This window comes from Salvelinus namaycush, chromosome 30 (genome assembly GCF_016432855.1).
Source record: "Salvelinus namaycush isolate Seneca chromosome 30, SaNama_1.0, whole genome shotgun sequence".
Taxonomy (NCBI): Eukaryota; Metazoa; Chordata; class Actinopteri; order Salmoniformes; family Salmonidae; genus Salvelinus; species Salvelinus namaycush.
The window spans coordinates 28,802,294-28,946,472 of NC_052336.1; the positions used below are offsets into that span (position 1 = coordinate 28,802,294).

The following is a 144,179-nucleotide window of genomic DNA, read 5'->3' on the forward strand; positions in this document are numbered from 1 at the left end:
ACCTTACTGTGAAATGCTTACTTATATGCCGTTAACCAACAGTGCAGTTCAAGAAAGAGTTAAGAAAATATTTACCAAATAAACTAAAGTAAAAAATAATAAAAAGTAACACAACAAAATAACAATAACGAGGCTATATACAGGGGGTACCGGTACCGAGTTAATGTGCGGGGTACAGGTTAGTCAAAGTAATTTGTACATGTAGGTAGGGGTGAAGTGACTATGATGTGATTAATTGTTCAGCAGTCTTATGGCTTGGGGGTAGAAGCTGTTAAGGAGGCTTTTGGTCCTAGACTTGGCGCTCCGGTACCGCTTGCCATGCGGTAGCAGAGAAAACAGTCTACTGTATGATTTGGGTAACTGGAGTCTCTGACAATTTGTTAGGCTTTCCTCTGACACCGTCTAGTATATAGGTCCTGGATGGCAGGAAGCTTAACCCCAGTGATGTACTGGGCCTTACGCACTAGCCTCTGTAGCACCTTACGGTCAGATGCCATACCAGGCGGTGATGCAACCGGTCAGGATGCTCTCGATGGTGCAGCTGTAGAACTTTTAGATCTGGGGACCCATGCCAAATCTTTTCAGTCTCCTGAGGGGGAAAAGGTGTTGTCGTGCCATCTTAACGACTGTCTTGGTGTGTTTGGACTATGATAGTTCATTGGTGATGTGGACACCAAGGAACTTTAAACTCTTGACCCGCTCCACTACAGCCCCGTCGATGTTAATGGGTGCCTGTTCGGCCCGCCTTTTCCTGTAGTCCACGATCAGCTCCTTTGTCTTGCTCACATTGAGGGAGAGGTTGTTGTCCTGGCACCACACTGCCAGGTCTCTGACCACCTCCCTATAGGCTGTCTCATCGTTGTCGATGAGTGTGCAAAGCTGTCATAAAGGCAAAGGGTGGCTACTTTGAAGAATCTCAAATATAAAATATATGTTGATTTGTTTATCTTCTCTGGGGCAGGTGGGACACAAACGTCCCACCGGCCAATAGCCAGGGAAAATACAGCGCGCCATATTCAAATAACATGATATAAAAATCAAACTTTCATTAAATCACACATGTAAGATACCAAATTAAAGCTACACTCGTTGTGAATCCAGCCAACATGTCAGATTTCAAAAAGGCTTTTCGGCGAAAGCATAAGATGCTATTATCTGATGATAGCACAACAGTAAACAAAGAGAGTAGCATAATTCAACACTGCAAGCACGACACAAAACGCAGAAATAAAATATAAATCATGCCTTACCTTTGACGAAATTCTTTTGTTGGCACTCCAATATGTCCCATAAACATCACAAATGGTCCTTTTGTTTGATTAATTCCGTCAATATATATCCAAAATGTCAATTTATTTGGACCGTTTCATCCAGAAAAACACAGCTTCCAACTTTCGCCAAGTCACTACAAAATATATCAAAAGTTACATGTAAACTTTACCAAAACATTTCAAAGTACTTTTGTAATACAACGTTAGGTATTTTTAAACGTTAATAATCGATCAATTTGAAGACGGGATGATCTGTGTTCAATACAAAAAGAAAACAAACTGACGCAACTTTTTTCGCAACGTGACTCTCTCAAAAAATGTTGTTCATGTGACCCTCATTTACGATAGCCCTACTTCTTCACTACACAAAGGAATAACCTCAACCGATTTCCAAGGACTGGTGACATCCAGTGGAAGCGGTAGGAACTGCAAGCAAGTCTATTAGAAATCTGGTGTCTCTAAGAAAACTCATTGAAAAGACAGTGACATCAAAAAAATACAAATTCTGAATGGTTTGTCCTCGGTTTTGCCTGCTACATAAGTTCTGTTATTCTCACAGACATGATTCAAACCGTTTTAGAAATTAATTTCAGAGTGTTTTCTATCCAAATCTACTAATAATATGCATATCTTATATTCTGGGGATGAGTAGCAAGCAGTTGAATTTTGGCATGCTATTTTTCCGAAAGTGAAAATGCTGCCCCCTGCCCTCAAGAAGTTAACACTTTCTTGGTTACCACATGATTCCAATATGTGTTAGTTTTGATGTCTTCTCTATTATTCTACAATGCAGAAAATAGTAAAAATAAAGAAAAACCCTTTAATGAGTAGGTGTTGTGTCCAAACTTTTGACTGGTACTGTATGTCCTTAATCAGTATAAAGGAAGAAATGTAGCTTACTTCTTGAGTAAAATCCAAGCTGTAATGCATCCTGATGTCTTTGCTTGCTGGTTCAGTAGGGCCCCCAGAGACAACTGCAGGTCTTGACAGGTGGTCTTGCAGTCACCAACCATCTTCTGGCAGACAGACCGCTCACTCTGAACAAGCAGGTGATGCTGCTCTTGCTTCTTCAGCTTGGCTGACTTAACAGCTTCTGGCAGATTGGCAGATCTGAAGACCTAATAGTTGTTCCTCTGGCACTGCCAGCATAGGTCTGTCCTGGGCTTAGTGCTTGAGATGTGGGGCAGCAATTCTCTCCACAGATTCCTGAAGGAAGACAGACCGACTACACATACCTCTGGATAATACAGAAATAATGTGAGATCAATAAAAGTCCCGGGTGGCGCAGTGTGGCGCAGTGGTCTAGGGCACTGCATCGCAGTGCTAGCTGCGCCACCAGAGTCTCTGGGTTCGCGCCCAGGCTCTGTCGCAGCCGGCCGCGACTGGGAGGTCCGTGGGGCGACGCACAATTGGCATAGCGTCGTCCGGGTTAGGGAGGGTTTGGCCGGTAGGGATATCCTTGTCTCAGTATGTAAATGTGATAAAATGTATGCACTCTACTGTAAGTCGCTCTGGATAAGAGCGTCTGCTAAATGACTAAAATGTAAAATGTAAAAGTAGTGCCAATCATGTTGGAGGTCAATTAAATAATGAAAACATGTTGCTTATGCTTTACATACCAAGTGTTGTCATCTCAGCCAGTCATGGCAAGCAGGAAGATTCCTGTCTTTTTCTGTGGCTAAACCAACTAGTCTCGTAATTTAACAAAAAAACGCATTTTCATAAAAAATAAAAGTATAAGTGTTCAAATGACTCTCCTGTGAAGTTGTGACTTGCGACATACGCGTAGCTTCCTGAAACAAGTCACAAATTATCAATCTTCTTTGATGTTTCTTCAGTAGCCCGCTCTATGATGGACTCTTTGGAGAATTTGGCCTCTTGTTTAATATTTTATTTAACCTTTGTTTAACTAGGCAAGCCAGTTTAAGAACAAATTCTTATTTACAATGACGGCCTACACCGGCCAAACCCAGACAACGCTGGGCCAATTGTGCACCACCCTATGGGACTCCCAATCATGACCTGGATTCAAACCAGGGTGTCTGTAGTGACATCTCTAGCACTGAGATGCAGTGCCTTAGACCGCTGCGCCACTTGGGAGCCAGGGTCTGGTTTTCAGAGAAAAGTTCAGACATGGAAATGTCCTCTTTCACATTTTTCTCCAGTGGGTTTTTAATTGGGGTCGGAGGTAAAGAGGTTGCAAGGATCTTGTCCTGGTCTGTCTTTTTCTTCCTCTTGCTTGAGCTAGCGGCATCTTGTGTATCCATGCTGCTCTGGCTCTCGTTGCAGCTAGCTAGCACGCCTGCCGTCTTCTGTGAAGCTTGGATATTCCGTCTTATGTTGTCTTTCTGTCATGTTCTTCCAATTCAACTTGATAAAAACAAACTTGCCATATGTAGCGAAAACAAGTTATAGTTAGTTTCTTGCTACACCTAACCCTCAAAGTTGCTTGGACAAGCGAGAACACACTCCCTCTCACAGCGATGCCATGCTCCTCGCATGTAACTAAAGTCTGCAGGTGTGTACATGGTTTGGTGCATGTGCCAGGTGATATACATTTTAACGGCAGTACCGGCACTCTAAAACGTCAGGTAAACAATACTCTCCTGTGGATATTTGGTCTCAGATTTCGAATTGCTGAAGGACCAACCGCACAGACAACCGGTAGTGTAAATTCAAATGTAATTTTATTGGCTTGTTATTGGCTTGTAAGGAAAACTTCAAAAATGTTACATTGCTATGTTTCAGACCATTTATCAAGCATTGGTATAAATGTCTGGTTTATTAGGAATGTTTGAACCATGACAGAGAGGTGGGGGTGTTCGTTTGATTCGGAATAAGCGTTTATTTTATTTTCGTAATCCCCATTCAACCTGTCTTCTCCCCTTCATCCACACCGACTGAAGTGGATCCAACAGGCGACATCAACAAGGGACCATAGTCCCCACATGGATTGACCCGGTCAGTCCATGTCATGGGAAGAGCAGGTGTTCTCAATGACGAGTAGAACATGGCATTTTAAACAAATAGGAGAATGGTTCAATTAGAGACTCCCGCAAAGTTAGACTTTTATTGCAATTAGGGGGGGCTGAACTTCCCACTGACAGCCCTGTAATTCACATGCTGCCTACAGGGTACTCCAACACAGACAGGGAAGTCTATAGGAAAACTAATTCTGACCCACATTGAAGACAAATCAATAGAGAAACAGAGCTTGGCAGGTAGCCTAGCGGTTAAGAGCTGAAAGGTTGTTGGTTTGAATCCCCAAGCTGACTATGTGAAAAATCTGTCAATGTGTCCTTGAGTGAAGCACTGAACTGCAATTGCTCCTGTAAGCTTTAAAGTGTACCCCTTCTCTACCACAACAGAAATTGCAACTCAAACCTTTCTCTGAGTAGTTAACACATTACCACAAATCCCCTGCAATTGTACCCCCAAAACATTATCTGTTCATGTGAAACCAAAAGTCTCTATTGTACAATCTGTTCCCCATATGGGACTACTTTGCCTATCAAAGACACTTTGAGCCTGGTGACGCCTGTCTCAGTCTGACACCATATTCCCCTCTGGGCCCCTCCAGATCTCCACCCCAGCACCCATTACTGCATCCCAGCCCCAGACCCAGCTCTCGCTGGACAGCTATCCCCAGAAGGGCCCTCCAGATCAGGGTTGATTTGCAGCATAAGCCCCCTAGTGATTACCCATTAGCCCTGGTCCCCATTGACTCTGGCTTCTCGCAGGGTAGCATGTGTACCCCTCTAAACCCCTCCCTATCGCCATAGTGGCACTCCCATTGCAGATCCCCCCTCCCCTCTCCTCCCTAATTGGCAGTAAGGGGTATCAGAGAGGGCTGGGAAACAGGGAATAGATGGTGACATCTGATCTGATGTCCACTTAAAATCAAAATAATGTTGAGCTGCTACTTTGTTGTATCACAAGGGGTAGTCTGTAGGGGCATGGTGCTTTGATTGGATGATTGATAGGTCATTATAGAAACAGGATCTCAGTTTAAGTGTGAAAGGAGAAGGTGTTAATATGTATTTGTTGCACAGAACATGAAGCTAGACTTAGGGTTAGGATAGTGGTTGAGGCTAGGGTTGAACTGAAATCTGAACATGAGGCTAGGGTTAGGGTTGTGGTTAAGGCTAGGGTTAGGGTTGAACCAGGATGTGGACATGAAGCTAGGGTTGGGGTTAGGGTAATGGTTAGGGTTGTGGTTGAAGGTTCAACTGAAATGTGAACATGAAGCTAGGGTAAGGTTTAGGGTTAGGGTTGTGGTTGAGGGTTATGGTTGAACTGGGATGTGGACATGAAGCTATAGGGTTATGGTTAGGGATAGTTAAAACAACTGTTACAGTTTTTCTCAATCTCATACAAAACATTTTTGGGAACATTGCACACAAGACACAGTACCATTTGGCCTTTTGACAAAACATGAAATGCATTTTCAAAATGTATTTGTCTTCGCAAAACAGCAAACACATTCCTCAAAACTATATGATACCGTAACAATTGCAAATACACGCAAGTATACATACCGCTTGAATCAAGGTGACAAAACAGAAAGCTAATCTGTCTTCTAAAAATTCCCTTTGAATCAATGTTTTTTTCTTTGCAGTCATTAAAAGGTGCAGAATTTGGGGCAATTACTATTTTTTTTACGCACACTTCACCAAACAATTTCATACACATCAAATACTGTCAAACATGGTTCCTGATCAAAAGGAAAATGGAAAATAAGCACATTGTGCAGAATTCATTCATCAATATCATCACAATGCTGACAGGTTTGTAGACTTTCATCACCAGGTAGAAAAACAATTCCCAATAGAAATAAGGACAGGTGAATACAGAGGAGGAAGTGCTCATATGAATGGATAGGCCTCAAACAAAACCAAAGAAAAGCTCTGTAACGGAGACAATGTCGGAGATGACGATTTAGGAGTAACCCAAAGTTACTTAGAAGTAACCCAAATGTATTCTCTGCAATGTTGTGAAAAATCATAAGAATATCACTCGGAATCACCCTCCTACAGAATCGTGTTGATCTGCACATTTCTTCAAAGTGACTAGGCTGGATAACTATATCAAACTACATCAAACTGGCTGTCAGGCCACTGAATTCTCCAAATCTCTCCACTGTTGAATCACAGACACAGACAGTGAGTTTCAGGGTGTTCTTAGATGTCTTTGGTCTGTTTGGGTCAGACTGATGGTGGTCCTATGAGAACATCTCTCAATCAACACTCCAGACCTCACCAACTCTCTCTTCCTTTTACCAACTAAACCTTCATGCCGTTCCCTCTGTTTACACACCCTGATTAGTTTGGTAAGGGGAAACAATCTCCCAAGAACCCGTGATCTCTGAATCAACGTGCCCCTCTGTCCTACCCTTTATCTCTTCATCCCTCTGTTCACAAAAGAAACAGATTCTCCCAGAATCAGGGAGTGAAATTGGGGATCAGAGCGGGCCGACTCCTGAGCAAACAGACAGCTAATGGACCGGCTGTCTTCTCCTCCCCTCACATTACCAGCAAAGCAGGGGAATGCAGCCCGGCCAGTCATAATACTAATGCTTAAGCTGGCTAATCCCTTACACACACAGGCCTCATACTCACTGACTCACACACTGATAGCAGATCATCACTCCACCACCAAGGCAGTGGAAGAGAGTGTGTGAGAGAGTGAGAGTGATGGAATGGGACACACAACGCACATGTACACCACCGTTCAAAAGTTTGGGGTCACTTAGAAATGTCCTTGTTTTTGAAAGAAAAGGTAGGCCAGCATCCCGGAGTCGCCTCTTCACTGTTGACGTTGAGACTGGTGTTTTGAGGGTACTATTTAATGAAGCTGCCAGTTGAGGACTTGTGAGGCGTCTGTTTCTCAAACTAGACACTCTAATGTACTTGTCCTCTTTTTCAGTTGTGCACCGGGGCCTCCCACTCCTCCTTCTATTCTGGTTAGAGCCAGTTTGCGCTGTTCTGTGATGGGAGTAGTACACAGCATTGTACGAGATCTTCAGTTTCTTGGCAATGTCTTGCATGGAATAGCCTTCATTTCTCAGAACAAGAACAGACTGACAAGTTTCAGAAGAAAGTTCTTTGTTTCTGGCCATTTTTTGCCTGTAATCGAACCCACAAATGCTGATGCTCCAGATACACAACTAGTCTAAAGGAGGCCAGTTTTATTGCTTCTTTAATCAGAACAACAGTTTTCAGCTGTGCTAACATAATTGCAAAAGGGTTTTCTAATGATCAATTAGCCTTTTAAAAATATAAATGTGGATTAGCCTAAACAACTCACTCACTCACTCACTCACTCACTCACTCACTCACTCACTCACTCACTCACTCACTCACTCACTCACTCACTCACTCACTCACTCACTCACTCACTCACTCACTCACTCACACACACACTACCCCCCCTCCACACACACACACACACACACACAAACACACTCATCCCTCTCTCTGCTAGACCCCACCAGCTGTGAAAACCTGTCTCCTCCAGGTTGAACTCATAGCTAGCTAATGGAGAATATGCTAATGCTAGTTTGGAGGGAGGAGCACTGTTGGCTTATGGAGGATTAGGGCTTGTTGGCCAGCCCTGGCCCAGGCTCCCCGCCGTGGTAGCGCACTAATACAGGTGTTAGTAAACTGCCGTTAGCCACCAGCTAATTAGCCCCCATTCAGAGAGCGATTGTCTGGCCGGCTCTGCCATTTGTAGCACTGTTTGCTCGTCAGCAGGGAGGTCTCTCTGTACTGTGGTGGGTCCACCATGATCCGACTAGATCCCCCCCTTCTCTCTTTCACTCTCTTCTTTCTGTAGTGTCCTGGACAGCAGGACTCATCCCAGAGACAGAGACATGCTCAGGCGGTCTAAAGAGAACCAGAGGCCAGGAGAGGACTGAGGAGAAGCAGGGATCACACAGATCGTCTGTTTTGACCCCTGATTCACTGCTACATCTGGGTTTATCAGACTCGATTCTCTTGTGTTTCCCCTTTCATTGAGGACTACCATTTTTGCTTTTATAAGAGTTGTTATTAGAGGGGCAAATCTGGCACCAATGATGACAAAGGTGCTTGTAGAGTCTTCCATATTTTACGACCATGTAATGTATTCATAACAGGTGGTTTGTGTGTTGAGAGAAAGAGAGGGAGACAGAGTGGGAGATAACTCTAAATGCATAAGATTGCGAGGTGACATTGAATATATAGTTGTGAGAAAATTGACTTGTGTTTCTTCCAAGTGTAGAACATGTGGGAAAGCAAATAAAGGTTAGTTGGGTGACCTAACATGCCTAAAGCGATTCTGTCGGGGATGTCGGTGGTTCAAAGAAGTCATTAGTCTTCTCCAGCACCGTCACAAAGAGGAGATTTAAAACAGCAAACAGAAACAGATCGTGTAAAACTCAAAGCCAAACACACATATCCACTAAGAGGCTTTGGTGTATTATGCTGTTCTGTCCCCATACAAAACCTCAAATTCAAATGTGTCTCCCTCTCGCTCTTTTTCGCCTAAGAAAGTCTTATCGTGTCTCGTCCTGTGTTGTTTGTAAGGACTTTTGAGTCCAGCAGCCATCTATGTTAGGTGGACTGTCCTTGAGACAGATTTTTGTCTCGTAGTAAGTAAGCAAAAAGTCTGAACATTTTGTTGGAAATTACACTTACCACTCTGAAGAGTTTCTAAATAATGAGCAAATGAAGACATTTATTTAATTACAGTTGACACGAAACAACTTTATCTCAGCCATCAGCTGTAACTAGCTGCTGGTGGGAACTTAATATGCATGGATAAATAACATTTGTGGAGTACCTTCCAAAGAATGCAGAAAAAACGATTATTTCAAATATATTTCAAGCCCTTTACAAGAACTATTGCCAGCTGGCAAATTTCTTCACGGACATTTTCAATCTCTCCTTGTCCCAGTCTGTAATCCCAACACGTTTCAAACTGACCACCATTGTCTCTGTTCCCAAGAACTCCTAGGTAACCTGCCTAAATGACGACCGCCCTGTAGCACTCACATCTATAATTATGAAGTGCTTTGAAAGGCTATTCATGGACACATCAACTCCCTCATCCCAGACACCCTGGACCCACTCCAATTCCCATACCGCCCCAACAGATCCACCGAGGATGCAATCTCAACTGCACTTCACACTGCCCTCTCTCACCTGGACAAGGGGGGCAATAACTATGTGAGAATATCGTGGTGTTGAACGCTGAGCTGTAGTCTATGAAAGTGTTCGTTATGCCCTTGGGCTGTATATAATAATCGCCATGCTCCGAAGTCACCTCTCATTCACATAGCTCTCTCAGATATTTCAATTCTTATTAGCCAATGCCCGTCACGTGATCGGAACCATCTCAGACATCACAGCTCCAAAGTACAAGTGAAGACAGACACATCGGAATGCAATGGTGCACATCCTTCTTATCAAATTCCGAGAACTGTGCACATTTACTTTCTCAGCCCACAAGATGAGAAATGAACAGCAAAAGCACTAGCCTATGTCAATCTACTATCCCCAATTGTCACGCCTGCTCCCGCTCTCCTTCCTGCATTACGCACTCCTACCACCATCATTACGCACACCTGCTTCCCTTGTCACGCGCATCAGCGATCCATTGCACTCCCCTGGACTCAATCACCTGTGTTATTTCCTCCCCTATATCTGTCTGTTCCCCAGCGCTTCAGCATTAATTGTCGTATGTCTTTGTATTACCCGGTTCTGACGCTGTTCCTGTCCTGTTCCATGTCTGTGTAAATGAAATATTCACTCTCCGTACCTGCTTCTCATCTCCAGCGTCGGTTCTTAAAGAATGCTGAAGCCATCAAACGAAGTATTGGGGAGTGCTGGCGTTTCGGTTGGTGGTGACGTCGGGTCCGGGGCCGCCGCCGATGGAACCGGGGGTGCCTCAGCCGGCTCTTCGGGCTTCCACGCCCTAGCTGGCTTGAGAAGTTTCCTTGCCCTGGTTGGTTCCGCAGGTGCCCATCCCACGTCAGGCTTCCGCTGGATCATCAGGGTTTTAAGCCTCAGCCGGCTCGCCAGGCGTCTACGCCTCAGCCGGCTCATCAGGCTCCCACGTCCCAGCGGGATCATCAGGCTGTCACGTCTCGACCGGATCGTCAGGCTCCCACGCCTCAGCCAGTTTGTCAGGATCCTACGCCTCTGCCGGTTCGTCAGGCTTCTATGCCCCCAGCTGGCTGGTCCAGCGCCCATGCTTCGGCCGGCCCATCAGGCTAGTCCAGGTGGCGCCCCTAGAGGGGGGTGGGGGGTACTGTTCCGCCTGCCCCCGCTCTCCCTCCCTGGCGCTCGAGGGCGCCAGGCTACCCTGCATTACGCACTCCTGCCACCATCATTACGCACACCTTCTTCCCTAATCACGCACATCAGCAATTCATTGCACTCACCTGGACTCAATCACCTGTGTTATTTCCTTCCCGACATCTGTCTGTTCCCCAGCTCTGTTCCCCACTTCAGCATTAAATTGTCGTATGTCTTTGTTTTACCTGGTTCTGATGCTGTTCCTTCCAGTTCCATGTCTGTGTAAATTAAATATTCACTCGCCATACCTGCTTCTCATCTCCAGCGTTGGTTCTTACACCCATAGTACAAAGGTTTAGTTAGCCTACCCATTCAATTGGTCAGCTTGTCATTCTGTGCCAGAAACAAATATTCCAAACAGACTCTGGGACCGTTGTGGGACAAAAGATCCAAAAATCATACAACCACTGTACATCAAACAAACTGTTAAATGCCTCATTAAATGACAAAAAACATTGAGGTTATAATCAATTATGTTTATGGTTAAATAGATTCAAGATGTTGAATGCCTCCGCTCAGATTGCAAGGTGTGTGATACTGCGATGCACATCAGGCACTGGCCTTTCACTCCCAGAGAACAGTGCCACCAGTATGTCGACAGAATCAAGCCTTTAGACGTTAATATGAATTAATCTACATTATACTTGCCCAACATGACTGCCGTTAAGCCTATATATACAGTTGAAGTCGAAAGTTTACATACACTTAGGTTGGAGTCATTAAAACTTGTTTTTCAACCACTCCACAAATTTCTTGTTAATTAACAAACTGTAGTTTTGGCAAGTCGGTTAGGACATCTACTTTGTGCATGACACAAGTACATTTTCCAACAATTGTTTACAGACGGATTATTTCACTTATAATTCACTCTATCACAATTCCAGTGGGTCAGAAGTTTACATACACTAAGTTGACTGTGCCTTTAAAAAGCTTGGAAAATTCCAGAAAATTATGTCATGGATTTACAAACTTCTGATATGCTAATTACATCATTTGAGTCAATTGGAGGTGTACCTGTGGATGTATTTCAAGGCCTACCTTCAAACTCAGTGCCTCTTTGCTTGATATCATGGGAAAATCAAAAGAAATCAGCCAAGACCTCAGAAAAAAATTGTAGACCTCCACAAGTCTGGTTCATCCTTGGGAGCAATTTCCAAACGCCTGAAGGTACCACGTTCATCTGTACAAACTATAGTACGCAAGTATAAACACCATGGAACCACGCAGCCGTCATACCGCTCAGGAAGGAGACGTGTTCTGTCTCCTGGAGATGAAAGTACTTTGGTGCGAAAAGTGCAAATCAGTCGCAGAACAACAGCAAAGGACCACAGTAAAACGAGTTCTATATCGACATAACCTGAAAGGCCGCTCAGCAAGGAAGAAGCCATTGCTCCAAAACCGCCATAAAAAAGCCAGACTACGGTTTGCAACTGCACATGGGGACAAAGATCGTACATTTTGGAGAAATGTCCTCTGGTCTGATGAAACAAAAATCTAACTGTTTGGCCATAATGACCATCGTTATGTTTGGAGGAAAAAGGGGGAGGCTTGCAAGACGAAGAACACCATCCCAACTGTGAAGCACGGGGGTGGCAGCATCATGTTGTGGGGGTGCTTTCCTGCTTGAGGGACTGGTGCACTTCACAAAATAGATGGCATCATGAGGGCGGAAAATTATGTGGATATATTGAAGCAACATCTCAAGACATCAGTCAGGAAGTTAAAGCTTGGTCGCAAATGAGTCTTCCAAATGGACATGTGTAATGGGTGCGTGCTGTTGGCAGGGAAGTCAGGCGCAGGAGAACGAACTTGGTATTAACAGAGTCATTTAATAAGTGCTCACAAAACTCCCAAAACCAAAATATACAAAATAATAAAAGTGGGTACAAAACCCGTCGCGAACCAGAACATAACTTGCACATCACATACAAACAAACAATCACAGAGGGTTACACAACATGTAATTGATGAGATTGGAACCAGGTGTGATGTAAGACAAGACAAAACCAATGGAAAATGAAAAATGGATCAGCGATGGCTAGAAGGTCGTTGACGTCGACCGCTGAACACCGCCCGAAAAAGGAGAGGGACCGACTTCGGCGGAAGTCATGACACAATGACCCCAAGCATACTTCCAAAGTTGTGGCAAAATGGCTTAAGGACAACAAAGTCAAGGTATTGGAGTGGCCATCACAAAGCCCTCAATCCTATAGAAAATTTGTGGGCAGAACTGAAAAAGCGTGTGTGAGCAAGGCGGCCTACAAACCTGACTCAGTTACACCAGCTCTGTCAGGAGGAATATGCCAAAATATACCCAACTTATTGTGGGAAGCTTGTGAAAGGAACGCTTGTGAAACGTTTGACCCAAGTTAAACAATTTAAAGGCAATGCTACGAAATACTAATTGAGTGTATGTAAACTTCTGACCCACTGGGAATGTGATGAAAGAAATAAAATCTGAAATAAATCTCTACTATTATTCAGACATTTCACATTCTTAAAATAAAGTGGTGATCCTAACTGACCTAAGACAAGGAATTTTTATTAGGATTAAATGTCAGGAATTGTGAAAACTGAGTTTAAATGTATATGGCTAAGGTGTATGTAAACTTCCGACTTCAACTGTATGTAATTAAAAGTTTAATTAAAGTTTGGCTACATTTTCTGTTGCCTCCCTAATGTTAGCATTGGTGTGGACATGTGAGGCTGTAGCCAATACGCATATATCACCTACACTTTGACAGGCAAATGATTTATCTACATTCTTAACAGAATAGCTAGTGTTTTTCAGGTTTTCTAATACATTTAATTGGCTTTATTGTTTAATGGCCTTGGTGCCCTGGTAGATTGGGCATCTTGTCACGTTCGTCATAACATTGAAGAGAGGAGGACCAAGGCGCAGCGTGAAATGAATACATATTTAATAAACGAAGACGAAGAACACTTGACAAACTATACAAAACAACGAACGAACGTGAAGCTATATAACAAATAGTGCTGACACTAAACACTACACATAGACAATCACCCACCAACTACCTAATGAATATGGCTGCCTAAATATGGTTCCCAATCAGAGACAACGATAGACAGCTGTCTCTAATTGAGAACCAATCTAGGCAACCATAGACATACATACACCTAGACTGAACACTGCCCCATAAACATACAAAACCCCCTAGACAATACAAAACACATACATCCCCCATGTCACACCCTGACCTAACTAAAATAATAAAGAAAACAAAGATAACTAAGGCCATGGTGTGACACATCTCTTGAAGGCCAAATCTAGAAAGAGAGACTGACCAGGTGAATCCAGGTGAAAGCTATGATCCTTTATTGATGTCACTTGTTAAATCCACGTCAATCAGTGTAGATGAAGGGGAGGAGACGGGTTAAAGAAGGATGTTTCAGCCTTGAGAGACTGTGTATTTGTGTGCCATTCAGAGGGTGAATGGGCAAGACAAAATATTTAAGTGCCTTTGAACGGGGTATGGTTGTAGGTGCCAGGTGCACTGGTTTGTGTCAAGAACTGCAACACTGCTGGGTTTTTCACACTCAACAGTTTCCTGTGTGTATCAAGAATGACCGTCTACCCAAAGGACATCCAGCCAACTTGACACAACTGTGGGAAGCATGAGATTCAACATGGCCCAGCATCCCTTTAGACACCTTGTAGAGTCCATGCCCCCCATGAATTTAGGCTGTTCTGAGGGCAAAAAGGGGGGGGGTTATACACACTCACTCACACACGCTACACTGATGCTTTCACACCAAAAACCCACACACATTCACATACACTACATATGCACACACACACACATGCATACTGACACAATTACATTTTTTACTATTTATCTTTTTATTATAACTGTTTAACTCTGCATCGTTATGAAGAACTCGTAAGCAAACATTTCATGGTGAAGTGTACACCCGTTGTATTCAGGAGCACGTGACAAATAACATTTGATTTGATTTGCCAGAACCATACTCTTACCAACTGAGCCACACAGGTCCAACACAACACCAGACAGCAATAGACTATATCCAATCTCCATCTAATAGGCAATCCAGTGGGCCAATATGCATCCACTTACACTATGGGCTGGGAAGCTTGTCTTTGACATTCGTCCTACACAGAATAGGAGGGGATTTAACATCAGCAGGTCTGAATGACAAGATACCCCTCCATCTCATCCACCTATAGTGATACGCTGTATAGCAGCAGGCAGGCCAGATGTGCCAGTGTTTCCCCTAGTATTGTCTCTACCTGCTGGGAGCTGGTAGGAGACCTATCCTTCTCCAGACCCTTCCTGGATCCCCCTGTTGAAACCTGCTCTAATCTGTTTGCTCATTTAATGACTCTATTGTTTCCTAGGCCAGGAAAAGCAGCTCTCAGTGCTCCTTAGTCCAGGCTCTATAGGCAGGAAAGCTGCATTGATAGTCTGTTTAGCTCTGGGAACAATATGCAGTCACTATGCCTGATGTCTGAGTCTGTAAGAAAGGAGGAAAGTTCTGGAGTCTTTCTATTGAGATGCTGTTGTGACCAATCAGAAGTGTTGCAGCTGGTCGCTTTGTGTGTTTGAAGTGACCTAGCTATGATGATTCATCATTCATCATTTCATTGAATGGTTCAAAATTCAAATGCTTCTCACCTATATTCAGCTTCTGAGTGACATCAGAGATTATGTGTAAACTGAAAAACAGAGAAACGTGGATTTCCGGGAAATTATTAGGGTATTGACAGTTAAATAATGTGTTGTTCTGTGATCTTAAGCTTGCATGCATTCATGTGGCTGCTTGGACCCTTTCCTTTTGAGGAATACATTCATTAAAAAGGTGATGATATTGAGATGAATTAGAATTGAAATTTATGACAATGAATGGATATCCCACCAGAAGGTCACTGCTATAGAAAAGCACAGGGCATCATATTGACTATTGTTACCACCAGCTTAATCAGGAGCGACAGCAACAAATAAAGGCAACAACCAAGTCTAATGATGTACGTCTCACGACACACACACACACACTGACTGCCACAGGGACCAGTGAACCATTAGACCATCAAACCCCTCGTCTCGACTTGACAGGCTCACTCTAATTGAGCTAATCCCTCTCCCATGGGGCATGGACACACACACACACACACACACACACAGAACACACACATCCTGAGAATAAGCCTCCGGTCTCATCTCTGGCCCATGTGGGCAGCAGAGCTACTGATTGGGAGACAATGGGCAGCAGATTGTGCTGTCAGGGTCCATTAATTGGCATCATTAGCATCACACTCTGGAGTCACGCGAGCTGTGTTCTTCCTAAACCCTAAGCTGAGTGTATGTGTGTGTGTGTGTGTCAGTGGGGCAGGATGGGGACAAAAAGTACAGTGGTTAACATCAAACCTTGTCTTATTACATCATCCTACTACTCAGCGTTATAAATTCAAGAATCAATCAATTACTTGACCCCTGAGACATGTTACAGGCATAATTGTTGATTGACAGTCACAAACATTTGATTTGATTTAAATTCAAAATATCAACCTATGCATTAGCCATACGACTTACCCAATGGAAATAATCCACAAAGTTCTCTTAGGCAACCTAGTCGATGGTCAAAGTCACTGACCACTGGCATTGACCATCAATGGCACTTCCAGTTCCAAAATCCAACTGCGGGTCTCTGAAAAGAAAATGGATCCACGCTGCTGCCATACATCCACTGTGGCGTAAGCCGCTGCTTCCTCCATTCGACTTCCTGTCTGATCAATGCAGGGGACAATGTCTCAACAGGTGTGATAGTCATGGGCCCAGAGCCAGCCCTCCACCCCACGGCTAGCTCCAATTAGCACCCACTGCTAAAGAACAAAGAGAAGATATTTCACTTTCATTTCATTTCAGCAGAGTGCCAGTTAAAGGTCTCTTCTATCAACCTCTCTCTTTCTCTTTCTGTCACGTTCTGTCTCTTTCTGCTGGCATCTCTCAGGGATAATTTCTCGCTTCGTGTTTTGTATGGCTGTGGCCAGTATGGAGTCGTTGTCTTGTGTTTTCAATGGTAAGGGTGTTGAAATCATGGGGGTGTTGATTAATTCATAGCATGTGACTGACTTGCTTTTTGTGTTTTAGTGGGGTTGAGTTCCTGAAAACCCCTGGAGGTCTGAGGAAGGGAACAGCTTGTCTTGAAAGGTTGCATATTCCTCACAGAGGAAGTGACCACACTCAATTGCCATGTTTTCAGTACTTTCACATACCATATCTAAATATACAGTGTCTAACACATTCATATTTTGCAACACTTTGTAACATTATAACAGCATACCTTAAAATGAGTAATTGTTCTCATACCATAACATATCGGGGTGATTGTTGCATTTCTGAGTGAATTCAAACTATGCCTCTATATTGGTGGGTTAAATATGCAGCTGACTTTACATGATGTCCAGTTTATACATTAAATTCCATTGCCATGGTCATTCAAGAGGGTGAAAATTATTTCACTATAATGTGATGATATCACAAACAAATGTGTTGATTTGAAATAGTTAACATACAATCACCATGGAAGTAAAACTGAATGGACGTCATCACAATACAATTACATTTGAATCTGACCACATCGAAAGTAAATGTATAGCAGATTCAGTAGAATGTTTGAGTTTAGAATGTTTGGTTGATAGGCGACAACTCAGTTTTGGTGACAACAATCAACAAGACAACTACAATCTGCTATCAAAGAGTGATTGAGTTCTCAAGAACGAGCTTCTGGCACCAAATCAAATCAAATGTATTTATAAAGCCCTTTTTACATCAGCAGATGTCACAAAGTGCTATACAGAAAACCAGCCTAAAACTTTAAACAGCAAGCAATGCAGATGTAGAAGCATGGTGGCTAGGAAAAACTCCCTAGAAAGGAAGAAACCTAAAGAGGAACCAGGCTCTGAGGGGTGGCCAGTCCTCTTTTGGCTGTGCCAGGTAGAGATTATAACAGTACATGGCCATTAAGGCCAGATTGTTCTTCAAGATGTTCAAAAGTTCAAAGATGACCAGCAGGGTCAAATAATAATCACAGTGGTTTTAGAGGGTGCAACAGGTCAGTACCTCAGGAGTAAATGTCAATTGGCTTTTCTTAGCCGAGCATTCAGAGGTCAAGACAGCAGGTGCGGTAGAGAGAGAGAGAGAGAGAGAGAGAGAGAGAGAGAGAGAGAGAGAGAGAGAGAGAGAGAGAGAGAGAGTCAAAAACAGCAGGTCCTAGGACAAGTTAGCAAGTCTGGTGAACAGGTCAGGTTTCCATAGCCGCAGGCAGAACAGTTGAAACTGGAGCAGCAGCACGACCAGGTGGACTGGGGACAGCCAGGAGTCATCAGGCCAGGTAGTCCTGAGACATGGTTCTAGGGCTCAGGTCCTCCGGGAGGGGAGGCTGAAAGGGAGAGAAAGAGAATTAGAGGGAGCATACATAAATTCACACAGGACACCAGATAAGACTGGAGAATTACACCAGATATAACAGATTGACCCTAGCCCCCTGGGACATAGACTATTGCAGCATAGATACAGTCAGCTGAGAGGGGGGGGACACACGACACTGTGGCCCCGTCCGACAATACACCCCGGACAGGGCCAACCAGGCAGGATATAACCCCACCAATTTGCCAAAGCACAGCCCCCGCCCCTCACACCACTAGAGGGGTATCAACAGACCACCAACTTACTACCCTGAGACAAGGCTGAGTATAGCCCACGAAGATCTCCTCCACCGCACGAGACCGAGGGGGAGAAAAAACTGACAGGAAGATCACGTAAGAGACTCAACCCACTTAAGACGCACGCCTCCTAAGGACGGCATGGAAGAGCACTAGTAAGCCAGTGACTCAGCCCCCGTAATAGGGTCAGAGGCGAGGAATCCCAGTGGAGAGAGGGAAGCCAGCCAGGCAAGGACAGGAAGAGCGGATCGTCGCTCCAGTGCCTTGCCGTTCACCTTCGCACCCCTGGGCCAGACTACACTCAATCATAGGACCCACTGGTTGAGTCTTGAGTTAAGACTTAAAGGTCGAGACCGAGTCTGCGTCTCTCACATGGATAGGTAGACCATTCCATAAAAATGTAGCTCTATAGAAGAAAGCCCTGCCTCCAGCTGTTCGCTTAGAAATGCTAAGGACAATAAGGAGGCCTGCGTCTTGTGATCATAGCGTACATGTAGGTATGTACAGCAGGACCAAATCGGAGAGATAGGTAGGAGCAAGCCCATGTAATGCTTTGTAGGTTAGCAGTAAAAAAAAAAGAAAATTGGCCCTAGCCTTAACATGATGCCAGTGTAGAGAGGCTAGCACTGGAGTAATATAATCACATATTTTGGTTCTAGTCAAGATTCTAGCAGCCATGTTTAGCACTAACTGAAGTTTATTTAATGCTTTATCCGGGTAGCCGGAGAGTAGAGCATTGCAGTAGTCTAATTTAGACGTGACAACAGCATGGATTAGCTTTTCTGCATACTTTTTGGACAAAAAGTGTCTGTTTTCTGCGATGTTACAAAGATCGAATAAAGCTGTCCTTGAAATATTCTTTGTGTTCATCAAAAGAGAGATCAGTGGGCCTCCCGAGTGGCGCAGCGGTCTAAGGCACTGTGTCCGATCTCAGGCTGTGTCACAGCCGACCGGGAGACCCATAAGGCGGCGCACAATTGGCCCAGCATCATCTGGGTTAGGGGAGGGTTTGGCCGGCCAGGATGTCCTTGTCCCATCGTGCTCTTGTGACTCCTTGTGGCGGACCGGGCGCATGCACTTTGACTTCGGTCACCAGCTGTACGGTGTTTCCTCTGACACATGCGGCTGGCTTCCATGTTAAGCGAGCAGTGTGTCAAGAAGCAGTGCAGCTTGGCAGGGTCGTGTTTTCGGAGGACGCATGGCTCTTGACCTTCACCTCTCCTGAGTCCGTACGGCAGTTGCAGCGATGGTACAAGACTGTAACTACCAATTGGATATCATAAAAAAGAGATCAGGGTCCAGAGTAATGCCAAGGCCCTTCACAGTTTTATGTGAGACCACTGTACAACCATCAGATTAATTGTCAGATCCAACAGCAGATCTCTTTGTTTCTTGGGACCTAGAACTAGCATCTTTGTTTTGTCCGAGTTTAAAAGTAAAATAATTGCTGCCATCCACTTTCTTATGTCTAAAACCAGGCTTCCAGGCTAGGCAATTTTGGGGCGTCAACATGTTTCATTGAGATGTACAGCTGTGTGTCATCCGCATCCTAGCAGTGAAAGTTGACATTGTGTTTCCGAATGACATCACTAAGCGGTAGAATATATAGTGAAAACAATAGTGGTCCTAAAGCAGAACCTTGAGGAATACAGAAACTTACAATTGATTTGTCAGAGGACAAACCATCCACAGACACGAATTGATATCTATCCGACAGATCAGATCTAAACCAGGCAAGAACTTGTCTGTTTAGACCAATTAAGGTTTCCAATCTCTCCAAAAGAATGTGGTGATCGATGGTGTCAAAAGTAGCAATAAGGTCTAAGAGCACGAGGAAAGATGCAGAGCATTGGTCTGATGCCATTAAAAGGCCATTTACCACCTTCACGGGTGCAGTCTCAGTGCTATGATGGGGTCTAAAACCAGACTGAAGTGTTTCGTATACATTATTTGTCATTACTGTTAATTACTGCCACTTTTAGTGAGTTTAGTACACATCAAGAGGATAGGGAGTCATTTATTATGTTCAACATAGGAGGGCCAAGCACAGGAAGTAGCTCTTTCAGTAGTTTCGTTAGAATAGGGTCCAGTATGCAGCTAGAAGGTTTAGAGGCCATTACTATTTTCATGAATAATTCATACAGGATTAAAAAAACTTGAGTGTTTCCATTGATCCTAGGTCCTGGAGGTTCTGTGCAGACTCAGGACAACTGAGCTTAGGAGAAATATGCAGATTCAAAGAAGAGTCTGTAATTTGCTTTCTAATGATCATGATCTTTTCGTCGAAGAAGTTCATGAATTCATCACTGCTGAAGTGAAAGCCATCCTCTCTTGGGGAATGCTGCTTTTAAGTTAGCTTTGCGACAGTATAATTTTATTTGGAATGTTCTTATTTTCCTATATTAGGTTGGAAAAATAGGATGATCGAGCAGCAGTGAGGGCTCTTCGATATTGCACTGTACTGTCTTTCCAAGCTAGTTGGACGACTTCCAGTTTGGAAGCTTGTTTCAGCGCTCTGGTATTTTCTGTATACCAGAGAGCTCATTCCTTGTGACAAATGTTTTTTGTTTTTAGGGGCGCGACTGTATCTAGGGTACTACGCAAGGTTAAACTTAGATCCTCAGCTAGGTGGTTAAATTATTTTTGTAATTCGACATCCTTGGTTTGGTAAAGGGAGTCTGGAAAGGAATCTTTGGGTTGTCCAAGAATTTATAGCACGGATTTTGATGATCCTTGGTTGGGATCTGAGCAGATTATTTGTTGCGATTGCAAACATAATAACATGGTGGTCTGATAGTCCAGGATTATGAGGAAAAACATTTAGATCCACAATATTTATTCCACGGGACAAAACTAGATTAGGGGTATGACTGTGGCAATGAGTAGGTCCGGAGACATGTTGGACAAAACCCACTGAGTCGATGATGGCTCCGAAAGCCTTTTGGAGTGGGTCTGTGTGTAACTGACAGTTAGACTTACAGGTTATGTCGTTGTTTTGTGTTTGAATTGTGTAACTGACAGTTAGACTTACAGGTTATGTCGTTGTTTTGTGTTTGAATTGTTTACGTGTCCGCTGTGCGGGGAAATGATAAGACAAGCGGAACTACGTAGCTAATAACTGTTGTAACGGGGATTCTTATTGTAGCAACACACTTTTGGAGGGAAGGCAATCCCGCGCTGTGTTAGCTAAGTTTTCATGTCATCGGGTGTAGTTCATAAAGTTTGAAGCGTATATGTTAGGATGGTAACGTTATAATAATTAAGGATGAAGCGTGAATTCATGCCAGGAATAATAAGTGTGAAGTTTGATTTCCTCCCTTCTGTAATAAGCAGCCAATGAGGTATTTTTCCTTTATTAATGTGTTTAATCTAATACTGTTATAGCGCCGGCTAAACTGTTTATGTATGTAAGCACTTCAGAGTTATACCAAGCTAATAAGTCACTCGTAAGATAAGGTTGTAAGAGTGTGCTTAACTGTATTTTTCATTTACTTTATAGTTCTCACGGAAGGTGATAATTCTGACTAAATCTACAGAATAAAGCCGCCAGTTAAAATCAAGGAACGGTTGTGCACTTTTCCATGCGAAAATTGAAGTCACCAAAATGTTGAATATTACCTGCTATGACTACAAGGTCCAATAGGAATACAGGGAACTCAGTGAGGAACGCTGTTTACGGCCTAGGAGGCCTGTAAACAGTAGCTATAAAAAGTGATGGGGGGGGGGGGGGGGGGGTAAATGAACCAGTCTGTACCATGGATGACAGAGGAACATCAGTATCTTCCTGGGTACACTCCTCACACAGTAAGTACCTCTACCCACCATACTATCTACACTGGCTTTCTTTTTAAATGAATACATTTTATTTCAAATGTACTCATCATTCCTTTATTTACAGTTTACTCCACCCCAGCCTGTGCAGCCAGACAGCCCGAGTTTCTGGGAGCGCAAGAAGTACTGAAGGTATGAGCTCAGAAACAAAGCCATGAGCCATGATCCTCTGCCACAGCCAGCACCTGCCTGAGCTGGAGCAACTCTGCCTGACCGACTGGCACATGGAGGTGGAGCGCAGGGTTCACTTTTACGCTGTGGGAGTGAGAGAGACCCTGGGCAGACTGATCAGAGACATCAGAAAGTGAGCAGGAGCAGAGGAGAAAGGCTTGGGCGTGGGAGGACTGAATGGACTGTACCTGATGAGTTGAAAATATTGAAATGTTTTATTTTGTTGTAGTAGTATAAGTATGATAAGATAATGTAAGGTAAGATAGGCATAAGATAAGATATTTTTGTTATTGATAAATAAATAATAATTTAACCCTAACAATTGTGTATTTTTTTGTTGTAATATTACTCCATGGGAAATGGATGAAATAGATGAAAATGGAAAAGAGCCAGAGGGATGGCTGCCGTTTTATGGGCTCCTAACCAATCGTGCTATTTTGTGTGTTTTTTTACACTTCAGTTTACTTAGTAAATATTTTCGGAACTCTTATTTTCTTAAAACTGCATTGTTGGTTAAGGGCTTGTAAGTAAGCATTTCACGGCCTGTTGTATTCGGCGCATGTGACAAATAAAATTTGATTTGATATTAATCAAACAAACTTGATTAAAGGTTGAAAGGACCGTTATGTTTGTGTTTGTGTGTGCGTGTGTGTACGTGTGTGTGTGGCAATGGTTTATGTGACTATATTTGTTTTCTTCTGTTTAATCCTTTAATCAGTACAGGTCACTCTAATTTGTCATTGAAGTCTATATAACGTGAAAGCTACATTACCAAAACTATTATACAAATTACGAGAGACAAATTCAACCAAAACTGGAATTGACAAAACTGCAAATGGAACTAAAATAGTCAACACATTGAGCTTTATGACAAAACTATGAGTGGTTTGCCTGTGTGTTTGTGGCTCCATAGAGGGGTGAAATTAAAATGACTTGGTTGGTCTGCCATCAAATTTACCAACAGTGGCTTGAAGTCATCAATGACACATGTTCTCTTGTGACCAGGAGGAGTCTGAACAGTTGGTCTGAACCACTGGCTGTAAATGAACTTTGAATGGATGGTAAGAGATGAACAGATATAAGACAATGCATGTACACAGAATGTGAATGTGAACAGGTAATTGGGAATGCATGGTTTATACTGTGATAAAACCGTGTTTGATGTCATTTTATATCCCTTGTAAATGTATTTTGACAATTAAAAGACACTGACCACAATATGACAAAGACTGACAGCAATATAGTGTTACCAAATGCTCTTTGGTACCTCCTGACAAGTAGCCATTGCGACCGTGTGTATCAATGCCTGTATTTACTGCCCTCTGCCAAGCCTATTGATAAGTGGAAAGTAATCATGACGATGACAACGATGATAATGAAACTGTCAAAGCTAGGCTTCTTATTGAATACATACATCAGATGTATTTGTGTTTCAATAAAACAAGAACTATTCAAAACATTTTTCAGAATGTATTATCTTCACAGAATATTTTTGACAGTGTATTAGGCAGGGCTTGTCGATTCTACTGCGAATTCCTATCACCAACGACAGCAGGAACCGGATGCGTGTTTCCATGGGTACATTCATTTGTTTAGCTATATCGCTGATCTGTTATGAAACTGCTGGAAAGGAGCTGGGGTAAAGCTATTTGCTTTTCACTGTCATTGCAGCCGTTTTACACCATCTAGAAAACTGCGAACGGACGATATATACCAGGTGAGAATCAGAAGCTAACGTGACAGTTTACTATGTCACTCAGTCTGCAGTCAGGCTTGGGAATTATAGCATGTACAGTAACTAGCTACTGGCACTAGCCTACTGGTCTGTTTTACAGCTAGTTGTAATGCTGAGTGATTGCTTTTGAGGGAGGCTTGCAAGAAAGGTTAATTGCCTTATTTATCTTGCTAGTTAGTTAGCAGTCAAGAGACCGGTGTAGGGCGTGACATACACCTGGTGGGTATAATGTGTGGAACGTTCCAACAGGAATACGATCCAAAAACTTCGTAAATGACAAGGTTGCCAACAAACAACGCATATAAAGTTGTATAGCGGCCGAATAAGAAACCGAGTAGGCTATTTCATTAAGTTTTCACTCACCACGTTTATTCTGAATATTGGCTCTGGTAGCCTATGGACAAACATTAAGAATAAGCTACGTGGTGAGTTGATGCCTATTCGGCAGCTAGTTAGCTAGGTGACTTGGTCATGCTACTTTGTATGCGTTGTTTGTTGGCAACATTGTACTTTACGAAGTTTTTAGAATGTTGGAACGTTCCACAAATTATACCCACCCCACACACCTGTGTAACAATAAAAAAAAAATGCTGTATCATGCAGCTTTTGTGTAAAACAGCGATCAAACCATTAGGTCTCTCAGTGGTGAAGCATTGTCTTGTTTTGTCCTTCAGGATGGCACACGACCTGAAAACACTGGCAGAGGACTTCAGACAGAAGAATAAAAGTTGTTTTATCCTTGGTGTCTCTGGAGAGACAGGCAAAGAGTTACTCAAAGAGATTGTGGAGATGAAGCTCTTCTCGAAGATCACTGTCATCGGAAGGCGGCAGCTCACATTTGAAGACGAAGCGTATGAGAACCTGGTAGGTGTGCGACTTATTTTATTGTCAATGTGTTGTTTTTTTCAAGCAGGGCCTGTATGGTTCTAAGATGAATTTAGCCTTGAAATGCTTTTGTGACAAAGGGCCCTGCTCTATTTGGCAAAGTAACACGCATCCATGAGTAAGGTGTTAGGGGATAAAAAAAAAAAAAAAAAAACTTTGGTTCTGGCGTTATACTTTGTGTTCTGTCATAGAGAAGCTTGTCAGGAACACAACGGTTTATTTCACGAGGACAGGATTTACCGTTGCTGAGAGATCTTCCTTTCAAGTTATCGGAAAAGATCAATGTTCATCCCTAGTCTATAATGGCACCAAATCACCTGTATTATATTTAACACGTTTTGTCCAGTATCTTAAGATAGGGTGGTCATATTGTTATGACATTTTCAAGCAGAGCCGGTCCTGACCTCCCTGGGGCCCTAAGCAAAATTATGCTAACGGCCCTCCTACCTGACCCGTGAGCCATGTAAACCATTTGCCATTGCCACAGTCACACCTGACACCACAGTGCTCCCACTACACTCCTCCTTTAAAACAGTTTGCTCCATCTGTCGGTCTAAGAATAAGTAGACCTCTACAGAACAGAATGAGGTATAAACAAACAATATTTATTGAATATAATATTTTATATAGAATCTTAAGATAAGTGAATATTAAACATGAATAAGAAATTGTAGAAAATAATATAAAATGTAGAAAATAATCAAATATAACAATGAGCTTTGGCTCTGCTGCCTGGTAATTAGTCCAGTCCTCACAATATTATACAATTTAGCTTTGCCTATACAATGTAAACATAAGCCTATAGGCTATGGCTCCAGGTATATGTCTCAAAGTCAAATGAAACCTATACAGCTGTGTGATTTAACTTTGGTTCCCTCTACAGCCTGGGTATTTTCAGCATCAGCATGGCCACCGGTCTATCTGGACTGTCTGGAAGAAATTGAGAAAGTATGTCACATAGTTAGTTAAGCAGTCATTTACACAAATGCACTTCTGCCTTACAATCTTAAATGTTACTAAGTGTGTAAACGTTTGAATGAAAATCTTACCATCAAAAATCATCATAGGACATGTGTTTCCCCACGTCATGATTTATGCTCATGATGGCCAGACCACTCAATCGTTCCTGTGACATGGAAGACCTCAGGTAGCTTTTGATGAGCGTTCATTTTGAAAAGCTCCTCTCTGCCGATGTTACTGGTAGGGTGACTGCAATTCTTAGGGCTATCCAAAGGTTAGGATAGAGTTCCTCCAGGTTTTTCTCACAGAGAAAGGGAAGCAGCTCAAAGGCAGTCATCTTATCTGATGGCAGATCAGGTAAATTCTGAATCTCGTGTGCCAGATGCATTCCACTGATGTCACAGTCATCTCTGAACGTTTTCAACTTCCATCCAGTGAGCCTTTAAAGATTCACTGGACATCTGAGAGGCAGTGCTGAAGTTCAGCAGCACTCCATATTTGGTTTTCACCTGGTTGAGTGTTTCAAATCTCTCATCCATGGATGTCACAGCAGAGTCGACCACAATGTTGAAGTACTTGACTTAAAGGTTTTTCAGTGCATCAGTCACTGGTTCATCAGGAGCCTCATAGCTGAAATGCCTCTTGCTGTTTCTCAGTCTCTTCTCTTTCAGAACAGCCTCCACATTCATTTCTTCACAAATGCTTTTGGCTGTTGTCTGAACCTCAGAGAATCCAGTTTCCCGGTATGTAGTGAGGGAGGCCTTTGCATTTGAGATAAAATTTGCTGCGATATCCAACTGCATTGAGGCGGATTGAAGGAGCTTGTTCACCTTGTTTGTCATTGTCAATATCTCACCATGCGACACAGCAAATCAAGAAGTGGTAGGACGCAAAGTCCTTTGGAAGTGCTTGTGCCTCCACTTTGGCCACAGGATTGTTGATTGTCTGTCTGACTTCCAGTAATGCCTCCTGAACCTCAGAAGCCTGTTACCTGTTGCATGAACACTTTGGAGCCTACTCTCCCATCTTGTCACTCCATGACTTTACGGTTATGTTCACGTGTTTCTTAAAAACACTCCCATCTTTGTGTGCCAGCTGAAAAGAAGGCGTAGAGCTTTTGCACATGCCCAAAAAACCCAACTGCATCTTTTTGAAGATTTGGCAGCATCTGCAATGACAAGGTTTAGAGTATGTGCTCCACATGGGACGAACACAGCTCTAGGATTTTTCTTTTTTTTTTGCATTCTGGCTTGTACTCCTTAATGCTTGCCCTTCATGTTGGCCCCATTATCATAAGCTTGCCCTCTGCAATCTTCAAATGGAAGCTTCAGCTCGTTCAGCTTATCTAAGATGACAGTGGACAGATTCAAGCCTGCTGTAACCTCAACATTCACAAAGCCAAGGAAGTGCTCCTTGATCTCTGGCTTTCCCTTTAAAGCCACGCGTCTCAGAATAATGGACATTTGCTCCTGGTGACTGTCAGCTGTACAGTCCAAGATAATGGAGAAGTACTTTGAGTCTCTTACTTGAGTCACTATTGCTTCCAGAATCTTGTCACTCACAATCTGTATCAGCTCATTCTGTGGCGCTTCCCAATGTAATGAGCATGTCTCTCCATCTTTAATTTTGCTGAGATTTTCCATAACAGGGTAAAATTTTGCCAGTAATACAACCTCTTTTAGGAAGTTTCCATTATCTGGTTGGAAGAGTTTGTCTGATGAACCCTGAATGCTAGGTTTATTTCAGTCAGAGACTGGGTGATACTTATTAAACGTGTAAGGACATCCTGCCATCTCTTTCTTTCAGCCTCCAAAATTGTCATTTGTATCTGGTCAAGAGTCGGACTTAGGAGCAGATCAAGTTCTCTCCACTTAATCATATTGTTTGTGTGTTCAGGACTACCCTCATGGTGTTTCAGAACGGTGTTGATATTTGACCAGTCATTCACACCTTCCTTTATTATTTTGTAGTCCTTTTTTGTAGAAAAGAGCTTACAGCAGAAACAATACACAGCGTTGTTTTTGATTGAGTATGAAAGCCAGCTCCTGGTAATCTTTTCCCCATTTGTCAGCTGTCTCTGTAATAAGCCTGAATGGAAACCTCTTCTAGACTTGTCTTTAGGGTAAGATAAATCCAGTCCTGGTTTGAATGGACCTCTGCGCACTAACTCAGTCCTCATAAAGTCTGTTAAGACTGGGGGCCAATCTGCTGGGTCATTTGGTAGAGCAGCAACTGTTCTATTAGTGTCTGAGCTGCTTGTATCTGATGCTGGCTGTACACCTCTGGTTGTGCTAGTACTGGCTGAGGCTGCCTGTACTTCACTTGGGTCTGTGTTAGTACTTGCTGAAGATGGCTGTACTTGGTCTGTGTTAGTACTTGCTGAAGCCGGCTGTACTTGGTCTGTGTTAGTACTTGCTGAAGCCGGCTGTACTTGGTCTGTGTTAGTACTTGCTGAAGCCGGCTGTACTGGGTCTGTGTTAGTACTTGCTGAAGCCGGCTGTACTGGGTCTGTGTTAGTACTGGCTGAGGATGGATGTGGATCAACTGAGTCTGTGCTTGTACTGGCTGATGATCCAGCATCTCCTCTACTGACAAACTTAAGCATAGCACCTGTAAATTATAGGTAACAATACTATTATTCATTTATCAGCTGCATCAGGCCCATTCAAACTGGCTCCCCCATATTTCCTTTTATACATTTTCAAATATAAAATACTATTTATACTATGGCTTGGCTGAATACTTAATGGTTATTATTTACTGAGATGTGTATCCATATTGTCCAGTACGCCCAGCTATTTTAAATTCAATATATAAATCAATAGTCAATGTCAATCCATTGCTTTCCATCTTGCATTAGTCCAGAGCTGTAACTAAACCTTGACTGAGAGACTAGATAATCATTGTCTTGTTTTAAAATTGTGTGTGCCTATGAGGAGTGCCATCACGCCCATATATTGTCTGGACTTGTGTCCAGAGGTTGCTGCTGGAAAGCGCGAGTTCCATTTCGTGCGCGCGCATATGAACGCATGTTCACGCGCAACACGGTTATCTTTTCCGAGTTGCAGTTTATAAACACCAGTTTATATATAACACTTGCCAGTTGGCGTTTATCAAACGTAATAAATAGTTGTATTTCACTCTCACGTTTGTCAGGCACAAAGTCACAGAACACAGCCCTGGAAGTGGCTGGCTAGCAAGCAAGACAGACCAAGAGATGCACTGCCCAGCTAGGTTAGCAAGACAGACAGACTAGAGAAAGATGCACTGCGAGCTACAGCACATCAACTTAACGTTACTGTTATTTACTGACATCAAACTTGGAGAGGAGACAACACAAGTTTACCTGATTTCTGTTCCCGCAATTCACTCTCATGGTGTTTTTTTTCCTCATTTTGTGACCAGAAGGATAGTTCCGCTTCATCCTCTCATCGAAGTTGTAAACTTTGACACGAGGGGGAGGCGGAGCCCTTGCGTAATTTGCGGGGCCCTACGCAACTTGCGTAGTGCGCATATAGGGCCGCCCGGCTCTGTTTTCAAGGCTGATGTAGCCCAATATTGGACTAAAAGAGTCTAACGTTACTCCTTAGTCCAAGGACCTTACATGTTCTGTTTTAAGTGTGAATTGGCTCTGGAAGCCAACACAACCCAATCTAAATGTGAATCGATTCTCAATTGCGGTACAGTTCTAGAAATATAAATCCCTCTACTTTCATATCACATCAAAATAATTTCGCAAAATACACACTTACTCTACACGGTTTTAACTGTTTCAGCCACAGTATTCGTCAGTGACAACACGTTTGTGTCGTTTGTCTTCCGTTTACACACGGGTTCAGAGACGCAGATAGCTAATTAGCACTGTTTTCCATAAACAAGCTCTGTAACGTGGAAATACGACCATGTGGGAACCCTAACCCTATAAAGGTGTGTATCAACTTCACCTTTTTTAAATTTATTTTTGTATAATTTCTCACCGATATGACATATAAGGTCCTTGTGCTTCCAAAACTGTACCACAAGCGATGTGTGTTAATGTTACCCTAAAGGAGATGCCTTCATCCAATGACTCATATCTAATGTAATGGTACTGAGTCATGGTCAAGGGCTAAGGCTGATGTACAACAGAGATTATTCAAATAAATGTAAATATTCTTCAATTAAAATGCTATACATAATTACAGTAATTTAAGCCCAATAATTTAAGTTATCATGAACAAATATTCATGCTTTACGCAAAAGTAAGAGTAACAAGTTATGAAATTAGAATACTACTTTATGCAAATTAAATACTTGAGACACACACACAGCCTAACGCAGGCACACACTTCTCAGCATCCTCGTACACTCACAGCACCCCCAACAACACACACACACACACACACAGCCTAACATAGATGCACACTTCTCACTAAGTCTGAACTGTAACACAGAAGGCTACTAGTCTAATAAGATAGCTTACTTCTAAGGTAGGCCTGAACCTGAGTTGGGTTACATTGTAATGTTATGAGTTACTCTGGTGATGGGAGGATAAACTGCAGTAAATAATTAGCCTAGGCACAGAAGAGACCGTGTGAGCTGCCTGCTAGCCAGCTGCTAGGACCAAACCCTGACAACCCATACATCAAAACGTAGCTACGAAGCTCTACTTTGTGACCTGCAGCCTGCAATATTTTTTTTTGTGTTTCTGAAAACATCTGACGAAAGAAGCAAAGGAAACTTTTTACCTTTTATTTCAGTCAAGATGTCGGATGACCATGACACACCCTCAGGACTTACCCATACTTCTAGGCAATACAGTGTCACATCGATCTTACTCTGGTAGGTTGAGGAATACCCATCGCAAAGAGCAAATAAGAACACACCGATTTCGCAGGTTTGACAAAATGGGCTGTGCAACAGATTTGAACATTCTTTGCACGGCACTTGCTTTTCAGATTTTTAGACATGGGTAACAACTGCCACATTTATGTTTTCAAATGATTCATTATTTTTGTCGAATTCTCATAGCGTCCATTTGTCGCGTCACCTAACACCCTACCACGAGCTTTGAATAAAGTTAAACTTTCAATACCATTTAATGTGTGTGCAGACTACAACAAAGCCTACAAGAAGCCTACATCCATTATAAAGATTGGCCTGTTCTCTGTCCTCTTTCAGGTGCAGGAGGTGGTGGACTTTGAGAAACTGAGTGACTATGCTGCAGCATTCCAAGGGCATGATGTTGGCTACTGCTGCCTGGGAACGACCAAAGCCAAAGCCGGGGCTGTGAGTTCATGGTCACTGATATAGAGACCCCTGTGAACATGTACCACCAGGGTCATAAGAAAAGAAAGAGGATTTCGACACCCACCATCTCAGATTTTTCTGAAATAATTGTTTTTTGAAACAGATAAGATTAGCATTTGTGCAACATTTATTTTATTTCAATATAATTTGTGATCTCAGCTAATTGATTGCATCCAAATTGGCAATTTTTTATTTCTAGGATTTATATAATATTCATAACTTTTTTCTAACAATGATTTATCCAATGGTCAAAAGCCTCCTACAGACACCCCATGCCAAGTATGTAGTATGTTTGTTTATTCATACTATGTAATGTATTCCTAGTGAATTTGGTGATATTTTCCCCCCCTGTTCAGATAAATTATTAATTAAAGTTATGTTATGTTTAGTCCCATCCTACATCCTGATATTATCAGGTTCTGACCACGAGATGGTGCTGTTCCTGCTATTAGGTGAAAAAAAGTTAAGTAATTTGGGGAAAACTATTCCTTTAACATTGAGGGGTTGTATTATTATTTTTATTTTTTATTATTATCCCCTAATAGCAGAAACGGTACCATCCAGTGGTCAGAACCTGGTAATATTAGGATGTAGGATGGGACATAAACCTAACAATTTCAATGACTAATTTCTCTGAACGGAGAAAAAAAATCACCACCAAATTCCAAGAATACATTACATAGAATGAAGAAACAGCTCAATACTACTTCTCTGACGTAGAGAACTGATTCTATATAGCAGTTGTTGGGTTGGGATTGGCGTGGGGTGTTAGTGGTCCGTTGATGTCTTTTGACTATTTCTTTAGATTCCTCATGTCTTACTCATTGTTAGAAAAAAGTTTGTTCCAAATCGGATGTTAGATGCTATATTTATTGATTATTATATGAATCCTATAAATTAAAATGGCCAATTTTGTTTGCAGTCAATCATCTTTAATTTCTCAGAGATCAAATTAGATTTCAACAAAATAATGATGCGGAAATTCTTATCTTGTGTTTCTAACGACAGAAACAATTCCAGAACAATCTGAGATGGTGGGTGTCATGGCTTGCTGAAAGGACATTGAACGACCCACCATACACAACCTGCTTGGATCATGTTGTGGTCAAATGCAGATGAATGTACACACATTTTCTCATCTTTCTGTCACTGTAGGATGGATTCATCCGTGTTGACCATGACTATGTCCTGAAGTCAGCGGAGCTCGCCAAGGCAGGAGGCTGCTCACACTTCAACCTCGAGTCTTCTAAAGGGGCTGACAAAACCAGTGGTTTTCTCTATCTCAAAGTGAAGGTAATACACCAAATGTTCACCAGAGTAAAGACGCCTCCTTTTATAGCCTTTCATAATGAAGGCCTCGTTCAGACTCTCTCATAAAGCTATTTGATGAGGTGCTGTATATTGTTTAGTTAATGCAAATGTTTGCCTCTCCAGGGACAAGTGGAGGCAGACATTGAGCCGTTGGGCTTCGAGAGGTACTCCATCTATCGCCCTGCGTAAGTCTCATTTGCATTAGTCATGTGTTAAAACATTCCTTTGCATAAATGACTCACTTGTTCATTACCTTTTCAGTCATGGCAAAACAAATGGTGACCGTAGGTGAATATCTCACACCAATGTCATGATTAGCAATATACACATTTCTCCAGTGATCACATGATGTAAACAGTGTTCAGTTTCATTGCATAAATGCACTCTGAGATATTTTGATACTGTGTTTATTGCTGTAAGTTATTTCACTTGTAACAACTCAACTGAATTCTTCTCTTGTTCTTCCTCCCAGGGTGCTGATGGTCGACAGGCAGGAGAGCCGGCCTGCCGAATGGTTTGCCAGGAAGGTCCTGGGCCCTATTTCCTCCATGTTTCCCACAGCGATGTCCATCCCCATCCAATCGGTGACCAGGGCCATGGTGGCCAACACACTGATCCCTGCAGGGGAGAAAGTGGAGATCCTGGAGAATAAAGCCATCTATGACTTGGGGAAGGCCCCAGAGAAATGAGGGACAGGGAAGAGGGAAGGTGTGTCTCAATAGCTTCATTTCCTCATCCCCTTTCCTCCATAAACCACTGATGTGGTTGTACCGCCACTGTTCTGTCTGGACATGACATGTGAGAGCAATGTCAAGGGAAACTCTATCCAGTCCTTTCACCCATCAGTGATAATGAAGGAAAGGTCTTGAGGAAATTTGAGTATTGGGAACTCCGCCAGAGACTGGCGGTGAAGTGTGTTGTGCTACTGCCATTTCATGTGATGGTGCTTCTTCTTCATGACAATATATTTTCTACTAACGACTTCCTTTGAAAGCATGGAGGAGGGTTGACGACAAGTATAAAGTTGAATTTCTAGAGCAATGCAGATGCTCTCAGAGCACATGGTTAAGCATTAAAAGCTTCGTTGGCTTCAACTTGAGGTTCCTTTCAACCATGATAGTCAACACGGTAGCTAGCTCTCAAGTCCTAAAAAAACATAGACTTTGCCTGCTTGAGCAGGTGTTGTTGAATGTCTCGGTTTCTCTGTGGGAATGAGTCCAAAGGGGAATATTTCCTTATGAAAAGTGCAATTTTTAAAGCTCTTCATGGGTAATGCAAATAAGATATGATTGGGAAATGATGATGTAATTATGAATACGGAAATATGCCTTCTGTTGTCTTTGTATCCCAAGTGCTCTTTCCGAGTGCAGACTATTTTTGTGGTCAACAAGGAGTTGGCTGAAGAGGAAACGGACTGGCACAGAGGCTAGAATCGGTTTAATATATTAGGTGAAGAGGGAAATGTATTGGACTGGTTCTTCTGTGTCCATTAACTCAAAACGGTTTAGTTAGTAGAAGCTCTTTCATCCAGCCTACAACGTTCATGCTGTTTTATGTAAGACCACATCCTTAACCACTTTGAAAAATGATGCACTTACTTGAAGCGAGAGTTTATTTTCCACAAGACTGAACCATTGGAGAGGGATTTTAAAGGCAATATGTCTGACTTGTCTTTGATCACTTTTGTTTTCTGAGCAACGCTAAGCATGTAATTGAATCAGGGGTAATGTTGTGCATACTCACATTGACTTGGATTTTTATACATTTTAATTGTGGCGTTATGTAAATGCTATGTATTTAAGTGGTCTATGCTTCTGTGTTACATTAAACAACGATGTAGTGGGCAGTAATACTTGATGTGTGTATGTTTTATATATATATAGACAATTCCGTTAATGGGCTAATTACATTATCTGACTCCATAAGATAAATGGCAATGTGCAAGAACACTATAGCTGAGTTACAGTAATAGGCAATGAAGAAATGTCTGAGAATGGAATTCTAAATACAAGTGTATTTAATTACTTTGTAAACTGAATGATAACATAAAAGGCATACGCTTAAATTACAAGGCATTATTCTACGCATGGTTGGAGAGAACGAAATGGCCATGGCCCATAGCTCATTGGAGAGAAAGTGTGTAGGTATCTCACCAGTGCAGGTCAGGAACATAAGAGAAAGAGACAATGAATCTAAGACCCTTTTATAAGCATCTGAGTTGTTTGGATTCCAAATCTGAGTTGTTGACCAATGTATTACTGTAATTCAGACTTATGTGATGTAATCACAACAGAACTGTTTCTCAGAGGTGAGACAGTGGGGGTTGGCAAGATCACAGAGACTGTTCAAATCAAATTTTATGCATCACATGCGCTGAATACAACAGGTGTAGACCTTACAGTGAAATGCTTACTTACAAGCCCTTAACCAACAATGCAAAATAAAAAATAAAATAAAATAAATTACAATGAAATAAAACATAATTAAAGAGCAGCAGTAAAATAACAATAGCGAGACTATACACAAGGGGTACCAGTACAGAGTCAATGTGTGGTGGCACCGGTTTGTTAAGGTAATATGTACATGTAGGTAGAGTTATTAAAGTGACTTTGCATAGATAAGAGTGTAGCAGCAGTGTGAAAAGGAGGGGGGGGGGGGAATGCAAATAGTCTGGGTAGCCATTTGATTAGATGTTCAGGAGTCTTATGGCTTGAGGGTAGAAGCTGCTTAGAAGCCTCTTGGACCTAGACTTGGCGCTCTGGTACCGCTTACCATGTGGTAGCAGAGAGAACAGTCTGTGGCTGGAGTCTTTGACAAAATTTTTTTTTTCAGGCCTTCCTCTGACACCGCCTGATATAGAGGTCCTGGATGGCAGGAAGCTTGGCCCCGGTGATATACTGGGCCGTACGCATTACCTTCTGTAGTGTCTTGCGGTCGGAGGCCGAGCAGTTGCCATACCAGGCAGTGATGCAACCAGTCAGGATGCTATCGATGGTGCAGCTGTAGAACCTTTTGTGGATCTGAGGACCCATGCCAAATATTTTCAGTCTCCTGAGGGGGAATAGTCGTGCCCTCTTCACGACTGTCTTGGTGTGCTTGGACCATGTTAGTTTGTTGATGTGGATACCAAGGAACTTGAACCTGCTCCACTACAGCCCTGTCAATGAGAATGAGGGAATGCTTGGTCCTCCTTTTCCTGTAGTCCACAATAATTTCCTTTGTCTTGATCACGTTGAGGGAGAGGTTGTTGTCCTGGCACCACACGACCAGGTCTCTGACCTCCCTATAGGCTGTCTTGTCATTGTCGGTGATCAGGCCTTACGCTGTTGTGTCATCGGCAAACTTAATGATGGTGTTGGAGTCGTGCCTGGCCATGCAGTCATGTGTGAACAGGGAGTACAGGAGGGGACTGAGCACACACCCTTGAGGGGCCCCTGTGTTGAGGATCAGTGTGGCGGATGTGTTGTTACCTACCCTTACCACCTGGGGGTGGTCCGTCAGGAATTCCAGGATCCAGTTGCAGAGGGAGGTGTTGAGTCCCAGCGTCCTTAGCTTAGTGCCCTCAAAGATCATAACTATGGTGTTGAATGCTGAGCTGTAGTCAATGAATAGCATTCTCACATAGGTGTTCCTTTTGTCCAGGTGTGAAAGGGCAGTGTGGAGTGCAATATAGATTGCATCATCTGTGGATCTGTTAGGGCGGTATACAAATTGGAGTGGGTCTAGGGTTTCTGGGATAATGGTGTTGTGAGCCATGACCAGCCTTTCAAAGTACTTCATGGCTACAGATGTGAGTGCTACGGGTTGGTAGTCATTTATGCAGGATACCTTAGTCTTTGTGCCCAAGAACACTATGGTGGTCTGCTTGAAACATGTTGGTATTACAGACTCAGACAGGGAGGGGTTGAAGATGTCAGTGAAGACACTTGCCAGTTGGTCAGCACATGCTCAGAGTACACGTCCTGGTAATCCGTTTGGCCCTGCGGCCTTGTGAATGTTGACCTGTTTAATGGTCTTACATCGGCTGCGGAGAGCGTGATCACACAGTCGTCCGGACAGCTGATGATCTGATGCATGTTTCAGTGTTACTTGCCTTGAAGCGAGCATAGAGGTAATTTAGCTCGTCCGGTAGTCTCTTGTCACTGGGCAGCTCTCGGCTGTGCTTCCCTTTGTAGTCTCTAATAGTTTGCCAGCCCTGCAACATCCGACGAGAGCCGGAGCTGGTGTAGTACAATTCAATCTTAGTCCTGTATTGACGCTTTGCCTGTTCGGAGGGCATAGCGGGATTTCTTATTAGCATCCTAATTCCTAGACCAGAGTAAATTATTGTATTCAGTTGTTAAGTCACTGTTGGGGCTGCCCTACACAATCGTCTTGAACACATCTGATTCTGCATTTGACAGAACTGTTCATTCAGACCAGCAGTTCATGGTCCTAGCAGCATCACGTCAGCAGTGTCCTTTTGGTGGGTAGCATTGTCTTCTTTAGACATGCAAATGTCCATAGTTAACACCTTTCCTGCAAGCTAGAAAGGAGTGCTCCATTCTTTTGTAAGAGTAAACTAATTAACATGTTTATCTGATTGTTCAATAGCAACTTCAGATGTGGTTTTATCAGTTATGAATATAAAATATAGTATTTTTAAATAAAACCTACTCCCTTGAGAAAATAAATTTACCTTGGAAATAGCAATTTTGTAATTGTAAAACTCTGGAATTTTAAACTGAAAATATGAATTACAATGTAGGGCTAGCAATTTGAAAATTCAATGTATTAGCGCCTCAGTTTACAGCAACCAACATTATCATACCAATGGTGAAAGTTCTAAGGCCATGTTGTGACATGACTACATTGGCCTTAACCAGATGCACTACACAGGAAAACAAACTATTCTTTGTGTTAACGGGAGCCATTACACTTTGGATATGTCAAAGAAAGCCCACTCAAAAAAATTTCCTACAGCCATCACAAATGGATATAGAAATTGAGTTGCAAAGGAAGAATTGATTAACACATCATCGTCAAATAATCAACATCTTAAATTTTATGGAGAAAGCTCAAAATCTACCTTATTGTAACGACGACGCTGGGAGACGGGAAGCCAGTGCAGATAGTGAGTTAAATAAACGTGACAGAACAAAGCAAGACAAGTGTAGAGTACGTCATGGAACATTATTACTGCCTTAAGGGAGGTAACGAGAGGAGAAATGGAGTCCAGGTGAGCCTAATCATGAGGCGCAGGTGTGAGTAAGGATGTTGCCAGGACCGGTCGTTAGTAAACCGGCGACGCTGGAGGGGAGACGTGACAGGAACCACCGGCCTGAGAAGGGAGACATAAAAGGTCAGATGCGGTAGTCTCTGGGGAGCTGTAATCTATGTCACCTCATTGACCCTCCGGAGAATCTTAAACTGTCCCACATACCGGGGGCTCAACTTCTTGCAGGGCAGGCAGAGTGGTAGATTCCTGGTAGAGAGCCAAACATAATCACCAAGATGGAACACGGGAGTCGGTCTCCCTGCTTCTGATGGTGGACGGCGCACTGGAGTCTCATGTGAGCGCCGCTCCACACTTCTGCACGCCTGAACCACTCATCCGCCGCGGGAGCGTCGGTCTGGCCTGGGGTCCATGGAGCCAGGGCCGGCTGATAGGGAGTAGGGAGTAGGGAGTCAGCCCGGTGGAGAGGAGTGATGGTAGGAACGAATTCTGGGCATACTCCGCCCATGGAAGGAATCAGGCCCACTCCCCCTGCCAGTCCTGTCAGTGTCTCCTGAACCTCCCCAGCGCCTGGTTCATCCTCTCCACCTGCCTGTTTGACTGAGACCTATACCCAGAAGTGAGGCTGAGCCATGACCCTGAGCTTCTCCATAAAGGTTCTCCATACCCTAGATGTGAATTGAGGGCCATGGTTGGAGACGATGTCCTTCGGAAGGCCATAATGCCGGAAGCAACCTGGAGAGCAGTAGGGAAACCAGAGGGATGAAACAAAATTCTGTCCACAACCATCAGAATGGTGGTGAAACCGTCAGAGGGGAGATCGGTAACAAAAGTCAATGGACAGATGAGACCAGGGACGCTGAGGCACAGGAAGGGGAAGGAGTTTCGCTGCTGGAGCGTGCCTGGAGACTTTGTTTGTGCACACAGAACAGGAGTTGATGTAGAGTGTAACGTCCTGCGGCAAGGTGGGACACCAAATTTTTTGGAGAGCGGTTGTATAGTACGGGTGATCCCAGGATGTCCAGTGGCGACAGCGGTGTGTGCCCAGGTCAACAGTCGCTCCCTTATCCCAGTGGCAACGTAGATGCGCTCAGGTAGTGGGAGCGGGTTTCCTCTCCAGAGCCTGGCGAATGTCCACATCTACGTCCCAGAGCACAGGGACTATGACAAGAGGAACACAGGTCCTCTGGCATTCGGGTGACCAGTCTGATTCTCATCCTCGGCCATGAGGGTGGGGTTATGGCATTGGAGCCATGGGAGGCCAAGAATGATCTTGAGAGCTGGTGCACTACTGATGAAGGGGATGTTTTCCTGATGAATAGACTCCACGGTGAGTGATGGTTCCGGATCCTAGTGGCCGATTATCAAGGACTTGACCCTGAAACGGAGAGGAGAGCGGGTATGAGGGGATGCTCAGAGGCGGCAAAGGTCTAGTCAAAAAAAGGTTTCCCACCGGAATCCATTGACGCTGTAGAAACAGTACACGAGGGACAGCCAGCTAGTGTGAGCGACATTGAAAAGGGTTTAGCAGAAACTGATGAAGATGGGATATTCACACCTGCCCAAGGAGGTGGAAAATCACGTGACCGTCCCCCTCATGGATTCCGGGTTGGGATGTACCAGACACTGCTGAAGCTGGTGCCCCCCTTGACCACAACAGAGACCGGAGCCGCAGCTGTTTCTGCGTCGCTCCTCGTGGAGGCGTCTGACCCTACCTCCATAGGTTCAGGCTCTGCTACAGAGTGTTCACTGAGGGAGAGAAGCGATGTGGGTTCCAACGCTCCCGAAGTAGGTTATCTAACCGGATGGCCATCGATGAGCACCAAGGAGAGGTTGTCGTCAGAACATGCCAGTTCCGTTTGGACCTCCTCGAGCAGTCCTCTTCTGAATAGCGTATGGAGTGCCGGCTCATTCCATCAACTGGATGCTGCGACAGTCCGGAAGGTGAGCGCGTACTCGGCAGCAGTCTGGTCATCCTGCCCTAGTTGGAGTAGGCGCTCACCCCCCTCTCTGTCCAGTGAATGATAAAAAGAAATACCTCTGAACAGAGCCATGAACCCCTCATACAAAGCCAGCGCCTCCTATCCCAGACAGCCGTAGCCCACTCCAACGCCCGCCCAGTCAGCAGAGAAATAACCGTGGCAACCTTTGACCTCACTGTGGTGGAGGCTCCCATCTGATGCGCAGAATAGAGGGAGCACTGGAGAAGGAAGCCACAGCATTTAGATGAGTTTCCGTCATATTTATCCGACAGGGACAAACGGGCATCGCTGACCTGGGCAGATTGCTGAATAGACTGATATGCTGGCTTGCTGGGTCGACTGGTGGCAGAGTATTCTCCGCTAGTGGAAGGCAACACCTTGCAGGCATGTTCAAGATGTTGAAGACTGCAAAGAACCTCATCCATAGCCATCCCCAGTTGCGTCAGCTGGTCGTGGTGCTTACGAAGTAGGTTTCCCTGTTCGTCGACCATCTGGGAGAGGTCCTCATTTCCTGCTGCTTCCATTTGTTGAGGCTGTGTTCTGTAACGATGACGCTGGGAGACAGGAAGCAAGTGCAGGTAGTGAGTTTAATAATAACCGTAACAGAGCACAATACAGGAATCAAGTGTAGTGTACGGACATGGAACAACATTAATACTGCCTGGGGAATATACCTATGGCAGTGCCAGATATAGGGGAGGTAATGAGAGAGGCAATGGAGTCCAGGTGAGACTAATCATGAGGAGCAGGTGCGCGTAATGATTGATGCCAGGTGCGCGTAATGATGGTTGCCAGGACCGGTGGTTAGTAAACGCCAGAGGGGAGGAGCGAGAGTAGACGTGACACCTATGCTACACCTAGAATCGAGATGGTTGGCCCCTCCTTAAATCCCAACATCTCTGCATCTTACGACCGCTTCTGTGACAAGGGTTACAAAACCTAACTGAATAGTTGGTTCTACTCTGTGGGCCTGAAGGCTGCCTAATGTGCAGGAGGATTCCCTCTTCCTAGGTTCCAACAGCGCCTGACCCAGTCTGGTCTTATAGACTATACGTAACATAGTAAATGTAAATCCGAGACACTCAGATTAGTATGATATGTTTGTTATGGTTACATAAGACAGATGGTTACTTAAGGTTAAAACGAAAGTTGGGTGGCTGGTTGTGATGGATGGGTGAGTGTATAACATGAATGTCTATAAATTCAAAAGGTTACGAGTTTTTCGAATCTCATCATGAACAACTTTAGCATTTTAGCTAATTAGCAACTACTTACTACTTTTGAGCTACTTTGCAACTACTTAGCATGTTAGCTAACCCTTCCCCTAACACTTTAACCTAACCTTAACCCTTTTAGCTAATCCTTCCCCCAACCTTAACCCTTTAGCCTAACCCTAACCCCTAGCCTAGCTAACGTTAGCCAGCTAGCTAATGTTAGCATTAGTTATCGAGCTAACATTAGCCACAATCAATTGTAATTCATAACATATTGTGTTTTGCAAATTCGTAACTTATTGTATGTTTTGCAAATTCGTAACATACCATACAAATTGTTATTCATAACATATCATACGACATCCGCAAATTAATACATACCATACGAAACATAACATTTCATACTAAATGGAGTGTCTCGGATTTACATAAAGAATAATACGAAATGCTCTGAGACCAGGTTGTTGCTTTGTTCAGCGCTAGTTACCTGTGTAAATTGTCGATGCCCAACAAGGTAAGAATTATGCTCCAAGTTTACTACAGGCTCATTCAACAGGTATGCGGCTAGTAGACCAGTCCAACAGAAATACTCATGTATCCGTCTCCCTGCCCAAAGTGATAGCACCAATTAGTATTGACTTGACCAATGAGACCAGAGGGTATGCCCAGGTTAGCCTCCTCAAGCCTGGGTTAAACAGATCCTCTCCTAGGTGTTTAATCATAGGATGAGTGAGTCCAGTGGTTTCAGTTCAAGGAAAACTGCCACCAGACATCTGGTTGCTAAGGATTCACCCAGGATAAAAGGAACATTTTGTAACTACAAGCCAAGCTTTCAGGCAGAGAAACATTATCATTTGGCAGTGGTGGTTCAGCCCTTAGAGCAGGGATCATCTACTAGATTCATCCGCGGGCTGATTTTCTTTTCTTGAGCGGATGGTCGGGGGACCAGAACATAATTAAGAAATAAGGCCTGAGGGTGTGTGGTACAGTGCATTGGGAAAGTATTCAGAAACCTTCACGTTTTCCACATTTTGTTACATTACGGAAATATCACATTTACATAAGTATTCAGACCCTTCACTCAGTACTTTGTTGAAGCACCGTTGGCAGCGATTACAGCCTCGAGTTTTCTTGGGTATGACGCTACAAGGTGGCACACCTGTATTTGGGGACTTTCTGCCATTCTTCTCTGCAGATCTTCTCAAGCTCTGTCAGGTTGGATGGGGAGCGTCGCTGCACAGCTATTTTCAGGTCTCTCCAGAGATGTTCGATCGGGTTCAAGTTCGGGGTCTGGCTGGGCCACTCAAGGACATTCAGAGACTTGTCCAGAAGCCACTCCTGCATTGTCTTGGCTGTGTGCTTAGGGTCGTTGTCCTGTTGGAAGGTGAACCTTGGAAGGTGATGCTTGGCTTTCAGGCCAAAGAGTTTAAAATTGGTTTCATCAGACCAGAGAATCTTGTTTCTCATTGTCTGAGTCCTTTAGGTGCGTTTTGGAAAACTCCAAGCGGGCTGTCATGTGCTTTTTACTGAGGAGTGGCTTCCGTCTGGCCACTCTACCATAAAGGCCTGATTGGTGGAGTGCTGCAGAGATGGTTGTCCTTCTGGAAGGTTTTCCAATCCCCACAGAGGAACTCTGGATCTCTGTCAGAGTGACCATCGGGTTCTCGGTCACCTCCCTGACCAAGGACCTTCTCCCCCGATTGCTCAGGTTGGCCGGTCGGCCAGCTCTAGGAAGAGTCTTGGGGTTTCAAACTTCTTACATTTAAGAATGATGGAGGCCACTGTGTTCTTTTGGACCTTCAATGCTACAGAAATGTTTTGGTACCCGTCCCCAAATCTGTGCCTCGACACAATCCTATCTCGGAGCTCTATAGACAATTCTTTTGACTTCATGGCTTGGCTTTTGCTCTGACGTGCACTGTCAACTGTGGGACCTTATATAGACAGGTGTGTGCCTTTCCAAGTCATGTCCAATCAATTGAATTGACCACAGGTGGACTCCAAGTTGTAGAAACATCTCAAGGATGGCCAATGGAAACATGATGCACCTGAGCTCAGTTTTGAGTCTCATAGCAAAGGGTCTGAATACTTATGTAATTAAGGTATTTGTTTTTTTATTTTAATACATTTGCAAACATTTCTAAAAACCTGTTTTTCACTTTGTCATTATAGGGTATTGTGTGTAGAGGACAGAAATGTATTTAATCAATTTTAGAATAAGGCTGTAACATTACAAAATGTTTAAAAAGTGAAGAGGTCTGGATACTTTCCTAATGCACTGTATTTGGCCAAGATACAATGGCTAAGGGCTGTTCTTATGCACAATGCAACAGTGGAGTGCCTGGATACAGCCCTTAGACGTGGTATATTGGTCATATACCACAACCCCACAGGTGCCTTATTGCTATTATAAACTGATTACCAATGCAATTAGAGCAGTAAAAATAAATGTTTTGTCATACCTGCGGTATACCACGGCTGTCAGCCAATCAGCATTCAGGGCTCGAACCACCCAGTTTATAATTACAAATAATTTGTAGACTGCAAATTGACTGCAATAATCCCAAACGGATATGTTTGATTTAAACATAATAATTTCAAACCTTGCTTATATTTTATATGATCACGTGTCTATCTATTATGCATGGGAATACTTGGGAACAGATTTCTTAAATTAAAATCACTTGGAGCTCATTTCCTGGTGTTTTTACACTTTTATGTCCCCCCCCCCCAAAAATGAAAAAGCCTGACCAATCTGAAGATGAGAAGTAAGGCCCACATGGTTTCAACCGTGTGTCCAGAAGCACTGATCCCCCAACAACCACATATCCACCCAGTGATACCACTTCTCAGAGTACAACTGCCTGCACCAGCATTACATTTGCGTTACTTATCCAGAGCGACTTACAGTTAGTGCATTCATCTTAAGATAGCTAGGTGGGATCACCACACACCACAAGCATAGTAAGTACAGGTACCTTCAATAAAGTAGTTATCAGCAAAGTCAGAGCTAGTAAGGAGGGGGGGATGTCAAGTGCAAGTGTTGGTTCAGAATAATGTATCTTAGATTCATTTAGCCTCTGCTGTCCTAGCTTCAGGGGGAAGCTAGTTCCACCATTGGGGTGCCAGGACAGAGAAGAGCTTGGACTGGGCTGAGTGTTAGTTGCCCTCCCTCCAGCCTCTCCCCAGACAGAGGTTACCCCAGCTACGGGTGCCTGTACCATGGGCACCAATGAACCCTGATGAAGGTCACCCTGGAAGTCATGATGAGGGTGCTGCTATACCACTCCCAGAGCAATCAGATCTGACCCTGGTAACTCCTGCTGGGACTGACCTGGAAGGGAACCCTGAAGAAAATGATGAATAAATAGTATGTTGTGATGACCATGAGCCCATTGAAGCCAGACGTGACCCAAGCATCTAAGGATTTGTCCACAGCAGATACTACCCAGTCTGACCAAACTACTGAAATCCCTGGCAAGAGGTACACTAACGGTTTACTCACACTGCATTTATGGTTTTAATGTGTTTGCAGGCAATCAAAACTGATCCTCTATCAGTCCAAGTTATGCAGGTAATGGTGGTGAGAAAATACCAGTGGTGAAATAAAATGAAAATGAAGGTGGTAAATTCCTAATGTTAGAGGAGGTTATACTTTATTGCTCATTATGCATAGTTTTCCAGGTTTTAACCGCTCCTGATATGACTGGCTTCATCCCTGCGCCCTGCAATGGTCTGACTTGGTTAAATCCTGAGCCCTTGGGAAATCTTTGGTTTCAGGGATTAAAAATGCAAAAAAAGTAAGTGATGTGGACAACATTTATACACAAATTTGACATGGTCACAATTCTATTTATTTCACTACAGTGGTCAGGGCTTCATCAAAATGTGATCAGTCAAAGATTGTCTTGTGAGTTGTTGACCTCAAGTGGTGAACGTATGGAAATACACTTTAGAAATCAGTCAGACCTAACCCAACCTGAAAGAGTGCAGTAGTACTGAACTCTGCAGGCCAGGTGCCCAGGGAAGCTGTTCTTCCACTGCACACTGCTAGTATGGAGTGGAGCTGATCTCATGATCACCACCTACCTGGCACCATGTTCGAAGCAGGTTTATATGCTTGATTTGCTTATGTTTTATTTTGAATCTATATAGTTATTGTCAGGCATGGCTGTCAAAATGGTTCTGGTTGAGTTGGCCTATTGTTATATTTGTAAATTACATAAATTGTGCAATAACTACAACCACTGTAGTTGAATGCATTCACGTTCACGACGCCAGATGGCAACAAAGTCATTTTTGAATAGAAAGTCATTTGAATTAGTGACGTCTTACCTGCGCCGGAAGTGTAATTCTTAAACGCTGATGCGTTACCTTTGAGAGCTCGTCACAGTTGAACGTCAAGCCTGTGTTATTACGGGCCATCTAAATTGCTCGAATACTGTACAAGTCGATGTCAAAAAAGTACCTACTACGCGTGAAAGGAGCAGCAGCACAAGGTTAAGGAATTAATGGCGGTAGGAGAATCTTTGATCTGCGTATGTTTCAGGTTGGACAGACAGCATAGGATAACGAGTCTACTATGCTTTATAACACCATAGCAACTAACTCATCCTCAGTTATGAGTACCTATTGACTAATTAATTTAATAGAATGATAAACTGTGTATCAAAGCCAATTAATTAGCTTGAGCCAACGTTAGTTAACAAACCCTACACAGCCTGTCCCCATATTAATGCTAGTAAGCTATCTTACTTCCCGAAGTCCATGCAATGTTGACTACACGAACAGCCTGCCTTTCTAATGCACACAGCCCAAAGGTAAGGTCGGCACTAAAGGCAAGAAGCAAATCTACGAGGAGAATGAGACGACACTCAAGTTCTACACCAGAGTAATCTTGGGAGCCAACGTAAGACAACGTCTTCCTTGTCAATGTTACCTTTTGAATGGAAATTGTGACTAGTACAGCACCTGACACTTGTTTCTCTCCCAGGCGATATACACTGCGTTAAACCTCTTGGTCTTCTATAGCTCTTCAACGTTTTGGACATGGGTGAGCGAGTTCATTCTGTGCATGTTATTGACATTGATGGCTCCTCTACTGTTGAGCAGTAAAACTGGGACGATTGCAGATTACTAACTTTATTCTTTCCTCCTTCCCCCTCGTTCCTCTCTTCTTGGTTTCTCTCCCACTGTCTCTCTTCCTTCCTCCATCTCCTTCTCCCACCCCTGTAGTTTGCGCTGGTGTTTGCGCTAGCAGTGTATGTGGGCAGTTACCGCTCCATGACTGCCATGGCCAAAGCAGTGTTTGGTGAGGATGGGAGTCTGCTGGACGGAGGAATAGATCTGAACATGGAGCAGGGGATGGCAGAGTGAGTGCTCACACAGCAGGAGTGTGCGTTTCCGTGAACATGAGTGTGCAAACATACAGTGTGTGCGAGAGAGAATTGCTGAGTGTTACAGCATGTTCAACATGCATCTAACAATGGTACCCTTATCTCCCTTCAAGGGTATATCTCGCAAAGCTATAATGGTAGTGTGGTGCATTATGATGGATTCTTTGTCATTATAGGCATCTGAAGGATGTTATCCTGCTAACTGCTATATTACAAGTGCTCAGCACCATCTCCTCCTACTCCTGGTACCTTTGGCTGCTGGTAAGAGTTTATCCCATACTTGCTGTACTCTCTCTTTGGATGTTTATTTTCCCTTTCTTATGGACCTCGTTGATCTCTTAATCGACCTGTGTGTGTCAGGCCCCGGCCCGTGCAATGTTCCTGCTGTGGGTGAACTTCCTAGGCCCCTGGTTTTCGGCCGAGACCCCTGGTGCCGCCCCAGAGGAGGTGAATGAGAAGAGGCAGAGACGACAGGAGCGCCGACAGATGAAGAAATTCTAACTTGGCCGACTGCCGCAGAATTTCTAGACACAGAATTAGTCTAAATACAGACAGCCAGGAACTCTACAGTTAAGTTATTCAGGAGGAACTTTTGATGTGTGCCCAAAGACATCCAGGTATGGATACAGAACTGAACCGGACCCTGTGGGTTATCTGGTTTTCCTCTTTCGCCCTATCCCTCATCCTTCCCTTTCTTCCTCTCCCCTCTATCCCTATCCCTTTTTCTTTACATCTGGAGAGGAAATCGTCCTTGTTGGGCTGATGACATCATCACCACCAATACATGTTGTCATTTACCTTGGCCTGTAATTTGTTTACATTCAATTGTTCATAATCTAGGTCTATGTATTACATCAATATCATCTGAACGAGTGTAAAGGATGTGGTGATCTTTTACCCTATGGCAGACATTTTATTTTAGACACTGCTCGTCAGATCACACTCTCATGCCCAATTCCAAATAGACAACTAGCAAGGACTACCTAGGTGTTCATCTCGACCAAAGGGGAACTATTACCTGACTTTTACAGCTATTTATTTCAGATCTACATGACGTGCATACGGTTCGGTGCTCGGTGTTGATTTGGAATTGGGAAGGTTGAAATTAAATCCGGTTGTGCACTGTCCCGCAGTGCCGCCTTATAAAGTCAATGTTTTCGGAGACTATATTCACTGTTGATGCTGCATATGTCGGCTCAATCGGAAAGGACTTTTACACTGAACAAAAATATCAACGCAACATGTAAAGTGTTGGTTTCATGAGCTGAAATAAAAGATCCCAGATATTTTCCATACGCACAAAAAGCTTATTTCGCTCAAATGTTGTGCACAAATTTGTTGACATCCCTGTTAGTGAACATTTCTCCTTTGCCAATATAATCCATCCAGCTGACAGGTGTGGCATAGCAGAAGCTGGTTTAACAGCAGGATCATTACCCAGGTGCACCTTGGGCTGAGGACAATGAAATAGGCGACTCTAAAATGTGTAGTTTCGTCAAACCGATGTCTCATGTTTTGAGGGAGCATGTAATTGGCATGCTGATTGCAGAAAGGTCCACCAGAGCTGCTGCTAGAAAATTGAACGTTAATTTCTACCAAAAGACGCCTCCAACGTCATTTTAGAGAATTTGGCAGTATGTCCAACCGGCCTCACAACCGCAGTGGAAAGTGTATGGCTTCGTGTTTGATGATGTCAACATTGTGAACAGAGTGCTCCGGAGTGGCGGTGGGGTTATGGTATGGGCAAGCATAAGCTACGGACAACGTACACAATTGCATTTTATCGATGGCAATTTGAACGCATAGAGATACCGTGACGAGATCTTGAGGCCCATTGTCATGCCATTCATCCACTGCCGTCACCTCATGTTTCAGCACTTTACACAATTTATGGAAGCTGAAAATGGCCCAGTTCTTCCATGGCCTGCATACTCAGACATGTCACCCGTTGAGCATGTTTGGGATGCTCTGGATCGACATGTACGATGCCGTGTTCCAGTTTCTGCCAATATCCAGCAACTTCGCACAGCCATTGCAGAGGAGTGGGACAACATTCCACAGGCCACAATCAACAGCCTGATCAACTTTATGCAAAGGAGATGTGTCGCGCTGCCTTGTGGTCACACCAGATACTGACTGGTTTTCTGATCCACTCCCCTGCATTTTTTTTTAAGGTATCTGTGACCAACAGATGCATGTCTGTATTCCCAGTCATGTGAAATCCATAGATTAGGGCCTAATTCATTTATTTCAGTTGACTGATTTCCTTATATGAATTGTAACTCAGTAAAATCGTTACATGTTGCATTTATATTTCTGTTCAATATTAATGGCGCATTGTCTAAATCCGCGATCGGATTGTATCTCGGCCATGATCATCGTTATCCTTCATCCTTCACAATGCTGAACAAATTATTTGATTGCAAACAATAACAATCGCGTATATGCATTAACATTTCAAGTGCATTTCTTCACAGCATAAATACGCAAAAGGAAATACACAGTGCCTTCAGGAAGTATTCTGACCTTTGAACTTTTTCCACGTTTTTGTTGATACCGCCTGAATTAAAACATTTATTAAAATTGAGATTTTGTCACTGGCCTACACGTGATAATTCCACTTTGACATTATGGGGTATGTTTTTTTTAAACAAATGAATTAAAAATGAAAAGCTGAAATGTCTTGAGTTAATTATTCAACCCTCTTTGTTATGGCAAGCCTAAATCATTTTAGGAGTAGAAATGTGCTTAACAAGTCACATAATAAGTTGCATAGACTCATTCTGTAGGCAATAAGTGTTTAACATGATTTTAGAATGACTACCTTCCATCTCTGTACCCCACACATATAATAATCTGTGTTAGATTCAACCACAAAGATCAGGGAGGTTTTCCAATGCCTCGTAAAGAAGGGCGGCTATTGGAAAATGGCCAAGTGTTTACAACATTGTAGTTACTCCACAATACGAACCAAATTGACAGTGAAAAGGAAGCCTGTACAGCATAAAAATATTCCAAAACATGTTTGCAACAAGGCACTAAAGTAATAATGCAAAAAAATGTGGCAGAGCGATTAACTTTTTGTCCTAAATAAATTCTATGTGTTATGCTTGGGAATGGAATATTGCTAAGCACAGGCAGAATCCTAGAGGGAAAACTGGTTTCCACCAAACACTGGGAGATGATTTCACCTTTCAGCAGGATAATAATCTAAAACACAAGGCCAAATATACACTGGAGTTGCTTACCAAGAAGACCGTGAATGTTCCTGAGTGGCCGAGTTAGTTTTGACTTAAATCTACTTAAATCTATGGCAGTACCTGAAAATGGTTGTCGAATGTATAGCAATTATCAACAGCCAATTTGACAGAGCTTGAATAATTTTTTGAAGAATAATGGGCAAATGTTGCGCAATCCAGGTGTGGAAAGCTCTTAGAGACTTACCCAGAAATGCTCACAGCTGTAATCGCTGCCAAACGTGCTTCTACAAAGTATTGACCCAGGGGTATGAATACGTATGTAAATGAGATATTTCTGTATTTCATGTTGAATACATTTGCAGAAATGTCTAAAAACATGTTTTCACTTTGTCAGTATGGCTTATTGTGTGTAGATGGATGAGGGGAAACAAATCTATTTAATCCATCTTGAATTCCGTCTGTAACACAACAAAATGTGGAATAAGTCAAGGGGTATGAATGCGTTATAAAGGCGCTTTAGTAGTATACCTTTTGTGATGTGTAGCCATCTTGGTGTGAAATCAGTATTTTGTTCTGTTTCTTTCTCCATATCTCTCAACCTAATGACCCAGGCTGTCATCACTCCCTTTTGCAGATGTGATAGAACTGTCGTCTCAGATCTGCAAAAGGGGAGTGATGGAGGGTAGATCGTAGGAAACAGCTTCCTGTAGCTAATGCATCCCCAGTGAGTCAGTTATTGCCTGAGTCATTGACAAGCATAGACAAGGTGCTAGGAATGAGGCTATGACCTATGACTGCTGTTCTGGCTTTGCCAAAATCATATTTGAATAATACACAAATGAAATGGAAGTATATATTGATGCACTGGTTGGCAGCAACTTGTGTAATCAATATGCCTATACAATGTAAGCATGTCAATGCAGGGGTAACATGGTGGTTGATCTTTTCAGCAATGGCTGCCTTTTTACGATCAGCCAACAACTATGTAAGCCTAGATATTGTTGCTACAAATTCTTAATGTACATATGATTAAATTGATTTCAGTATAAAAACAACCTGTCTGAGGTCTCATTTTGTCTGTTTTTTCCCCATAACGATTTAACAAGTACATTTACTAGCTTTGATCTGTTATTTCAATGTAGTGAGCAAACATCTGTGCCCAAAAGTATTGTTTGTTTTCAATAAATGTATATTAAAGTAACCTTTTCACGATTTTAAATCAGAAGAACGTAGTGTAAAACTTTGATAACGTTCAAGTAAAAAGAATTTGGGGGGGACTTTTATTTGGAAAATTATCCGTATGGTCATGTGACCTTAAAGGCTGTTGGTACATCATTAAATTAATGATATGTACACATCATATAACTTAGAAATGCCTCATGAGCTTAGTTCAACTGCCGTGCTACATTCGAACCCAAAATATAAGTTTGTTTTATGCCAATGTTTATAAACACTATAGAGCCTCAAAGCATGGTTAAAACTATAATGTTGATATCATGGACGGTCAGTCCTTGCATCCATAGCTCTGTCTGTGAATTTGAGACTGGCTACATTTCTCCAGCCCCATCCTTCAGCTTTTTACCAAAATGGGTGGGTTGCCCTCTGTTGTTGTTTCAACGGCAGATTGCCGCTTTAATGGAGCTTGCTTCACAATGCTTCCAATTCAAAAAGAGATTGTAAACATTTTTGCACGATCCCTGTATTTCTATTTCTACAGACCTCTTCCTCTGTTCATAGTCTGAACATGAACTTCAGGGAAACACTTAGCTCCACTTCGATACCGAACTTGCATTTTCGTAGCAGGTTAGGAGACTGAACAGGGTTAGGGTTTGTGAAAATGCTCTCCTAACCTGCTACGAAAATGTATTGGTCACGGGTTGCAGGTTTTTGGGCTACTTCTAAATTGCACCAAGGCCGTCATGACATTTTTCTTAAAAATATATATTTCACTGTGACCTGCTGCTGACTATCAGGTAGTGAAGTAGCCTGTTGCTGAGTCAACTGAGTGAGTGCATGAGTGGGGTGGAGGGCTGGAGGGGGTAGGTGTATGTTGAGACTGAGTGCTGTAGCCGAGTCACATGAGTGAGAGGGGACAGTCATGACAACTTTTTACCAGTTGTAGGTAGGCTATTTAGATTGTTATTATGGAGACATATTTCCAACCCTCTTTCCAGAAAAACATTAACGCGCTAGAACTGATGCATATCAAGAAACAAGGTGACAATGCACAGGAAAACAACTAGGTGCTCTGGAGTGCATTATGCAAATCCTCAGTTCTTGGGTCTGGAGTGCTGCGCGTGTGGAAATGTTAAAAATGGAAGTTATGGAACTCCCCTCGCGTGCTTCTGATATGGCCGAAAGGCCACAATGAAACTGACATGGAATGTGGAGAGTGATACATCCAGGGGCGCAACTTTCGCTGGGGATGGGGCCACAGTCTGAAATTGCGTTTTTGTCCCCCCTCCCCCCAGTTTTATCATTGGAATGGGACACAAAAAGAGGGAATGGTGGGCTTTAGGGCCAAGCGGACGACAACGAGCGGTCGGGTTGGCTGTTTGAAGTGTTTATAATGTGTCCTCTCCACTTCTAAAACCAAAGTTGTGCCACTAGATATCTGTTGGCCATTAAGTAGCCTATCAATCTCTATGTAGGCTACTATATCCTACCATTTGATACAATAAATATGTTGAAACGATATCACTGGAGTCATTGCAAATACACTTTTGCCACTTGTGTAGCCTACCTGGGGCTGGCAAACGGATTTAATAAATTGCCTAAAACTTCAGTTTGTTGTCGTAGCCTTGTGTTATTATGCAATTATTAATGGCTATGTTTAGTTAACGAAATTGGAAGTTATCCATTGTGAATATTGCCACAGTTCTATCGCAATTGCATCAGATGTTGTTAGAATGCATTATATTGAAGGTAACAGTCAGTCAGATTAAGCTACAGGTTAAAAATTAAAGTAAAACCCATGTGTTGTTGACAAGCTTAGGCCTATTCAGGTAATATCCATAATTAATATATGATTTAAATGAAATTATTAGTGATTTAAATTACAACCCCATCCTCAGTAGACTATTCCAGCAGGCTATTCGGCAACAGAAGCACTTCTTACCTTGAAATCGCCTCGCTATTCATGTTAAATAAATTAGTCTGTCAATTTGAATTTAGCAAGCTGCTAAATCGTTCATTTTACATCATGCCTAGGCTACTGTAGGCTATAGGCTACCTGCATATACAGTGGCAAGAAAAAGTATGTGAACCCTTTGGAATTACCTGGATTTCTGCATAAATTGGTCATACAATTTGATCTGAACTTCATCTAAGTCACAACAATAGACAAACACAGTCTGCTGAAGCTAATATCACACAAACAATTATATGTTTTCATGTCTTTATTGAACACACTGTGTAAACATTCACAGTGCAGGGTGGGAAAAGTATGTGAACCCTTGGATTTAATAACTGGTTGATCCTCTTTTGGCAGCAATAACCTCAACCAAACGTTTTCCGTAGTTGCGGACCAGACCTGCATAACGGTCAGGAGGAATTTTGGACCATTCCTCTTTACAAAACTATTTCAGTTCAGCAATATTCTTGGGATGTCTGGTGTGAACTGCTCTCTTGAGGTCATGCCATAGCGTTTCAATCGGGTTGAGGTCAGGACTCTGACTGGGCCACTCCAGAAGGTGTATTTTCTTCTGTTGAAGCCATTCTGTTGTTGATTTACTTCTGTATTTTGGGTCATTGTCCTGTTGCATCACCCAACGGACAGATAGCCTTACATTCTCCTGCAAAATGTTTTGATAAACTTGGGAAATCTGTCGATGATAGCAAGCTGTCCAGGCCTTGAGGCAGCAAAGCAGCTCCAAACCCTGATGCTCCATTCACCACACTTTACAGATGGGATGAGGTTTTGATGTTGGTGTGCTGTGCCTTTTTTCTCGACACATAGTGCCTTCCAAACAACTCAACTTTAGTTTCATTTGTCCGCAGAATATTTGGCAGTAGCGCTGTGGAACATCCAGGTGCTCTTTTACGAACTTCAGACGTGCAGCAATGTTTTTATTTGGACAGCAGTGGCTTCTTCTGTGGTCTCCCATGAACACTATTCTTGTTAAGTGTTTTACATATCGTAGACTAGTCAGCAGAGATGTTAGCATGTTCCAGAGATTTCTGTAAATCTTTAGCTGACACTCTAGGATTCTTCTTAACCTCATTGAGCATTCTGCGCTGTGCTCTTGCAGTTATCTTTGCAGGATGGCCACTCCTAGGGAGAGTAGCAACAGTGCTGAACTTTCTCCATTTATAGATAATTTGTCTTACTGATGGACTGATGAACATCAACTGATGGACTGATGAACATCAAGGCTTGTAGAGATACCTTTGTAACCCTTTTCAGCTTTATGCAAGTCAACAATTCTTAGGTCTTCTGAGATCTCTTTTGTTCGAGGCATGGTTCACTTCAAGCAATGCTTCTTGTGAATAGCAAACTCAAATTTTGTGAGTGTTTTTGATAGGGCAGGGCAGCGCTAACCAACATCTCCAATCTCATGTCATTGATTGGACTCCAGGTTAGCTGACTCCTGACTCCAATTAGCTTTGGAGAAGTTATTAGCCCAGGGGTTCACATACTTTCCCCCAACCTACACTGTGAATGTTTAAATTATGTATTCAATATAGACAAGAAAAATACAATAATTTGTGTGTTATTAGTTTAAGCATACTGTGTTTGTCTATTGTTGTGACTTAGATGAAGAGCAGATAAAATGTTATAACCAATTTAAGCAGAAATTCGGGTAATTTCAAAGGGTTCACATACCTTTTCTTGCCACTGTAGCTAACCAAACCATGGCAAAGTTTAATTACAACCATAAACCTAGATTTTATTAGGCCTAGCCTATGCCTATTGAAATTACAAGTCAATCTTGCAAATTGGAAATTTCTAATGGTTTGTAGTCTTAACATCAGGCATACAATAATTGCCAGAAAATAGCCTAACATTCTTTTGAAGGTTAGCCAAGTGTTTCTTGTACAGAGATTTCGAGATCCTCTGTCCAACTTTCTTCCCTCAAACTCTCCTGTCGGATTTATCTATAGTTATGCACATAATGGATTTATTTACAATGAAACTAGTTATTTATTTTATTGAATCTTTATTTAACTAGGCAAGTCTAAGAACAAATTCTTACTTACAATCACGGCCAAACCCTAACCCGGACGGCGCTGGGCCAATTGTGCGCAACAGACTCCCAAAACTCCGCCTGTTGTGATACATCGAACCAGGGTCTATGGTGACGCCCCTGGCACTGAGATGCAGTGCCTTAGACCGGTGCGCCACTCGGGAGTTAAATCGACATCGACTGATGGAAACGACGTGGCGAGTTTAAAATAAGAGCGAATTATCTTTTCTCTTGCGACATATTCAAATTCCTTTATTAGTCACGTTAGCCGCCAATAAGTATTATTTGGATGGAAAAACGTTTTTTTCTTATTTCGTCGTTACGTTACGTCGATATTCATAAGTTCCTCGACAACGTAATGGGGAAAGTGTTTATTGGCTAAATGTGGCAACTGTTATATTGCTGCTGATGAAAATGGGCAAGTTTTCAGGCTTTGTGTGCGGGTTTTGAGTAGTCATGTGTCCCCTGAACTTCAGACATCCGGAAGTAAATAAGTGATCTCATCGAAAGTCCAGTTGCTAAGCGGCAAGTGTAGACTGTTGTCGCATGCAGCCACACAAACATGATATCAACAACGAGGACTGAAGGAGCCAGACAGAAAGCAGATTAGTAGTTGGCATCAACTAGCCAGCTACTGATTTCGGTCTTAACCATTCTCTTTTCACCAATCATAGCTAGAGATATTCTGGTGGCAATTAGCTTAAAATGCAGGTATGTTCTGTATTATATTTTGCCCTGCCCAGGACGAGCAATCTAAGTAGCTAGCTAATTGAGCTGTTAACGTTAGCAAGTTATGCTAATAAAGTTTAACCAAACTGTTTAACCATCGAAATGGCGTTTACTAGCTGCCTTAGCTAGCTTACAGGTATTTGCATGACTATGACATTTGCCTAAATTGCAGCCCGAAATAAAGCGTTACTTTGTTTGTTTCGTTTAAGCTAGTTAACAGTACATAGCCAGCTAACGTTAGCTAGCTAAGTTAACAGCCTGCCAGCGAATCAGTTTGCTAACGCCAATAGCGTAGATTCGACTATCTACGTGTAATAAATAGCTGGTTTAAACGGTTTCTATTTTGTTTGCATCCTCCTTCAGCTTCAAGAGAAGCCAACAGGGACATGAAGCAGAGAAGTTGACATTTTATGTCTCTTCTGCCACCATCAACAATTTGTCATACAAAGTATTTCCCCTTTGCCTCTTGTTCTTTCATTGGATTAAAGCTAATCAACACACCTGACGCAGTTAGCGCTGTGTGAATAATAACAACACTCCTTTGAGTGTTGGACGCCCAAGAATCACCATGGCTGTGTTCAACACCACCAAAACATCATGGAGATTACGTGAGTAGTCTCCATTTCACTCACCCTTTCCAGACCACAATCGTATTGGTTTCATGGACCCAGAGGTTAATCCTGGTGTGTTGTGGATTGGTTTTTTGTTCCAGAGGAGATTGTAGCCCACTCCAGTAATGTGGCGTGTCTGGCCCTGGGGAAGAACTCAGGTCGTCTGCTAGCCACTGGGGGAGAGGACTGCCGAGTCAACATCTGGGCAGTCAGCAAACCCAACTGCATCATGGTACAGACTAGTCAGACCTTTAGGGAAGACGTGTGTGTGCACAGTTTGATCTCTGCTTATTTCTGCTGCCTGTAACTAAAACGTGTATTTCCAACTCTCTCCCACCTTCTCGTCCCCTCAGAGTTTGACAGGCCATAATAACCCAGTAGAGTGTGTAAAGTTTAATAACTCTGAGGAGCAGGTGGTGGCTGGCTCACAGTCCGGATCACTCCGCGTATGGGACCTGGAGGCTGCAAAGAGTGAGACTGCATTTCTCCTAATATTGTGTGTATGGGGAGGCTAGGCGCGTGGGATGTGGAGATGTGAGTCAACTAGACCTAGGCTACCAGTTCTGAGAATGCCATAACAATGTTTTGCTATTTTATCCCAGTCCTAAGAACTCTAATGGGACACAAGGCCAATATCTGCAGCTTGGACTTCCACCCGTTTGGGGAATACCTGGCATCTGGTTCCATGGACACCAACATCAAGGTGTGTATGTGTGCTGCATGATTGAGTGTTGTTAAGAACTCTACTATGTACAGTACCAGTCAAAAGTTTGGACACAGCTACTCATTCCAGGGTTTGTCTTTATTTTTACTATTTTCTACATTGCAGAATAATAGTCAAGACATCAACACTATGAAATAACACACATGGAACCATGTAGTAAACAAAAAAGTGTTAATCAAATCAAAATATATTTGAGATTTTTCTAATCTTTTTTCCTTGACAGCTTTGCACACTTTTGGCATTCTCTCAACCAGCTTCACGAGGTAGTCACCTGGAATGCATTTCAATTAACAGGTGTGCCTTGTTTAAAGTTAATTTGTGGAATTTCTTTCCTTCTTAATGCATTGGAGCCAATCGTTGTGTTGTGACAAAGTAGGGGTGGTATACAGAAGATAGCCCTATTTTGTAAAGTCCATATTTTGGCAAGAACAGCTCAAATAAGCAAAGGGAAACAACAGTTGTTAAGAGGACACTGCGTGAATCAGGCCTTCGTGGTTGAATTGCTGCAATGAAACCACTACTAAAGGACACCAATAATAAGAAGACTTGCTTGGGCCAAGAAACACGAGCAATGGAAATTAGACCGGTAGAGTTCAAATTTGAGATTTTTGGTTCCAACTGCCATGTCTTTGTGAGACGAAGAGTAGGTGAACGGACAATCTCCGAATATGTAGTTCCCACTGTGAAGCATGGAGGAGGTTGTGTGATGGTGCTTTGGTGGTGACACTGTCTGTGAAGGCACACTTAACCAGCAGGGCTACCACAGCATTCTGCAGCGATACGCCATCCTATCTGGTTTGCGCTTAGTGGGACTATAATTTGTTTTCCAACAGGACAATGACCCAACACACCTCCAGGCTGTGTAAGGGCTATTTGACCAAGAAGGAGAGTGATGGTGCTGCATCAGATGACTTGGCCTCCACAATCACCTGACCTCAACCCAATTGAGATGGTTTGGGATGAGTTGGACTGCAGAGTGAAGGAAAAGCAGCCAACAAGTGCTCAGCATATGTGGGAACTCCTTCAAGACTGTTGGAAAAGCATTCCAGGTGAAGCTGGTTAAGAGAATGCCAAGCATGTGCAAAGCTGTTATCAAGGCAAAGGGTGGCTACTTTGAAGAATCTAAAATATATTTAGATTTGTTTAACACTTTTTTTGGTTACTACATGATTCCATATGTGTTATTTCATAGTTTTGATGTCTTCACTATTATTCTACAATGTAGAAAATGATCATAATAAAGAAAAGCCCTTGAATGAGTAGGTGTGTCCAAACTTTTGACTGGTACTGTATGTGGGTTTGTATGTGATATTGTGCTTAAACAGAGTTTTTCTCTTTCAGCTGTGGGATGTACGGAGAAAGGGCTGTGTGTTCAGATACAAGGTAAGACTTGCGCCCGTGTGTAATTTATACCCAACTGAAGGGCACCAAGGTCAATTATCGGCTAAATCCCCCCCCCACACACACTGTCTGTGAGCGGCCTGCTGGCTGATTATGTTGGGAGTGGGTCTGCTAATCAGCTCTAATTGCTGCGTGTCTATGTCTGGCTCCAAGACTAAGCCAGGGATTACAGTGAGACGGTAAACACTATCTTGTCTGGCCTGGGGAGGAGGGGTTGGGGACAGACCGTCTGGACAGGAGTAGGGGGCCTGTGTTTATATATCAATTTCATATGGCATAATGTGCTTGTGCAGGGTCACACTCAGGCAGTGAGGTGCCTGGCCTTCAGTCCAGATGGGAAATGGTTGGCCTCTGCTAGTGATGACAGCACCATCAAGGTACGAACCCACCTGCACATTGTCAGAAGCTTGCTTTCACATGTTTCTCATCTCACATGACTGTGGTCAGTTTGTGAACCAGGGCTCTCCAACCCAGTTCCTGGAGAGCTGCCGTCCTGCAGGTTTTCGCTCCAAACCTAATCTAGCGCCACCGATTCTAATAATTAGCTGGTTGATAAGCTGAGTCAAGTTAGTTACAACTGGGTCTTGAGCGAAAACCTACAGGAGGGTAGCTCTCCAGGAACAGGGTTGCAGAGCCCTATTGTATACTCTCGACCTTATGTTCAGAGGGGTTTTCTACAAAGCAGGATTAATGAGTTGGCTAACTTGGCTAAGTAATCTGACATAACTTTTTGGGGAAATAAGCTTGAAATGGGCATGGCCTAATTGACTCAACAACCAAAAACACATATCTAAATTTAGATGTTCTGGTTCATTAAGAAAGTCATAGTTATTTCTGGTTGTTTATCAAAGTCAGCTGGCTAACTCATTGATCCTGCTTTGTAGTATACCCCTCTGCATAGAAGTTCTCCCTCTATAGGCACAGATCTGGGATCAGCTTACTTGATTCATAATATTCCTAGCTGTGCCAGTCAGGAACTCATATTGCCCTTTGACCTGTGTGTCCTAGCTGTGGGACCTGACTGCGGGGAAGATGATCACAGAGTTTACAGCACACACCGGAGCCATCAACATCATCCAGTTCCACCCCAACGAGTATCTGCTAGCGTCAGGCAGCTCTGACAGGTATTGTATCCACACACTCTGGGGGTGAAAAATTGTCAATAAATACGTATGAGGTAACTGAACATTTGCTTCCGATGGCTTCAACTCCATTACTAAAATGGAATGCCTTAAGGATGGCTGTTTTTTCCCACTGGCTTCATCACAGCTCTTATCTGTGTGTGTATGTCTGTTCCCTGAAGGACCATCAAACTGTGGGATCTGGAAAAGTTCAAGATGATTGGCTCATCAGAGGGAGAGCTGGGACCAGTCAGGTGAGGGCTTCCTTCGCTGTTAACAAGTGTGGTTGGCGGGACACCACGATATTAGAAGTTCAGATGCAACATTCTATACCGTGTATATAAACTATCCCTACATCCTTTTTCCTCTCCCCCATTTCTCTCTCCAGGTGTCTGGCCTTCAACCTGGATGGCTGCTGTCTGTACAGTGGAGCTGTGGACTCTCTCCGTGTGTATGGCTGGGAGCCCGACCGCTGCTTTGATGTGGTGCCAGTGGGCTGGGGCAAGGTGGCAGACCTGGCTATCTGCAACCACCAGCTGGTGTGTGAGCATGACGTTACTTTTAAATGTTTTACATTTGAGTCATTTAGCAGACACTTATCCAGAACGACTTACAGTTAGTGCATTCATCTTAAGATGGTGAGACAACCACATTTCAGTCATTGTAAGTACGTTTTTCCTCAAAATAGTCATCAACAAAGTCAGTGCTAGTAGGAAAAGACAAGTGCGAATGTTAGTGTTTTTGTTGTTGTTGTTGGGGGGGTTACTCTTTTAATGTTACTATTACTATGTAACTACTGTGTTACTGCAACCTTTCTTGTGTGAGAGCCATTGGGACCTCATTAAATGACTATTAGGGATTCTTTATGTAGTTCTGTGGCGTCAGCGTGACAATTTTACATTCTCTACTGTCACTGTTACTATTAGTGTTACCAATAGCCAACCCCTTGTGTTCTTTTTTGCTCTACTGTTTCTCCTCCCCCCTCTCATCTCTCTCTCCAAGATTGGCGTGTCGTACAATCTGGCTAATGTTTCGTCCTACGTGGTGGATCTGACGCGGGTGAAGAAGTCTGGCTCTGTGATCCAAGGCGTGATCCAGGACGACCAGCCGCTCACAGAGCCCTCCCCGAAAGGATCCACGCTGCGACGCAACTACGACCGACCCCTGACCACCTGCAGCACACAGAGGTACTGCCCACTTCCGAACGCCGCTATTCTACTTCCTATGGAGCGAATCCTAACCCTAATGTGAGCTGGGCACGCTTAACTCCGATTTAGTATTTGGCCCAATATGCAACAGAATCTGTTTCAACAAAATCCCCTATGAGTTGATTAAAATCGTAGCGGTTCAAATCATGTGGTCCACTGTAGCGGAGTTGGTAGAGAATGCCGCTTGCAATGCCAGGCGGCCTCCGTTCCCGGGACCACCCATATATGAAATGTATCCACGCTGCTAAATATCATATGTTAAATAGCGAATACTGCATCAAAACCACGTCCGTTAGTTTCCGTTGTATCAATAAGCAGACTATTTGGCGTGTGCTCTTCCAGGGTGAAGCAGAGTTCTGAGTCAGACCGGCGCAGTCCCGAGGGGGAGAGGAGGAGCCCCAGCAGCGAGGACGAGAAGGAGTCCTCCGCCGAGATCCGTAACCCCGAGGACTACAAAGAGATCTTCCAGCCAAAGAGCGCCATCTGTAGGCCGATACGTTTCATTGCCTTCTATTCAGTGTTCACACGAACAGCAGAATGCATGTATTACTACAGTAACATCTAGCAGTGTCTCAATCATTCTTGAATTTCATACTAAAAGTCTCCTTGTTTCCCCCCCTTCCAGCTCGCACCCCCCCAAAGAGTGAGCCCTTCCCTGCCCCCCTAGAAGATGGTGAGTCCCTTCTGTCAAGCCGTTAGTGTGAGCAGTATTGCATTTGTGTTTGTGATAAAGCTATCACATTGATCTGTTGTGTGTGTATAAGATGTGTTGCTGTCCTGAGTTTCATATTACAAGTTATTTTTGTTTTATTTTATTATTTATTTATTATATAGAAGAACAGAATGGGAGACATGTCATGGAGATGGATAAAGAAAGGAAGGGCACAGACAGACAGTCGGTCGAGCTAGGGCTCGAACCCCCGTTGTCAAGGGGCATGTTGGGTCCGCTTCACCAGACTCCGGCGCTCATATTCAAGTTCTCTCTCTCCCTCTTTTCCTCAGAGAGTTTTGTGGTGAGGGCTAACCAAGGGCTGGTGGAGCTCATGACTCCTATGACTGACAGACAGCAGGTTTGTACTGTATAGCTGTACTGTTGTGTTTTTGTAATGCCCGAGTGTGAATGTGGGATTGTCTCGGTCTGTGTGACTTTTTCTATGTAAATAAGTTAGATGTGTGTGTGTGTGTGTGCCACTGCAGCCCGGCCTGTTGAAGAACCTTCCAGTGGCATCGTCCACTCCGGTCCTGAGGGTGGAGCCTACCGTGGTCGCCACGGCGCCCTGTCCCATCCCAGTGGTAACCGCACGACCGCCGACTAACCACCCCCCTGCACACCACCTAGCCCCCCCACCGGTCGTTGCTATGGCGAAGGCCAAACCCCAGCCCAGCGTCATCTTCTCCTCCAGGAATGAACCAATAGGACTCAACGTGAGAGATTTCCTTCCTGTGAGTGTGTATATACATGCGTAACACACACACACACACAATCTTGTTTGTTTCCCATGGAGAAATTTCACTCAAAAGACATCACAATTTGTATGGTTAAATTCAAATGTATTTATGATTAATAATAAAACTGTACTGCCGGCGGTAGTAGACCAGTGGAATAGTACTGTTCTCCTATTATTAGCCTCTGACATCACCGAACACCTCTGCCATCTCCACTGTTTTTAACTTTGGACTTTCTTCTCTACCGCAAGCCCCATAAGATAAACTGGGTATAGAATGAAATGGAACACAAATAGTTATTTAATGCATATCAACATGTAAAATCAGCTCAACGTAGAACCTACCATGGCAGTACAGCTTTAAATTCACTCAAATGATCCAGTCACCCAGTTAAATTGTGCTACGCATCAAAAACAAGATGGTCAGCTTTTCAAATAGGTTTTAACACATGCGCACAGAAATGGAATTGGCACCTAACTTTATGTAGGTTTAGGTATGATTTGAACAGGTGTGTGTATTTACCAGGTTATATACGTTTGCAACTCTCTCTGTCCCAGCCTGCTCGTAACAACCGTCCCAGTGTGCTGGGTGATGACGAGGCTCTGGCTCAGATCAGAAAGGGTCATGACACCATGTGTGTGATGCTCACCAGCCGACACAAGAACCTGGACACCATCAGAGCCGTGTGGGGCAGCGGGGACGTCAAGGTATGGCACTTAACAGACAACGCTAACACAACATGCACACACCGTTAACATTGCTCATTACCCCCATGCTCAAGATTCAGACAATGTTCATGTTAACATCACTTGACTTTCAATGTTAAACTCAGACAACATCCTTCAACTGACGGACAATCCGTTTTGATTGGTTAGCTGTTTGTGGCGTCAAAGTATGGAGAGATGTTACTGGCTGCATCTAGGTGTTTTTTTTGAGTGATTGAGTATTGTGCTTGGTTGCTGCTCTGTCTTCAGACCTCCTTGGACTCTGCGGTTTCGATGAAGGATCTCTCGATCGTCGTGGACATCCTCAACATCGTTAACCTCAAACCGTGAGTGGATGTTGAAACGGGCCCGCATACAAACGACTGCAGATCTTAATTGGCTGAGGAGGCCACACGTATACTCTCACTGTCTCTCTTGGTGTTGGTGAGAGTACCATGAATGCCCCTTCTTAACAGTGACATTAAGTCATTTGACCTGTCCCCCAGGTCGCTATGGAAACTGGACCTGTGTACCTCTATCCTGCCCCAGATTGAAGAGCTGCTGCAAAGCAAGTATGAGAGGTGAGACGAGTGATAACAAATGTGTGTGTATAAATGTGTATTAACCCATCTTCTCTCTCCCCGTGTGGTCAGTTATGTGCAGACGGGTTGCACGTCTCTGAAGCTGATCCTGAAGCGTTTCTGGCCTCTCATCTCAGACACGCTGACAGCGCCCCCGTCTGTTGGAGTGGATATAACACGGGAGGAACGGTGAGTTTCACCTCCATTTAAATCCTAAACATGCTTGTGCTTTTAACCGTACTTACTGTAGTGTGTGTTAATGCAATGGTCACTAATCCTGGTCCTGGAGACTTACGCTATGTAACCCATCACTAAAGAACCATTTTTTTAAGGGTTCTAGCTCCGTATTCAACCAATATTGCTTGAAGGAAAAACTCTTGATACATTTTGGATAGAGTACTGAGGCAGGCCATTTCCATTGCATACTGTGAATGAATGGTTTGTGTTTGAGCCCAGCCACCAGAAGTGCAAGGCGTGCTACAAGCAGCTGAAGAACCTCAGGGACGTGGTGAAGAACAAGTCCGACCAGGTGGGTCGCCACGGCAGCGCCTTCAAAGAGCTGCAGCTGCTCATGGCCCCACTGGACTACTGACAGTCGACCATGCAACTGGAGACACGCACAGATTCCTCAATGGCTGAGCACTCAAGTCTGACTGACGGCGGCGCTCTGTCATCCACCGGAGTGGTAAATCAGGGGACAATCACAGATTCACACTGCGTGTGGATGGACTGAAGCAGTGGACTCAGAGACCGGGCGGGATAGAAGTCCATGTTAGGACTCGGCTCTCCTATTTAAACACTGGGCACTTATGAATCTGTATGTGAGAGAAATGATGTCCTCTGTAACCTTAACTTGCCCACCACAGATGAGCACGCACACGGGCCAGGTTTCTATCCGATCGTGGGTTATAGGCGTTGCGGCTTTTAAAAAGCAATGTTCACGAGGAGATCCTATTCACCATAAATGCTGCATATTTCGGGTGAATCAGAAATTGCCTTTAAAAGCCGCAAGGTGTGATTTCTATTTAAATATTCTCTCTACATTCTGTACCTGAGATGTCAACCCTAGATGCACTATTTGAAAGTATTGTTAACACTAAAAGAACATGTTTTTCAAATAAAGTCTAGCTTTAGGCATGTTTCTGGAATTGATTAGCAACAAGACTTCTGGTATTGAAAGGAACAACTCGTTAAGATGTGTGTAATTCCACTCCCAACAGAGAGCAGCACTGTTTGAAAGGCACTAGTCCACCCACCACTCCAGTGTGAAGGCCTCAATAGCACATCTGGTCAATAGAATGGATACTCTAACGTTTTAAACTGGAAGGCAGTCGGGACCATTCTAGCCACTGAGAGGGCAGATACATTTGAACAACAGTCAAAAATGGGCTAGTAAAATGCACAAGGTGCAATTTTGAAATTGGGTAGTGCGTTATCAGTTCCTCTTTTCATGTTAGCCATTGCATACATTCACCCAGAGCGACTTACAGCTCGGGGATTTGAACCAGCGACCTTTCGGTTGCTGGGCTACCTGCCACATACCTTATCAGAAATGTCCAGCTCAACTAGCCCATGTTAGATTTTTTTTGTTACTCATATCACATGAATAGACAATTAGCTTTAAAGCTGCGACATTTTCTTTCACCCTATGAGAAAATGTGTAGAATTGCAGGAAATAAGCTATAAACCTGAAAAACCAACGATGTGTGAACAGTGCTTGGATATATAGATATAGACGGGTGGGAACTCCTGCTCTATAACGCTATGGCTGCAACCATCCTGAACCAGTTGGTCAAAGAGCATTGTCCCGAGTAGGTGTAATACAACCTACCCTTTAATAAACGGTGATGCAGGATATTTCAACAAACATCTGTTAGAGAGAGCATAAGAAGACGGCCGAGTTTCATTTCGTATTGAGTGTTTATTAAAAAAAGGTGTACAAAAAACGAGACTGCCGCAGTAGGTTTCTACAACAAAGACAAAAGCAAGTAGAGATACCCATCAACAACCAACACGATGCAGCGTGTCCTCAATGTTCCTCGGACATCCTGGTATTGGAGGGAACATTGGTTTAACATTAAAGACACACGGTCGGTTAGCTGATCAAATGTACAAAGCATTCCTATTTACACAATGCATTTTCAAACACAGTTCACCAGCTCGATCACTCCCTCAGGGGCAGCAGTGTCTGTTCCGTGAGGCGATCACGTTGTCATTGGTTGCTTGTGGTCAGCCATAGGGAGTAGAATAAAGCTGTCCTGGATGTGGATCTAGGGTCAGTTTGGTGTTGTGTCCCTATTGGATAACCTTAGAATTTGGGTGGAATAAACTAATCCTAGATCTGTGCAACTTCAACCGGCAGCATCCAATAACAGGAATGGCATTTCCTGTCTGGCAGGGAGTTTGAATCGTCTAGCTTTATTCACGCGGTACAACAAACACGACACCATGAACGTTTCCATGCAGTGCTGAGGCGGCTCTGTATTGCCCTGGAGAAATCTAATCTAAAACACAAAACGGCTACACAGGAAGTTAAACGCTCTCTGCACTCACGTCTCTTATTGCTTGCGTCCTACAGGGCAAAAGAAGCCCAGCTCCATAGAATACCCTGATTGGATGAGGGGGAGAAAGTGTGGAAGGAGACCAGGATGTAACCCTCGTAACCCCCCCCCCCCCAATGGAGTCTAAAGGGATAAAAAAAAAAAACATCTCAAACACACAGATATATACTGTATATGCATATTATCATAATCCGTAACTGGAGCATTGTTATAAAACACATCAAGAAGGTATCAGCCTTGTTTAAAGTGCATTTTTACCCAGAAATACTGTGATTGAAAGGGCTATACTGTTAATGGATGATGGGACGAAGGGATTGGTTAGCACTAAGGGTGTGGGTGTGGCGTTATTGTGAGGGGCGGGGAGAGGAAGTACATTGGCCAATGGGAGAATAGATCACAGGCCCAGTTGAAGGGTCAAAGGTGAAGGTGTGAAAGGTGGGGTGGAGTTGTTCTGGGCTGTGAGGAGTATAGGGTTTCTTTATGAGAGTTGTTTTTAGGACAGGGGCCTGTGTTACTCTCAGGTGCTCCTCCCCTTTGGCCCCTAGTCAGGTGTGGAAGACAGACAGGTGTGTCCTGTAGTCACTTGCAGTCTGGTGTGTTGTGTTCCTTGAGGGGTATAAACGAGGACACGTAGTTAAGATATGGGGGGCTGTACAACAGTCCTGGCTAAAATGAACACCTATCCATTCCTTTCAGCTATCAGTGGTAATGAAAAGGAGACTTGGAGGCCATTTTAGAGCATCGGGACAGAGTCTTGATATGGGCCACATCGGGACAGAGTCTTGATATGGGCCTTCCATGAGGGTCAAAGTTCGTATCCCCCTCTTCATCCCTCTGCTGTTCAAACAGCTCAATAAATGAAATGTCACCATTCTCTCAATCTGATCAGTCAGATCTGATAATTAGTCCAGTTTCTCTCACCCATTGGCTGAGTGAGATCAGCAGAAGGAGATGGGAACAACCTATTGGTGGGTCAAGGTGCTGGTTAACACCCTCCTGTTCAGAAGGCCCAATGGCTGACTGGGTCAGGGTCCGGGTTCATTCTGAATCCATTGGAGCCTTCAGACAGACAGTTTCAGTCGTCCTGTAGGGAAGAGTAATAGGTTAAGGAAACTGAATAGTGGGGAGTGGTGTGTTAATAACGTCTCACTACAACCCAGCCAGAGAGCAGCACAGATGGGGGAGAGGAAGAGGTGATATATCCACAGATTCCACACCCAAACATACATCCACACACAACAAATCCATATAGACGAGACACACAAACACCCTCACATCATACAATATACAGCTCACATAAGAACTGCATTCAGACAGTCAGTCACAGACAAAATCACAAACTGCCAGAGAGCCACAGACATGTACGGACACCTTTACCCACACACACATGAATCTGCAGATAGACAAACAAAGCTTGCAGTCTCTCTCACACACAGACAGAGGGACAAGGGTCAAGACCCAAGCAAAAAGTTTACAGTCGCACACACACACACACACACACACGACTTCCTGGGGATAGAGGCGGGGTGTGTTAGATAGGTGGGCATTGACCAGGTGACACGGGTGGGCACAGGGCACCATGCCATGCTGAGCATTTACTTTCCATGCCAAGCGACCAATCAGCATAAACCCCACCTACCTGCCCACCGTCCCCCACCAATGGGCTGGCTCTGCCTAACAGCCTGTCTGCAAACCAACCAATCAGACCAGAGGATCAGGACACAGGAGTGAACGGATTCACCCTGACCATTCACACCTTACTTGAGTTCACTTAGTTTTTTTTATCATCCCAATAATGGTGGCATAAGGTGGTGTGTGTGTGTGTGTGTATGGGGTGTGTGCACATATTATCGTTGTTGTATATTGATGGGTCCCAGGGTTCTTGGTGACAGAGAGGCATGTGTACCTGTTGAGACCTGGGACTAAGGGGTGTGTTTGTGTGTGTGTACATTTACCTGTAGAGAGCTGGGACTGAGACCGCCGTCGTGTGGTGGGGGTTTTGGAGGAGGCAGAGAGGGTGGAGCCGGCACTGCTGGCCCGGGAGATAGGGAGGGGCACGGGAGTCACCGGGGGAGAGTCCAGCTGCAGAAAGGTCAAAGTTAAATGACAGAAATATCAATACCAAAATTCAAGTTCCTTATTCAACCCCATTCCGCTAAGGATCCTGTCTAACTAGATTACGATTGTTTCGCTCTCTTCTACTGCAGTCCGAGGTTAAAGCAAAATCGATTGTCTGGGACCAAGTTAACCTCCCATTTCATGTAAGAAAGTCATGACCATCATGCTTTTAGGGAAAGAGGATAATTTAAATGCGAGTTTGATTAGTTCCAGTCCCCCTGCTTAGTGGGTTCGGGTTACTCCCCGAGATAATTTGTATGTAGAAGTTCTGGTGACTTTTTAAAAAAGGACATTCTACTCCAAAATGAATGAAAATAAAATTATGCCGACACCTGACATTACCATGTTCTGACCACTAGTTGGTGTCAGAACAATCTGAGATGGTGGGCGTCGTGGCTTGCTGACATGAAATGGAACGACCCTGCTGCAAGCTTGCAAGTTCCACTTTCTATACCGGTGTAAACATTTCTCAAACCCAGACTGGATGCATCTATTATGCATTTGAGTGCAGGCTCTGTCTGGCATTACCTCGGCAGTTTTCATCTGATGAAAGCAGTGTGCCTGTTGAAATTATCTCCCACAATGAACTAAGTGCATAGCTAATCATAACTAAGTGGTCATCAGGAATGGTCCATAATAGAAACCATTTTCATCACCTTTCCCGAACGTGTAAAATCTCTGCACCATTTAGTGGTCAGAACGTGGTAATATGTAGTTGTAGAATGGGACATAACTTCAATTACTAATTTCTCTGAACAGGGGGAAAAAAACTACCACCAAATTCATTCAGAATATATTACATAGGATGAATAAACAATATGCAGAGCCACAGCTCATACTACTTGTCAAACATAGCGAATTGATACTGTATACTCGTTGTTGGGTTTGGGCGTGGGGGGTCTACATCAGATGTTAGGTACTATATTTATTCAATATTATATGAATTCTAAAAATGTATATGTCCAATTTGGGTGCGATCAATTACCTTCATTTTTCAGATATCAAATAATATTTCCACAAAATAATGTTGCAGAAATGCTACTCGTATCTGTTTCTAACAGAAACAATTTCATTACAATCTGAGATGGTGGGTGTCATGTCTTGCTAAAATGAAATGACACGACCCAGAGGCTTTTTGGAGATAACCTTTTCAAACATCCTGAGACAACTAGATCTTCTTGACTAGAAAGTGATTTTCCTAAAACAACTGCTTTGTGTTCAGCTCCGCCTAACCTCATCTCAACTTGGATCATTAAGGGCAGAGGGACAGAATGAAACCTGATGCCCCAGATTAGGCTCAGTGATCTGGGGAAGGTTTGACGTAAGGCCTGGGCTGACCTAGCACACGTGTGAGATTTCATTTGTGAGTGCGTCCCTCACTCTCTCCAGGGTATGTGTGTGTGTAGGTTACCTCCACGCTGTCGTGGGTGGGCGAGGAGGTGGTGGAGGAGTTCTCCCATTGTCTCCTGGTGGCGTTGCCCAGCTCGATGGTCCGAACCCGCTGGGCAAACTTCAGAGAGCACACCGACTCACTCATGTTACAGACCAGGGGAGACACCTAGAGCAAATACCTTCTGATATTAGCCTGAAGGCTAGCATTGAGGGTTTTATTATTGGCTAATATACACATTTAATTTGTAACCCCTTAACCCCCCCACCCCTTTCTCCCTCCCCAATCCCTCTCACACCCTCCTGTACCCCTCCCTCTCTCACCTGCACCATCATCAGGGTCTTGCTGTCCCCGCTCAGTGAGTCAGACAGCAGGTAGGTGAGCCGGGAGTTCCTGAAGGGCACGTGGGAGTGTCGGCTCCGCAGCGCATTGATGACGTCACCCAGGGCCGACAGGGACTTGTTGATGCACTGGGCCTCTCGTAGGCGGCTGCCCTCTGCCCCGGACTTAGCAATCCGCTCTGAGCCAGCCAGGTCAACCAGGTTCAGCTTACCTAGTAGAGGGTGTACAGAGATAACATCCTGAATGACTGTCTGTCTGTGTGTGTGTGGACCTTGTGTGCGATGTCCGGTACAGGAATTGTGTGTGTGTGTACACCTTGCGTGCGGTGCCCGGTGGAGGAGTTGACGCCTGCTACGGTGATGACGAGGAGGGCGTGAGAGCGGGAGCTGTGTTCGTTCAGATTGGTGCAGGCTGTGGCCCTGTTCATGTGACCCAGCTCAAACACCTACACAGAGAGCACAGGTCAGGGGTCATAGGAAGTGAATAACTACTCTGTCATCTGCACATTCACGCATATGGCAGAACACACACACACAGACAGGAACAGATTTTAATCATTAACACACAAACTAATCTGTAGACTAGAGGCAAATCCAGGCTTGGGCACATTCCACTGGTTCAGGGAACACAAGAGCTCTGACAGACATTTCAGGATGACAACTCAGCCTCAGGCCTAAAGAACCGTGGGAGCCATCTTATTAACTGACGCATGATTGTAAACAACGCCCCAAAACAGCTTTCTCTACACTTTTGTATTTATTTGGAAAACACTACTGAAGGAAAAGTATTGCTTTGCGGTTTAGGCCAGGAATACTATTTGGCACTTTGACTGGTAAGTAACACCATATGAACAAAATCTGATTAATTGATTGCAGATCAGAGCACACTAACTACCCCACTAACCCAATGTCCTGTGGCAGGCATAGTATAAGTGGCAGTAGTAGAATGGTGGTCTCACCCTGTTGATGTCCTCAGGGCTCTGGACAGTGAACTCCGTGAGGCCCGGCACATAGAGCTGACCGCTACCATCTGGATTCATCTTGATGTCCAGCTTCTCACCCTGGTTGTCCCCCAAAAGGTTCCTACAGGAAACAGCAACGCACAGTCACAAAGATTGTCCCACTCAAATAAAAATAAAAAAATTCTTAAAATGATATGCATACGGCACTACTTTGGGTGTATGGTGTCATAATATGATATTTGTCCTATGATCTCCCCCAGTCCTGCCATCACGCTTTGGCAGAAAGGACACACAGATGTTCAGAGATTACGCAACAGAGAGAGAGGGAGAGAGAGAAAGGGGATAGAGGGAGGGAGGAGAAGAGCGCGTGTAAAACAGATGAACCAAGGGACATTAAGTATAATCCACTTTTATGTAACTGCTGGCCCATGCACTCGAATTGCTTACACACACGCACACAGGAACTGTGTCAAACGACAGTTTAGGACTAAATTACAATGAAATAACGCTTCAGCCGTGATTTTAAAAAGACTTCTCATAAAGGTAAGTATTGTAACTACGAAACCCCTTGCTGCCAGTGATGCCAATTTAGCCATTTTGTTGCTAGATTTAGCTACTTTTCAGACTACCCCGGAAACTTTTTTTCCCAAACAGCACCTCGCAACAAATGTAGCTATTTTTAAAAATGTATTTGGAACTTTTAGCAACTTTGAAAAGTGACTCAAACGCTAAAATGCACGCATTTTCCCTCTAAATGACACAAAAAAATGATTTTCTCTGTCACACACTCAGTCACAACACACGTGCCTGGCTGCAAAAGTGCATTGTGAGTGACGTCAGCAGCAGGCGCTCAGCTCGTGCACAGGCAGCAGCAGGCCAGCTGCAATTTCGGCAAATTGCAAATCATTGTTGGCTGACTGCAGCAGCAGGAGTATGCGGTCGACGAGACAAACCCAATGAATGTAGTTGGTCACGAATGTTTGATCTTGAACAGAACTTGTCTCAATCAAAACTGTACAGCCAGAAGTATAGAAAAGAGTGTACCTAAATTTAAAGGGTGGCTGAAGCCAGTAATTGGGGATGATTGTCGGGCATACTGTGCGTACTGCAAATCAGATATGCTTGCAAAAATGTATGAAATTTGCTACAGCAAAGCATATAAATAAATCAAAACCGTACAACCCAGTCTACATTACCACAGTTGGTTAAGAAAGTGGATAACTGCAAAAGTGCAGAAGCTACTATGGCAAAGGCCATTGTGGAGCATTGTTCGCTGCTAGCATGCGACCATTTAGGTATGGCTTGCAAATCTGCCTTTTCAGATTCTGTGGCAGCAACAAACTTCCAAATGCACCTCACCAAGTGCACAGAAATTATTAGGGGAGTACTGGCTCCATATTTTCTCAAAAGGGTAACATCAAATGTGGGGGAGGAGAAGTTCAGTCTCCTTTTGGATGAGTCCAATGATGTCAGTGTCCATAAATACCTAGGTGTGGCGATTCGGTATTTCAGTGCTAAAAAAAGAACCGTTGTGTCCACATTGCCCGGGCTGGTTGAATTGGAGGGGGGCGATGCCAGATCAATAGCAAAGGCGGTAGTTGTGTTTCTTGAGAAGTGTAACCTTAAAAAAGAGAATCTTCAGGGTATTGGCACTGATAATGCGTCTGTGATGACTGGGGGTGCACAACGGGGTGCACAAGATTTTAAAGGAAGAACGTTCATTGCCCAATTTGGTACTCACCCGCTGTGTGTGCCATTCTTTACAATTGGCTGTCAGTGTAGCATCCAAAGAAACCATCGCTAGGAGTGTTAAGTACTTAAATCAGGGAAACCTACAACTGGTTTTCGATTTCCCCAAAACGGGGAAACAATCGTACAAAGCAGTGTACGCCACCATTAATTGTGGCCAGAAACCCCTGCAGATCACCAAAGTGTGTGCCACACGTTGGCTATTGATTGAGCCTGCGGTAATTCGTATATTGAGCCAGTGGGAAGAACTGAAACTCCCCTTTGAGCTGAGCATTGCTACATGGCCGATGTTCTCCACGCCATGCACATGGACAAGACCAACTATGTCTACCTGACATTCTTGAAATCAATCCTGTCCGACGTACAAGTTGCAGTGAAGTCAGTTGAGGGAGAGCAAACAGATCCTGTCAAGCTTTTGGACAATCTGTTACACCTCTTAACATCAATTTGCAGCAGAGTAGTCAACCCTATGGCAAAAATGGATGTCCCGAAGGATGCCATTGATGGACATCTCAGTCCATCACCATACCTTGGGTACCTTTTCGAGAGCACGGTGTACCAACTCAGTCTTGCGCCAGAGGACCAAAAGGTCATTTGTAGACAGTGCATCAACTACATTGTTGCTTTAAGCAAGGAGCTGCAAGCAAGGCTCCCAGACAACCTTGAAGCCTTGCGAAACAACATGGCCTTGTTCAGTGTTAAGGAAACGCTAAAGCACAATAAAGGCACCACTGAAATTATTAAAGTAGCTGAGCTACTGGGGTACCAGCCCCAAACAAATGATACAATTATTTCCCAATGGAGAAACATCCATCTGTTTAGGTGGGACTCAACTGAAAATACAGTCGAGTTCTGGAGTGAAGTGAATGACTACACAGACTCTTCCGGGTCAAATCCTTGTGAAGAACTGTGCAAAGCTGCACTCGCTGCCCTCTCCTTGCCACACTCAAATGCGGAGGTTGAACGGCTGTTCAGCCAAATGAGTGTGGTCAAGTCAAAGTTAAGAAATAGAATGTCACTGCACACTCTCAGCTCCATACTCCTGGTGCGGTATGGACTGAAGCTGGCTGGTGATACCTGTTACCAGCATAAACTACCAAGTGGCACCACAGCAGCATACAGCTTTAAGACCACTCCATTCTCTTCTGCTGGTTCCAGCTCCGTGACAATGCAGTTGGACAGTGAAGATGAAGAGGATTTCCTTGCCAATCTATGATTCATCATATTTACAGTACGTATGCAAGGAGTGGACTTTCTGGAACTGGCGGAGACACACAGCTGATGGTGGCAGTGTGCACTGCAGTGTGAGCGAGAACAGTGGCAATATCTGGAGGAAACCATTGAGCAGCAAGCCAGCCAAGCAGCACAACAACCTGGGGAGAGCTGGAGAGAGATGCCTAGCGCACACATCATTATTTGAGTTAAGTTGCTTGTTCAATAAGTTAGCATATATACACACCTTGTTATTAGCTTGTACCTATAATTGTTGATCAGTTAGGTAGCATGTTAACTAACTACCAATACACTGCTTAAAACTAATTGTTCAGAATGTGTAGGTTTACTAGTTAAAAAGAAAATAAATAAAATGTAATTGTTCAATAATGTATAATGTGTAATTGTTCAATAATTCAATGTGTTGTGTTTAAAAATATCTGATCATATAAAATGTGTTATATCACTTTTACAAATAAAAATATGTGCTAATAAACAAACGTCAAATCATATTTTTCGCCGAGATGGCCAGTCAATTTGAGTAACGCTATTGTGTATCCTACGTAATGACGCAGTTCCACGTTATTACGTAATGATGTCATCGCGCAATGACATCGCAACAAATCGACCTGCCTCTAGCAACTTCCCCTGAAAATTTGCTGGCAACACTGCTTGCTTCACCTCTGTCATTGCTTGACCTGAGGCACTCAAATCCAAACCCGCTCACCCTGTCCAACCTTACACCGATGTGTGTGTGTGTGTGTCCCCTCACCGTAGGGTTTCGTTGTAGATCTCCACCATGCTAACAGTGATCTTGAAGTCCCAGTCGGGTGCTTTCTCAGTCACCTCAGAGAACAGCAGTCTGAGAGCCCTCTGGTTAATGCCCGGGTCCTTGGCTACACCCTAAAGAAAAGGACAGACAAAACATTTGCTATTAACAACCACTACAACACATCTCTTCATTTCTCTTTCACCTTAATTTATCTCCTGTAGCCATGAGAGACACGGAGTGAGAGCGAAAGTGTGTGTGTGTGTGTGTGTGTGTATTAGCAGTAAATACCTCCATGGTGTAGGTCTTTCCTGAGCCCGTCTGTCCGTAGGCGAAGATGCACACGTTAAAGCCATCAATACAGGATGTCACCAGGGACTGGACCTCCTGGAACACCTGGTTAGCCAATCAGAGAGGGACAGTTGAGATGACAGCTGCTGTGATTGGTGACAGTAAACCATTAGAATATAGAGAGACCGCTACATCCTTGTGGTGTATCGCGATAATCTAAAAGGGGCTTCCTCATGTTATTACCTTCATATTTGCACACTGCCCTTTCCCACCTGGACAAAAGGAACACCTGTGAGAACGCTGTTCATTGACTACAGCTCAGCGTTCAACACCATAGTGCGCACGAAGCTCATCACTAAGCTAAGGACCCTGGGTCTAAACACCTCCCTCTGCAACTGGATCTGTAGTCAACATCAGCCATGCTAATCCTCAACACTGGGGCCCCTCGGGGGTGTGTACTTAGTCCCCTCCTGTACTACCTGTTCACCCACGACTGCGTGGCCAAACACGACTCCAAAACCACCATTAAGTTTGCTGACAACACAACAGTGGTAGGCCTGATCACTGACAACGATGAGACGGCCTATAGGGAGGAGGTCAGAGACCTGGCAGTGTGGTGCCAGGACAACAACCTCTCCCTCAATGTGAGCAAGACAAAGGAGCTGATCGTGGACTACAGGAAAAGGACCCATTAACATCGACGGGACTGTAGTGAAGCGGGTTGAGAGTTTCAAGCTCCTTGGTGTCCATGTTACCAACGAACTATCATGGTCCAAACACACCAAGACAGTCGTGAAGAGGGCACAATAACACATTTTCCCCCTCAGGAGACTGAAAAGATTTGGCATGGGTCCCAAGACCCTTAAATATTTCTACAGCTGCACCGTTGAGAACATCCTGACTGGTTGCATCGCCGCCTGGTATGGCAACTGCTCGGCATCTGACCGTAACGCGCTACAGAGGGTAGTGCGTACGTCCCAGTACATCACTGGAGCCAAGCTTCCTGCCATCTAGGACCTATATAATAGGCGGTGTCAGAGGAAAGCCGAAAAAATTGTCAGAGACTCCAGTCATAAACTGTTTCTTCCGCTACCGCACGGCAAGTGGTACCGGAGCGCCAAGTCTCGGACCAAAAGGCTCCTTAACAGCTTCTACTCCAAAGCCCTAAGACTGCTGAACAATTCATGAAATGGCCACCGGACTATTTACATTGACCCCCCCCCGCTCCATTTGTTTTGCTGCTACTTGCTGTTTATTATCTATGCATAGTCACTTCACCCCTACCTCCATGTACAAATGACCAACTAACCTGTACCCCCACACATTGACTCGGTACCCCTTGTATATAGCCTCGTTATTGTTATTTTATTGTGTTACTTTTCATTATTTTTTACTTCAGTTTATTTGGTAAATATTTTCTTAACGCTTCTTCACGGTAAGGTCTACACTTGTTGTATTCGGCGCATGTGACGGATAAAGTTTGAGTTGAAACATCTTATGCTGCTTTTACCTGTGGGTGCGTTTTCAGACGGGTAAAGATGAAGGCAAGGAAGACACTTTCAGACTATTGAGATGTACTCCAAGTCATGACGTTCTACTGACCCCTTCCTGCGTGGCCTGAGGGTGGAACACCTTGTCCAGTTCAAAGGTCATCAGTTTGCCCTTGTTGGAGAGGTAGAGAAGAGCGTCGTCATCTGGGTCAAAGCTGACCATGTTTTCGGCAGAATCATGCTCCCCCCGGCACACCGGCCGCACCCGACAGAACACCCTGATGTTACCTGGGAAGTGAAGGCAAGAGGAGACGCATTGCAATACTGTTTTGGGACAACAAATACAAAAATCCACTGCTTTTGAACAGAATTGGATCTGTTATGTACACAGATGCACCTGTGGAATCTACTGTATGTACACACTATACACTAGCTAGTACGAACGACTGATATCACACACACCTCTCAGAATGCACGGTCGAGGGGGTCGTACCTTTGAGGCGCACCAGCTCGTTGTGGCATTTCTTCCTCAGGTTCATCTCTCTCTTGTACTTCCTCAGCAGCTCTTGGTTGGCACTGCTCACCTCGCCTATCACCTGGCAGATCTCCTGCTTGGCCTCGGTCATGGCCTTCCCCAGCATGAAGGGGAAGTCCTGAACCTGTCTCTTCAGACAGTTGTAGTCACAGGTGAGAGTACGCAGGGCTGGCTGAAGCGTCAAAAGGTTCACACGCACACCTGGGGACAGGGGAGGGACACACATTTTGTTACAACAGTGAATAAAACAGAGCACACAAACATTCCTGGGTCATATTCATTAGGAAAGTTGTCCAGTAAGAGACACATTTTCATTTTTTTTGACGGAGAATGTTTCGCTACGGTGTGCCCTAATGAATACCGTCCGGAACTGCAATATGCACACTCGCAAATACAAACAAAAATGCATAGTCCTAAACGTACGGCTTACCTGCCAGGTTCTCATGCACGGCCTTCATCTCACTTTCGGCCCTGATGAAGGCCTCCTCGATCACCCTGTTCTTCTCTTCCTCCAGGTTCTGCATTTCAGCCTCCAACTGGCCCTGGGCCCGCTCCATCTCCCCCTCGTACACCAGGATCTACAGGGGACAGAGAGAGAGGTTAGACATGGGGACTAGAGTAGATCTTGGGAGAGTACCAACACACCACACTGGTCTGGGTGGGGACTGGAGCGTGTTTGGTGGTCTACCTGGAGCTAAAAGCTAGCATAAAAGCTAACACACCACACTGGTCTGGGTGGGGACTGGAGCGTGTTTGGTGGTCTACCTGGAGCTAAAAGCTAGCATAAAAGCTAACACAGCACGGGAACTCAGATCTAATAGCTACCAGGGCATTTGAACTAAGGGCTTCAAATGCCCCTTAACAGCTTTGCTGAAATCTGAAGCCTATTAACTAATAACTTCAAAGTTAGCTCCCAGCAAAACCATGGGTTTGCTTCTTCTCAGCATTAATCAAATCAAATTGTATTTGTCACATGCGCCAAATACAACAGGTGTAGACCTTTCAGTGAAATGCTTACAAGCCCTTAACCAACAATGCTTTAAGAAGTTAATAAAAAATAAAAAAGTGTTAAGTAAAAGATTGAAATAAAAGTAAGTCATAATTAAACAGCAGCAGCAAAACAACAATAGCAAGGCTATATACAAGGGGTACCGGTACAGAATCAATGTGCAGGGGCACCGGTTAGTCAAGGTAATATGTACATGTAGGTAGAGTCAAAGTGACTATGCATAGATAATAAACAGAGAGTAGCAGCAGCGTAAAATAGGGGTCTGGGTAGCCCTTTGATGAGCTGTTCAGGAGTCTTATGGCTTGGGGGTAGAAGCTTTTTGGACTTAGACTTGGCGCTCCGGTACCGCTTGATGTGCGATACCAGAGGGAACAGTCTATGACTAGGGTGGCTGGCGTCTTTGACAATTTTTAGGGCCTTCCTCTGACACCGCCTGGTATAGAGGTCCTGGATGGAGGGAAGCTTGGCCCCAGTGTTATACTGAGCTGTACGCACTACCCTCTGCAGTGCCTTGCGGTCGGAGGCCGAGCAGTTGCCGTACCAGGCAGTGATGCAACCAGTCAGGATGCTCTCGATGGTGGAGCTGTTGAACCTTTTGAGAATCTGAGGACCCATGTCAAATCCTTTCAGTCTTCTGAGGGGGAATAGGCTTTGTCGTGCCCTCTTCACGACTGTCTTAGGGTTCACAATGGGTTGTGAACTATCATTACAGCTAAAAGCTAATCCAAAACAACCATACACTGCACCCCAATACAAGACTGGAGGACCCTTGAACAGATTTAGGGTAATATTTGTGGGTGTCACTACAGCAGAGGTTTTTGGTGGGGGTTGAAACCACACAGATGGGCAGAGTTTGGGGAGCAGGGTGCCTAAAACACAGGAAGTGATGTAGTGAGAAAACAGGAAGCACTATGAGGAGCCTATCAAGGGGGGCCAACCTTAGACAACCTGCAAATGACCTCGCCATTGCCCCTCCCGACGGCCTTGGAGAGCAGGCCGCAGATACGGCCGCGGTCCGCACGCAGCTGAAACCAAACGCAAGCGAAGAGAGAGGGGTTAACACGGCCCATGCCACTACAGGGGAGGGGATGGGACGAGGGTCAAACCAGTCACCTCTACTGGGAGGGAAGGGTGTTTTTGTGAAGGACCGTACCGCCACAATCTACTACAAGGGGGGTGAGTTGGATTGTACCAATGCTGGTACCAGGGGGAGGAACGAGGAGAACATGAGAACTAACGAAGACCAACTGGTGAAGGAGCTAATGGGATTAGGAAGGGGCACAGAGGGTTATGCGTGTGTGAGAGTAGCATGTGCGTGTTGTTGTAGATGGTTGTGTGTGCACGCCGCCATCTGTGTACGTGTGCATCTCCTTATGTGTGTACCTGAGCTCGGAGCTGGGTGCTGGTCCTCTGGGACTCGTGCAGCTGTGTCTCCAGCTCTCGGAGCAGCTGTCTCTGCAGTGATAGCTGCTCCTGCAGGGCGGCGCTCTTGGCCTGGGCCGCGGTTACCGCCTGCTGAGACCCTGACGACTCCACCTCCACTATCTCAGTCACATACTGGACGGAGAGAGAATAGAGAGAGCGAGATAGATGAGGTAGGAGGAGAGAGAGAGAGAAAGGTGGAGAGAAGAAGAGAGAGATTGATATCGTAAGATCACCAGGGAACACAATTCAGCAGCAGATGCTCTCATATAACTCAAAAACATTGGATAGGTGGTAAGCTACCAACATATAGCTTACCCATCCTATCATTTCAGATCTATGAGGGACCATTAAGTAACATAGGAGCTAGCAAGAGGTTGTGTTTGAAATGGGACAGTTTTTTTGCGATTCCTCACCTTAACCTGATGGGGCCGGGCGGCCTGTCTGGCCAGCTCCTCCTGACAGTCTCTGAGCCGGACGCTCAGCTGCTGCTCCACCTCCCCCTGCTGACACTTGGACTCCTCCAGTTGCCTCTGCATCTCCCCCGCGTGGCGCTTGGACTCCTCCAGCTGTCGGCTGAGCGTCTCCGCCCGGCTGGCCTTCTCCAGGACCTGCTGCTCCAACTCAGCCAGCCTCCTCTGCCTCGGTCTGGCCTGGCTCTCCCAGTGAGACACCTCCTCACGCAGGGCCTCCACATCCTACATAACATACAGTTATAATACACCACACACACTTATAACACCGCCTCTTCTCGCTCTCTGGCCTGGTTCTTCCAACGAGATACCTTCCCACACAGGGCGTCCGTATCCTACACACAAACAGAGCTATAATAGACACATTAAAAAAAACTGGGTTTTCACAGCCTCTGCCCTCACTTGATTCTGCCCACCCGTACCTGGCTGTGGGGGCAGTCAGTGGCTGTGCAGGCCGGTGGAGGAGCCTCCTGGAGCAGTGAGGTCTTGCATGCCTTCAGCTCCTGCTTCAGCCGCTCGTTCTCGACCACCAGCAGCTCCAGGTGCTTCTCCAGGTCGGTCGCCCCCTACAGGACAGGAGGAACAGGCACATGTCAGTATCACACTCACAAAGGCACCACACAGAGTGATATCAATACACACAGGAAGGAAGTAACACTCATTCACACACACAGGGCAATGCACAAGCACTTTTTCTCTGACTATTGTTTCAATATCTGCCCCCCGGACAAACATCAGGAGACAGTGAAACAAAAGGACACATGCACATCTACATACCATTGTACCTGCCCCCTCTCCCTCACTTCCCCATCTCACCCTCTTACACACACTCACATGCAACACCTTAGAATGCCTGTGAAGCAGAAGTGTGTCACCCGGAAGAAAAAGTATATGTCAATTATCTTGAGCTCGTCTTTCCCAAGAGTGTAGGCCAGCTAGGCTCTGCCCTCATTCTCTTTTTTCCATCCCTCCTGCATCATCAGTCTCTCTCCTCCAGAGTTTCCTCCATTCCCCTCTCTCTCTCTCTCTCTCTCTCTCTCTCTCTATTCTACTCACCACCCCCGAGCGCAGTCTCTCCACCTCCTGGGTCTGGTCCAGCAGCTTCTCCTCCAGCTCCCCCACCTGTGTGCGCAGCGCTGCGATGAGCTGCTCTCCTTCCTGAACGAGACGGTTGCTGTGCTGCTGCTGCTCCTGTGGCTCAGCCAGCCTCTGCACTGCCCGCACACCTGCAACACACACACACAGTGATTACACATTATATACACGCACACCACAGAATTTAAAAACAGACACGCACGCCATCCAGCCCACAGCAGTGGATAATGCGTGTTGACCGTCGGTCACAGCCGTGACACACAGCCCTCTTCTTGCTGACAGGCTGGTTTGTGTCGGTACTGTGAACACCATCCTGACAGGCACACCATGAAGAGACCATTCGGAGTCATTCATTTCATAGTAATTATTGATGTATCAGTCAGTCTGTATCAGTCAGTCTTCCTTCCTCCCTCCTCCCTCCCTCCAACTCCCCGTTCCTCTCTCACCGTTGGGCAGTGCTGTGTGCAGCTCCTCCTGTAGAGTGTGTATGACGTTAGTCTTCTCCTGAAGACTCCGTTCGTAACTCTGCTGCGGTCTCTGCAGCTGCAGACACCGGGAAGCTTCCTCGCGTCGCAGACGTGCCTGGAACTCACACACTTTCTCCTGCAGTGTCTAGACACATGGGGCAAAGGTCACAGGTTAGAAGCCGGACAGGTCGTTAACGTCACAATTCCAAGGGAACGAGGAGGTGTAAAGGTGGATTGGTCAGTTTATAACATCATCCATGTTCACAGGTCTGATCAATACGGACCTATCCAGTCAGTCTGTAGGTAAATCGATTTGAATGCAATCACTTTTTGACAGCATCCCTTTTGATTTACACGTTTTTAGATAATTGACTTGAAAAGGAAATCAAATGAAAATTTGTATTAAAAAAAACGATTTTCCAGAAATTATGAAAGTTTGACAACCCTGTTTGCAAGATTTTAAATGACATAAATCTCAACCGATTATATTTTCCAGTGATGAAGACATGGATGTCTCATGGTATGGTGGGGTATGCAAAATGGGTCAACTTTAAACACCTTAATCTCCTGAATGTTTTGGCATTCACGTCCAAAAAGTCACTTTCTGAGCACTTCTACAACGGCCAAATATGCATGGAAGGTTTCGTTCAAATCAAAAGGGGTGCTGACAAAAAGCGATTGAATTCATATGGATATACCCCTATACGGTGGGTTTCAAACATCCTCTGGGACCCCCAGACATTTCACAATTTTGTTATAGCCCCGAACTAGCTCATCTGCACTCACCTGACAGTTTATTAAGTACACCACCCAGTTTACAAAAATGGATCGCTCCTACAGACAGTGAGTCAGGCGGCTGTGACTTGCTATACAAAGCAGGCAGACGGGCATCGAGGCATTCAGTTACTGTTCGACTGAACGTTAGAATGGGCAAAACGAGTGACCTAAGCGACTTGGAGCATGGTATGATCGTCGGTCCCAGGCGCGCCGGATCCAGTCTCTCAGAAACAGCCGCCGAAAAACATCCAGTCAGCGGCAGACCTGTGGGCGAAAACAGCTCGTTGACGAGAGGAGGTCAGAGGAGGATGGCAAGAATCGTACAAGCTGACAGGCGGGCCTCAAGCAGACAAATAACTGTGTAGTACAACAGTGATGTGCAGAACAGGCATCTCGGAACACACAACTTGTCACGGATGGGCTATTGCAGCAGACGACCACACCAGGTTCCACTACTATCCTCTAAAAACAAGAAACGGCTCCAGTCGGCACGCCATCACCAACACTGGACAATTGAGGAGTGGAAAAACAGCTCCTGGTCCAACGAATCCCAGTTCCTGTTGCGTCCTGCTGATGGCAGAGTCAGGATTTGGCCTAAGCAGCATGAGTCCATTGGCCCCATCCTGCCTGTTGTCGGTGGTGTACTGGTTCGGGGGAATGCTTTCCTGGCACACGTTAGGTCCCTTGATACCAATCGTGCAACCATTGAACCACACGGCGTATCTGAACATTGTTGCTGACCAAACCCAATAGAACATCTTCGGGATGAGATGGAACGGGCCGTACCGCTGTCCAATCTGCAGGAGCTGTGATGCAATCCCCGTAGAACATTTCTGACAACTTGTGGAATCAATGCCCTGAAGAATTCAGGCTGTTCTGGAAGCAAAGGTGAGTCCGACCCATTACTAGATGGGTGTACCTAATAAACTGGCCGGTGAGTGTAAATCACCTAAATAAGGGTTTGATGATTAGTTGTGTACTAGTTCTGGAATAGATCAGACGCATTGAACTGCATGGGGTCCCCGAGAAAAGGTTTGAAAACCACTGGTCTACACAACTAGACTCAGTTGCAGAGATGAAACTGCTACTCTACCAACTGAAACCACCTACAGCCATACAAATCAGACTAAAGAAACTAAAATACTAAATACAGAGAGAGACGAGACAGATACAGCTAGAGACTGTAGAGAGAGCGAATGAAGACATTACATAGGCAGATGTCCAGGAACAGGACCAGGTGTTCTGTGAAGGAAAGCGGGATGTGGGGAGGAGAGAGGGATGAGAAAAAGTACAGCAGTGAAAGGTGTAGAGGGCTGGAGGAAGACAAAGAGAAATGGCCGATGAGATAAAGGAGAAACGGCACAATAATGAATGAAAGAGAGGAATATGGAGGAAATGCAACGATTTGTTGAAGAGACAGACAGCTTTTGAGTACGCGTGTAAATTAGCACGTGTCAAGCTAAAAGCCACGCGTCAAAAGGCACAGACAGCACTGTCATCTTTAATCTCTTAGACCTGTCGCTGTGAGGCGCCAATGTCATTTTATGAAGTGCTGATGTGAGCTTTATGACAGCACTGGGGCTGTCAACGCAAGTCTAAATCCAAGTCACAGGGGCAGATTAGGATGCTTGTCATGAGGCACTGGGCAGAACAGTGTAGAATACCCACACCTTAGGGGTATACTAAAACGCAAGATCAATGACTTAGCCAGCTAACTTGCCTAAATATTCAGAAATAACTTTTTATTTCATAGAAAGATAGGCATGTCTGATTGACCCAACAACCAAAAACACATCTTAGTTTATCTTTCCTAATGAACCAGAAAATCAGTACTTATTTATGTTTATCCAAGATAGCTGGCTAACTCATTGATCCTGCTTTGTAGTATACCCCTCTGTGCTGTGCTCAGTGGGGCACAACAATGTGGAACGTTCCGATGGAAATATACTGTGTGGAACGACATGCCTCTTAGTCATGTGATAAAATGAGGTCTGCTATATTTGTGACATTTCTACATACAACGTTCAGTCCGTTACACCCTCCTGAACAAAGATCTGTGTTGTTGTAACAGTGTGTGCTCTACCCCGTGTTATCCCAAATGCTGACAAAGCAACACAATCCTGAACACATGAAATAAAACCACAGGAGGGATACTATGCAAACACACAGGCTTTTCTGTTCTGCAGAGTACACAGAGTGTACAGGATAATGACAGCTATGCTGTGGGTATGTACAGTTGAAGTCGGAAGTTCACATACACTTAGGTTGGAGTCGTTAAAACTTGTTTTTCAACCACTCCACAAATGTCTTGTTAACAAACTATTGACAAACTTGTCCATGACAAGTCATTTTCCAACAATTGTTTACAGACAGATTATATTACTTATAATTCACTGTATCACAATTCCAGTGGGTCAGCATCATGTTGTGGGGGTGCTTTGCTGCAGGAAGGACTGGTGCACTTCACAAAATAGATGGCATCATGAGGATGGAAAATTATGTGGATATATTGAAGAAACATCTGAACGCAACAGTTAGGAAGTTAAAGCTTGGATGCTAATCGGTCTTCCAAATGGACAATGACCCCAAGCATACTTCCAAAGTTGTGGAAAAATGGCTTAAGGCCAACAAAGTCAAGGTATTGTAGTGGCCATCACAAAGCCATCATTTGTGGGCAGAACTGAAAAAGTGTGTGCGAGCAAGGAGGCCTACAAACCTGACTCCGTTACATCAGCTCTGTCAGGAGGAATGGGCCAAAATGTACCCGACTTATTGTGGGATGCTTGTGGAAGGCTACCCGAAACATTTGACCCAAGTTAAACAATTGAAAGGCAATGTTACCAAATACTAATTGAGTGTATGTAAACTTCTGACCCACTGGGAATGTGATGAAAGAAATAAAAGCTGAAATAAATCATTCTCTCTACTATTATTCTAACATTTCACATTCTTAAAATAAAGTGGTGATCCTAACTGAACTAAGACAGGGAATTTTTACTAGGATTAAATGTCAGGAATTGTGAAAATTGAGTTTAAATGTATTTGGCTAAGGTGTATGTAAACTTCCGACTTCAACTGTACATGCATACAGTTGAAGTCGGAAGTTTAAAAAGCTGTCCATTTGGAAGACGCATTTGCGACTGATGTCTTGAGATGTTGTCCGCATGTGCAGTTGCAAACCGTAGTCTGGCTTTGTTCTGGCGGTTTTGGAGCAGTGGCTTCTTCCTTGCTCAGCAGCCTTTCAGGTTATGTCGACATAGAACTTGTTTTACTGTGGATAAAGATACTTTTGTACCTGTTTCCTCCAGCATCTTCACAAGGTCCTTTGCTGTTGTTCTGGGGTTGATTTGCACTTTTTGCACCAAAGTGCATTCATCTCTAGGAGACAGAACGCGTCTCATTCCTGAGCGGTATGACGGCTGCGTGGTCCCATGGTGTTTATACTTGCCTACTATTGTTTGTACAGATGAACGTGGTACCTTCAGACGTTTGGAAATTGCACCAAAGGATGAACCAGACTTGTGGAGGTCTACAATTTCTTTTCTGAGGTCTTGGCTGATTTTTTTTGATTTTCCCATGATGTCAAGCAAAGAGGCACTGAGTTTGAAGGTAGGCCTTGAAATACATCCACAGGTACACCTCCAATTGACTCAAATGATGTAAATTAGCATATCAGAAGCTTCTAAAGCCATGACATCATTTTCGGGAATTTTCCAAGCTGTTTAAAGGCACAGTCAACTTAGTGTATGTAAACTTCTGACCCACTGGAATTGTGATACAGTGAATTATTAGTGAAATAATCTGTCTGTAAACAATTGTTGAAAAAATTACTTGTGTCATGCAAAGTAGATGTCCTATCCGATTTGCCAAAACTATAGTTTGTTAACAAGAAATTTGTGGAGTGGTTGAAAAACAAGTATTAATGACTCCAACCTAAGTGTATGTAAACTTCTGGCTTCAACTGTATGTATGTATTGGGGTGTGTGTTAGAAGCTCATTAAAACCGGATCGATAAATCCACTGTGTCCCCCTCCCCAAGGCTCTTACTGACCTGAACCCCCCCCCCCCCCCCACCCCCACCAGTTTAGCCAGTGAAACCAGGACAAACAAGTGCCATGTTGGGAAAACACCCACCAATATGAACGATACGCTAGCCACATTGACCTAGTTAGTTGAGTATTAGTTGTGTGTGTGTGTGCACAGTCATCTCACCTGTATGAGTAGCTGTTGGTTGTGATTGTGCTGGCTGGTTTCTAATTGGTCAGTAGTGGTCAGAGCGGTACGTTGTGGGAAAGCGGCTGTGGGTAGAGACAGGAAGGAGCAGTCCTCCTCACCATCACTCATCAAGAAGTCCACTGAGCTTGCTACGGACACACGGGAGGGACAAACAAAGTTAGGAAACACAAACACAGTTATACGTTGTACACAAACAAGCAAGCCTGAGCCAAATGGGTTGATTATGTTGTTTTCTTAACCACTGTGGCAGAGCTGATCCTGTATTCACTTGAGTCAGAAAACAGTCTATATTCCTCTTTGTCCCTCTACCCTTTTCCATCTTCTCACACTCTCTCCTTCCCTCTCTCTACCTCCATTTCTACCCATGTCAGAGGTAATTTTCTACGGCCCTCTCTTCTCCCCACTTACCTTTCTCCCCCACTACTCTACTAACCATTATTCTCTCCTCTCCCCTCAGCCAAGAGTGATTCTAGGCCTCTCTCCCTCTATTTTCACTCCCCAACCTTCCAAGGTTTGCACAGACAGTACCGTGGAAACGAGCACAGCTAGATAAGCAGTGTGATAACCCAGGCCTCGGTAGGTGATACATACAACTCCATACAGGCCTGCTCACCTGTGTGTGTGTGCGCGTGTCGTTGTGTATTTGTACGGGGACCTGTATGGGGGCCCAGAGTCTTATCAACCTGAGGACAATCAGTGCACTGTGCTACTGCACTTGGTCCATTCTACACAATCAACCCTACAACATTAACCTGTATTAACACACATGCTCAAACGTACGTGTGTATTAGGAAATACATGTAAGAGCAATTTAACTGAACAAAGCACCATATACAGACCACGAAAACACACACCAAGAAAAATACACTTATTCAGGGAAGTAGTGCTTAAAGTATCCCCCACACAGTCTACAAATACATTATGTGTACTGACTATGTGTACACACTATGTGTACACACTGCGCAAATCAGTTTAATACAGAGACACACAGGTTGACTCGCAGCGCTGTAAGGCTGGGAGAGAAAAAAAAACAGCATACATTCGGTAACTGATGACCCAGCAGATTAAGTCCCACAGCGGAGTCACACACGTACAGACAAACGTACAATACATACACACAAACGCACACACCATCAGGACACACACTGTGAAGTAGTGTACGACCGACACGTAAACACAATCATCCTCTCCTCCTCTACCTTCCGCTCTCCGATAGCATTACACTGTCCCTTCCTTTCTCACAGTCACGCTCCTGCTCTCTTCTCTGCACAATCACAGTTTTGCAGGACTGCTCAAGGTGACGACGGAGCAGCACGAGCATTGGCGCAGAGAAAACACACACCCACAGACAGATGGACACACACCGTACACACACACAATAGGTCCAGTGTTTGCACTCCTGGCCCCTGGCCTGTGGCTGTAAGGGGGATCGGCTTTAAGCTCTGTACCTGCTAGAGACGCACTCCTTCAGCTGAGAGAGGTAGAGGCAGAGAGAAGCCTGGCACACACACTCGCTCCTCACCGCTTTCTCAGACAGCTGGCGTACACTCTTCCTTTCCCCTCTCCAGACAGATATAGGAATGCCTTCTCTTAATCTCCTCTTTTCCAGTATTTCCTGTCTCTCCCAGTTTCATTGAGAGGCACAGCTCATGGGAATGTGTCACACTCCTCTACTCTTAGTAAGAGTCCTGTCAGACAGGCAGCACACACACACACACACACACACACCTCTCCCATTCCCTCTCACGCTCCCCTCCCACCCTCTCTGTCATCCCAAAAATGTGGTCACAATGGTTTAGTCCCACCCCTGTCACAGAGGGACTCCCTTGCTGCCCAACGGGGTGGGCCTACAGAATCCACTCACCATCCAATGAGACGTCTTTCTTCCAGAGCTCCTGCAGACAGGGGGCGTGGCCAAGGTCCCAGGTCTTTCTTGTTCCGAACATGACCGCAGGGCTGAGCAAAGCACTGGGTCTCTGGACCGGCTAGAGAGAGAGAGAGACAGCGTGAGATAGAAAGACAGATACTGTACATTTACATTTTTGTAATTTAGCAGACACTCTTATACAGTGCGACTTACATACCGTGGCCACCGTGGGAATCGAACCCACAACCCTGGCGCTGCAAGTGCCATGCTCTACATCATATTATATACGCAGAGAGAGAAAGACATGAGCGATAGCTTGCGGCCAAAGTTATAATTTCATTGCTATTATTGATTTAATAGGTTATTTCTTTAGCAATATAAGATAATGACTTGTCATGCCAATAAAGCTTATGGAAAGTAACTGAAAGAGAGAAATGTCACTGAAAGAGAGAAAAAGACTGATAGCACGGTATGAGAGCGATAGGAGAAAGAGCGTGCGCGTGCATGCATCTGTTTACACAGTGGGTGGTGGGAACAGCCTTCAGAGTTCATGATGAAACACAGGAGAAATTAGAAAGAGATGGACAACATTCCTGCATGACTGACAGTCACATTCACAGCCGATACTGGGTTGTATTCATTTTTTCGGACACCATTTACTCCAAACGGAAAACGTTTTGCAACTATTGGCCAATTTCAGGTAGGTCCCGCCCTGTTTCATTTTGTTTGCTTCCGATAGGTTCAGCTTGGTTGCTAGTGAATACACCCCTGGTAACCAGTTAACTGTTTAATATAGCCACACTGGATACACAAATACTGATCTGGGCCCGGTTTCCCGATAGCGACGTAACTTAAGCTTACGAGTGTTATAACGATGCATCGTTCCTATAAAAATGGGCAAATAACTCATATGCATTTCCCAAAACACCACGTAGGGAGAACTTTCAAAGTGTGTCGATACTGATAGGATTGGGAGAAAAAAAACGCAGCACTGCTCTCGGATCAGCTTTCTCCATTCAAATGTTACCTTAACATTGGGAATTATTCCACAATACTGACAACGGATCATCTCCTATAGAGATATGATCACCTACAGTGCCCTTCAGAAAGTATTCACACCCCTTGACTTTTTCCACATTTTGTGGAAATTGATTAAATTGAGATTGTTTTGTCACTGGCCTACACACAATACCTCATCATGTCCAATGGGAATAATGTTTTTAGGCATTTTTACAAATGAGTAAAAGATTTTCTTAAGTCAAATAACTCACTGTGTACAATAATCTTTAATAACTACCTAATCTCTGTACCCCACACATACAATTATCTGCAAGGTACCTCAGTCAAGCAGTGAATTTCAAACAGATTCAACCACAAAGACCGGGGAGGCTTTTCCAATGCCTCGCAAAGAAGGAAATCGATTGGCAGAGGAGTAAAATCTTAAAAGCAGACATTGAGTAAGTTTACATGCACACTAATAAATTGATATTAAACTGATTATGGCAGTAGGCAGATTACGTAATATTCATGTAAACACCTTGCTCTGCTCATCTTCAATTGGCGTAAGGTCAAATATAAAAAAAGGTGAGCATACACCGATTAAAACACCCAGATTTCTGAGCCATCTTTCGATTTACTAGGACATGTAAACACCTTCGTCGGCTGTCCAGCAGTGTATTTGACCTGTGCGTGTGTTCAACTGAATGTAGGCATCTTAGAAGTTGTTTTCACATACAAACTGTATATGTCCAAACTCAGAATCAAATATGCTTCCCAAAATGAACATATTCAATGTGGTAAAAGTTTTACTTTGATTGGCGATTTTCTGCCATGAGGTAGCCTAATTTCTGATGTGTAAAAAGGATTATTAGGGAAATCGTTCTTCTTGGAAACCATGTAAACATTTTAATCTAACTATTATATAAATCTGACTATTCAAAATAATCAAATTATTGTGTGCATGTAGCCACACTCATTGAATATCTCTTTGAGCATGGTGAAGTTATTAATTACACTTTCGATGGTGTATCAATTCACCCAGTCACTACGAAGATACAGGCGTCCTTCCCAATTCTGTTGCCGGAGAGGAAGGAAACCACTCAGGGATTTCACCATGAGGCCAATGGTGACTTTAAAACAGTTACAGAGTTTAATGGTTGTGATAGGAGAAAACTGAGAAAGATCAACAACATTCAGTGGTGGAAAAAGTACCCAAATTGTCATACTTGAGTAAAAGTAAAGATCCCCTAATAGAAAAATTTATACAAAAAAAAGTAAAAGTCACCCAGTAAAATACTAACTTGAGTAAAAGTATTCGGTTTTAAATACACTTAAGTATCAAAAGTATGAATCATTTCAAACTCCTTATATTAAGCAAACCAGACCGCCCAATTTTTTTAAACATTTGTATTTATTTACGGATAGCCAGGGACAGTGGCTCGATGATTTTATTAATGTGCATGTATGGCTTTTAAGTTTAATGTGTGCTTGTTTTTAAAAAAATGGTCAAATTAATAAACTAAACTAAGGGACACACAACACTCTGACATCATTTACAAACAAAGCATTTGTGTTTAGTGAGTCCGCCAGATCAGAGGCAGTAGGCATGACCACAACAGATGGGCTCAAACACATTATGAAGGAAAGAAATTCCACAAATTAACTTTTAGCAAGGCACACCTGTTAATTGAAATGCATTACAGTTGAATACCTCATGAAGCTGGTTGAGAGAATGCCAAGAGCGTGCAAAGCTGTCATCAAGGCAATGGGTGGCTACTTTGAAGAATCTAAAATGTTTTTTGGTTCCTACATGATTCCATATGTGTTTTTTCACACTTTTAACGTCTTCACTATTATTCTGCAATGTAGAAAATAGTACAAATAAAGAAAAACCCTTGAATGAATAGGTGTGTCCAAACTTTTGACTGGTCCTGTATGTATGTAAATTAGGTTTTTGCATTTCATTTTCAATAAATCAGTAAAAATGTCTAAAAACACGTTTTCCTTTTGTCATTGTGGGGTAGTGTGTAGATGATGGGCGAGACAACAAAATGCGGAATAAGTCAAGGGGTATGAATACTTTCTCTAGGCATTGATTGTATTTGGCTGCAAATATTGAGGGGGCTTATTCTAGCCTAATGCACCAAATCACAGATATTGCACATCATTGAGCACATGGTACATATCATGAAATACACTGAGTGTACAAAACATTAGGAGCAGGTGTGCTCCTTCAATGACATAGACTGACCAGGTGAAAGCTAGGATTCCTTATGCCACTTGTTAAATCCACTTCAAATCAGTGTAGATGAAGGGGAGGATACGGGTTAAAGAATAATTTTGACATGGATTGAGACATGGATTATGTATGTGTGCCATTCAGAGGGTGAACGGGCAAGACAAAAAGATGTAGATGGATTTAAATGGGGTATAGTAGTAGGCGCCAGGCACACCGGTTTGAGTGTGTCAAGAACTGCTAACTCTGCTAAGTTTTTCATGCTCAACAGTTTCCGGTGTGTATCAAGAATGATCCACCACCCAAAAGTCATCCTGCAAACTTGACACAACTGTGGGAAGCATTGGTGTCACATGGGCCAGCATCCCAAAGTGACACGGAAGGGCAAAAATGCATCCAACAACACACTTAGCTTTTCTGAGGCAGTCGGTAAATCAACTTTAAAAACAATGGTTTGGGGAAATAGCTCGGAGATTTAACGATGTTCCTTTGAAGGTTTTAACGAACTTAGCCTTAAGACGCTTTTGGGAAACTGTGCCCTTGTTGGCTAAGTTCATCGTTAGAACCTTCCCAAAACCATCATTTCCCAAAACCATCATTATTAACGTTGCACTTGAGGCAGCTCGTAATCTAACGCCTGCCTAAGTCAGGCCACCTGTAGAACAGCCAACATGCTGACAAAACCGGAACCGAGCGTGCATCCGCATGTGCCATTGAACACACGTTGATTTTGTTCACCCACAGCAGAAGCGATCCAGTCACGCAAGTTGAAATATCAAAACAAACTCTGAACCAATTATATTAATTTGGGGACAGGTCAAAAAGCATTAAACATTTATGTCAATTTAGCTAGCTAGCTTACTGTTGCTAACTAATTTGTCCTGGGATATAAACATTGGGTTGTTATTTTACCTGAAATGCACAAGGTCCACTATTCCGACAATTAATTCACAGATAAAACGGTAAACAGAATCCATTTCTCATCATCTCTCCTCCTTCCTTCAAGCTTCTTTTTACTTCATATGACAGTTGGCAACCAACTTTACGGTGCATTACTACAACCGACTGGAGTGCGGACCTCAGTTCATCTGTCAATCACCCACGCGGTTATATGCTCCTAAAAACCAATGAGGAGATGGGAGAGGCCGGACTTCCAGCGCATTGAGCGTCACAAATAGAACTCATTTCTAGTTTCGCGCCTGGCCATGCAGACGCGCGCGAGCAGTTAGCGACCGTTCTCTCTGCGTGGTGTTACATCTTTGGCAGTTGTAGGAAAGATGAATCGTTAAAAAAAATAAAAAAACACTCGTAAACCTAAGTTCCATCGATATCGAGAAACCGGGCCCTGGACAGTTGGAGGTTAGGTAGCACATTCAAGTATGTACTGCATGTGGCAATGACATCGGGACATTGGCCTTGACGAAATGCCTGTCTTTATTTTTATTTAACCTTTGTCAGGCCATTCTGGTGGCTCCATCACCACCCCAGTCCCAAATGGACCAGAACATCATCCTATTCCGTCACCCCACTGCCTTCCAGACTCTCCCTTGTCCTGATCCCTGGTCTGAGCTGGGGCACGAGGGTCAAGCCAAATCATATTATACAGGACTGACCTCAAACTGGTCAATACTGACCAATAAGATTATACCGACAGTGATGACCAGTTTACAGCTCACAGCCCCACACAGACTGGTCCGACCTTAAAGCAATCAGCAAAAGAGTAAGAGTCTCGACAGGCGCACGCGCGCTACATTACACCACACCCACAATAGCCTACACTGACTGAGCAGTTAAACACATTACCCGATACTAAACTGTCTCTTCAACTCTATATTCCATGTTGTACTACACCACCACACAAACACAGCAAGAAAACACTAGTCAACTACAGTACAGTATACATAACACTCCCACCACACACACACAAGCCACATCAACACTATTCAACTCTATTCAAGCTACACATTAGAGGGGGATACAATACATGTGAATGCACCCAGTGTGCAAATATAGCAATGCCTGCACAAAGAACCTTGCAGAAACGTCAAACTCACACCTGCGTGTTTGGTGAGTCCCATGATTGTGTGAATCTGTGACCACTGAAGAGTCATTGTCATGGATCATGTGGTCAGTCTGGTTCAGCCTGTGTGTGTGGTTGTATTGACCATAACCCAGAGTTGACCGTTCTGTCGGAGAGGTGGTGGGTCAGCAGGTCCAGTCCAAAGCCGCTGTATTAGCTAGTCTAATCTCGCACAGCGGGAAGTTCCCCAAAGTACTGTACACGTACATGCAGTTCCTTGTGTTCTATTGTACACAAAGACTTCAGCAAGTGTGTGTGTGTGTTCATCAATGCTCTGTATCTTGTACTGTTTACCACAGCAGAATATCCAGAACAGAGGTTTACCGTACAAAAGGTCCTCAAAGTTCTTCAAATACGTGCTACAATAGCCACAGTACTATACTAAGTTCTGTCCTTGATCCAAATAGGGTCTATCTGGAATCCAGAGTCCATGGCTGGATCTCAAGTCTGATGGGTCTTCCTTTCCTCTCCTCATCGTATTTCCTTCATGTACACTGGTGTGATGAAACTGGACAGCTAAAAAGAAAATGCCTAATCTACGGAGTTGCTGTCACCAGTCACGTGTCTTCAGGTCAGACTACGGAGATGGACCAAATGAACTGGCCCATACTCTGGGCCTCCATCTACCCTCCCATAGTGTGTGTATATCAGACTTTACCTTCAGTCTATACATAGCCTGAGAACCAACCCTGTGTCCCTGAATGAATCCATACCCTTTGTGCGACTCCGAAGGGAATGTGCTCCTGTGTGTAGTAGTGGTCTTGGTCTCGATCGAGCCAGTGTTTGTTGATCAGAGATCCCATCCAGCCAATCATCCTGCCTGCCCCTTAGCCCCTGGCCCTTGCGGCAGTCGCCCTCCTAAAGCCAGAACAACAGACCCAAACAGTACCATGTGACCACTCTTACACGCCTATGTATTCCAAATAACTACAAATTAAATACAACGTAAACACACATGCAGCCCCTTCCCCAGGCCTGACGGCCATCATAACATCCTCACTCTACCATCTGACCACACACACACACACGCACGGTATCCACAGAAAGACAGCGGTATCCGTAGTGACAGGCAGTAGCTGTTTACCAGCGGTATGGACAAGGTTAGGCCCCGCCCACAAAGACACAGGAAACGCAGAATGGACGTTGCCATTAGCCACTGATCTAAGATCAGAGTATTTAACACCCCAACCTAACCTAAACCATTAGGCTGATTAAATAATACCTTACCCTGGACCAGTGGTAAGAGGCAACCTCTACCTCCTACACTCATTTACCCATAATCCTTTAAACCCCACAACAGATGGCCTCCTTTATTACACAAGTTGTCCCTAACCACAGATCTAGGATCAGATCTATCCCCAGGGATCTATCTTCAAATCCTAGCTTTTTGCATTAGGGGGGAATCCAAAACTGACCTTGGAGCAAGAATGTCAACATTGGGAAGGCTGGGGTGGTCACTTTAGGGATTTTGTCCTCACTTGCCTCCCCTTGTCCACCCCGACCCACTGTTTCTCCCCCTATGACTGCAGGAGAAAGATGGGTGGCTTTTCGATCTTTGCTTCCTTCCCTCCTCTCGCTCACCTAATTTCCACTCTTTCTACTCTCTATATTCACAGCACAGACTATAACATCCCTGACACTTTGCTTAGACAGTAGTGCCAGCAAAATGAAAAGCAATCTCATTACTACAAAGCTCCAGTGAGCTCAGACACCCCCTGTGGCTTTTCCTAGGTAGTAGAAAAGGAGTCTGTAGAGGCAAGGTAATGCGATATCATCGTGTAGATCTATGGTTAAAAGGCAACGTTTACACTGAGCTTGTGATACGGTATAGAGTTGTGCGTGCCTTTTTGGTTCATGCAGTTCTCTGCCAGCCCCATAAGGGGTGGAAATAAAAATAGCAAAGTCATTCAGCTAATCTAGATATTTACTGCTTCCAAGGTATTGTCCTCACAGAAACAGACACGCACGCCTGACGCGCGTCAGGTTTCTAGGTTACCACAGTGACCACGCTCCCCATGGTTCTTTGAGCGCAAGGCACGGCGTATAGGATATGGTTACACACTCCTGTCGGCACTCTGCCTTCTATAGTATCAGCTGTCTACTCTATGCACCAGGAATACTGCAAAAACAACATGACCCTAGTACAGTTGGTGATATCAATGTGTGTTGTGTGGGAGACTAATGTTGAGGAACAGGGGGAGGACAGGAGGGAATGGCTAGCTGTGATATACTGTGAGGAGCTACTGTTGCACGTTCTCCCCCCTTAACTCTATTCTACTTTAGCTAGCGTTTAGCCTCACTCTTAGCATTCTAATAGTTGATGACAGCACAGAGGAAGGGCTTAGCATAAAGCAGAGAGGATATGATGAGAACCCCCCCGCCGCCTCTCTCTCTCCCTCTTATTGTTTGTATATCCCTCCCTCAAGTATTTTCGGCCCTCTTATCGGTCTCCTTCCATTTGAGTGTATCCTCAGAGTATCCCTCCCTACTCTCTTCCTCTCCACAGTACGTGAATCTCACTAGCCCAGCTCCAGTTAAGACTCTCAGCTCTACCAGCTAACCTGTAATCCCCTACTGCCTATACAAAACAAACAGTTCAAATTGATAAACTATCAAACAATAATAGCTCTATACAATCCTCTAACTAGCACAATGAAAAAATACAAATAAGGAGTCAGGCCCTTTGCTATGCGACTCGAAATTCAGCTCAGGTGCATCTTGTTTCCATTGATCCTCCCTGAGATGTTTCTACAACTGGATTGGAGTCCACCTGGGGTATAATTCAATTGATTGGACATGTCCACACACACGTGGACAACCCTTCAAAATTAGTGGATTCGGCTATTTTCAGCCACACCCGTTGCTGACAGGTGTATAAAAGTGAGCGCACATCCATGCAATCTCCATAGACAAACATCGCCAGTAGAATGAGCTCACTGACTTTCAACGCGGCACCGTCATCTAAAAATCGTCCGTCCTCAGTTGCAAAACTCACTACCGAGTTCCAAACTGCCTCAGAAAGCAGCGTCAGCCCAAGAACTGTTCGTCGAGAGTTTATTTAAATGGGTTTCCATGGTCGAGCAGCCGCACACAAGCCTAAGATCACCATGCGCAATGCCAAGCTTCGGCTGGAGGGGTGTAAATGTCGCTGCCATTGGACTCTGGAGCAGTGGAAAAGCGTTCTCTGGAGTGATGAATCACGCTCACCATCTGGCAGTCCGAAAGACAAATCTGGGTTTGGCGGATGCCAGCAGAACACTACCTGCCCCAATGCATAGTGCCAACTGCAAATTTTGGTGGAGGAGGAATAATGGTCTGGGGCTAGGCCCCTTAGTTCCAGTGAAGGGAGATCTACAGCAGCATACAATGACATTCTAGCTGATTCTGTGCTTCCAACTTTGTAGCAACAGTTTGGGGAAGACACTTTCCTGTTTCAGCACGACAATGACCACGTGCAAAAAGCGGGGTCCATACAGAAATGGTTTGTCGAGATCGGTGTGGAAGAACTTGACTGGCCTGCACAGAGCCCTGTACTCAACCCCATCAAACACCTTTGGGATGAATTGGAACGCCGACTGTGAGCCAGGCCTAATCGCCCAACATCAGTGCCCGACATCACTAACGCTCGTGGCTGAACGGAAGCAAGTCCCCGCAGCAACGTTCCAACATCTAGCAGAAAGCCTTCCCAGAAGAGTGTGGTCTGTTATAGCAGCAAAGGGTGGACCAATTCTACATTAATGTCCATGATTTTGGAATGAGATGTTCGACGAGCATGTGTCCACATACTTTTGGTAGTGAGAGTGAGCGAGCGAGCGAGATATATATATATATATATACACAGTTGAAGTCGGAAGTTAACATTCATCTTAGCCAAATACAATTAAACTCAGTTTTTCACAATTCCTGACATTTAATCAGAGTAAAAATTCCCTGTCTTAGGTCAGTTAGGATCACCACATTATTTTAAGAATGTGAAATGTCAGAATAATAGTAGAGAGAATTATTTATTTAAGCTTTTATTTCTTTCATCACATTCCCAGTGGGTCAGAAGTATACATACACTCAATTAGTATTTGGTAGCATTGTCTTTAAATTGTTTAACTTAGGTCAAACGTTTCAGGTAGCCTTTCACAAGCTTCCCACAATAAGTTGGACGAATTTTGGCCCATTCCTCCTGACAGAGTTGGTGTAACTGAGTCAGGTTTGTAGGCCTCCTTGCTCACACACGTTTTTTCAGTTCTGCCCACAATTCTTTTATAGGATTGAGGTCAGGGCTTTGTGATGACCACTCAAATACCCTGACTTTGTTGTCCTTAAGCGATTTTGCCACAACTTTGGAAGTATGCTTGGTGGTCATTGTCCATTTGGAATACCCATTTACGACCAAGCTTTAACTTCCTGACTGATGTCTTGAGATGTTGCTGTCTTGAGATGTTGATGTCATGACGTCATCTATTTTGTGAAGTGCACCAGTCCCTCCTGCAGCAAAGCACCCCCACAACATGATGCTGCCACCCCTGTGCTTCATGGTTGGGATGGTGTTCTTCGGCTTGCAAGCCTCCCCCTTTTTCCTCCAAACATAACGATGGTCATTAAGGCCAAACAGTTCTATTTTTGTTTCATCAGACCAAAAGACATTTCTCCAAAAAGTACAATCTTTCTCCCCATGTGCAGTTGCAAACCGTAGTCTGGCTTTTTTATGGCGGTTTTGGAGCAGTGGCTTCTTCCTTGCTGAGTGGCCTTTCAGGTTATGTCGACATAGAACTTGTTTTACTGTGGATAAAGATACTTTTGTACCGGTTTCCTCCAGCATCTTCACAAGGTCATTTGCTGCTGTTCTGGGGTTGATTTGCACTTTTCGCACCAAAGTACATTCATCTCTAAGAGACAGAACGCGTCTCCTTCCTGAGCGGTATGACGTTTGCGTGGTTCCATGGTGTTTATACTTGCGTACTATTGTTTGTACAGATGAACGTGGTACCTTAAGGCGTTTGGAAATTGCTCCCAAGGATGAACCAGACTTGTGAAGGTCTACAATTTATTTTCTGAGGTCTTGGCTGATTTCTTTTGATTTTCCCATGATGTCAAGCAAAGAGGCACTGAGTTTGAAGGTAGGCCTTGAAATACATCCACAGGTACACCTCCAATTGACTCAAATTATGTCAATTAGCCTATCAGAAGCTTCTAAAGCCATGACATCATTTTCTGGAATTTTCCAAGCTGTTTAAAGGCACAGTCAGCTTAGTGTATGTAAACTTCTGACCCACTGGAACTGTGATACAGTGAATTATAAGTGAAATAATCTGTCTGTAAACAGTTGGAAAAATTACTTAGGACATGTACTTTGTGCATGACACAACTGACTTGTCAAAACTATAGTTTGTTAACAAGAAATTTGTGGAGTAGTTGAAAAATTAGTTTCAATGACTCCAACCTAAGTGTATGTAAACTTCCAACTTTAACTGTATGTATGAACAGATGCTGTGTGGGTGAATGGATGATCTCCGCATGTGTATTTCCCACTGTAAAGCATGGAGGAGGTGGTGTTACGGTGTTGGTGTGCTTTGCTGGTGACACGGTCTGTGATTTATTTAGAATTCATGGCACACTTAACCAGCATGGCTACCACAGCAATCTGCAGTAATACGCCATCCCATCTGGTTTGTGCTTAGTGGGACTATCATTTAGTTTTTTCAACAATGACCCAACACACCTCCAGGCTGTGTAAGAGCTATTTGACCAAGAAGTAGTGTGATGGAGTGCTGCATCAGATGACCTGGCCTCCACATTCCCCCAATCTCAACCCAATTGAGATGGTTTGGGATGAGTCGGACCGCAGAATGAAGGAAAAGCAGCCAACAAGTGCTCAGCTTATGTGGGAACTCCTTCAAGACAGTTGGAAAAGCAGTCCAGGTGAAGCTGGTTGAGAGAATGCCAAGCATGTGCAAAGCTGTTATCAAGGCAAAGGGTGACTATTTGAAGAATCTCAAATATAAAATATTTTGATTTGTTTAACACTTTTTTGGTTACTACATGATTCCATGTGTTATTTCATAGTTCTGATGTCTTCACTATTATGCTACAATGTAGAAAATAGTCAAAATAAAGCAAAACCCTTGAATGAGTAGGTGTGTCCAAACTTTTAACTGGTACTGTATGAGTGACATGTTCTAATCTGCGTGATATGGGACATGTATGTGTGTGTTGAATCCGTGTTTCCCTCAGGGCTACATAGACGGAAGCTATTTGTGTCCTTCTGCTACGACAACAGGGAGAGGACCATAGAATGAAAAACACCAGGCACACTAAACTTTAAATAGACTACAGTCAAAAATATTGCAAATAAACAAAGACCGTTCATGGCTATGAAAATAGGAAAAGAGAAACAGTCGACCAGCAAGCCCCTTTTCTCAGTCTCATTGTGTGGCGAGCACTTTCAGTCTAACACAACTACAGATCCATGCACTGTCTGAGCACGCTCTTCCTGGGAACCATAAAGCCCTGTTTAGTGGAACATTCCTGATTTGAGTTATGAAGTTTGAATTTGAATAATAACAAAACACATTTCACTATGCTTTCACTGCCCTGTAATGGGGGCTTTTACAGACCCCAATTATGAGGACTGTTGTAGTGCTCCTAGAGAGCGAGACAAGGGCTTTGTATCACTAACAAAGAGCTCTCTAAATTTACCAGCCTATAACATACATTATTTAAACACACTGGGCTATGGGGAGTCTCTGACAGCACAAGCTTCCCGTGGTCAGGCAGTATGTCACTGTCTAGCTCCTACTGTACAGTCAGATGGCCTGAAGCACCCCCCTTGAAGTAGAGCTTAGCGATATGGCCTGAAAATCATCTCGATTAAAACATTTATTTTATATATATATATATATAAGTGAATAAATAAGCCTTCCACAACCATAAGTAATAATTAAATTATTTTATCAAAATAGTTTAACCTGCTTTTTTGCAATAATCACTGATCTGGCTTTCAAGTCTATGAAAATGACATTTTTTGTTACAAATTTAACCAGAACCATGCACTAATAATGAGCAGGTTGACTTTTATTGTCATGAGTCTTGTCCTGGAGGCAGAACTGAGTGATTTTCCCTTAGATAGGCCAGCTGCAAAGTCAAAATTGGCTATTTTGTAAAAATTCATAAAAACAAAAAATTTGCTTTTTGGTCTTAAAGGGATACTTTGGGATTTTGGCAATGTAGCACTTTATCTACTTCCTCAGAGTCAGATGAACTCATGGATACCATTTGTATGTCTCTGCATCCAGTAATGAAGGAAGTTGGAGGTAATTTTGCAAGCCAACACTAACTACAGTTAGCACAATGGCTGGAAGTCTACGGTAACTACTTGCATGCTAGCAGTTACCTATAGACTTCCAGTCATTGCGCTAACGCTAGTTAACAATTGCTCTAACACTAGTTAGCAACTTCCTTTAAACTGCATGCAGAAGTATTGTATAAAAAGGGTATCCACTGGTTCATCTGAATCTGGGGAAGTAGATAAAGGGCTTCATTGCCGAAATCCAAAAGTGTCCCTTTAGTTTAAGGTTAAGCATTAGGGTTAGCAATGTGGTTAGGGTTAGGTTTTCAGATTTTATGACTTTGTGGCTGTGCCAGCTAGTGACCACTCTGCAGAGCTGCCTCCAGAACAAGATTCATTACAAAAAACACTAACCTGCTAATAACGACCAACTTCTTGTAGCAGGCATTTTAGAAAATTTAAGGAAAACCCCAGCCCAAAACTATATTTTGGTATTTGTTTCATTAGTCCATTGTTTCAGCAATCAAGTTGTCAAGAAACCGCATCGTACTGGCTGTATTTCGAGAGTCAGTCTTGAAAACTGGATTGCTGACATGCAAAACATTTTGGGACTACAACAATGGACTAAGGAAGCAAATACCAATAGATCGTTTTTGGGTGGAATTTCCTTTAACACACTGTAGGTCTCAAACAATCACAAGCCCACATGCTAGTGAGTAGCCAGCTAATCTATTTGCTTGATAACAAGTTAGAACAGTTGAGCTGCTATGAATACACCCTCCTTTCCATCTCCAACTGTTTGTACAACACGGCCTGTTCACTTTGTTTAGATGTTGAAATCAAGTGGCCTACCTGGATAAGACGACGCTCGTTTCTCAGAATGAGAACGAGTCACCAATTCCTTATATAAATGAGTCTTTTTTATGTTCATTGCACATTTATAAAACACAGACTAGACAGATAGCGCATAAGTCTGGAGCTAAAATGCTGCTAGCGGACAAGGAGATAGACATAGCCTGAGACAGAAAGGATAGACAGGATAGACATAGCCTGCCAGACAGAGCGAGCGCAGGACTCGAACAGAAGGAATCTGCTTTCACCATGCGTCAAGTGTCAGAACCTGTCTGCTCAACATAACACAGCTTTGGGAGGGTCAGGATTGTGTTTACTACCAACACTAACATGGATCGGAAAAAAAACCAATGCACCAGAATAAGGTTGAGATCAATTCATCAGCATGACACCATATGGACTGGGATTACTAGATATGGTAACAATCTTAACAAAGACAAACCTTAACAAAGACAGATGGAAAAGGAGACCATACAGGGACCCTCAGTCAACAACAGGGAAACACAACATTCCAGGAAAAACAATACTATAACAGCCCTTTCTCTCTTTCTCCTGCAGTTATTCTATCCCTTTTTCTTTCTCTCCGTCTAATCCTAGTGGCTACCTCGCACACCATGTCCCCCTCCTCTCTTCCCCCCTCTTTTTCCTCTCTCTCCATTTCTCACCCACCCATCTATCCATTCCTTTTTTCTTGATCGTTAGGGTACTCACCTCCCACCCTGCGGTCTCTGTGTCCTGATCATCCCTGCATCGCCGTAGAGACCATCTTTACGCGGCGTAAAAACACACACTCGCAGATCAACACACACCCACGGCGAGAGCTCAGTCACCAGCCAGACCCCCTTCTCTAACACTGCACCCTCTCTCCGTTCCTTAGTAACAGCAGAATCAGAGCCAGCATCATTTCACTCCTGTAGCCACCCTCATTCTTTCCCCCTCCCTTTCTCCGTCTCGCTCTCCATCTTCCAGTCCCCTCCCTCTATCGCTCCCCCTCGCGCTCCTGCGGAGAAATAAATATTTCAGCCACAAATGAAGCGTGGCTCTTCTCAGCTCTCTTCCCTCTGCCTGCAATATTTAACAGAGAACTGTGTGTGTGTGTGTGTGTGTGTGTATGTGCACGTATGCGTTTACAAAACACACCATTGCCCGTCTCCGCACATCCTTAATTACTTAAAAGGCCAAATGGCTCTTGTAACAAGGGCACACACACACTCTGTTATTGTCCCTAAGCCATACACTTGTTCCTAAGCCATACAGTGTAACTAAAAGTACACACTGAAATATGCACAAACAAAGAACATATGGTCTCTGCAATATGCACACACAAAGAACATATGGTCTCCAATGGCTGCCACTGCTCAAAGGTATATTGATCCAAAAAAGTAGTACTGTAAATTACACCGTGTGTGAGAGCTGCTTCACTGACAATTCACTAACACTCAAGCCAGAGCCCCTCCCTCCTCCCTCCTCCCTAGAGGCTGCTGGGTAATGGAGTTTTCTAGGCCAGGTCTGTGTGACTACTCATACTGAGGGAAACTGAGGTAAAGGCTGGTGTGTGTGTGTATAGAAAAACTAGCAGACACACACAGAAGGTGTTCTCAGGGTAGTCGCTGTTCCGCAGGGAATTAAAGATGAAACACACTATACCTTGGCTCAGGTACCCCGCTTCATGAGCACAACGGTAAAACATGAACACAACATTTGCAAGGCATTCTTCTAGCGTTATCAGAACACTCAAGTTCCTGGTGTAGTTTGTCCTTTACTTATTAATCATGTTGTAGATGTTGAATGTAGAGGACATCAGATGCCTGCACAGTGACCATGCTCCCTCTGTGATAATGTTACTTAATCGACCTTCCTTAGCGTTCCCTCAAAGTCTTAGTTGTGTAACCAAAGCGTTGTTTGGGGATTTACAGGGACAAATGTCAAAATGAGGGTGATTCAGAGAGAGGGCCCTCCCTATGACCAGGAGAGTGGGGAATGGGGTTAAGAGAGACTGGGTGACTGGGTGGCGTGAAGGTAGGGCTGGCGGTATTCTGTATTTTACAATATACCGGTATTGATGCACAGAGCAGTTCATTTTTTTAAAAACTTTACCTTCTATAACGCATTTGATTGTTTTGTTTGTTAAATGTGATATGCCGTGTGTAACGTCACTTTCATAGTTTACTTCGCTGCTTGAGTCATCACTCTCCTCTCTCTCTCTCTCTACATGCTGCTTTCCACACAGACCTATCCCCACCCCGTCACTCACGGAACACATTTGTTGTTCCTCGACAACGAGGCACTTGTGTTCAGTCTACACGTTCAATGCATCACATGCAACAATGTTGATGACAACAACACTGCTTTCACTTTGCTTCTTAATATAAATCCACTGGCGTTCTATAATTACACTATACGTTTGTGTTTCTTACATCTGCAAACAGCTAGTTTGTCTATTCTTAGGAAGTTGGGCCTAAATCTTGTTAGCCGCTAATGCTAATCGTTTGTTACCTGGCTGGCTAGCTAGCTAATAAATATACAGCCTAAAAATAGCAGTGATGGTATAGTCCTAAATCAGCATGTTTGTGCAGCAGTATCTTCCAAATCAAAAAGGAATACGTGAAGCATGAATATGTTAGCTACATGAAGTAGCCAAGAGAAAACATTCAATGTAGCCAAAAATTATAGGGTCCCCTAGGAAACAATTATCAACACTTTGGTTCCTACCCTGTCACAATAACTAGTCCGTGGCATTTTTTCTTTGTCATGTCAAACACTGCATACATTCTATTTCCATGATTACACCAAGTGTTTTGCTCTAAAGCGCAAGTCAAATCAGATTGTTTGCCCATATCGTGCAGCCCTACGTGGTAGTGTGGAAATGATCTCAAATGAGTGCAGGAAATGCAGAAATTTGTTTTGGGTTGAAGTACGCACTACTCATAAAGCAAATTTATAAACTTCTATTATTCAAAAACATAAAATACTGTCATACAGTCCAATTTCTTAAAAAATAAATAAATACCGTGATATGATATTTTGGCCATATCGCCAAGCCCTAGGTGAAGGTTATGATGCGTCATTGGACCAACAGCCAGAATTATAGCATTGTGAGGGATTAAAGCCCACTTCACCCGAAACACACAGAGCAGAGAGAGTGTTGCTGTCCTCAGATTAACAACATGGTTACATAAACAATGATCTGAATCCATTTCCCCCGGAATGCAAGGACATTACGGCCCATTTTAGCATCAGCACGCAAACTGCCATTACTAATTTCTCATACCACCAATAGGTATATAGTCAGCAGGTTAGGAGGGGATTTGACTGGGCTTTTACCTCCAATGCTAATGTGGGATAATGAAAGCTAGCTACATCACAACTATGCAATGGAACAGGTAGGTTAGAGAGAAGGGAGAAGGGAAAAAAGGATGCAGGGGGAGGGTTAAATTAAGAAAGTCAGGAGGGTGACAATTTTTTCAGAATAAGGGAAAAGGAGAGAGATGGAGGGCAGGAAAATCTATTTGGCTATACACACCCAAGTGAGAGGTCGGGAAGTAGGAATGGGCTACGGTCATCACATTCCTTACTAATGTGAACCTCAAGGTAATCACTGGTGAACTGCCAAGGTCCATAATCACGCATAAACTGCAGCCCACATTCTTTCATTAGCCCAGAAAGGTTAAGACTGCTGGAGCAGCGCTTCGATTCTCTCTCCAACTCAGTCACACAAGCACATAATTACATAAAAACTAAACCGACATGGTGGCTGCTTCTCATTAAAAAGGACTTCCAACATAATCTGGAATCAAATTTTCAACCTCAGGACTTCTGTACCACAATATTTATGATTGGTACTTGATTAATTAGATTGGTTTCTTATCTGTGTCTGTGAGACTGGCATGGCATTACAAACATACCTGTGCCTACGTGCTGGTTTGCACATCTAGGCACACCCCTCCCCCCCACCCTCCTGTTCTCCTTCGCATGCCCTCACCCCATCCCTCTCTACTCCTTTCTCAAAACACCCTCTATCCCAGTCTTTCCCTCCTCTCACCTGCAATTGTTTTCTGCTGTCCGGCACATTTCTGCTGTCCGGTTTTCTGCTGTCCAGGCTGCCTCCTCCGCATCCCAGCCTGCCCTGGCTGCAGCGCAGTTCCCGGTCACCTCTACGTTTGTTTGTGCAGTTGCAGCCTGCAGCCTTCCTGTCTACAGCCCTCTGCCTCTTCTCCCGAGAGAGGGCTACAGTCATCCCTCTCTCCCTGGGCCCCACACCCCCTCCAAGACCTCCAGGCCCGGGGTCCCTTACCCTGCCTCCCTCCCCCAGCGGAGGGGCCTTGTCCACAGGCAAAGTGGCCCCATCCCCAGCCTCTTTGTCGCCGGGCTCCAGGGCCTTGTGTCGGCTCTTAAAGAGGCTGTGGATACTCAGTACCACCAGGGTGCAAAGCACGTACATGATCCCCCCCGTGGAGACTGGCAGGTTGGTTCGCTCCGTTCTCCCACAAACAAGGTCTCCTTTGTTTGAATGGAACAGGAACTGTTGAAGATCCACAGGTTGTTATGATAGCTTATAAGCTGTTATGAAGGAGGGTTTCCATTGTTGTTGAGGTGTAGTTGTGAATGTCAGTCAGAGCTCCAGGCGTATCTTCTGTGGTCTGAGTCCTTGCAGAGTTGTCATCAGTTGGAGAGCTGAAGACTGAGTGCGAGAGATGGCAACAAGCGTATCCACAGTGAGAACAGTTCCAAAGTTCTGTCCTGTACTATAAATGTCTGTACTGTACAATCTGTACTGCAGCCAAGTTCAAAAGTTCTCCTGTGTGTGTGTTGATCCCCTGGACAATGGCAGTGCCCTAAAGCTCATCAACTGTCCGATAATCCCCAAGTCTGTTCTCTGGTCAGCAGACGCCAATGGACGAGAGGTGAGTGAGTGTGATCCTCACATGCACACAGTCACACACACCTGCTTTTATATCTCACCTGTGTCAACTCTGTCCCTGTGCCTCTCCTGGCCCCTCCCACTCCGAGACAACACTTCCACAGAACTACACACATCTTTGAAACACACCACCTTTACAGTTCCTCAGAACAACGATAAGGTTTTGGACCCTGTCCTATTGTAAAGGTGATTGCTGTCCCGCTGCCAAGCCGGTGAAGCTCAGGTAACCCAAACCCACCGGAGCAGACTCCTGGCTCAGTCTCTCCAGGTAACTACAGATACATACCTTGACCATCAACCATACACAGAACTAGTCATTATTAAATCTACACAAAAGCAGGATCACAAGCAGATAACTCACTCAACACACACACACACCCAAACCCTTACAAACACACACACACACACATCCAAAACGCTTGCACAAACATCCAACAGTGTACGAATGTCTCTTGATTCATCCTCCTCTGCCCTGCTAATTTACTGGTTTTTACAGCCCAGTCCAGGATGGTGTAAATAATCAACAGGTCCTTAGTATTGCCTCTCCCATTTCCCTCTTCCTGCTGCAGACAGCCGGGGGACTGTCCCGTCCTCCCTGAAAAGTCTCTGGACAGAGAGAGGGGCGATATCTATACCTCTTCCCTTGTTCAGTCGCTCTCCATCTCTCTCTCTCTCTCCACTCATGCACCGAGTTCTGCCCTATCATGTGCTGTTCTGCAACTCTCCAGAAAGAGAGAAAGTATCTTCATCCACCCTCTCTCTCACCCTCCCTCCCTGTGTTCTGTCCATCTGTCGCTGCGGGATAAGCGCTGGCATGGGACAGAGCCGGCCATGCGCTGGTGATGTAACACATAATACACTATTGATATGGATGAAAAAAGCAATACCAACTGAGTGGAAAGAGTAAACAAAAAAAACAAAAAAAATTCCCACCTGCATCCGTTTGGAGTTCCACCCTATCAATTCAAACTGATCTCTGTGCTCTGAGAGGCGACCTTGTTAGTTGGTGTCCTGTATGCCTGACCGTCTTCCTGGTACGTGACAGTCCTGCATGGTAATGCCATGGCAACCGTGCAGCTATGGAACCAAGCCACAATGGGAACTGACAGTGTCGATCACGGCGGTTGAATCGTGATGCGCCGTCCAAGGCAGTCAGCGAGGTCACTGCGGTCACTTTGTACCCAACGGTCCTGGACATTCACAGTTCTGGTTTCCTGTTCTGTGACATACTGTAAACATGGAGTGGTTCTCGAGGCTAACATGGTCCTATGGGGACAAAGGAGAAGTCTTCCGCTTGAGTGGTCACTTTCAGGATCCTAATGAAGGGGACGGGATGGGACAGGTCACACACACACACACATACACTTGGGGAGGGGACACCAGAAAGGAGGCTGGCTAGGATGAGCTAGTACACACAATGCATAAGGCACTATGACTGAATGAATCCAAAAACGGTTTAGCAGTGACCCAATCCAGTTTTGTGACCCACCAAGTCAACGTGGTCTCAGGGTAATCATTATTCTGTTCCTAAATCTGTGACACTCCATGTAGTATGATATATTATGTTAGGTAACATTATGAATGGAATAGCTGATATACAATATCATACGAATTATAGGACAAATAGTATCATAAATCTTACCCGGTCGTACAATAGCATACGAATTGGATTATGTAATTTATAATACAATCTTGGAGGATGTATAGTATTCCCCGTGCACCGAAGACATGGATGTCGATTAAGGCATCCACCCGCACCTATCTGATTCAGAGGGGTTGGGTTAAATGCGGAAGACACATTTCAGTTAGACAACTGACTAGGTATCCCCCTTTCCCTACTATACATCCATCTCTGAGACTAGGTTGCTTGTTGCGCCATAACAAAGGAGGATTATGGGGAGGATTTACATTAGTTGTTAGTTCCACCAAAGGTTATGTTAATTTACGTACAAGTTTAGAGGAACTAAAACGACAAAATGTCAGGGAAATTTCCATAGCAGGTTAGCTGAATTGGCCTAAGTTTAGAATAAAGGTTAGCTAAAATGCTACGGCTGTCCCCGGTGCAAACTCGCAACTATTGGATCGCTAGACAGATTACGACGCCCCAATCTCCTCGACCAATTAGGAATGTCCAAATATTACTCCAAAATGTGTTCCAACAGACCACTTGGGTAACACAATCTACCCACACCCTTTTGGCCCAAATTAAAAATCAGCCCTCTCGTGGGACTCAACATTGCACTTTCAGGGACCCATGACAATACATGGCATGTGGCAGGCCAGCTGAGCAACCACATGAAGTCACCTGAATAACAAAAAAAGATTGCATTAGAATCTCCCCACCATTTTAGACCTGTACCATTGGGCAGTGCAGAATAGACCCGTCTACTCCACACACAATAAACCCTTACACCGAAGAAAGGCCACCGAGAGAGAGAGACTAGTAAACAAGGTCGGAGGTTCAATAGCAGGTTAAGTGGCTGATACGTTTGAATCAAACCATAAAGCTGATAAGGCATGGGTGGAGTGATCAGATTTGTTTCCAGTGTATTAAAGAACCATAATCTCAGCCTACATTACAGAGACAAATCAAAACAATTACAGTGGGACACGTGGTGTGGTGTTATACAGAGTCAACCAGGAAGTCAACAAACATTTACCCTTGGCCTAGAAGTGAGTGAGAACGTGTGTGTGAAAGAGACAGTTGAAAGAGAGAATGTGCTAAAGTATGAGAATGTGCAAACGTGTGTGTGTGTGTATATCTACGTGCGAGAGATCTCAGGTGTGTGAGTTGGTCTCATTTTAAGTAGCTCAGACCCCCTGGCTTAAAGAACCCCCCCGCAGAGGAAGTTGACGCCCCTATTTCAACATAATTTCTTGTCAGAGAAGAAAATGCACGTTAGCTTCCACTACACTGTATTCAAAAGATTAGCCAGCTGGTTCTGGAGCTGCATTTGTAATAAGCATTGAAATCACTGGCCTATCTCCAAAGTCATAGCATCTTTCATAAATTGCGGCCACGAATCCGCCATAAAAAATAGTTTGAAAGAATAAGATGAAGTTCCGGTAATATGGATAACTATTGGCTGATATGAGTTTTTCTACATTGTAATGGACATGGTGCAACGATGGTAGGTAGGCTGCTGGCAGGCTTTGGCTGCGGTACAGCAAAGCCAAGTCAGCCTGTGCTCAAGTTTCTCACAGGGGAAGAAGTGAACTGATAGGCTACAACGACTTTGCTCATGATCATATGACAAATGACATGTTGGATGCATTTGCTGTTTGTGTTTCAGACTATTTTGTGCCCAATAGAAATTAATAGTAAACAATGTAGTGTCATTTTGGAGTCACTATTACTGTAAAAAAAGAATAGAATGTGTTTCTAAACAGTTTCTAAACTGTGGATGCTATCATGACTACGGATAGTCCTGAATGAACCATGAATAATGATGAGTGAGAAAGTTAAGACGCAAATATATAATACCCCCCAGACATGCAAATGCCTCCAACAGGCTTGATGTAATCATTGCGTGCTAGGAATATGGGACCAAATAATAAATTGTGACTACTTTCATACACAAGTGAATTTCCAATACTTTTGGTCCCCTAAAATGGGGGGGGGGGGGGGCTATGTACAAAAAGTTCTGTAATATCTAAACGGTTCACCCGATATGAATGAACATACCCTCAAATTAAAGCTGACAGTCTGCACTTTAACCTCATAGTCACTCTTTAATTTCAAATCCAACGTACAGAGCTGAAAACAAAACAAAAAATGTCACCGTCCCAATGCTTTTGGAGCTCACTGTATATATTTTTTTATACAGACTAGCTAAAGCGAAGGAACATTTTCAAAATTATACCATGGTTTATGATCATTTTCTGATAAAAATTGTGCAAAAGCATACGTTTGTACCTCCAGGCGACCAGGTGGACACAAAGCTGTTTGGCTCATCTCAGTTGCGAAGAGGAATAACTCTGTAGCCGTTTGTGATTAATACACAATACCATGCTGGTGGGTGGGAACGTTCAAATAAAACCCAGCCCTGAAATAAAAAGTAGGCTAAAAATGATCTGTATGTCATATCAGAGGAAAAGACACCGCATTCACACAGATTTGTCACTTAAAAATCACAAATGTATCATACTTAGACTAAAACGGACTTTTTGACATCGTCTTTCAGCTTGAAAATGTGGATTTCTACTGGTGTGGCTGTTTAAGCTGCTTACAGGAGAAATGTGCCCCACTTTACTTTAGGGCTTTAGGTAAAGGATTTAACTCAGTCACCCAACACCCAAACGTGGTATTAGAGGCCATCTGAATTAGGGATGGGCATATTCGAATATCCGAATGGACGTTAGTATTTCATTACTTGTGAGTGTTCATTTTTGAGCAAAACATATATAAATCGACTTTAACAATGAAAAGGCCTCTTCTAAATACAATAAAATATCCATGTGACATTGTTACTTACAAGGATATACCATGACATTACACATTCTTAATATAAAAAAAACAAACTGTTGGAAGTAGTTTTTACGACATTTTACAAAATGACCGGCAGCCTTCACACCTGTCTGTAGCTTGTTTTTATCGGCCAATCAAAGCAGCGCTACAGTCAAAGGCTCAATGTGTAGCAAGTGAACTAATACAATGCAAGACGGAATTATACATTAGCAGAGTTAAATGAGAAGGAGTAGGCTACAACGAGCAACCAACAGTAAGATGTTGTTTAACAATCTCTGAATGGGGTTGGGGAGAAGGCGCAGCATCTAGCTTGCAATTAGCCTTGGTAGCTCGCTAGCTTCTCTAGGCTACTCCAAATCAAGACAGGCACTGGTATATGGCATGAGAAATAACAAATGTGGCTGCTACAAGTCAGCTAGTCTTGGCTACTGCATCTCGCTCTCTTCCTTCGGTCCGCTCCCAGCTCCCCCACGACCTGCTCCAGCAATAGCGCGGCATGGTCTCTCCCTCGCGTAGCAGTGCTCAGGTTAAAAACAGTGCTAAAAAAAATGATATCCGAAAACATTTATTGATAATATTCTAATAGTGACATTATTTCAAACGCCCATCCATCCTTAGTCTGAGTCAGGGCGAGTGAAAGAAAGGAAGTGGGGGTGAGAAGGAATTAGAGAGCGAGAGAGAAAAAGACAGGCAGTGTTCAGTCAGCAGCCTGTCGCTACATATGGGACACATGTTCCTTCCTCTCATGGCTGTTCACACGCCAAAACGACTCCCACTCGAACAAAACTGCCGATTAACACATACAGTCCAGACTTAACTGCATATACTGTAGGTCTACACTATGAGCTCGTGGCCAAAGGACTCTTTATGTGAACAACAGCAGCACTGAGTGGCACACGGAACGTATCATCTCCACAGTTTGTCAACTCTTCTGGGCATCTACCACGGTAACAGTCAGACTCACAAGGTTCTCACAAACTCTCTCTCTCTGACTGACACACACACAGGGCTGAGTGCTGAGAGAGGGACCTTGGGCTGTTGGGACAGCTGCTTCAGATATGCAAACAGAGACCTGCTAAAATCCAAAAACGGGGATGAGTGGTCGTAGACCTTCACCTCTGACCCACGAGGGGTGTGTGTGTTCGAGATGCGCGGGTCAGCTGTTTGTTTACCCGCAATTGCTAATAATCCCTCTGCAACGTGATGAAGTGAAAATATGAGGCCCGCAACCGACCCCAACCCACAAATATAGAAAATGCGCATTTGAATGTGTTTTTCCCTTAAATTATTGAATAATTACTTAATAAATTAAATTATTGGATATTTAGGCCTATTGAACAGTACGTGACGATGTAAGCTCTACCGCTCTCTCGTCACGTTCAACCACCGTTCTCCATTCCCCTTGTGTGCCAAGTAGCCTACAAACATTTCAATTTCTATTAGACCTACTGCTGTTGCATTAAACTTATGAGTGCACCATTCATTTGTGGTACCAGCGATAACAAACTCAAGGACAATTTCATTTGTTTATAAAAGAATGTGCTTTATTTTATAATTTTCATGCATTGTAGTCTCATGTTGCCATACCTCAAATAATTGTCATGCCTCCCTTGGAGGTCTGAAGAATTTTGTATTGCAAACACGGTTGGAATGGACCGCTGGTAAGATTTTGGAGAGGACCATCCTCCTCAGTGAAATTTCATTAAAAAAAAAAAAAAAGTGGAAGTTATCCTTTTTAGATAAAACTATACTAAATATATTCATATGTCACCAAATAATTGATTAAAATACACTAAGGTCTACAGTAACTTCAACAGCACTGTCTGCGGTAGCACCATGGAGTAGCCGGAGGACAGCTGGCTTCATCCTCCTCTGGCTACATTGACTTAAATACAAAACCTAGGAGGCTCGTAGGCCTTACCCCCTTCCATAGACATACAGTACCAGTCAAAAGTTTGGACACACCTACTCATTCAATGTTTTTTCTTTAATTTGTACTATTTTCTACATAGTATAATCATGTGGTAACCCAAAAAGTGTTAAACAAATCAAAATATATTTTATATTTGAGATTCTTCAAAAAGTAGCCACCCATTGCCTTGATAACAGCTTTGTACACTCTTGGCACTCTCTCAACCAGCTTCATGAGGTAGTCACCTGGAATGCATTTCAATTAACAGGTGTGCCTTGTTAAAAGTTAATTTGTGGAATTTCCTTCCTAATGTGTTTGAGCCAATCATTTGGGGGGGGCGGAAAGAAAATTGTATTTTACCAAATAGGGCTAAGGCCATATTATGGCAAGATCAGCTCAAATAAGCAAAGAGAAACGACAAGTCCATCATTACTTTAAGACATGAAGGTCAGTCAATCCGGAACATTTCAAGAACTTTGAAAGTTTCTTCAAGTGCAGTCGCAAAAACCATCAAGCGCTATGATGAAACTGGCTCTCATGAGGACCACCACAGGAAAGGAAGACCCAGAGTTACCTCTGCTGCAGAGGACAAGTTCATTAGAGTTACCAGCCTCAGAAATTGCAGCCCAAATAAATTCTTCAGAGTTCAAGTAACAGACACATCTCAACATCAAATGTTCAGAGGAGACCGTGTGAATCAAGCTTTCAAGGTCGAATTGCTGCAAAGAAACCACTATTAAAGGACACCAATAATAAGAAGAGACTTGCTTGGGCCAAGAAACACGAGTAATGGACATTAAACTGGTGGAAATCTGTCCTTTGGTCTGATGAGTTCAAATGTGAGATTTTTGGTGGCAAAATACACCATCCCATCTGGTTTGCGCTTAGTGGGACTGTCATTTGTTTTTCAACAGGACAGTGACCCAACACACATCCATGCTGTTTAAGGGCTATTTGACCAAGGAGAGTGATGGAGGTCTGCATCAGATGACCTGGCCTCCACAATTACCCGACCTCAACCCATTTGAGATGGTTTGGGATGAGTTGGATTGCAGAGTCAAGGAAAAGCAGCCAACAAGTGCTCAGCATGTGGGAACTCCTTCAAGACTGTTGGAAAAGCATTCCAGGTGAAGCTGGTTGAGTGTGCAAAACTGTCATCAAGGCAAAGGGTGGCTACTTTAAAGAATCTCTAAATATATTTTGATTTGTTTAACACTTTTTTGGTTACTACATGATTCCATATGTGTTATTTCATAGTTGTAATGTCTTCACTAGTATTCTACAATGTAGACAATAGAAAAAATAAAGAAAAACCCTGGAATGAGTAGGTGTGTCCAAACTTTTGACTGGTAGATATAAAAAAAAAAAACTCAAACCACCCGCTGGCTGGATTGGATCCGCAGGCAGTTTGTTTAACACCCGATATGGTGTAATGTGCTAGCCCACTGTGCGCACACTTAAAATAGCCTAGTCATCTTCTAAAATGTGTCTTTTAGCCATTAACATGCAAATGAAGCTAGGCAGTAATCCGCTGTGGGCAACTTGGCATGAACATTTCCTAATATAACACCTACCCCTCTCTCATACACCGTTTAATTGGGCCAGATTAGCTACAGCTGAACTGAGGCTCTGCTGTCTTTTCCACATCTTCTCTTGTTCAGAATCTAATCCGATTTAAAAGTTGTGTTGAAATGACCATGAGACTAACGGTCCACCGTGTAACATTTACATTAGTTACAGAAAGAGCATGATCTTTGTGTGGGTGCAAGACAGTAGGATGAAGTTGTCCGTTTCCCTAGATGAGGGGTGTCAAACTAATTTGCACACAGGGGCCGCAGTCGGTCTTCGATGAGGTCCGGTTGGCCGCATTGAAAATTGGTTGCATTTCCTCACTTTCAAAATGTTATTATTATTATTTTTTTTGAATAGTCCTTTATCCATCGTTCTTTGAATGTCCGATGCTTCCTGACTGTCTAGCTTTAATATCTGTGAATAATAGCAAGCTAGACAGTAAAATAAAATATATATATACCCCCTCGTGGTCAGTTTTGTGATTCACCCCGTAACGAATTTGGGGAAGATAAGCTGATCCTAGATCTGTGCCAAAGGGCAACTTCTACCCTGAGCATGCCATGTAGGCTAACCAACATCAGTGCCAAGAGACTGTAGTCCATCTGTGTGACAGACACAGCAGCAAACAGCACCACCTACTGGTTATCTGGTAATGTTCACATTCAACAATAACCTGCTTCCAATCAGAGCCGTTATATAATGCCTGAATGCATGGAGAAGTCACAACATGCCATCCACTCCCTAACCTAATCATGGGTCCACTCCCTAACCTCATCATCTCCACTACTGCAGCCAGACAAGTCAAACCGTCCAGGACTTATTTAACAAACAGCCTACAATAGAGCACCAAACCAGAGACTGACTGTGTGATCCAAACAAACACTATCCCCATGCGCGAGCTCATACACATTTGCGCAAACACAGACATGGCATGTTTAGGAACAGATTTCCCCATAGTGTTTTTGGCAAATATTTACAGAATACATTGTCTAATGTGTAGCTAGTAGCTGCGCGCACACACACACGGTTGGAGCTACATAATCACTCTGCATAACATGTAATTTTCCACCAGTAGTCTCTTATTCTCTTTCCATCCTGTGACTCACCCAGCCCACCACCCGGAAACCACACTGACTGTGTGTGTGTGTGTCTACTCTGTCTCTACACCCCACACTGGTGTCTTGTCCAACCTTGCTTGGGGGACCATGATCGAGAGGGGGGGGGGGGGGGGGGGGGGGGGCAGAATTGTCTCCATCTCCACGAGAGTCCCTCATATGAACTGTCTAAGCAGTTCCCACAATAACAGTCCGAACAGGTACAGAGCCCTAGCAGACATCTCTGACCTTCATCTCCCCTCACATCAACACGAAATTGAGTTCAAGTGGTCTCATTTTTCTCAGCTATGCAGGTCCAACAGAGAGGGGTAGGGTCAGTTCGTTCTACTCGTGACTCCTGCCTCTGGAATGCCATGCCAGTGATGACGTGAGGAGAGGTCCTGTAGGGAACATGCAGAACAAAACGGAATGTCCCTGTACTGTCTGTGGGTGTGTGCTCTAGCAGTATGTACGTTACAAACACAGTCCCCTCCGGTGCAGTAACAACTGGGAGTGCTTTTAAAAACAGTGGTCCTGTTAAAATAAGTCACCCCCACATTGACTGGGACATAAAATGTTCTAACAATAAGAGAGGGATGTTACCCACACTTAGTTATTCCTGAAGCAGGACTTATAACAAATGAACAGGCTCTCCATTACCCAGCATGTTGAAAATCTTCTCCAAAGTCAAATCAAGATCACTGTCCCATGACACAGGTCTGTAAAAAAAATTTTACTTTTCTAACTTGGCAGGAAAGTAGGATAACTCATAAATCAACTTCTGTTTTTAGATCATACATCCGTTCATTGGCACGGTTTGTAAAGCCGACGAGACACACCCTGAGAACAACCACCCCACGTAACTGCCTCCATGTGTTCCCCCTCTCTCCAAGGGCTCCTGTTCAGGATGCTCGTGTACAAAAATGGAAACCAGACCATGCAATTCAAACTGACACGCTGGCTTTAAATATGTACCCAAGCCAAGGTGAAATCTCGTGTTTTTTTCTCTCGCTATCCCTGGACTTTTCCACATTTTGTTACATTACAGCCTTTCTAAATTCTAAATTCTAAAATTGAGTAAGTAAATACAAATCCTCAGCAATCTACACACAATAGCCCATAATGACAACGAACAAGTTTAGAAATGTTTGCTAATTTATTTAAAAAAAATAAACAGGCATTGCTCATGTGTGATTCTAGTAATAATATGGAAAAATGTATCGAATCAAATGTTATTTGTCACATGCGCCAAATACAACAGGTGTAGACCTTACAGTGAAATGCTTACTTACAAGCCCTTAACCAACAATGCAGTTCTCAGAAAAAGATCTACAAAAACAAGAAATAAAGTAATAAATAATTAAAGACCAGCAGTAAAATTACAATAGCGAGGCTATATACAGGTGGTACCGGTACAGGGTCAACGTGCGAGGGCACAGGTTATTCGAGGTCATTCAGGTAATAAACTCAGCAAAAAAAGAAACGGCCCTTCTTCAGGACCCTGTCTTTCAAAGATAATTTGTAAAAATCCAAATATCTTCACAGATCTTCATTGTAAAGGGTTTAAACACTGTTTCCCATACGTGTTTAATGAACCATAAACAATTAATGAACATGCACATGTGGAATGGTCGTTAAGACACTAACAGCTTACAGACGGTAGGCAATTAAGGTCACAGTTATGAAAACTTAGGACACTAAAGAGGCCTTTCTACTGACTGAAAAACACCAAAAGAAAGATGCCCAGGGTCCCTGCACAATCCCTCCACCAGTGCTCAGACTGTCCGCAATAGGCTGAGAGAGGCTGGACTGAGGGCTTGTAGGCCTGTTGTAAGGCAGGTCCTCACCGGCAACAACATCGCCTATGGGCACACACCCACCGTCGCTAGATTAGACAGGACTGGCAAAAAGTGCTCTTCACTGACGAGTCACTTTTGTCTCACCAGGGGTGATGGTCAGATTCGCGTTTATCGTCGAAGGAATGAGCGTTACACCGAGGCCTGTACTCTGGAGCGGGATCGCTTTGGAGGTGGAGGGTCCGTTATGGTCTGGGGCGGTATGTCACAGCATCATCGGACTGAGCTTGTTGTCATTGCAGGCAATCTCAACGCTGTGCATTCTCCTCCCTCATGTGGTACCCTTCCTGCAGGCTCATCCTGACATGACCCTCCAGCATGACAATGCCACCAGCCATACTGCTCGTTCTGTGCGTGATTTCCTGCAAGACAGGAATGTCAGTGTTCTGCCATGGCCAGGGAAGAGCCTGGATCTCAATCCCATTGAGCACATCTGGGACCTGTTGGCTCGGAGGGTGAGGGCCATTCCCCCCAGAAATGTCCCGGGAACTTGCAGGTGCCTTGGTGGAAGAGTGGGGGACTTAATGTAGCTGGTGGCCACACCAGATACTGACTGTTACTTTTGATTTTGACCCCCCCTTTGTTCAGGGACACATTATTCCATTTCTATTAGTCACATGTCTGTGGAACTTGTTCAGTTTGTCTCATTTGTTGAACCTTGTTATGTTCATACAAATATTTACACATGTTAAGTTTGCTGAAAATAAACACAGTTGACAGTGAGAGGACGTTTATTTTTTGCTGAGCATACATACATACATGTCGGCGCACACACACCACACAAACACCCCTTTCACCGTCGCACAGGTCAACATTGAAATAAAAACGCTGATTACATGTATTTTTTGACATGCGTGGAAACGGCTGTGTGGTGTGAACCACAGCTGTTTTCAGTGAATTGGATGTGCTCTGTTGCCATTTTCTGTAAGCACCGAAAACAAAAACAGAGCAATTTGATAATGTGGCTTTGGGCTGCAATGTCAGTGTTGGGCGCCTCGCCAAGTAGGCTAATATCCATAGTCAATATCACTAATTGAGCCGTACGACCACGCTGCCAAATCAATATGCAACTCGCGGTTTGACATTATTGTTAATACAATCCAACATTATTTTGACAAGGTAACTACAACTTACTTTGTAAACGCGTGTGCAAATGTTAAACAATTTAATACAAATGGGGAAATGGAAAGCAAACGTGCAAAAGTAAAATAGTGCAATTCTTACCACTCGGTCCAACACGCGAAACCTCCCGTTGTTATTCCCGAGTTTACCAAATAAATCAAACTCACATCAATAGTCTCAATCAAAAAGCGGTTGGACTGTGTTGCGCAGTGCAAATCATTTCGTAGCCTATCCAGAATTCAGGGGCGCAAATATTTCCGTGGATAAGTTTATTTGTTGCCGAGGCCGAAAGTCAAGTCTCCTCGCGACTTGGAGTGGATTCACCAGCTGACTGCACTTCAGAGACCAGACATAGTGCCGCGTTAAAAAATACGCGGAATTGGACATCTCTGACATCATTACGTTCAAGACAACTATGTACTCGGGAAAAAACGAGCTCAGACAGGGATTTTTTTTTTACGGGCTTCCAAGTCATCCAATTGGGCATCTAATCTGAGCTTCCACTTTCCCAATGTCCGATGTCATGATTTGACCTAGGTTATTTTCGACTCCACAGTTTTCTTGAAAGCACCAAAAGAGAGAGACTTTTGACAGATGTTTCTCTCGTTGTATTGTTGCTTAACCGCTGACCAATATCACGCTCAACTGTTTGGAGTAAATATCTTAACGTTATACTCGTTTATCCAAGAAAATACTTGACACGGGAAATGCAGTTACAGTATATCCGCAATAACCTAACAGAGCAGGCATAAAATAAACACCTGAAACTACATCCCCTACATACTGGTCTTGACGGGAAAAAATGGGGGGGGGACGGTTATCTTCTGCACTGTTTAACCAATCCAGTATAAATGTAGGGGCGGAGTTAAGACGGAGTATCGCCTTGTTAACGTCCAAAAGCGGAAGTTATGTCACAGGCTCTCTTTCCATTTCCCATGAAAAACGGAACATCCGGTTGATAGGGACTCGGGTGGAAGCACGAGATTGGGGACATGAGCAGAACTCTGGAAGGGGAAAATGGAGTCCCTAGAGAAAGCTAGTACAAGATGGGTGTCTGGGATGGAGCGGCAGTATTATCACTAGACCACTTCTAGTTACCCTCACCGACTCCACATGACCCAACTCTTTTTTCACCCACCGTAAAACCGCAAATGGATCAGCCAAAGGGCAAGAGTCCACTTTTTCCATAAACGTCACTCCTACTGTCACAGACTCTTCTTTATCCTGATCATCGGTGCATACCTCGGTCTCCGATAACTTCACTGCACCTACCACCTCTGATACTTCACCCTCATTCACTTCCATTTCTCCTCCTGTCTTCAGCTCCCTCTGCTTACACGTTCTACCATTCTTCTTTGACAAACCATCTCCCTTTTTTACACCATTTTTATCCGCCTCAAGCTCACCCTCTACACCTCTTCTCCCTCTCTTTTTTCCCTCCATTCCTTCTCCATTTTCCAAGTACACGTCTCCTTATGATAACTGTTTGTGTTTCTGTTGGGCAGAGGGAGAATGCGCTCGAAGCAAAACGAATGGGGGCAATAAAAGTGAATCGTTTCGTTTTCAAGAGAAGGGCACTTATGAAAGGAGTGATAACTGGGGTGGCAGTAGATATAAACGTTGACCAGCTGAGGGCAAAGATTCCCGGTGTATATGATGCTCGTCGTTTGATGTGACGCAGACAGGGTGGCGAGAGTGGGTAAACAGAAGGGTCATTGTCTGTTCTTTTGAGTTTTAAAGTTGAGTGTTTGCCTGACAGTGAAATATAGGATATATAAGGTATCCTGTACGAGCGTATGTGCCGAAGACATTAAGATGTTACAGGTGTCAAGCTTATGGGCATGTGGCAGCAGTGTGTAGGAGGGAGGGTCCAAGGTGTGAGAAATGTGCAGAAGGGCACGAGACAAAGGAATGTGTAGTATTGGGGAAAGTAGTGGAGTGTGTTAATTGTAGGGGTGTCCATGGGGCTGGGGATCAGAAATGTCCCGTGTGAGAGAGGCAGGTTGAGGTTTCCAGGGTTACAGTAGTGCAGAAGTTGTCATATGCTGAGGCAGTGAAGAAAGTTGAGGAAGATGGGTTAAGGGGGAGGAGTGGTGAGAGTAGTAGAGATATACCAGTACAGAGGGATAGGCCAAACAGTGAAATAAGTTTCAGTAAGATTGGATTTATAGCAATGGTTATCAATTGTACTGTAGGCATGGAACGGAAGTCTCTGTAAATTGAGGTTGTGGTGGCAGCTGCAGAGAGGTATTTGGGTGTGCGAGACTTGACATCAGAAGAGTTACAGGGTGTGTTAAGTGGTGATCTCCTGTCCTTTCAGGGGGATGGCATGAGGTAGGAATAAATATATTTAATTAGTGGAGTAGGGTGGTGTTCATTTTATGTTATATAATTTAGAAATTAGTGAGTATATAGTGTTAGATTATTTATTTAGTACATTTTTATTTTTCAAGTAAAGTAGAAGGGAGTTGTACTCCAGTCTAGTAGGTGGCGGTAATGCAACAAATTGGATGCCAACCGCCGTTAAACCTCAGAAGAAGAAGATAGGGCCTCGGCAAGGGGTATTTGCGCACAGAATATATTTTCCCCGCAGCGTGTTTCCTTGACTTTCTCATTGGTCAAAAAAAACTACAGCACAATGAATGCATTTCTGTTTACTGATCTGTGCTGTGCTTTACTCATGCGAATGTCCCGTTTAGGAGACCAGTCAAAAGCTCAAAACTGAAGCAAAACAGTTTTTTTACTGTGCCCTGAAACGTCTTCATTACAAACCAGTGGTCCTAATGCAAATCATGAGAGCATAAAAAGATGTATATCAAGTGATCACTTTGTTGCCTTTATTTTACCACAGTTCTGACCTATAGCGACTGGCGGACCTAGGATGCAGGTGGGCTCTCTCTGTCTCTCTCTCTCTCTCTCTCTCTCTCTCTCTCTCTCTCTCTCTCTCTCTCTCTCTCTCTGTCTCTCTCTCTCTCTCTCTCTCTCTCTCTCTCTCTCTCTCTCTCTCTCTCTCTCTCTCTCTCTCTCTCACTTTACACAATCTTCAGTAAGCGCAATATTTTTATTGTTTACAAGCTGCTTACATATGCATTCACCATACCTACTACAATACTAGGCAAATTGTCATCTATAAAACATTCTTCATTATCAAAAATCTATCTGAATCCAACAAGGGAGTTTACATAGCCAGTTTTATTCAGCTGTTGGTTCCAAAGATATTATATAAACACTAAACAACAACAAAAAATATCTATAAATGCTTGACTTTGGATTCACAAGCTTTCATTTCCAAAATGGTTCAAAACGATCCTTTCTCAGTTGAAAATGACACAAAAAAGCACGTCCAGTCGACTGATATATATCCACGTTAAAAACAGTCTGATAAAAACATGAAACATGGGCATAATCCCTGAGCATTACGCTTAAGGGCTGGATTCGATCCGTACCACGGAAGTATCTAGGAAGATCCACGTTAAAATGTAAAAGTCATTTTCGATTGAGCCGTCATGTGCATAGTTTTACCATGAATCTAGTATCTGTGAATGCGGAAACAAATAACGCAGATCTTACTCAATATCCTACTTCTGCGATACGGATTGAATCTAGTCCTACATCTTCTAATAGCACCTAGTCATCTTCTTTTGGCTGAAGTATGCTATAGTGTGTAAAAACAACCCACTATGACAACCCACTACGTGTCTATGACTTAAGGTCACTGATAGATATGGGAAGGGGTTGGAGAGTTTTAACTGTAACGTCAGTTCAAATGTGACTCCGACCACAAGTAAGCACACACTTCATCACACCCTGAGATGTAAGCACAGCATTGGACAGAGGTTCGTTCTGAGGCTTGCTCAGCATTGTTTTATTCCCGCCTTTTTATTCTGCCTTTTCCCGTTTGGTTGAGACGAACACAATGAACACTTCCTCTGGCTTTCTGCACCTCTTCCTGCTCATACACACTCATTTCCACATTTCACACACACACACACACACACACACACACACACACACACACACACACACACACACACACACACACACACACACACACACACACACACACACACACACACACACACACACACACACACACACACACACACACACTCTCTCTCTCTCTCTCTCTCTCTCTCTCTGACCACAACTCAGTAACTCAGTAAATTCATTGAAACCCATTTGTGCTCCTGCTGTGTCAGACAGGAGGACACGTGGCATGACCCTGAATCAGCCAATCAGATTTCGACTAGTGTGACGCATCACGGCACCAAAGAAAACCAACACAGGACCACTCACTCTTAGAGTTCAAATAAGAAAAAAAAAAAGTTTTCCCATATTCCTCAGATAAGAGAAACACAGATGTTTTCCCAAAGATTAAATGCTAAACATTGTTGTAGACTAGTGGTCACTCTTGTGACACAGACTACAAAAGAAAATGGCCTCTCTTTTAAAAAGGAATGGCTAAAATATAGAAACCAGCAACGTCTAGGTTTTGGTTAAGGACATATTGCCTCTGTCACAGGTACTTGGGGAGAGTGGCAGTACTTAGAAGCAGGAAGCAGTAGCAGACCTGGAGCTAAGCCCCCTGGGTAATGGAGTTTTATAACAAGTAAAGGCTATATAGGATTATGAAGCATCAATAAGGATTAAAGGGGAAATCTGCAGTTGCTACATACATTTTCTTGTACATATAAATTAATGATATGTACCCATTCATTCTTGAAGAATATAACTTATAAATGTCTCATGAGTTTAGTTCAACTATCACACTCCATCAGAACCCAAAATATAAGCTTGTTTTACTTCAACGTTTGTAAACAAAGCAAATGTAAACAAACACAATATAGCCACAAAACATGTATAACACTACATTTTGATATTATTGACGGTTAATCCTTCCATCCATAGCTCTGTCTATGAATTTGACAGCGGTTTCATTTCTCCAGCCCCATCCCTCAGCTTTTTACCGAAAAAGGGACGGGAAGTACTCATTATTGTTTCAACTGCTAATTGCCGCTTTAAGGTACTAAAACGCATTTAACACACACAACATCAGTGAGACCACAAGAGAGTGAGGGAACAGAAGGGGCACACAGAATGTCCCAGAATATGAAAGGATAACTCTGTAAAGTGAACTTTACCGAGGGGGACATATGCCGTGTTCACGTCATGTCAGAAACGTAGACATTTCGGACTTGTTTACTCGTTATAGAAAGATGATACCCGAGTTTCCCACTTGGGAAGTATCATTATCTACCAATAGGAAGCTCTACGCAAATAACTTACGTTCGTATTGACTCGGAGATCCAGAGTTTCTGACATGAAGTGAACGTGGCAATAGAGAAATAATGTTTTTTTTGTTGCCATTTCGGTCCGAAATCTCAGTCAATATACACACAGAAGAGTATAGAAGAGTATTGGGGATCACAACATTTCTTCCCCTTCTCTTTCTGTCAATTTCCTTCTCTGTCTCCTACTTCTTCTCCATCTCCTCCTCTTCATCTCCAGGCTGCTTCTGCTCGACGGACAGGAGCTCCTCGCCTTTGTGACGGCGTGTCATGCGGATGAGCATCATGCTGTCGGTCGTCTCGGAAACCGCATCTTCGTCATCCTCGACCCGGGCATCTGTAGGGGGGATGGGGGAGCGACGGTGCACCATCAGGGAGGGAGGAGGTATGGGGAGTCCAGAGGACTGGGGGTAGATGGGGGTTTGGGGGTGAGAGAGAGAACAAAGATTGATATCAGACCATTTTCATCCACCCAGAAAAAAAGAGAGAGTAGGAGGGAGGGTGTGAGAAGGGAGAGTTGGGGACAGACACAGAGGTAGGTGTGTTGTGTGTATGACACTAGGTGTGTGCATGCTAATGCATGTGTGTACTGTTTACCCCAGTCTCGGCAGGTTTGTAGCCCTCTTTCAGCTTGGCGAAGGTGCCCTTAATGCCTGCCTGCTCTGTAACCACCAGGGCTGCTTTGAACAGCTTGGGGGTCTCTGGCCTGTCTGGGATCACCTCGGCAGTCTCCTTCGCCTCTGCCTTTTCCTCTGGCTTCTTATCCTTCGTCAGCATTTTCCTGGAAAGGGAGGAAGGCAGGGAAAAGTTGTGGTCAGGTCAGTCATACTGAGGTAAAGCTTTTAGATATGGTCTCCCTGTGCATACACACTGTGTACATTGATGCATTTTGTGGGCTTGAAACATTTAGGCATGCACATATGTGGTATACACACACAAACTAATACACTGGATACAGTTGAAGTCGGAAGTTTACATACACCTTAGCCAAATGCATTTAAATTCAGTTTTTCACAATTCCTGACATTTAATCAGAGTAAAAATTCCCTGTCTTAGGTCAGTTAGGATCACCACTTTATTTTAAGAATGTGAAATGTCAGAATAATAGTAGAGAGAATGATTTATTTCAGCTTTTATTTCTTTCATCACATTCCCAGTGGGTCAGAAGTTTACATGCACTCAGTATTTGGTAGCATTGCCTTTAAATGGTTTAACTTGGGTCAAACGGTTCGTGTAGCCTTCCACAAGCTTCCCACAATAAGTTGGGTGAATTTTGGCCCTTTCCTCTTGACAGAGCTGGTGTAACTGAGTCAGGTTTATAGGACTCCTTGCTCGCACATGCTTTTTCAGTTCGGCCCACACATTTTCTATGGGATTGAGGTCAGGGCTTTGTGATGGCCACTCCAATACCTTGACTTTGTTGTCCTTTAGCCATTTTGCCACAACTTTGGAAGTATGCTTGGGGTCATTGTCCATTTGGAAGACCCATTTGCGACCACACTTTAACTTCCTGACTGATGTCTTGAGATGTTGCTTCAATATATCCACATAATTTTCCACCCTCATGATGCCATCTATTTTGTGAAGTGCACCAGTCCCTCTTGCAGCAAAGCACCCCCACAACATTATGCTGCCACCCCCGTGCTTCACGGTTGGCATGGTGTTCTTCGGCTTGCAAGCCTCCCCCTTTTTCCTCCAAACATAACGATGGGCATTATGGCCAAACAGTCCTATTTGTGTTTCATCAGACCAGAGGACATTTCTCCAAAAAGTACAATCTTTGTCCCCATGTGCAGTTGCAAACCGTAGTCTGGCTTTTTATGGCGGTTTTGGAGCCTTGGCTTCTTCCTTGCTGAGCGGCCTTTCAGGTTATGTCGATATAGGACTCGTTTTACTGTGGATATATATACTTTTGTACCTGTTTCCTCCAGCATCTTCATAAGGTCCTTTGCTGTTGTTCTGGGATTGATTTGCACTTTTCACACCAAAGTACGTTCATCTCTAGGAGACAGAGTTGTGTTGGCAGAACTGAAAAAGCATGTGCGAGCAAAGAGGCCTCCAAACCTGACTCAGTTACACCAGCTCTGTCAAGAGGAAAGGGCCAAAATTCATCCAATTTATTGTGGGAAGCTTGTGGAAGGCTCATTTTGATGTCTTCACTATTATTGATGTCTTCACTATACTATGTAGAAAATAGTAAAAATAAAGAAAAACCATTGCATGAGTAGGTGTGTTCAAACTTTTGACCGGTACTATGCATGCACGCACGCACGCACACACACACACACACACGCCCTGTCCTCACTTATGAGGTAAATTGATGCCACGGATGAGTTAGAGCAGCTCATGAGACTGTCTGTTTATCCAGACATTATTCCCTCCTAACTTCTGCCAGCCTCTCACTTAAACCAATAATACTTCATCAGGAGCTCAAACTCCTCTTAAACATTATCAAAGAGAGAGAGAGAATTACAGTAGAGAGGGAAAGAGCTACAGAATGGACAAAGACAGAGGGAGATAGTGACAGATGGATGAAGAGATGAAGCGGAGAGATAGGGGCTATGGTAAAGAGAGAGCACCTTTTGCCTCGCCATCATGTGAGCGATCACAAGATCGGTGGGTATGATCAGAAGCGCTACGTACAATATGTAGTGGGATGTGTGTTGGCTGTGGTGTAGGTTAACCATCCCCTCCACCCTTCCCCAAGACTCATATCCCACGTTCCAGCCCGTCCATTTGACCTTCCCCCTCAGGCCTTTTGGCTGTGTCCTGGGTAAGAAGAGAGGGATAGGTGAACTGGAAAGGGTAGGAGCGTTGGATTCGAGAGGTCACCCCCTCACTTGGCCTTCTTGCGGAGGAGTTTCTGGGACTCGGGGTAGTGCACCAGGATGTCTGAGAGGTCCCTCTTATCCAGGATGAAGAGGTTAGCGAATCCGTGAGCCATCACATTGGCCGTGCGTCTGTTCCCCCCGCCCCCTGCCAGCAAGCTGTCCAATCGGAGGACATATATGGGTTACATGCCAAACAAACACCAAACACATGCTTAGTGACATGCTAGAGGCAAGCTAGAGACGTAGCATGCACATTATTGCATGCATGAGTGCTGAAACAGGTTCATTGGGATTGTGTACAATGTACAGCCCTTAGATATTCCAGTACATGATACTGTATATGAGGAAAACATTTGGACCAGGGATTAAGGGGGAGCGCTCACCTGATTTCTCCAAACACAGAGCCGGCCCTGATTGTCACAAACACAGTCTTCAAATCAGGTCCTCCCACCACCTGAACCTCCCCCTGCTTGATGATATACATCTCCCTGCCGATCTCACCCTGCCCACACAGCACATTATAGATCATAGATCATAGCAAACACACACAGGTACAATTAGATGTATGGTTTACAGAGGGAGAATGGTCTATTTGCAAGTGATTTAGGCTAAGCTTGGGGTAAAGCTGTGATGGGGAGGGTGGAGGGCATCACTCCATTGGCCTACCTTTTTACAGACAAAGTCCCCAGGCAGGTAGACCACAGACTTGAGCCTCATCAACATGTCAAAGATCATCTGTCTGTCACAGCCCTGAAAGAAAGAAAGAAAGAAAGAAAGAAAGAGAGAGAGAGAGAGAGAGAGAGAGAGAGAGAGAGAGAGAGAGAGAGAGAGAGAGAGAGAGAGAGAGAGAGAGAGAGAGAGAGAGAGAGAGAGAGAGAGAGAGAGAGAGAGAGAGAGAGAGAGAGAGAGTATAGTATGTATTATTGAAGATTTGACAAAGACGAGGGCTGCAATGCCTGAGTTCCTGCGTTGGACTCTTTCCCTTACCTGGAACAGGGCCACTTTACTCACAATGGAGTAGTTAACATCCACAGCCATGTCCATCCTCATCTTATCTGGCAGCTGGATCAACAGCTCCTGCTCATCTGTAGAGAGAGAGAGACCAAGAGACAGCAAGAGGGATAAAGGTAAGGAGGGAGACAGATGGACAGAGAGAAGGAAAGAGATAGGGGGATGGTGAGCGAGCAAATAGGCCAATAACAAAAACAGCATCTTCGTAACGTTTCGCCATGCAGCACTCTCACAACATTTAGCCAACGTTCCTCACCCAGCATGCCCTGTATTTGCCAGGTGTAGTCGTACCAGGTCTTGACTCGGTTCTGGACCTCTGTGGGGATGTGGTAGGAGGTCATGTACTTGATGGTGTTGTCCATACAGGCCCGGTAGTAGTTCTGTCCCGCTGTGGCAGCCCCCACCACATCTCTCATCTGGAACAACAGCAGAACAACAAGCCTTATGTTCAGTAGGCATGAAATGGAACAAAACGCTCAGAAACAAGAACATACTATCTGAGCCATCAATCTGAGCCATTATTTTCTGTTGGAAAACGTTTTGCTATGGCATGCCCTAATGAACATGAATTGTTTTTGCTGCACCTACCTGACCAATCATGATGGAGAAAGCAAAGACGCCAACAAAATAGTTGACTAGCTGGAATGTGATCTCGAACACGGTGGTTGGGTCCGGGAGACCACCGATGGTGATCAGGGTCTTCACAGCAAAGTAGTAACACCGGATATAACTGGGCACACAGACAGAGGTACTGTATGCACACAGATGTCCGACAAACGCACACACGTCTGGGATAAATAAACATTTTGAAATGTGACCGCAGAAGAGGACTTGGAAAAAGCTGGATGTTTTGTGGTAATGTGGTTGGTATGAGGTTTTTCACTGTTTTGTGACTGTTTAGCGATATTCTCCTCACCTGTTCCCTTTGCCGTTGTAGACCCACTTAGTGGACCCGAGCCCCTCGTAGTCAGAACCCCAATAGAACAGACAGGCGTTGATGTGGAGAGAATACAACAGGTAGGAAGTGGTCAGGATCACTCTGAGAGGGAGAGAGAGAGGAGGGGAATGAGAAAAAGTTACTCAAGCTCAGTAAGGGCTACAGTACCCTCTGCTGGCTAACTATGTGTATTGTGTTTTGAGTGTGTTTGTGTAGAGTTTTCTCTGCTGAGTGTTTTGTGTCGAGCGAATGTCCTGTGTAGTGTAGGTATGTGTGGTTGATGGTCAGAGTGTGTTTTATGTGTCCCTCTCTGGGACCTGTAGATGTAGGCTTTCTTCATTACTGCTTCCAAACGGTCGTTGAACTCAAAGAAAGCCATGTACTGAAACAGAGAAAGAGAGGCATCGGTCACTAATCACTAAGATCGAAGCACTACAAAGAATGTACGTGTGTGTGTGTGTGTGTGTGTGTGTGTGTGTGTGTGTGTGTGTGTACCTTCAGTAGGCGGGGGAATCTGAGGAGCGAGTTAACTCCAGTAAAGTAGTAAAATATCTCCATGGGGAACATACTGATACAATCCATCTGAAAGACAAATCATTCCTCTACAAACCAACACTCCTCACGTCCATCTGAGAAATGTAGAGTTACTTATCTGCCAGCCTAGTCAACAAGTAGAAACGGTGTAGCTCCATCCTCACCTTGAATCGTTCTGTTGTCATGTAGTTGTCTCTCATGTCCTTTTTGTCACACTGCAAGAAAAGAGAAGAAATTAAAACATCGTTTCGTTCCTTGTGTCTACAAACATGTACGTGTATGTGTGTTTTTTTAGAAGTGTTTCTGAATCTGTGTGTATGATTGTCTGTGTTGGCATACATTTTCTAGTACTACTTGCCATAGAGGGCCTGTTTGTGTGAGGGCCTGTTTGTGTATATGTGCCTCTCTGTATAAGCGTTGTGCGTATGTGATTGCCTACAGTATACGTGAGTATCCAGATCCCCCTTACCACAATATCTCCTCCGCGTACAAACTCCAGGCGGGGCTGAAAGACCAGGATGTCGGTGATGTAGATAAGGTCACAGGTGTAGTCCATAAACAGCCACCAGTAGATGTTGTCTGCAGTCTGGTAGGGGAAGGCCCAGCGCACCGGGATCAGCCACACGTTCCAGTTCCATGCCATCATCACAAAGAACAGCCACACCACGTAGACCAGGTCTATAGGGAGACAAGAGGCACAAACATAGCAGAGCAGAGTCAACTACAGCATGAATATAAAAACTCAGTGGGGGCTAAAAGGTATATTATGATTTCATTACATGAGTATCAGGGCTCACGGTCAGGTTGGTGAAGATAGTTAATATTTTATTGTCAAGATTCAGAAGTGAGATGGGCCTGTAAGAGGCACTCATCAGCCAGTTGGTCATTTTTATTTGTATTTTATTTAACCTTAATTTAACTAGGCAAGTCATGTCGGTAAAGTATCATGTGTTGTATAGGAATGTATAATGGTACTGGGGTATATGGGAGTAAAATTGGTGAGGGATATTATCCACTATTATAAAGTTTTGTCCTGGATACTGATTAGCTGAAAGCCGTGGTATATTAGATCGTATACCGTGGGTATGACACGAAATTACTTGTTTACTGTTCTGGGGTTTGTAGCATATGGCTAATGTATCACGGCTAAGGGCTGTATGCAGGCAATCCGCGTTGCATCGTGCCTAAGAACAGCCCTTAAAAGTGGTATATTGGCAATATACCACACCCCCCTAGGGCCATATCGCTTAAATATACCACGGGTGTGACCCAAAATTACTTGTTTACTGTATAATTATGTTGATAACCAGTTTATAATAGCAGTAAGGCACCTCAGGGGTTTGTGATTTATGGCCAGTATACCACGGCTAAGGGGTGTGCCAAGGCACTCTGCGTTGCGTCGTGCATAAGAACAGCCCTTAGCCGTGGAATATTCACCTCGGGCCTTAGTGCTTAAGTATAATATGTTTTGGTATGTAACTCACCAGTATAAGGGTCGATGCTGGAAGGGAAACGAAAGTCCACTATGGTTTGAAGCCAACTAGGAAGTGGGGGCATTTTGGGAAGTTTGAGGATTTTGATCGGGTATCCATAGAAGTCCCAGTACTCCTCCACCTCTTCCTCCTCCACCGGGGCTGAGATGTCCTTGTCCTCTTCTGGGGGAGGAGGGGGAGGGGGTGCCTTGGCTGGGGCTGGGAGTGAGAGGTCAAAAGTTATAGGTTATGTGAAAATGGATGTGGGTCAGGGTTGCATTTGTACATTCGACAAAATCATTTGGCAACTGTGTATTTTGCTTGTTGTAAGTTCAAGGGTCAGGGTCACAGGTTAAAGGTCATGTTTAGTGGTAACCTACTGGTTTGAGGGCTGTCTTCCTCAGAGTCGTCAGGGTCCATCAGTTTTTCCCTCTTGCGGACCGTCCTCGCCTTAAACAGCTTGACCAGTGTAGTCACTCTCTCATGGACAATCACACTGCCATAGCTGGCCGCTGATGCTGGACGATCCCTGCAGGATATGACATCATCAGTGAGTGAGTGAGTGTGTGCAAGTGTACATGCGTGCGAGTGTGCGTGCGTGTTTGTATTACAGGAGGTTGGTGGCTTCTTAATTGGGGAGGACGGGCTCATGGTAATGGCTGGAGCGGAATAGGTTGAGTGGTATCAAATACACAAAACACATGGTTTCCAAATGGATGACGCCTTTCCATTTACTCCGTTCCAGCCATTGTTAGGAGCTGTCCTCCGCTCAGCAGCCTCCACTGGTTTTGCATGCGTCTTGTGCATTTGCCTGTGTGGCATCACTCACTCATCTTCCACAGTCAGGAGGCCGGTCTGCATCTCTAAGTCATCAACACCAAAAACATCATCATCTTCAGCACTTCTCTCTTCCACCGGGAGGAGCGAGCCACTAAGGGGAAGGCGATACAAGGTTAGGCAATAGGAGACAAGGGTAGGATAAACTGCACAAACAAAGCTGCCATAACTTACTCTGCAGCCACAGCTTTGCTGAATGTGTGAGTAAAAGAGAGAGGGGTTTTATGGCAATATGGCTAGTAAATTAAACGTTTGTCTGTCATCCTAGGCAAATCACCATAGAGCAAGTCTGTACAGCTACTATGATCATCAGATAGACTTTTGAAGCAGCAGAGTGTATAGTCCGTTTACCTGTGCTTGGTCACGGGGGCGAGAGACACGGTCAGAGAGATGGACAGGGGGTCCTGGGAGGTGATGATCTGGGGGATGTTGCGACCCCCTTCCATCCCTACGTCTCTGTCCACATCCTCCGCTGGCAGCACATTCCCTCCTCTGTCCTTACCAACGCTCCCTGAAGAACACGAGGAACTATTTTCTAGAACTCTCGAACACTCACTCAAGAGCGTTCTGTTGATACCTACCAACAACCCGGAGCTATCAGATTAAAAATTCTAGAAACAACACTTGAAAGCGTTCTAGAACTTTTGTATGATGACGAAAACACTCTAGAACCCATGGGGTTTGCTTAGTCCAGGGATAACTTCAGTACAACAATAAAGAGGCTTTTGTGAATTTACAGGTGACTTCTTCACGAGGCTGGTTGGGAGAGTGCCAGGGGTGTCCGGGGCTGTCATCGAGGCAGTGGGTGGCTACTTTGAAGAGTCTCAAATGTGGAGAGTGTGTTGATTTGTTTAACACTTTTTGGGTTGCTACATGATCCCATATTTGTTATTTCATAGTTTTGATGTCTTCACTATTATTCTACAATGTAGAAAAAAAGTTAAAAAGTCAAAATAAAGAGGCTATTGTCATTGATGTGAAAGAACAGAACGACACAACACAGCACGACATGGCACAACACGACACAGCATTGCACAACACAGAACAGAACAGCACGGCACAGGACATTTCACCCTTTAGAGGGTTCAGTTCACCTGAGCAGTGGGTGGATGGCTGCTGCTCTTCGCGATGAAGCAGGGGGGCACGGTAGAGAGCATGACGGCAGAGACGTGGAGGGCGGTGGTCAAGGGGTCAGGATGGGGTCAGGATAGGGTCGGGAGGTCTCAGGAAAGGTGAAACTTGACTCAGCGCTCTGAGGAGATGGTTGATCTAATTTGACACTGATTTTATGAATCTAACTCCAGGTCTGCAGGGAGGGGCAGGCGTTGGGACAGGGGAAGGGAGTGTTACTCCTTGGAGACATCTTCCTGGGGTTGGGTTTGGGACACTGCGTTTGGGTTAAGTCCGTTGAGGCGATTGAGGATCATTTGGCAGTACTGTCGCGCCTGCTTGGGTAGCTCGGACATCTCATGTTTTAGCAGGGCTAGCTCTTCTGGCAGGGCGAGCGTGGATAGTTTAGGAGGGTTCAGGTTGTTGTCGCGTAGCAACTTGGTGAGATTGTCGAGGCACTGGCAGGCGTGGGGGATATGCACGAGCAGGCTCCTGATTGGAGAGCAATTGGAGGGCACTGGGCGGCGACATGTTCAGACAGCCAATCAGATCAATACAATCGAGCAAAACAGGAAGTCATGATAAGATCGAAAATGTTAGAGTAGTAGTTAGTGGTAGTGGTTTTAATGTCTGGTAATTGTGCTGTCATATACAATATATATACAAAGTATGTGGACACCCCTTCAAATTGGTTGATTCGACTACTTCAGCCATACCCGTTGCTGACAGGTGAATACAATCAAGCACACAGCCATGCAATCTCCATAGACAAACATTGGCAGTAGAATGGCCTTACTGAAGAGCTCAGTGACCTTCAACATGCCACCATCATACAGTAGGATGCCACCTTTCCAACAAGTCATTTTGTCAGATTTCTGACCTACTAGAGCTGCCCTGGTCAACTGTCAACTATTGTGAAGTGGAAATGTCTCGGAGCAACAACGGCTCAGCCGTGAAGTGGTAGGCAACACAAGCTCACAGAACGGGACATTTTAGTGCTGAAGAGTAAAAATCGTCTGTCCTCGGTTGCAACACTCACTACCGAGTTCCAAACTGCCTCTGGAAGCAACGTCAGCACAAGAACTGTTCATCGGGATCTTCATCAAATGGGTTTCCTTTGCCGAGTAGCCGTACACACAAGCCTAAGATCACCATGTGCAATGCCAAGTGTGGGCTGGAGTGGTGTACAGCTTGCCGCCATTGGACTCTGTAGCATTGGAAATGCGTTCTCTGGAGTGATGAATCACACATCACCATCTGGCATGCCAGGAGAACGCTACCTGCCCCAATGCATAGTGCCAACTGTAAAGTTTGGTGGGGGAGGAATAATGGTTTTGGGCGGTTTTTCATGGTTCGGGCTAAGCCCCTTAGTTCCTGTGAAGGAAAATCTTAGTGCTACAGCATACAATGACATTCTAGACAATTCTGTGCTTCCAACTTTGTGGCAACAGTTTGGAGAAGGCTCTTTCCTGTTTCAGCATGACAATGCCCCTGTGCACAAAGCGAGGTCCATACAGAAATGACTTTAGTGTGGAAGAACTTGACTGACCTGCACAGAGCCCTGACCTCAACCTCATCGAACACATTTGGGGTGAATTAGAACGCCTACTGCGAGCCATGCCTAATCGCCCAACATCAGTGCCCGACCTCACTAATGCTCTTGTGGCTGAATGGAAGCAAGTCCCTGCAGCAATTTTCAAACATCTAGTGGAAAGCCTTCCCAAAAGAGTGGAGACTGTTATAGCAGCAAAGGGGAGACCAACTCCATATTAATCCCCATAATTTTGGAATGAGATGTTTGACGAGCTGGTGTCCACATACTTTACTATATACACACTACTGTTCAGCATTGTTGAACATCCTCTTATTACATGAAGCAGGAAGACTCACCTTCACACCCTGCTTCGTCGGCACCTTCCTCTTCCTGTAATGAGAGCGGGGAACATAAAAAACATTATCCATAGTAATAGCATTAGTAACACCCATGTAACTACAGTGTAATGACAAGGATACCCATTGGCTGTTAAAATGCTCCCTACCGGAGTTGCGGAAGTAGGTGGAGCCTTCTGGTCGGCTGGTTCTGGCTGTTCGGTCACTGCCGGGGCCTCTGTCGCTGGGGGAGACTGTTTATTTTGCGACTCTGGTTCTGGTTCAGGGGAGGCCTCAACCTCGGGTGACCCCTCGGCTGGACACACATCCATCAGGCACCTGGAGATGGAGTGTGGTCCAATCAGTGCAGCTTTACTGTGTGATAGCCAATAGGAGTAGCGTTAAACACTGAGAGAACCTATCAATGCAATCTTAGTGCTGGAAGTGAAGCAGAGAAAGTAATTAGGACAAACACGCCTCCGCCTAGCTCTGATCCAGGGCGTTAGAGCTGCTTGCTGGAAAGCTCAGTGTTACCATAGGCATATGCACTCTGGGCATACAGAGTAAGATGTCAAGATGCAATGTCTCACAATTGCAGATAATGAATTCTCCACTGCTAAGAAAACAATTTATATCCGTCACTGAAACAGATACAGCCATATCTCAACAACAATGTCGACAAATTGTTCCCTATTACACAACTTACTCAGAACCTATGTGGTCTCTTTCTTCTGTGACTGTTTGCCTCTTAAGTTTGGCAAACACAATGTCAAATACAGGGCGTGGTCTCACCCTCACAACAAATAATCCTGGAGTTTTGTCTGATTTCTGATAACCGGATTGGTTGGTTTTGGAGGAAAAACTTGGGAGCTTGATGTGAACTATGACTGCCCTGACAATCACAAACTCTGGATAAATCATCAGGAGAGCCATCGGCAACAAGATCAGACAGGTATGAACGGGAGGATTTCGGACAGTGTTGCCATAGCAGCAGTGAATTATCAAGATAATATTTGTCATTCGGGAGTGTGAGGATGGATACTGGGGAGAATGATAGACTTTTGTCTTTGAATTGGCTTCTGTCTGTTTGACATTGGGTTCGATCTCAACTATGTTTTTATGAATGAAGCAATTGTTTTGTGTAGAATGAAAAAAGTTAAACATATCCCAGACTAGTCATACTTAGCCTCGCCGCCGGCCCTCCAATTAGAATACAGTATCTGGAGACTAAGTCATTCCTAATGGTCTAAATTTGGTTTTCGAACCTACCTTTTCAGGTCCACTCTGATTCAATGAGGAATTGGCGGCACAAGGCAATACAAGAGACATGTCAAACTGAATAAGATCTCGTCTCGCCATTTCTATCAGCTCTCAAGCTCGGCACAAAGCACTGTTGTTAGGCCTATGGACTGTTGCTCTAGCATTCTATAGTCTCCAAAGACTGAACAGCAGATAGCACTAAGGCTGCTTAGTAAATTCATTGCTCAACCCCCAAGTGATGGCTGTAACAGTGTAAACAATGTTGAACAATGCCTCCAGAAAGTATTCACACCCCTTGACTCCCCCCCCCCCAAAAAAAATTGTGTTACAGCCTGAATTTAAAATGATTTGAAACGAGATTTGGTGGCACTGGCCTAAATACGATACCCCATAATGTCAATGTGGAAATGCTTTTGAAATGTTTACAAATTAATAAAAAATGAAAAGCTGAAATGTCTTGCAACAATAAGTATTCAACCCCTTTGTTATGGCAAGCCTAAATAAGTTCAGGAGTAAAGCATTTCTACTAACCTAACACATGGAAAATATTTATTATATATATATTATTTTTTTTACAAATTATTTGATAATATATTGAATATGGTCATTACTACATTAGCCCACAGAAACGCATTGAATAACACATTCATAAATGGCAAAAAATACACTTTTTTTTTTATCATAAGGGATACGGTTTTGAAGTGTCTGTCGTACATCTAGGAGATATAAGAAAGCTCAGGATATATTCAAGTTTTTTAAAAATACATATTTAACTGCTTATTTTGGTTGGCACAAAACTATCTCCATACTTCCATTCATTTGTATAGGTTACCTTCAGACGAGTCCAGAGACACTTGTGGGGGTCGTAGAGAAAAACAGAGCATCGTGAGAGTTGCCCCTTTCCACAGTGGGGTCATATTAGTTTGTAGCCCAAATGGTTTGGGCTCGGCACATCAGTGTTACGGACTTCAGATGCGTTCCTTAATATTTTCAAGCATGGTGGTGGCTGCATCATGTTATGGGTATGCTTGTCATCGGCAAGGACTAGAGAGTTTTTATATATATATAAAAAAAAAACAGAATAGAGCTAAGCACAGGCACAATCCTAGAGAAAAACAATGTTCAGTCTGCTTTCCAACAGACACTGGGAGACAAATTCACCTTTCAGCAGGACAATCAACTAAAACACAAGGACAAATATACACTGGAGTTGCTTACCAAGACGACATTGAATGTTCTTGAGTGGCCTAGTTACGGTTTTGACTTAAATCGACTTGAAAAGTTTGCAGATGACACTGTAGCGGTAGGCCTGATCACTGACAACGATGAGACAGCCTATAGAAGGTCAGAGGCCTGACCGTGTGGTGCAAGGACAACAACCTCTCCCTCAACGTGATCAAGACAAAGGAGATGATTGTGGACTACAGGAAAAAGAGGACTGAGCACACCCCCATTCTCATCAACGGGGCTGTAGTGGAGCAGGTTGAGAGCTTCAAGTACCTTGGCGTACACATCACCAACAAACTAACATGGTCCAAACACACCAAGACAGTCGTGAAGAGGGCACGACAAAACCTATTCCCTCTCAGGAGACTGAAAAGATTTGGCATGGGTCCTCAGATCCTCAAAAGGTTCTACAGCTGCAACATCGAGAGCATCCTGACGGGTTGCATCACTGCCTGGTATGGCAACTGCTCGGCCTCCGACCGCAAGGCACTACAGAGGGTAGTGCGTACCTCCCAGTACATCACTGGGGCCAAGCTTCCTGACACCCGGGACCTCTATACTAGGCGGTGTCAGAGGAAGGCCCTAAAAATTGTCAAAGACTCCAGCCACCCTAGTCATAGACTGTTCTCTCTGCTACTGCACGGCGAGCGGTACCAGAGCGCCAGGTCTAGGTCCAAGAGGCTTCTAAACAGCCTCTACCCCCAAGCCAATAAGACTCCTGAACATCTAATCAAATGGCTAACCAGACTATTTACATTGCCCCCCCCCCCCCCTTTCACGCTGCTGCTACTCTCTGATATTATCTATGCATGGTCACTTTAATAACTCTACCTACATGTACATATTACCTAAATTACCTCAACTAACCGGTGACCCTGCACATTGACTCTGTACCGGTACCCCCTGTATATAGCCTCGCTATTGTTATTTTACTGCTGCTCTTTAATTATTTGTTACTTTTATTTAATTTATTTTTTTTCTTCTCTTAAAACTACATTATTGGTTAAGGGTTAAGGGCTTGTAATTAAGCATTTCACTGTAACGTCTACACCTGTTGTATTCGGCGCATGTGACAAATACAATTTCGTTTGATTTGAAAATCTATGGCAAGACTTGAAAATGGCTGTCTTGCAATGATCAGCAACCAACTTGACAGAGCTTGAAGAATAAAAAAAATTATAATGTGCAAATATTATACAATCCAGGTGTGCAAAGCTCTTGGAGACTTACTCAGAAAGACTCACAGCTGCCAAAGGTGATTCTAACATGTGTTGACTCGGGGGTTGAATACTTAAGTAAATGAGGTATTTCTGTACCTCATTTTTTTTTTTTTAATCAAAAATGTCTAAAAACACGTTTTTACTTTGTTATTATGGGTTATTGTGTGTAGATGGGAGAGAGATTTTTTGACATTTTTTATCCATTTCGAATTCAGGCTGTAACACAACAAAATGTGGAAAAAGTCAAGGGGTGTGAATACTTTCTGAAGGCACTGTATGATATCATAACATAGCCTTTCGTTACTAAGTCTTCGCCTCCTCAGCGTCATATCTCAGTGTTTATTCTACTATGCTTGAGATAATTCCTGAGGAAGAATCTACCACCTACCATGACTGGGGATGGACATTACTTCTGAACACTCAAAATAGTCATCTTAATTAAACTCCACAGAATAAAGAAATCACTCTTTGGCCTTTGGGTTCAGTAAAAGCCACAAAGCTGAGCGTATGTGGGGACAGCAAACCGTTTAGCCGCATGGGAATGCCATGAGGCGTGAGTAGCCTTGGTGTTGAAAACAAAGCAGGAATAAGCCTCTACCTGCTAATGATTTGGCTTACTCAGTGATCTTATTCTCCACTTTAGGCTCCACAGCTTTAGCTTTGTTGTCGTCAGATATCTCATTGTCTTCAGCAACTACAATATCCATTAGAGTGTTGTCTTCAATGCTCAGAATATTCTCAATGGCAGTAACTTCTATGACTTTATTTTTCTCTGGACTTTTATTCTCCACGCTCTCGTCGCTCTCGTGAAGCAGTTTCAACCTGGACGATTTGACCATGAGAAGGTTAGGAATTAGACATTCAAACTTGATCACTTACCAACTCTATCAGCACTCAAGCTGGGGAGAAAGCGCTGCATGGAATGTTGGCTTTGAATCCATGCAGTTCAGAGTTAAGATGCCGATAATATGTAACCATTGAATAATCTGTTAACAATATGTGTTACCATAAATCTTAACATTGTTCAGCTTTACAAGTTTGTGCCCAAACACTGTCCATATATATTGAACAAAAATATAAACGCAACATGTAAAGTGTTGGTCCCATGTTTCATGAGCTGAAGTAAAAGATCGCAGAAATGTTCCACAAAAAGCTGATTTCTCTCAAATTTTGTGCACAAATTTGTTTACATCCCTGTTAGTGAGCATTTTTCCTTTGCCAAGATAATCCATCCACCTGACAGGTGTGGTATATCAAGAAGTTGATTAAACAGCATGATCATTACCAAGGTGCATCTTGTGCTGGGGACAATAAAAGGCCTAAAATGTATAGTTTTGTCACGCAGCTGTCTCAAGTTTTGAGAGAGCATGCAATTGGATTGGATGTTAATTTCTCTACCATAAGCCACCTCCAACGTCATTTTAGAGAATTTGGCAGTACATCCAACCGGCCTCACAACCGCAGGCCACGTGTAACCATGCCAGCCCAGGACCTCCACATCCGGCTTCTCCACCTGCAGGATCGTCTGAGGAGGGTGCGGAGGAGTATTTCTGTCTGTAATAAAGCCCTTTTGTGTTGAAAAACTCATTCTAATTGGCTGGACCTGGCAGGCCCACCCCTGCCTCGTCAAATGAAATCCAATAGTTTAGGGCCTAATATATTTATTTCAATTGACTGATTTCCTTCTATGAACTGTAACTCAGGAAAATCATTGAAATTGTTTCATGTCGCGTTTATATTTTTGTTCAGTATAGACGACGCTGGTTGAGTTTTTGTTTTCATGGTCCTTCGAGCCAGAAAATTTTATTTAATTTTTCTACAGGTATTGTACCTGTTGTCCCAATCATGCTCCATTGAGCAAGTTTCAAAGTTTACACCAACCCCTTAGTCCCCATAGTTTAAGAAAAATCAAGTTACACCTTATCCCGACCTTCAACTTGTTAGGTAAAAGGCGCAAAGCATTAAAGCTGTGACATTGGGTGCCATGAGGAATGCGTAGCCTAGTTTATATGGCATCAAAGCACAACTTCTCAGCACATTCCAAAGCGGGAATAAGCCTCTATCTGGTAATGATTCAGCTTACTCAGTGATCTTATTGTCCTCTGTAAGCTCCAAAGCGTCAATGTAGTCCTCAACGACAATATTGTCCTCAGCAACTTTTATGTCTTGGTTGACCATTTTCTCCTCTGATATTTTATTGTCTTCAGTGATTATAATAACGACTGAAACTTCTGCTATCTTATTCTTCCCAGGACTTCTATTCTCCTGAGATATCTTCTTCTCTACAGTTACTATATTCTCCTCTGCAACTTTTCTGGGTTCATTGATTGTTTTCTTATTGGATATTTCCCGCGTAGTATTCTGTTCATTCATTTTAATTTTCACAATGACTGTCACCTCTTCTGTTATTTTATTCTCTTTATATATCTTATTATCCTGTGTGGTCGTAATGTCTTCGTCAATCTTAATTTCCTCAATGACGGTAATCTCGTCTGTAACCGCTGGAATCGTATTTTCCTCAGAACTTTTATTTTCCTCCGCTACTTTAGTCTCCGCAGATATCATCTCTCCGACGGCCATCTCTCCAACCGCTATATTCCTATCAGAAGATTTCTTGTCCTTATTTACATGCTTTCCCTCAGGTATCTTGATATCCGGTGTTAGGATGCTCTCTTCAATCTTAATTTTCTCAACGGCAGTAACCTTTGTTATCTTATTCTTGTCAGGTCTTTTACATTCCACTGTAACGTTTTTCGCCTCTGACATCTTATTTTCCTGTTTAGTTGTATTTTCTCCAGCATTCTGAATTATTTCCTCAATGACCTCAATGACCTCATCTGTAACCGCTGTTATTTTGTTATTGTCAGGACTTTTATTTTCCTCTGTTACTTTAGTCTCAGATATTTCCTCTCCACTGACTATATTCTCCACTGTGGTCATATTCTGATCATATTCTTCTGTGACTGTAACCTCTTTTACTTGAGTCTCTTTAGAGACTATACTATTCTCCTCAGCAGCAACTTTTTTGTCTTCGTTTATATTTTTGTCCTCAAATATCTCATTGTCTGGTATAATGGTGTTCTCTTCAACAATCTTAATTTTCTCAACGACGGTAACCTCTGTTAGTTTGTCCTTGTCAGGATTTTCATTTTCCTCTGCTACTTTAGTCTCAGATATCTCCTCTCCACTGACTATATCCTCCACTGCTGTTGTATTCTGTTCCACATTCCTGATTACCTCATTGACTGTTACCATAGGTATATTCTCTTCCGTGACTACATTCTCATCAGCAGCAACTTTTTGGTTTTGATGTACACTTTTCTCCTTAGATGTCTTATTGTCTGGTGTGGTCATATGCTGTTCAATGATCTTCATTTTCTCAACGTCTGTAACCGCAGATACTTTAGCCTTGTCCGGATTTTCATTTTCCTCTGTTACATTTTTCTCCTCAGATATCTTATCGTCAGGAATTATATGCTCTCCCGGAACAACTTTTGTATCTTCGTGGAATCGACTCTCATTTGATACCTTATACGCCACTATGGCCGTATTCTGTTCAAGGTTCTTAATTTCCTCAATGATTGTAACCTCTATTATTTTAGTCTCAGATATCGTACGATCCTGTGTAGTCATATTATCTTCAGTTTTTGGAATTATTTTCTCAAACACCGTACCCTCCTCTGTTACTATATTCTCCTCAGACGCAGCCTTTTTGTCGTCATTGAAATTAATCTGAATAGATATCTTATTTTCCTCTGTCATCTTATTCTCTTCAGGACTCTTAATGTCCATGCTCTCGTCGCTCTCCTCCTGAAGCATCTGCAACCTGGACGGTGTGCAGAAGAGGACAAACAGAGCTTCAGACAGTCTCAGACAGTTAGACAGTCATAAACCGTCGTTTTAAACATGTACAGAGCTTGATTTACGCGTCAATTGTCAATAGTGCTCCTCAAATAGTGGGCAAAACCAATCGTGATCATTTTAATGCTTAATCCGCTTATTGAGGTGCCCTGATGAAACTCCAGTCACCCCTGTAATTTGAACGGCCGCATCCATATCATGACGAGCAGACAAACAGCAGACCAACAGAGCCCCTCAGCCCTCCAGAATGTATGTAGGCTACTGTGCAGCAGTGTTAGAAATAGCGAGCTCGGTATCCTATCAAACATCCGGTTAATGAGTCAAACTATAGAGCGAAGAGGATGGGGTCAAACGTTTGGATATGAGATGCTAACATGCTTGAGATAGAAGCTGCCCCTAACTACAGATTTAGGATCAGATTAGACAACCCCCGACTATAATCTTAACCGTTAGGGTGGCGATGTAATGTTTGACTCCCGAGAAGTGGTTAAGGGCAACATTCATCTACTCTGCTGTGGATAGAAGCATGGAAGGATAACAGGAAGTAGGAGAGGGACTTACTCGGGGTCTTCCTCGTTCTCTTCCTCCTGGATATTGGGCAGTCTTTGCAAAACAGACAGTGAGCAGGATGATTTTTAAGGGTTGTCTCCTTGGTGATGACATGTCCTGGTGTGTGTATGTGTCTGTGTGTATATGTATGTGTTAGTATGCAAACATGCATGTGTGTGTATGTGTTTCTGTGTGTGTGTGTGTGTGGGGGGGGGGGGGGGGGGGGGGACTTACTGCTCTCCATCAGCCTCTTGCTGCGAGTCTGTGGCCCTCTGGGCACTGGCAGCCTGCTCCTCCTCTAGTTGTCTAACTGCCATCTCAGCCGCCTGTCTGGCCACCTCCTCAGCCATCCTTGCTTCTTTTAACTGCTGCTGCAGCCTGGAGACCAGGTGAGAGGGCAGGGATCAATACATTGGACAATCACACAGGGATGAACACAACGGCCAATCCCAATTCATCACTCATCCAGACAAAGGGAGACAGATCTCTGGGGAAAATACGAGATTGTAAAAAAGGGAGTGTGAGACAGAGAGAAACATACATAGGGAATAGGAGGAAGAGGAAAACAAATGTATTTTATTACTTCTCCTCCACTTTCGCCATAGCAGCCTCCTCTGCCTCTTTCTTTATGCTCTCTATGAGGGGAGTCCATCTCTCTGTCTGTGTCTCTGCATCTTCTGCTTCCTGTTGCATTTCCAGAACCTGCTGCGACAGAGAAATACAGTACATACAGAGAGTATGGCTATTGCAGCTCCAGATAAAGAACCTTATTAAGTTCAATGGCATTTCCATTAGGAAAATGGAACAGTTTTGTTTCGTCACATCATGTTGGTGACTTTCTGATCAGCTTTGAAGCTATTGCCACTTTTGTCCTTTCAAGCATGGTAATCTACTGACTACTAGCAGGGCTGTCTCTGATTCTGATTCTACCCCCTACCTGGGGTATGAGTGAGGGTAAGGCCTGGAGCAGGGCCGCTCCCTGAGCCACTTTGTTCTCCTTCTCCTCCCAATCCGGGTCCACCTCCTCCAGAACCATGTCTTCATGGCCTTGCAGGATGAGGACTAAATTGGAAATAGGAAACAAGTTGCATGAAAAGAAGGTGGGTCAGTGGGTTAAGTGTTAGATGATATGGAACAGTAGGGTGGGATCAACCAATCAAGAGAAAGACCTCATATTCAGCAGCCAATTAATGCTTAAACTGTATTCTTAACCAAGTGGGAAGGTGGTATTTATCACATAATGCTGGGAAAAATCCACTTGAAGCCCCTTCAACTGGTAATAACTAGTAGGAAGCTCATCTATCATCCCTGAGCTTCTACTTCTCCCACAAGCTTCGACTTCTTCGACTCCTCCCACAATTTTCCTACTAAGGAAATTACCTCGACAACAGCATTTTCGGCAACCGATTTAATCCGATCAGTCACAATAGGGATTTTTTTTGTACTTAACAGGTTCTACAGAAGTTAAAGTTTTCTTTGTCAACAAATAAGTCATATATTATGCATTACCAAGGTGTCTAATATGGTTCAGAGAAGTTTCAAATTATTTCTCAAAATGGTCACAAAACCACAAGCATAAATCTCCAAGGTGTACTTTTAGTGATGAATTTTGCACCAGAAGTCTGTATTCAACAGCATCAAACATAATGTTTAAAGGGTGTAGTTTACATATGCACTCTAATTTTCAATAGATTGAATCCATGATGCTCGTGGTATATATGGAAAATATCTTAGTGGTCATATTTGTGACCAATGGGAAAATACAGTGGCTTTGACAATTATCCATTAGCCTTTTCATATGTTT

The 144,179-nt window shown here is 43.9% G+C and overlaps 5 protein-coding genes and 1 long non-coding RNA gene across 16 annotated transcripts; 4 read left to right on the top strand and 2 right to left on the bottom strand.

Moving 5' to 3' along the window:
* The first annotated feature begins 23,918 nt into the window (after positions 1-23,918).
* Positions 23,919-34,342, top strand: LOC120025007 (oxidoreductase HTATIP2-like). 2 transcript variants are annotated; one of them, XM_038969433.1, is made up of 6 exons: positions 23,919-24,033; positions 24,726-24,915; positions 31,057-31,164; positions 32,341-32,478; positions 32,620-32,681; positions 32,969-34,342. In XM_038969433.1, the coding sequence occupies exons 2-6, from the start codon at positions 24,727-24,729 to the stop codon at positions 33,183-33,185; spliced, it is 714 nt and encodes a 237-aa protein (XP_038825361.1). In that variant the 5' UTR covers positions 23,919-24,033; position 24,726; the 3' UTR covers positions 33,186-34,342. The 2 variants fall into 2 exon arrangements, with proteins under 2 accessions (XP_038825361.1, XP_038825360.1); XM_038969432.1 differs by lacking the exon at positions 23,919-24,033 and having other exon boundaries at positions 24,648-24,915.
* Positions 34,343-45,267: 10,925 nt separating this feature from the next.
* LOC120025236 (transmembrane protein 208-like) lies at positions 45,268-47,581 on the top strand. 2 transcript variants are annotated; one of them, XM_038969714.1, is made up of 6 exons: positions 45,268-45,456; positions 45,721-45,816; positions 45,901-45,960; positions 46,143-46,279; positions 46,480-46,564; positions 46,664-47,581. In XM_038969714.1, the coding sequence occupies exons 1-6, from the start codon at positions 45,448-45,450 to the stop codon at positions 46,802-46,804; spliced, it is 528 nt and encodes a 175-aa protein (XP_038825642.1). In that variant the 5' UTR covers positions 45,268-45,447; the 3' UTR covers positions 46,805-47,581. The 2 variants fall into 2 exon arrangements, with proteins under 2 accessions (XP_038825642.1, XP_038825643.1); XM_038969715.1 differs by having other exon boundaries at positions 45,268-45,424.
* Positions 47,582-54,824: 7,243 nt separating this feature from the next.
* On the top strand, positions 54,825-64,353 carry LOC120025125 (katanin p80 WD40 repeat-containing subunit B1-like). Of its 3 annotated transcripts, none has more exons than XM_038969561.1 (20): positions 54,826-55,400; positions 55,782-56,026; positions 56,131-56,261; positions 56,383-56,500; positions 56,632-56,732; positions 58,095-58,136; positions 58,448-58,531; positions 59,163-59,278; positions 59,458-59,529; positions 59,664-59,814; positions 60,278-60,462; positions 60,826-60,968; positions 61,109-61,156; positions 61,486-61,553; positions 61,681-61,926; positions 62,487-62,636; positions 62,904-62,980; positions 63,140-63,214; positions 63,287-63,403; positions 63,671-64,353. In XM_038969561.1, exons 2-20 carry the CDS (start codon positions 55,987-55,989, stop codon positions 63,804-63,806), a joined length of 2,100 nt encoding a protein of 699 aa, XP_038825489.1. In that variant the 5' UTR covers positions 54,826-55,400; positions 55,782-55,986; the 3' UTR covers positions 63,807-64,353. The 3 variants fall into 3 exon arrangements, with proteins under 3 accessions (XP_038825492.1, XP_038825489.1, XP_038825490.1); XM_038969562.1 differs by having other exon boundaries at positions 55,907-56,026; XM_038969564.1 differs by having other exon boundaries at positions 54,825-56,026; positions 63,140-63,205.
* A 762-nt stretch (positions 64,354-65,115) lies between these two features.
* LOC120024730 (kinesin-like protein KIFC3) lies at positions 65,116-119,163 on the bottom strand. 7 transcript variants are annotated; one of them, XM_038969004.1, is made up of 20 exons: positions 118,472-119,163; positions 87,976-88,096; positions 86,088-86,239; positions 81,078-81,243; positions 80,593-80,762; positions 79,959-80,102; positions 79,480-79,761; positions 79,025-79,198; positions 77,063-77,210; positions 76,591-76,833; positions 76,210-76,385; positions 74,608-74,712; positions 74,320-74,450; positions 70,584-70,707; positions 69,941-70,070; positions 69,607-69,836; positions 69,305-69,451; positions 67,731-67,857; positions 67,415-67,461; positions 65,116-66,859 (listed from the first exon to the last, which is right to left on the bottom strand). In XM_038969004.1, the coding sequence occupies exons 2-20, from the start codon at positions 88,055-88,057 to the stop codon at positions 66,851-66,853; spliced, it is 2,787 nt and encodes a 928-aa protein (XP_038824932.1). In that variant the 5' UTR covers positions 88,058-88,096; positions 118,472-119,163; the 3' UTR covers positions 65,116-66,850. The 7 variants fall into 7 exon arrangements, with proteins under 7 accessions (XP_038824932.1, XP_038824930.1, XP_038824933.1 ...); XM_038969002.1 differs by lacking the exon at positions 118,472-119,163 and adding an exon at positions 105,467-106,375; XM_038969005.1 differs by lacking the exon at positions 118,472-119,163 and adding an exon at positions 102,136-102,267.
* On the top strand, positions 70,142-70,779 carry LOC120024731. The gene is made up of 2 exons (XR_005472939.1): positions 70,142-70,457; positions 70,601-70,779. It is a non-coding gene; the product is annotated as an uncharacterized LOC120024731 (long non-coding RNA).
* A 2,735-nt stretch (positions 119,164-121,898) lies between the features above and the next one.
* cngb1a (cyclic nucleotide gated channel subunit beta 1a) lies at positions 121,899-131,725 on the bottom strand. Its single transcript, XM_038969522.1, has 18 exons — positions 131,631-131,725; positions 131,272-131,373; positions 130,823-130,971; positions 130,455-130,661; positions 129,440-129,648; positions 129,135-129,185; positions 128,932-129,018; positions 128,754-128,818; positions 128,416-128,538; positions 128,088-128,229; positions 127,756-127,915; positions 127,476-127,573; positions 127,155-127,238; positions 126,872-126,990; positions 126,498-126,644; positions 124,255-124,438; positions 123,898-124,061; positions 121,899-121,905 (listed from the first exon to the last, which is right to left on the bottom strand). The coding sequence occupies exons 1-18, from the start codon at positions 131,723-131,725 to the stop codon at positions 121,899-121,901; spliced, it is 2,193 nt and encodes a 730-aa protein (XP_038825450.1).
* Between the last annotated feature and the right edge of the window lie 12,454 nt (positions 131,726-144,179).

What these genes read in the sequence shown, in the direction of transcription:
- LOC120025007 (XM_038969432.1), top strand. Translation starts at nt 24,649, where the DNA reads ATGCAGCTTTTGTGTAAAACAGCGATCAAACCATTAGGTCTCTCAGTG. An exon ending in ACGAAGCGTATGAGAACCTG is followed by an intron (nt 24,916 to 31,056) that starts GTAGGTGTGCGA and finishes GTCCTCTTTCAG; the next exon opens with GTGCAGGAGGTGGTGGACTT. An exon ending in TACTCCATCTATCGCCCTGC is followed by an intron (nt 32,682 to 32,968) that starts GTAAGTCTCATT and finishes TCTTCCTCCCAG; the next exon opens with GGTGCTGATGGTCGACAGGC.
- LOC120025236 (XM_038969714.1), top strand. An exon ending in ATGGAGCAGGGGATGGCAGA is followed by an intron (nt 46,280 to 46,479) that starts GTGAGTGCTCAC and finishes TTGTCATTATAG; the next exon opens with GCATCTGAAGGATGTTATCC. An exon ending in CCTGGTACCTTTGGCTGCTG is followed by an intron (nt 46,565 to 46,663) that starts GTAAGAGTTTAT and finishes TGTGTGTGTCAG; the next exon opens with GCCCCGGCCCGTGCAATGTT.
- LOC120025125 (XM_038969561.1), top strand. Translation starts at nt 55,987, where the DNA reads ATGGCTGTGTTCAACACCACCAAAACATCATGGAGATTAC. An exon ending in GGGGCAGCGGGGACGTCAAG is followed by an intron (nt 62,637 to 62,903) that starts GTATGGCACTTA and finishes CTCTGTCTTCAG; the next exon opens with ACCTCCTTGGACTCTGCGGT. An exon ending in AACATCGTTAACCTCAAACC is followed by an intron (nt 62,981 to 63,139) that starts GTGAGTGGATGT and finishes CCTGTCCCCCAG; the next exon opens with GTCGCTATGGAAACTGGACC.
- LOC120024730 (XM_038969002.1), bottom strand. Translation starts at nt 105,865, where the DNA reads ATGTACGTGCTTTGCACCCTGGTGGTACTGAGTATCCACAGCCTCTTT. An exon ending in AGAGACTGCGCTCGGGGGTG is followed by an intron (nt 80,103 to 80,592) that starts GTGAGTAGAATA and finishes CCTGTCCTGTAG; the next exon opens with GGGGCGACCGACCTGGAGAA. An exon ending in CCACCCACGACAGCGTGGAG is followed by an intron (nt 67,858 to 69,304) that starts GTAACCTACACA and finishes ACCTTTCTGCAG; the next exon opens with CTGGACTCTCCCCCGGTGAC.
- cngb1a (XM_038969522.1), bottom strand. Translation starts at nt 131,725, where the DNA reads ATGGAAGGGGGTCGCAACATCCCCCAGATCATCACCTCCCAGGACCCC. An exon ending in GCCCCCGTGACCAAGCACAG is followed by an intron (nt 131,374 to 131,630) that starts GTAAACGGACTA and finishes CCTTCCCCTTAG; the next exon opens with TGGCTCGCTCCTCCCGGTGG. An exon ending in TCTCCATCATGATTGGTCAG is followed by an intron (nt 127,916 to 128,087) that starts GTAGGTGCAGCA and finishes CTGTTGTTCCAG; the next exon opens with ATGAGAGATGTGGTGGGGGC.